General features: G+C 38.0%; 1 protein-coding gene across 2 annotated transcripts; it reads left to right on the forward strand.

Annotated features, from left to right (window-relative positions):
• Positions 1–27863: 27863 nt before the first annotated feature.
• On the forward strand, positions 27864–117772 carry grin2cb (glutamate receptor, ionotropic, N-methyl D-aspartate 2Cb). 2 transcript variants are annotated; one of them, XM_088599433.1, is made up of 13 exons: positions 27864–28805; positions 50241–50658; positions 69463–70058; positions 74452–74566; positions 84622–84833; positions 99814–99982; positions 104495–104648; positions 105972–106097; positions 107273–107502; positions 110341–110501; positions 112716–112903; positions 114523–114755; positions 115486–117772. In XM_088599433.1, the coding sequence occupies exons 2-13, from the start codon at positions 50257–50259 to the stop codon at positions 117079–117081; spliced, it is 4182 nt and encodes a 1393-aa protein (XP_088455559.1). In that variant the 5' UTR covers positions 27864–28805; positions 50241–50256; the 3' UTR covers positions 117082–117772. The 2 variants fall into 2 exon arrangements, with proteins under 2 accessions (XP_088455559.1, XP_088455560.1); XM_088599434.1 differs by lacking the exons at positions 27864–28805; positions 69463–70058 and having other exon boundaries at positions 50319–50658.
• Positions 117773–121896: the final 4124 nt, after the last annotated feature.

Genomic DNA, 121896 nt, shown 5'->3' on the forward strand with positions numbered 1-121896 from the left:
CTCAGCTGGCTGTAGGGATTTTTTCTGCAGAAAATGAAACACTTCCATCCGTCTTCAGATCTCATTTTAAGACCATCAGCAAGCCCTATATTTTGCAAGTTGTCACAGAATTTTTGAGTCATCTTGCCTTGCCTTTAACAGCCCTGTCTTTTCATAACTAAACTGGCTTTGGTACTTGTGTTACTGATTATACCTTCAGGCCATTACATTTCCCTTGTACCCCCTCAAATTTGTGGTCATATCTGCATAACTCCTGTATTTAAATGGCATTGCATCCAGATATGCTAATAAGCCCAATTTACACAATTCTACTTACTAAACAAATACAGTCTAATATTATTACCAATGCTGTTCCAGACTTGACGTACTGTACAGTACGTGAGTTTTGCATGAAAAAAAAACTGGAAGCACAAAACAGCAGACAAAAAGCTGTAGTCCGAGGTAACCTGTACACCATGTAGGACCTGATGCAGAGGCTCATGAAAAAGGCTAATACTTTTCATGTAGTTGCAGAGGCACTGGGAATACTGGAAAGTCCCACTTTATTTGCCCATACATGAAAGTTTTCTGCTGTAACAATTCCCAGGTTGCCACAGGTGCATGGTGTCTTATTACATCCATGTACAGTATGTACTGTACCATGTGTTCACTTTTCTTTACCCAACTTTGTACAGCTTACAGGGTTAAAATTAAGTTTAGTGATTTTTATAGCTTTGATGTTATTTTCACTTACCAATGAATATAAGGAATTGAATCTTTTTCACTGAAACACCACTGGAAGCTGTAGAGGCAGCTAGACCACAGCCAGGCGAGTCTGTGCTGGGAGACGTCACACTTGTCAGCTTGCAAGCGCACGCTGTTTGGCCATCTGGCACATGAAACTACATTCCAGGAGACTCGTACACCGGTAAGGGATTTTAATGAACAAAAATGGACACAAGAGCTCTGAAAGTGCCTCTTGTCTCTAAATCATTAATTAGTTGCTGTTTCTTTTAGACCTTGGTTAGCTTGTTAGTTTTTTTTTCTGATCTGTCATAGAAAAAAGCCATTTTGATTTCAGCACTGTAATAGCACACGATCCAGTTCCTGAAGTGTGAAGTTAAACAGTGATATGAGAAATGGAAATACTGAATTACCTTTCTAAGCATGCGACAAGTATAACAGGTGAAGCATGCTTTAAAGTTTGTCTACATTTAAAATGAATTTATTTTCCAAAGGAAGGGAACAAAAAAAAAACAGAGATTCACCTCAATCCAAACAAACATGTGAGCTTTAGCTACATAAATATATATATTTGAACACAAAAAAAACAAAGCAACTGCATGTGACTGTGAATAGGTGGTATAATTGGCACATAATATCCATCAGTCTTTATTTTTTAATAGAGGTAGTCTTCATAACGAGGCCCCAAACACGCTTCAAAATGAGTCACTTTACTACAGAAGCATATAAACTTTGGGATTCCTCTAGAATAAAAAATAAATTGATAAATGCACATATTTGGCATTCCATGTGGTCTTTATTTAGAAACACTGCCCCCACTCATATTAGCAACCCGATTACTCGCTTGCTGACCTGAGTCAGGCCTTGTTACAGTTCACAAAACCAAGGTTCTTAGCTCATGCACCTCCGCCCCCGGACACAGGAAATAAAGCTGCTGAGTCGGCTATAATCTCCTCTCCCGGGCTTTTAATCTACCACAGGGAACTAAAACTGGTGATAAAAAAGCGACAACAATCAGGCTTCTTTTATTTTTCCCACAGCCCTATGTCTCACAAGAAAAAGATAACTTAGATTAGTATTGCAGAATACCTCCAATATGAATAATTCAGTGCTTCCTTTTGACAGAATGATACAAAAGGCTGAATGGTGTGAGAATTCAAAGCCTGGCAATGCTATTTTGAATGATTAATTAGAAGCATCTTTTTTCAGTTAAGTTTCTGTTACGACCCTAAGCGTCTAGGGGTAAAGGGGTGTAACATTTAGGATAATTCTTTTGGAAGCAGGTGGGTTTCAGTGAGGGACTAGGAAGCGTGATAAGGGTAAGGAACTAGAGTGGTGGCAAAAAAAAGAAAATAACAAACAAAATGGAGCTGGCTAGGACAGTGAGGGAAAGCTAATCTGATTACAAAAGAAAACCCGAAACACACGGTCTTCGGCGTCTTCAACACCCTAGCTAACCCTGCACTGAGTACCCAAAACCAAACAAGACAAACGGCACTCACCCGTACTAAACTAGTGTACTAATACAAAATCAACTAAGTGTGTAAGTGTACCCAACAACCTAAACTAACCTTATATACAAAAGTTCACACAAAAACACAAGTGAACCAGGAATACAAATAAGGGAAAACAAGAGTAATCAACAGGTGCAGGGTACAAAAGAACACAAAAGTTGAACATGTAACACTGGGGCAAGGTAACGGCAAAACAAGGATGAACACACAAAAAAACGAAAGAAAGAAACTAACAACAAACCAACAAACCAACAAAGCCGAAGCTATACGAAAATACACACACACAAAGCACAACAAACAAAGCCGAAACAATTACCAGAAGCAAAGAGATAACCAAAACCAAACGGGACCGAAGTCAAACAAAAGGCCTCTCCTTGCTGAAAACCTTCATGTTATATGCTGAATAAGATGTGTACTGATTGGCTGAGAGCTTATTGATGATGACATCATACTGAAACAGTGGTGTAATGGTGGGCCAATGGGGAAGGGAGAACAATCAAGGGTCAGCAGTGTGGACATAACAGAAAAAACACACACAGAACACACACTTTGGACTAACTGAGGTTAGTTAGCACACTTTCCTTTGGACTAACTGAGGTGATGTAAGAGGTAAGGTGGTCAGAGTTAAATTCAATGATGCAGTAGAAGGACTTGCAAGAGAACTCTACAGTTATCATGTGCTAATGTGTCTTATGGAGAATGCCAACTAACTTCTCACGTTAGCTTCACTTACAGTTTCAAGTAACATACTTGTATGTCCTATATTTTGTAAAGCCAGGTAAAAAGACCCAGCTGTGTTTTTCGTACTTGAATCTAGTTTTCTAAATTTGGCATTGCCAGTTATCTTGTATTACATTACCACCCAGTTTGAAACAGCTGATTGTTGAAGACTTGGCTGATGGTTCCAAATCTTCTACTGTGTAGTGGACCTGCAGACCCACTTACCCATCCAGGGACATTTAGAACCAAGTTTTGTTTATATTGCAAAATCTGGAATGGACAAATATGTTTTTCTCGGCTTGCCACTATGAACCTTATGTCTGAACACTGAGGAGAATGAGGAATTGTACTGAAGAAAAACAATTATTAACTATTTACAGTATAGTAGGAAAATAGAAAAAGATCCACTCATTGTAGGGTAATAAGGCTAGTGAATGTGATTCCTTGAGAAAGAAAATTGAACTGCAAACACCTCTAATATTCTTTTGTTCAAGACATCCTACTGATCCTGTAGGTCAATTGGCCCTTCTGTAAGTATGTTCATGTCGGTGTTTTGTGTCTGTGTGTCTGTGCATCCTGTCCAGGGTGTGCCCTGCCTTGCACCCGTTGTTTGTCCAGATAAAGGACAAAATTAACTAATTTCCATCAACAGGTATGCAACTAATCAGGCAGTGTCAAAACAATCTGTAGGATGAGATGGAGTGCTGTGGCTTTGACAGATAACAAAGCTTTTAGTTGTGGTTATGGGATTTCCTGTGGAATCCTCATAGTGGTCTCCAAAGATTATGTTCAGTGGGCATCAGTTAAGTGAAGTGGTATTTTCCTGAAACGACAAATAAGGGTGTTCTGAAAAAAGCACTAACCCAAGCCCATTATAATATGATTTCAGTTTAATAACCATTAAAACAAGCTACTGGTGGATTACTCTGCATTTAAATTTATCTGCCTTACAATAATGTAAAAAGCACTGAACAGTAGATCAAAAATGCATATCACAACAGAAAACTACCAGAAATACTATGCAACAATTTAGTTAATGCAAAAATTGAGAAGTACTGTATGTGACAGAGGACAATATATGGAAGACAGCAGGTCTTACTAGGTAATTAGATATGTGAAACTTCATGTGTTATTGTACATAACTTCTATCTTGGCACAAATTAATGCTTCATCCATTCAATAGAGGTTTGTTAGCCAAAATTAAAAGAATTACAATGTCAGTCTTACTAAGGGAGAGTTCAGACATCTTGGCATAGAGCTCAATTCTTCATCATTTTGCATTTACAATTTAAAAAAATTAAATATATCAGAGAATCCCTAAATTGTCTGACTGTGACCCCCTTTTCAAGCTTTCAAGCCTTCTTCACCCTCCTTCCCTATTCAATCCAAAACACAGATTTTGCAGAATAAAATCCATGTTTGGGATAAACATACAGAAATATTTGCAATTGTGTGACAGAGCAATTTTTCTCTGTGGCAAACGGAACATGCTAGGACAGGGGTGGTAGAAGTTGACGGAGATTATGTTTTTCTAAAACGCCACAGTGCGTCAGTTTTCACCAATTCACCTCGTTTGTTTCACACGCATGTTGTGGAAAGGAGGGGAAACTAATGGTAGAGAACACTATGTTTACAGAAATGGCACTAAAGAAACAAAGCATAGTGTAGAATGCCACAAGCTTACCTCTTAACAGCACTGCATGAGGGGAGAAGCCAGTGCCTTAGAAAGGTCAAAAGGTTATACCTGGTTATGCCTGAAACGTAGCTAGCGGAACATACTGTACCATTGCTGGTATGCTGAGAGGGGAGGTTATTAGACCCTAATGTTATTGCTAAAAATGGAAACCAGGTATAGAAGATCTAATGAATGTCTGTTCTATGTATTGTTAAGGGTTTCATGTACAGTATTTGTGTGTCCAAGTAGTCTGGACTACTGTGCTACAGTATGTGTTGTTGTCTTGTGCATTTTATGTTTTACACCTATTGTATCCATAATCCATCCATGTTAAAGCCCAAATCCTATTTTAAGGGTGTTGTGGGCACTAGGGTTTGTTGGGAGTCAGGAGTTGGTTGTGCTGAGTTACGAGTTAAGAAATAAGAGCACGGTGTGAGTGGATATTATAAAAAGTTTGTTCCTTTATTTTTTTTTATACTTGGGGAAGAGACCCAGTGAGTGTTTGTGTGGCCAGCTGCGTAAACTTCAATTAAACTGGCCTTTTGGTTTGTTTGTATGCTGACTTGCCATCGTGTTTTTTTTCTTTCTGTGAACAAAACATCCTACAGCCAACACAACCCACACAGGAGGTGTTTGTGTGACAAAATGCATGTTTCTTAGTGTTTATAAGAGATGACAAAAAGCACTATGTAATGCAATCATCTGTGCTCTGGGAATCACGGTTTATCCATGGATTCCTCACTACACTTGTAGCTGCTGCACAACATTACTCAACTCCCATTCTCAGGGCTCACAGATTCTATGTTGTAATTCCACTTGAGCTAAAGAATGCAACTGAGCTAATTATGCACATAACAGGACAAGTTTATATTAGGCGATGCATGAAGGAGGTTTATCAGTGTTGACATTTTGGAATTGCTTTCTGCAGTTCACCTCTGCATCTTTGGCTCAGTGCTGCTCAAATTCATTGAACTAGGAGGTGCTTGGATGGGTCCATTATTTAAAGTTTTCACTCTTCAGGTTTGTGCTACACCTTTAGCTTGCTAGTTTTGGAATTTTTCAAGTTCTGTTCAGCTGATTCAATCAGGGTATCCTGGATAATAGCAACATCTGGGTCTTGTGAGCTAGCAGTCTGGCAAGTGTGAAATAAATCTTCACTAGGATGGGTCTGCCATCCCTCCTAATTTTGAGTGAGCAGCTCAGCAGTTGGTCATATCACAAGTGAGGGTTCACATTACATGTTTTCCTCAATTTGCAACAGGGAAGGAATCTACTGTAGCAGTGTACTGTGATTTTCAGCAAATGTTTCTTGCAAATTGAGTAGAGTTTGAAAGCAAAAAAATAGTTTGTGCATAAAAATCTAAACTATAGTGAAGCACAACGACCATTTGTCAGCAGGCTTCAGAGCTAAAGTTAAAGACCTTATAGTTAAAGAGATCATAGTTAAAGAGCTCTTTAACTTTGATGATGCTGCTTTAACTGAATTTTGTGTGTTACCTCCTTTATATACCCCAGGGAAACGGGAAAGCTTTAAAGGGCTCTATATAGTTCCAGAAGTTTCCATTGCACTTCCAAAGAGCAGAATGTCACTTTAGATTTATTTGTGTTGTATTTTGCCTAAATTAAAACTTTGAGGTGTGAATAAATGTCACCCTCCTGCTTTCTGGAACTATTTCTTGAATTATTTATGAAAAATATGCCATTCTTTCTTATTATGATTACAGTATAACATTATTCGATTTTTAGTGAGAGACTTTATCACATCTGTAACTCATTCAGCTATTACATTTTTGTCCTATATCATCAGGAAGTATGAATAAATCAGGATGGCACTGCATATCCTACAAAAGAGTGTATGTTTTAAAATCAGTTGTCTATAAGTGTTTTGAGAAGCCACCTTTAAAAGAGCTATATAAAATAAAAGTCCATTATTATTTCCAAACAGTTTAAATAAAATTTTATTTATTACATTCTAAAAAATCAAAAATATTTAGTTTCCCCAAAAAACAAGTAATATAACCACATCTCAAATAGGATCAAATAGGATTGCTCATGAATGTTAACCCTGTTTTTTGTCTGACCAAAGCTTCAGTTCATACATAGAAAAATGCAATGTCTTAAAATGGTGAACTGGGACTTGAGGAATGAATTTTGAGTATGAGTATGATTATGAGTATACTAAGTGTTTTCCCAAAGTACAGTCAGATTACAAGCCAAGGCGACAATCATAAAGTGCATCTGTAAAGGACATGAAGCAATCAAGCTTTGGGTCAGTAAGGATTAAAACAATCTAAAGAACAATCTGCACCAGGACTACAGGCAGAGATAAAGGTATCAAGGTATTTCACTTTTCAAACATTCTCACTAATATTTTGAAGAAATCACAAAATTGAGAAATGGTTCAATACGTGAAAGAATTCAGCGTAGGAGCTCAGCTAAATCTGTACCAGAGCTTACACACGCAGAGATGAGCAATATATAATTTGGCAGCCCTAAAACATATTGACTGCCTGATTTGCCAAAACATTTTTAATAACTCAACAAAAATGTGAATAAGACTGATATTATTTCAGTTTTTGACAGCTATTGAAATAGGATAGATCAGGTACAGGATATTTCAGAATTCAGTTCCCTTATGCTAAATGAATTTACAAAGACAGATGAACAACTTAAAAATCTTAATAATATTTGTATCTCTGCTGCATCATTTGCCCAAGGGCCTGCAGTATGGAAATCATGAAATGGATAAAAAAGCCTTATTCTCACCCTTCAGGTTTTAAAATCTCATTACATTTTTCAGAAAGTGGCTTAAGAATGCAAAGAAAGAAATGCACTAATAATAAAGGAAATGCAATTACACAACACTGCTTGTGTACAGCAGGGATTGTTGGCCAATGTGTGCAGGGAGCACGTGGTGTCCTAAAGCACTAGGAAAATATTCAGGAGGACTAAGGAACCTGATGCAGATCGCAAGCAGAAATTAAATGAAATGGCTACAAATAGTGGCATCTGGGGAAATAGTATTATTCTGGGTAACACATTTTCATTTGCCATGATACCAGGCCTGGCACCAGTCTAAAATCCCTTTGGTGGACAAAGCCAAGAGAAGATAGATGAAACCTGGCACTGGTGCCCATGTGCCTGGCAGAATTGGAATGAGGCTGCACTGCGGTCCTTCTGTTGTCCGGTGTTGTCAGAGGTGGAGAGAAGCACTTTGATTAGAGAAGTAGGGAGGTTTTTGTCAAGTGTTTTAAATGACCATTTTCTTATTGAAGGTCGATTTTTCAGACAATGGAATATTAATGAAAATTAAGGTATTTTCCAACATTGTGTTTAGACTTATTCTTTAGGTGAGTGTAACTCTATCTACATTTTTTTTTTATGTATCATATAAATACATTTGAAGATTTTTCAGTGTGCACACATTTCCATGTATTATTTAATCAAATATACTGTACTTGTATACACATGTGTTTATTGTAGCTTTGTCCATATATTACACTTCATTATTGTATATATAGGTGGCATAGTGGGTAACATTTCTGCCTTGCAGTGCTGGGGCCCTGAGTTCAATTCTGTTCCTTTGGTGCTATCTTTGTGGAGATTGCATGTTCCCCCCATGTTCCTCAGGGTGCTCTAGCACCCTCCCTCAGTCCAGACACAAGCTAGTAAGTTAATTGGCTTCTGGCAAACTTGGTCTTGGTGTGAGTATAAGTTTGTGTGTGTCTTTGTGTCTGTGTGTACCCATCCAGTGTTTATCACTGTTGCTTGTTCAAATATGTTCCCACTCTCCGATAACCTCCGATAAATAGTGTATGTGATGAAGTGTTTAGAAATAAATGGATTACATGGGTGATCTTTTACAATAATGTGCAATTTGAAAACCAAGTTATTAATTGAATGACCAATTCTGGACACAGACTCATTTGAAAGACAAAGATTCTTTTGTCTTTGTCTAAAGCTGATCAAAATATTTGTATTCTCTCGAATTGACTACTGCAATGCTCTACTCCCTGGGGTATCTAAATCTACTCTGAACAAGCTGCAGTATGTCGAAAATTCAGCAGCCAGAATCCTGACCAGGTCTAGTGCAAGTGTTCACATTACTCCTATCCTGGAGTCCTTGCACTGGCTTCCGGTCAAATTCCGCGTAGATTTTAAAATCCTCATGCTCACCTATAAGGGCTTTACATGGCTTGGCACCTCAATACCTGTCTGAACTTTTATCGCCCTACTCCCCACCTCGCAACCTCCGCTCTTCAAATTCTGCCCTCCTTACTGTCCCCCAAGCCCGTCTACATTGTATGGGCGACAGGGCCTTCTCCTGCTATGCCCCAAGCTCTGGAACTCTTTTGCCCAAGGATATCAGAGAGTCACCTTCTCTAAACTCCTTCAAATCCAGACTCAAAACCTTCTTCAGAAAAGCCTTTACTTAACTGGTTCCATTCTTCACCCCTCTGCTCTTAATACCACCTTCCATGGTCTCCTCTATTGTTATTGTTGTATTGTTGTAATTATAATTGTGTCCTATCTTGTGAAATCTTCTTAATTATTGTTGTAGTCTTTTATTGTCATTGTCATCCTGTAAAGCACTTTGAGAAGCCACCTTTAAAGGCACTATATAAAATAAAGTTTAATATTATTATTATTATTTTAAATGACATCACTAAAGTGAAGGATTTGGGAAAACAGGAGTTAATTTTTTGAGCTATTAAGGACCCTCCTTCTTTTATCCTAATGGTTTTCTAGAAATTTATTGATATTACTACTATTATATAACATTAAAACCTATATTAAATTCAAACTTTATCCTACCCACTTACTGCAAAATGCACAAATGCACAAAAAGACAATTTTTTGTGGTTAGTGTGTTTTGTATTGGTTTCATCTAAGCCTAGGTTTCATTCCTTGTTTTTTCCACACTTCTTGCAGCTTATAAAAACCTTTCTTAAAAACGTATGTTATGCAAAGGACTCTCAACATAATCAACACTGTTTAAAAAATGGTTAAAATAGACATCTAAATTTTCTTAAACACAGCATAAATTTGAGAACAATTAAAAAGAGAGATTTGAACATTCAACCAATCACATTCAACCCCAACACTGAAGTCCCCATATTTTCCATCATCTTTTCAGCCCAATTTCCCTCGAGCAGGGAAATCCAAATTTGATCTGTTTTTTTATCTCCTTTGCCGTCTAACCCAGATGCCACTGTCCTTCTCCTGTCCTTCTTACTATCAACTCCAGTAGTCAATTTAGGTCTTGGGGCACTTGATAAAAATAAAAAAAGACACAGCAGTGACAATTAAACAATAGAACAGTAATTAAAATGACAACATAAGTCTTTAAAGTTAAAGATTAGATGCTGATGAACCAACAATCCTGGATTAACAATAAAAAAATGACTGGATCCGAGAATCACTGATCAGACCACATGTTTTGCTAAAAAACGTGTATAAATAGAGTTTTCTAATTACTCTGCAGAGCATTCTGTATCCTACATAGTAGGAAGTAGGAAGACCTAACCTGTACGCACAGGACAAGGGGTGGTATGATGGCACTCAGATGTTAGGATGACAGAGATGCTCATAACTGTACTATTTACATTCTGGGATTTACAATCTGGCTCTGCTATCAGCTCAATTAATAATCAAACAAAGTACAGACATCAGATCTTTTTCTTTATTACCACTTGGACATATACAGTACTGTAAACCCAAAACCTGATTTGCCACCATGACCCAGGTGTTACAGTATGTTTATCACAAAGGATGAGCACATGCTTCATGTATCCTTGAAACAATAAAGACATGACCTTCCATATTCAGGGCCATTCCTTATGAGTCCGGCACCCAGCGAGCAATGATTTCTGTTTAGTGAGGGTTATTTCTGGAGAGCTGCATGATGCACATTTGTGCTGTAAACAAACTGTCTCATTCACTGTCAGATGGATTATTCTGAGGGAAGCTGAGGTGGCTTCACCACTGTTATTGACATTGCCGTTTTTTAAAAACACAGATATATTTTTATAGCTCCAAAGCTGAGATAAAAGAGAGCCATAGGGAATGGTGTGAACGTAATTCAATCAATGGGTTTAAGGCAGCTTAGAACCCATTCATTTTTCTAAAATCCATTTTCCTAAGGATTATGGAAGATGTATGACAAGGTGACAGTGCAGCACATGTATTCATTACACCATGGTGATTGGTGCCTCTTTCTATGTGAGGCCCAAAGGGGAGCAATTACACCCTGTCAGCATCTTTCTTCTGAACTGCTCCAACAAAAATCTACCATAATTGCCATTTCAACCCAATGGCCTTGTGCAGGGCAATACAAATTTGCTCTGTTTTTTTACTTCCTTTGCCTTCTACCCCCAATGCCACCATCTTTCTGCTTTGTTGATCCCTATTTATAAAGGACCTGTAAGGGAAAGGCATTGCCCTTTAATCACAGATTTTAAAATATTTTAAAATCATGTACAGTAGACCTGCTATCTACAATTGTCTCCCACAGTCAATTTCTTTTCTCACACTTGATATTAAAAGCACAAGACACCACAGTGATAATTAAACAGTCTATCATATATTCAAAGACTACATAAGCCTTTAATATTAAAGATTAGATGCAGATTAGTCAACAATTCTGGACTGACAATAAAAAAGATGGGTTGAGAATCGGATTTTAGCTTTTAACTAAAAAACCTGCATAAAAAGGATGTCTATTCCTGTTTTTCCTGCAGAAAATAGCATTTTTTGTGTTTGGCCTGGAAATTACTGGTGCATGGCACAGACCTCAGCAATGCCAATGAGTGTGCCATATTCTTGCATAGATAGATGTGGTACTGGGGAGCAGCCAGAACAGGAATCCTTTTGAAAATTCATCCAAAACATTGCGTTATTTTAGCTATGTCGACACACTGTATCAGTTTAACTTTGTACAGGCTTTCACTTTTTCATTTACAATATATCACATTTGTTCACAAAGGGTAGCATTGGTGCCTCACATTCCTGGGTTAAATGTAGGATCTGGGGTAATATCTACATGGAGTTTGTATGTTCTCCCTTTGTTTCCTTAGGTTTCCTTTGGGTACTCCAGTTTCCTCCCACAGTCCAAAGACATACTGTACTGGTAGGGTCTCAGGGTTCTGGGAAAAATGGCCCTGGTGTGAGTGTCCGTGTGTTTGCCCTGTGAAGGAGTGGTGTCCTATCCAGGCTGTACCCTGTCTTGTGCTCATTGCTTGCTGGAATAGACTCTCGCTCCCCTGCGACCCTGAATTAGATGGCCTTTTAGAAAATGGATGGATGTTTAAAAGACAGTGGCATGACAAATAGCATTGTAGTCTTACAACTGCAGTGTCTTCAGTTTGTTCCTGGACAAGAGTACTTGTCTGTGGGAAAGTTTCGCTTGATTCACTTGGGTGTTTACTGGGTGTGTCAGGGTTCTGTCACCTGCCGAAGGCATGTACAGTAAGTTAAATTTGATAGTATTCTTACCTTTCCTTATCACAGTGCTTTCATGATGGGCTCCAGATTGACACAATTTTTTACCAGTGAAAGTGTATCACTGATGGTAAAAGCATGGGCTTAAATAAAACCATCAATTTTGTAATGTCAGTAAATTGTCTCTTAAAGGAATGATAGTCTTGCTGTTTGATTTCAGTTAACACAGAGTTGAATGAAAGAGTAGAGTGTAATGCTTCCTTTAATATACTGTATGTTTATGAGTTCTGCAATTGGTTAAGAGATAACTTTATTATAGAAAATATTTCAGCAATCCAATATGGGATTTGTATTGAATTTCTGATACGATTTAATTGATTTTTCTCTTTGAAATAAGGGGTCCACTAGGGAATTTGCTCAAAGGCACTTGTACTATAATTACCAAGATGAAGCTATATCTGTAGAATTTGTGAGCAAATAGTGCACAGGCTATATATCTATTTTATATCCATCTCTGCTACCTGTCCATATCTGTTGTACCTTTTCTTATGTATTCTAAAAGGTCATGACATTTAACTTCACCAGGAAGGAAAGAAATCTAATGTAATTAATCCACTGCTTGTGTCACCTGAACACAGCACATCTTTAAGCATTTTTAACTTCTTTCCTGTGAATACCTGAAGTCATGCATTATAAAATGCAGAGCTGAAAATAATGTTTTGTCTGCCAGGCCCTGATATAATATGAAATGTGCCCTGAAACAATGAGTAATGATAAGCTTATGATAAAAATACCTCCGTGGCTGTGTGCATCAAACCCTGCAGTCAAAGCTGCTGGGAACAAATGTGTTTGAGTCTGCTCCATTTTGTGCTTGGTGTTGTGCTGCATTTGCACTGCTGTGCAATTTGGGATCTATATGTAAATAGCTGAAGTTCTAAATACACCCTTACTCACTAGGATGTATCCAAAGGAATTGACCAAAAAGGCCTATTGGCAAAATGTGGCTTTTGGAAAGACTGGGATAATTGCACTCTCAAAGTGTATACACACTTTGCCATTTTGTGTTTTTAAAATCTGTGTGAATATTTGAGAGCTTCAATAATTGTCTTGGCTGATCTTGACCTGTGGAAGCACTGTTGAATGAAAAAGTACTCTGGAACTGAGACACCACATGGAATTCACCAAATGCAGTATGTTGGCAAGTTGGAGGGGTGCCTCGATTACTTGATTAGATAACTCACTAAATTATTTTCACATTTCAATTACAGATTTATTCATTGGTACAATGCAAATGCTCTCTGACCTGGTCAAAACCTCTCATTCAATATGGTACTGTATATCAGAACATGGATTTTTGCAAACACTGAGCTTTATGGCTAGTTCGCGCTGACCTCTTTAACCCAATGCCTAAGCCCAGGCAGAGCAGAGTTGACATACTGTACACATGATTACGGGTTGCCATTATTTCACTTGGCACCAAACAGTGCCCATCTGCCTAATGATTACAATAATACAAAATGAGAGAAAATGGCAGTTCTGTACTACTGTACTGTAGATTTTGCAGACTTGTAAGAAACAGAGTACATGTGGGGGACATTATAGAGTGTTTACTTAGCATGTGTGCTGATCCAAACATTGTATAACTGTGATTTTGACACAGGAAAGTCACTTAACTTTCAAAAACCAGCAAAAACAGCAAGTTGAAGACCCCTGCTCTTTTAAGAACTTTCACTAAATGGGAAGGTTCTGTAAGAAAGACATTGAAAAACAGCAAACAAAACCAAATATGATCTTTAAAAAGCATTTGGTTGTCAATATACAGGTATATTGTATTTTGAAAATATCTTTTAGAAAAGTGAGAGGCACTGCCTCTCAGTACTGGGGCCCTGGTTTTAATTCTGGACCTGGCGTGCTATCTGTGTGGAGTTTGTATATTCCCCTCATATTTGCATGGGTTTCCTCCTGGCACTCCAATTTTCTCCCAGTCCAAAGACATACAGTACGGGTAGATTAATTGGCTTCTGGGAAAATTGGTACTGGTGTGTGTGTGTTTGTGTCTGTGTGTGCCCTGCGATAGACTGGAGTCCTATCCAGGCAGTAGCTTGCCTTGCTCCTATTGCTTGCCAGGATAGGCTGTAGCTCACCCACGCCCATGTATTGAATAAAGTACTTACTAAATAGCTGGATAAAATCCTGTAATTAAATACACCTTACAAGCATCAATTATGACACATCATGTAATTCTTATAGTCCAATATAGTAAAGCACAGACAAGGCATATTAAAACCACAGGAAACATTAGCCAAAAACAGCAGAAGTACACAACTACTGTACTTTCATCTGAAAAATGTTTTTTTGGTGGTTAATGATAATGAGGAAAGGTTATGTTGCAGCTACAGTATGTTAAAAAATGCAAAGATCTTCAGATTTTCATGGGATTAACATACATATGGAATTAACTCTATCTTGATATTTAAAAGAAGCTGCTGATCCAAAAGTCACATAAGGCAGCAGTGTAAAGTAGTGATCAGGGCTCTGGCTCTGGTTGTAGCTGGAGGGTTGTGGGTTTATTTCATTGGTGGGCGCACTGCTGTTGTACCCTTAAACAATGTGCTTCACTCAGATTACACCAATAAAACACCCAGATGGACAGAAATTAACATTGCTGCACATAAAAGCATTTACAGTTAAAATACTTTCTTGAGCACTTCATTGAAGTAAAATATTGCCAAGTGCTGTTTTTTTTGTTTCCTATCTCCAGACAGAGTTAACAGTGCTCATTCACAAGCAATTACAGATCAGACAATTAGCTTTCTTGTGTGCTTCTAAATTATTTTTTTCATTAGGAAACAGGCCAAAGAGTCCTCTTTAGGGCTAGCAATCATTTACATGCTGAATGATTTACACCTGTTTACACCCACAATTTGGAGCTATTAAGTGAAAGTTGTGGCTAGAATTTAAAATGCCACCAGTGTCGGTGTTTCATAACATGAGTAACAAGACCCATGTCCACAGGGCTGACAATGGCTTTGCACCAATCACAGTAAACAAAAACGATGATATTGAAAATAATGGACCTCAAAAATGATCTTTTAGGTTAATAAATTACTAATGAACTGTTTGGAGTTTGACTGAGATGAGATGTTAGCAGCTGCTGGATTTAAAACAATCCAACTGTATGACTGTCAACATTAACTAAACACTGTTTTTAATCATACTGGTGATAACCGTTCAATTTGTCAGGTCAGGAGACCCCATGGAGTAACTTAAGATGCTTAAGAGTATTTGACTTTAACCTACTGGCTAAAGAGGTGATGAACTGGCCATATGGATGAGATTGTACAGTAGGTCCTTGAGTGAGATGAGACAAGAAGCTGCTGCATGTGTAGTAAAGATAGATTAATGGAGGGCTGTTAAGCAAAGAATGCTGGGAAGAAAAGAGCAATGTTTTTTACCTTGTTTCTTATAGGATGGAGGTAGTAGATGGTTGGTTAAATGAAGGGGGCTTGTCTTCTGAAAGCTTTTATTTGTATGAAAAATTGAATTTACTGTACATGGAAATCTAGTTTAGGATTTCCTTTTTACAGAGAAGTGCTTGTTTACATCAAACTACAACTGGGACTGTTGGGTAATGTCTCAAAGAGTTTATTAAACCTGGAGGCTACAAACAAATAAGCAACACCGCCATAATGATCCTCTTATTTGCAACATTAGCTTTTATGAGTTTCAACAGACAGTAGAAGTTTTATAAATTGTGATAAGCAATGACAAGCACAAGCTTTTTGAAGACTTTTCAGGAAATTTCTAAGTTTAAAGAAGAGGAGTTCCAGGAATAAAAGACAAATTGGCCACCAGTTTATACATTTCCAGTGACAGAAAGTGTGAATCAGAAAGTATGGTGTGAATCCTGTGTGAGTAAGAATAAAGAATAATCCTACAATTCTTTAAAAGCCAGCTCTTTAAGGGAAATTTAACCTAAACTAGTAAGGTTTTCATAGCTTTATTTGTCTATTCATTCATCTACCAGAATTTACTTAATTCATTTTGAGGATAAAAGCAACCTACTGTATAACTTATTGTAGAAGCACAGAGCACAAGGAAACAATTTAGAGACATCAATTGATCAAGCCAACATCTTTGGGAGGTGGGAGAAAATCAGAGCACCCAGAGAAAACGCATGTGGGAAGGGGGTCTTTAAAACTCTCACTCACACAGAAGGTGCCTCCAGAAACTGTGAAGCAACAGCACATTCCACCATGACATAATTCTGTCAAGCTTTATGCACATACTAGATTTCTTGCTTATTTCATTGAATGTGTGATATATGGTAAAAGAATATTTAAGCATGAACATAACCAGCAAGCAATTACATTGAAATACTACACGCACTAAAATAATAAAGTACAAAATAGCCATAAATCATAGTACTTTAGTTCTGGCCAAAGGTCACCACCATTCTGAGTTTTTCCATGTCCATATCATCCCTATAAACATTTGTTTTCTCTTTTCAGATTGGTCCCCTTCTACACATTCACTATCCTCCAGGCAGGAAACACAGAACATGAAGCTAGCCCAATCTCCAACTTTATCTTATATTTTTGTGAAATAGTGTATATTTAATCGGGTTGTAATTATCTTTTAAGTGAGACCTTTATGAAGATCTAGGAAGTTCTCTGCGATTTTTAACTAATATAGCAAAATGTATAGACTATAATGAAATAAAGATTAACCGATTTGAGACGTAGTTTAAACAAATCATCACATTTCTGCCTAATCATCCCATAGTATTAAGCATGAATACTTTGAATACATGGCAGAAGTTTGGATAATGAGCTACACTGAGAGAGAACTGAAATGTTCTCATGCAGAAGGCTTCTGTGCTGCCAAAATTAATAAACAAAGGTCATGTTTTCTTCATTGTTTCACATGACAAGATGGCAAAATAAACTGGAAATGGTAAGACAAGGCATAAAGACTGAAATGCATAATGAGACACAGAGAGAGGGAATGCCACACTCAGTGCACAGCTGAAGATATGAACTGCATGGAGAGGTGAGAATTTCAGCATGTAAAGTGAGCCCTCGCTGGTCAATTGCAGAGCTGCCTGTGTTCGTTCCATTGCTCCCCAAGGAATGGTGATGGTAAGTTTGGCTCCATTCTGCTTCTGTCAGAGGAGCTCAGCTATTAATAACCTGAAAAGGAGGAGATGGTTTAAAATGCTTTATTTAGAAGTAAATGGTTGAGATCTATCGTTGAGGTGAATGACAGGAGTACACAGATACACTACAAAGACTCACGGGCATATGAAGTATTTAAATGGCATAGAAACATACAGTACAGGAAGTCAATGATAGCCAGCTCCTGTCCTGGAGAACCATAGTCCAGTAGAGTTAACAGGCATCATTAAATCATTTGTATTTTTTTCCCATTTTTTCTTTTCATTTTGAGCAATAAAGCAATATTCAAAGGTGCTTCAATAAATAAAAGTAACCAGGGTTTCCATAGTAGCAGTATTTGCACACAGCTACCAGCAAAAACTATAATAAGACTTTGTAATGATCAGTTTTCCTCATAGCCACCAAATCTTTATAGACATGCATCTTACTGTGACACCAATGCATCAAAATGGAGTTCTTAAGTGAAATTCAGGAGGGATGAGGACAGTGAGGTCACTTTCAGCCACCTGTTCAACATCATGCTCAAATCTACTGATCCCTTTTTATCCATAGAGGAATAATCCCATAATTCTGTCTCACCTTCAGCGTTTGCTGAGATTTCAAGTGTTCAGTTTAACAATAAACATAATTTTCAATCTACCCATTCATTTCAGGGGCACTTAATCTATGAATCTTACAAGAGTTTCCCGCTAAAGTTGCAGCTCTCCAAAACCAATAAAACCAAAGTTCCTGATGGGGATCCTTAGATATTGATCTTTTTTCATGTGCATGGGATTTTTCTAATCCATGGTATTTTCTCATTTTTTAGACTGGTGTCATACAGTAGATACTATCAGGAAGTTGTCCAGTGGGTTTTGGGGTATTTTTACAGCTAAGGCAGTTTCTGTGAGCTATCATAGCCAGTTTCTGTACCTGGCTCCCCATGGTTTGAAGTTATCCCATGTACCCTGGCAGGAAGTGTAAACTACTGTATTAGCTACTGCCAGCTGTGAGAAATCTCTAAGACAGGGTTACATTTTTTTCTCTTTATTTGTGCCACCCATTTGAGTACAAATAACATTGATATAAACATCACATTTAACACTTAGAACTAATTCAATCAGCTCAAGGCTTACCAACAGGACTAATCAAGTGATTTTCTCAGGAACCCTTCCAGCCGTGGGTAAAGGTAAAGAAGTACATCTGACAACACACAGAGGAGGATATGATGTGCAAAATGAAGGCTTCAGCTTGTTTTGGTTACTAGAAATCTTTCCATGGCAAAGGCCTTCTGTAGGGATGTGATGGATTTTATCTGAACGATTTGGGCACCTGTCATCATGGCACAAGAATCAACATGTGGCCAGCAGCCATATCACCCTGCAACTCACAACTGGCAACCCACTGAAGCTAAGCAGGTGTGAGCCTGGTCAGTACCTGGATGGGAGACCTCTAAGGAAAAACTAAGGTTGCTGCTGGAAGAAGTGTTAGTGGGGCCAGCAGGGGGCGCTCTTCATGTGGGTCCTAATGCCCCAGTATAGTGATGGGGACACTATACTGTAAATAGGCGCCGTCCTTCGAATGAGACGTAAAACCGAGGTCCTGACTCTCTGTGGTCATTAAAAATCCCAGGGCGTTTCTCAAAAAGAGTAGGGGTGTAACCCCGACGTCCTGGCCAAATTTCCCATTGGCCCTTACCAATGGCCTCCTAATAATCTCCATCTATGAATTGGCTTCATTACTCTGCTCTCCTCCCCACTGATAGCTGATGTGTGGTGAGCGTTCTGGAGCACTATGGCTGCTGTTGCATCATCCAGGTGGGGCTGCACATTGGTGGTGGTGGAGGGGAGTCCCCATTACCTGTAAAGCGCTTTGAGTGAAGTGTCCAGAAAGGCGCTATATAGTGTATGCAATTATTATTATTATTATTATTATAATTATAACAAAGAAATCCAGTAGAATTTAAACAAAAAAGGATGGGGGAAAGCCAAAGAAAATGTAAGAGGACAATGCATGGGGAGCAATGACATACTGTATTGTAAAGTGAGCCTATCAGGAATTCAAAACAAAACTAACCACCAGGTAATTAAACTAAAAAGAGTATCTAAGACAAAACACATGAATTAGAAGGTTCCAAATTAGCAGACAATCGTTAGATAATTGGGATCACAGATTAAACAAAAGAAATGGAGATGAATGTAACATGAGTGGATACACACTCTTCCAGACAGACAAGAAAGACAGAAGAGTGGAGAGTGTAGCACCACTGTTTATATCACAAAGAGTATACAGAGTCAGGAACTGAAGCTAGAGGAATTGGGAGTTTCTGAATCTACAAGGGTCAGAGTATGAGGGTTGCAACAGTAATGGCTAATGACTTTTTTCTGCGTGCTCAGATAAGGTGTTGTACTTAGCAGGTGTTGGAGCACGTACTAAAGGAAATGCTTGCATTGACCTTGTCTTTTCAAACAAACAAAGGTGAGTGAACCATTAGGGAACTCAGATCATAATATGTTGTGCTTATAACTACATTTTGAAACTGTGTAGATTGACTCAAAATAAAAAATGTATGAATAAGGAATGTGGCAGAGCTTAATGGTCAAACTGACTACTTAAATCCACTGTAGTTTAAGTATAGAAGGTAGTTTTAATATTAGAATATGAGAACATTGTGATAAAACATTGTGTTGCCTTCAAGCAGGTACTGTAGCTGTGTCTGTATGCATAGGCTGCAAAGGAACAAGTGAAGGTTTATTCTATGCTGAAAAGAGAAGAAAAACAAAACATTTTGGCTGTGGAGCCTTCTTTTTTCTCTTTTCAGCATAGAATAAACCTTTACTTGTTCATTTTGTTACCTTGTTTACTGAAGCACCCTTGTAAATGTAGCTCTGTAAAAGCTGCTTGAGGGTTCTGTAATATTTCATTCTATTACTATATTAAATTACTGTAATAACAATGTGAATTACTTTCAGATGTACTGTACGATGTGTGGTCATTGTTGCTTGAATCCCATTTCTACTGTCTGTTCTAGACTGCTTTTCTGGACAGGTTGGCCACATAATTTACCCAATTTCCATCACCCCAAAATAACTTCAGTGCAGCCAGTATAATTAGGGCTCTTTGCTTTTGGGGTTACTTTTTTGCCAGTCTATCTACAATACCTAAGCCACTATATTTCCTGTTTAACATATCAGTGTTTATTAATAGCAAAGGAAACCTCAGTGCTTCTATGACAGCTATTAAACAAACCAAAAGAGAAGCTACAGTATATCATCATGATAACATAAGAGTCATGTGAAGGGGTTCATAAGTGGCTCAACCAGTAAAGGGGCTTTTCCAAACATTACTGGAAGTGCGACTACAGTAAATGACTGTGATCATGACTTTACATACGTCAGGCTACAACTTGCTGCCAACCGAGCTGGATGGGTTCAGATGAACATAAGATGTGCTGTGAACAAGAGGAGGCCATTCATCTCATCATGCTCTTTTGGCACTTGGCATGTTTGGTGCCAAGTACAGTATACCTAAAATTTCATCCAGTGATGCACTGATCAAGGGTGTCAACTGCCTGGATGGAAAGTTGGTTCTAGATAGAAAGAGCTTGTTATTTATTCTTAATCCCAAATATATTTCTTCAAATTACCTGAGTCAAGTCTTTCTATACCTCATACAGTAGCATTTCATATACTTGGATCAAATCTCCATAGTTTGAGAATAAAGAGATTCACCTCCTTTTACAAGACTGTCACAAGACTAGGAATCATTCTTGTGCTCTTCCATGAGCTCTATAACTAAGGTTATAATAATATTGTGATATAGCTTCCAAACCTGAACACAATATTCTGATTGATACTTTACTAGTAAATCCTAGAGAGAGGGGAGGATGTTTTCCAGGGAGGGGTCCATTCCACACTGTATATACAGTATATCCAATATTATCACCGAATGTCTGCGGTGTACTGAAATACCTACTTGGCATCACGTGAATGTCTTTTTTTCTGTGATTCATTAAAGAAGTGCTCATTGAAGCTACTGACTAAAAATAACTGAATGTGAATTAATATTTTAATTGAGAAACCACTCAGGCTCAAAATCTGTTATACAAATATAATATGCAAAGATGTGACAGGTTGCTTTTTGCCAATTCACCAAATGAAATAAGACAGCACAGCTGATTTGTTCACAGGCTGAGGCACTTCCAATCTCTCCGCCAAAGAAACGAGAAGATTGAACCTTTCATCACAGCAAGTCTTTTGACAAATTCCTTTTCACAACTGAAAATAGCTCTCTCAACACTAACTCTCTTGAGCTATTTCAAGGTGATGTGTTTTTTTTATCCAAACTGAATCTCAATACAAGCAAATCCACAAACACATTATTTCAAATCTGATACCAACTCAAGGCTTTTTAAGCATCTTACGACATGCCTCCTTAGTAAAACAATCCAGTCTAAAAACCTAGAATCGTGTGCTTGTCCGCATGTAGTCATTTTCTATGAATGAAACAAGCTCAAAGTACAAGATTCCGTGAACAAAACCTCACTGATGAACTGTTACCAGCTCCTCATATGGCAGCTAGTAGCTCTGGGACTGAAGGAAAATGACTTGTTCAAACAAATGGGCTAAATGGCCTTCTCTTGTTTGTAATCATTCGTGTATTCTTATAGTCTCGTCTCTGACAGCACTTTGGTTAAAAGCACTTCCTAGGTAAGTACTTTATATTATTGCTATTAACCTTAGTTAGAGAAGGGACAAGAAATCAATTTCTGTGCTGGTTCTAAGTGTCTCACTGGGGACCCAGTTAATTACCCTGGGTTGAGCACCCCTGTGCTGAAATATATTTCTGAGTAATATAAGCCCTCCTGCTCACCTCCACCTGTGACTGAGACTGGAGTACATCTCCTCTTGTCAGCAGAGTGGTAACACCTGCACTTCACAAACCTCATCCAGAAGAGCAAATTAGCTCCACTGATAACAATTACCCGCCAGGTGTCAGCATTGACAGACGGCACAGAGCTGGGCTTTTTTTAACAGGTTTGGGGGGTTGAATAATCAACCATTTTACAAGAGGCAAGTGTGGCACTCTCAGGCAATATCCCGGCCTGAATGATAGTCACACATAATGGTGCAATTTGCAATTCAGGGGAAGGGAAAAAAGCCATTTAGTCACTTGTATAAAAGGTTTATATAAAATAAATTACACATTTATGGTTACTCATACATACAGTACATAACATACATACTATAGATCACCTGTATATACTGTATAATGTGTGTGTGAATATGTAAGAACAAAAAAATTACAAAATTAATCTAATTTTTGAGAGAAGACAAAACATTACTGGGGCACAATTAAAAATCCAATTGGAAACAAGGTCATTCCATTAATTGTCCAGAACTCTTTCATTGAGCTGCTGATACTGATATTCCCTTCATAAGGAAGTGAATTAATTAGAAATAGCAAAAAGGATTAGGACTGGCCAATTACGATGTCTCTGTGGTGTGCTCAATTGATTTTTATTGCATTCTGTATGTCTGAATAATAAAATGAGTTTGAAGTATTCTGACAGTAACAGCATTCGCCTGTTTTAATTAAGACTAGGAGAGAGATCAAAAGAGGTGGGCTAGTTGAAGGGACACAAAATAGCTAGCAACAAACAGTTTAAGATGCATGTATAGAACTGTAGAGTGGATGAAGCTGAAATTCTTAGAAAGGGAAAGAGAGAAAATGAAATATCCCATTTCACAAATAAAATCACATTAATATTACATAACTCACACATATCAATATACAGTACATTCTATAATATGCACATTTACTGATTTCACTGAAAGTTCCAGTTTAATCTCCAAAACTTCTTCAGTTTGGTGACTGTCTTGACTCAGAAACAGAAGAGAGAATAAACATGAATCATGTTGAATTGTCTTGTGATGCTCTCCTGTGTATTGCAAAGTATTGTTGATTGTAACGGTTTTGCCAAAATGCACATACGTGCATTTCAAATCCTTTCCTGGGTAAAGCCTATGTGACACTATACAATGTTTTGAAATAATTGTATAGCAAGGAAAGCTTTCAAGCAAAACATTTGCACTAAACAGACAAATATCAGTTGAAGTTCATATTCTGTTCTCTCGTAATCTATCAAGCATAAATATTAGAAATAATGTGACATTATTTGGCCACATGAAATTCTAACAGTTATTGTTCCATAATCTTAACCATTGTGAATCATTTTCTTTAACATTTTAATCTGGAAGCTGCAGTTGTCTTTCTATACATTATGTTAAATGTATTCATACAGTAGATTTATAAAATATTTGTATATAGTAACAGACAATGTTTTGCTTGTTACATGGAACTGATCACTTTTAGAGGTCTCAAACACTATTAGTGCTCTGTTGAAATGTTTACCGCATATTTAATTTAAAAGTGTAAGCATGGAATGTTAACCCTGCAAGATGAAGTGTTGCTGACTTTTCTTCAGGTCTCGCTTATCACTCAAAGTGGACCTGAAGGTCTTGCCAGACTGTGGGGAGCAGGTGGTGATGCAGTCAGCCTGTATGTCTTGGAAGAAGCCCAGGTCCAGACAGCAGGGGAGTGTTCAGTGCTGTATGGAGGTATGCTTTCTGAACAAAGTGAAAATGAACTCCTAGGGTCCAATGGCCCTGAGCCATATTGTAGCCATCGCTCTGGTCCTCATCTTGCAACAGCAACCATTTCATACAAAATGGAAAGCAGGCGTGCTTGACTGCAACGAATGGGTAAATGAACATAAAGTTGTATTAGACATAGTATAGCTTTAATGTGGTATATGCAATGCTTGTTTACAATTATACATTGTAAAGAGCCCTGCCATTAAATTGACAGATCCCCAAAACAGTTTCCCAGTTTTGCCTCAACACCTCTATCCCTGCTGTATAAAGAGTTTTTGCATTTGGCCTGGCACGAGCCACAAAGACAAATAACTGGACTGTATTGTGTTTGTGCACTCTCTGTTTTGTGTCTGGTGTGTTGCTGCAATAGCACATCTTCACTGATACTGTTCAATAGATTTAACATGGCACGGCTCTGTACAATGCATTAATGTTAACTTTGTTTCCCAAATTAGATCTGTCAGTAATTTAAAATTTGCTGGCCCAGTCAGTTAATTGCAATACACTTAGGAATACAACCAAGGTGTTCTTCAAGTTTTTGGTGGGTTTTAGTTGGATTTTCTAAATAAGGGTGTAGGGGTATAACTATCCCATCCTGGCTTTCAGGTCTACAGTATCTTTAACACAATAAAAAAGCTCTCAGAGCTCCTAAATGAAATTCAGATGCTGTGCAGAACAAACCCAAAGTCCTGATAAACAGGCCTGGCTGTTGTCTTATCAGAGGGCTTCTTTTTTTGTCTTGATTGTCCAAGTTCACATCCTCTTTACACTGGTCGATGTTAGTAATGCAGCATGATTTTGCCTTTCTTGTGAAAAAATATATGAAGTATTCTTGGATTTTCTTAGTATTAATGGGTTTTTTTGTACCACAGTCTAAAAAACACATTAGCTATTCACTTCAGTGTCATTTGGTTAGTGCCAAGAAAAGAGTTTTCAAATTCTGAAAATTACCATCAACAGAGAACAAATTAATAAATTAGTACTAAAGAGAGAATCATTCTGGTATTTTTATACAAATCATGTAATTCACAGCTATATTATAGCACCATCACAGTGTTCCCATTCTTCATAGTGATTAATTAATTATGCTGTGCTAAAAAATTGATATAAAACAACAGAACTCTCACAAGAAATAAACATGTTAAAAACTGGAAGGTTCGGAGAATTTTGGATTTAACAGTGCGGTACAGACGTTATTTTGTAGGACAATATAAATTTCTAAGTTAATCAAAAATTGGAGAGTAATTTCTTTGAACACATCTATCCTCTTCTAAAGTGCTATTAAATGTCTGCAGCAATAAAAAATATTTAACTGCTGAAAGACAGCCTTGAAATAATATACAGTTTTGAGGATTTAGATAATAAGTACAGATTTTATTCTGACATGTTTATACCCTCAGTATTTACTAGTTAATTGAGTGAAAGTGACCTAATAAGCTGACAAAAACACTCCATTTATGTGAGAGGGAATTATAAGAGACGCTTATGTGCTTTGATTTAATAAAAAGAAAAATCAAGAAAAACTAGACTAGCTATTTTACTTAAAAGGAACATCTCCAAACTGGGACAGTATAAATAGATTCATTTTTTAAATTTTGATTGTACACTTACTGGATTGTATAGTACTGTATACTGTACTATTTGTAAAATCTGACCCTAATTTTTCCCCTCAATTCACTTAGTGAAGCAATTTCTCTCTGCAGCCCTGACCTTCGAGTTGGGCTCCTTATGCTGGATGAACCGGGTTCTCTTCTAAATGTAATACCGTACTCTTTGGGATTCTTTCGGATGAAAGCTGCTATAAATATATTGCAAGGATTTGTATTATTGATTCTGATTTCTAGAAGATAGACTTTTAAAATATAACATTTTTCATATTCTTTACATACTGTAGAGCTAAAAACATTAAGTATCAGAATGATGGGCTTAGCAGGCTTGATCATTTGTTCTTCCCAAATTTTTGCTTTAATCATACTTTAAACATACAGTATTCATTGCAGGTCCAACAGTTATATTGTATAATAAATATAATCTATGAATTGGCTTCATTACTCTCTGCTCTCCTTCCCACTAATAGCTGATGTGTGGTGAGCGTTCTGGCGCACTATGGCTGCCGTCGCATCATCCAGGTGGATGCTGCACATTGGTGGTGGTGGAGGGGAGACCCCATTACCTGTAAAGCGCTTTGAGTGGAGTGTCCAGAAAAGCGCTATATAAGTGTAAGCAATGAATGAATGAATGAATGAACAGTGTGAAAAAAGGAATGGCAAAACAAGTAATTAAAAATGGCAGTGAAAAGAAATGAGGAGGCTGAAAGATGTGAAACCAAAACTCACAACTAAATAGCACTGGTTAGAAACAGGAAAAATACAAGAGAGATGAGAACGACAGAGCTTCTCCTGTTAGGATGAATTATGTTTTTGTCAATATAATTGACTTATTCTGCCAGCACAACAGTTTTCAGCCAAAGACCACTGTTATGCCAAAAGACCCTGTGAGCTTTGGACTTCAAGCAAATTCAGGTACATTATTTAAGTTATCTGAAAATTAAAAAGTTTGGCCTTTATTCTAATAACTCCATGATAGCAGTGAATATTAATATTATGAATATTATGTTAGCAGTGATTATTAATAATTAAATGACTTTATGACCTTAGCAGACCTTAGAGCTGCTCAAAAAGGCAGGTTTCTAGAATAACTAATGTGCTCTCAGAGACCTACTATAACTTCACAATAAAACTAACCTGCCAAAAATGTGAAAAATTTAAAAATGTTATTTTGGTGTTATTTTTTTAAATTAGACCAAAGCTCTTTAAAATGTTGGAAGACAGTCTAAAAGTGCAGTAAGGAAATCAACAGAAAAGGTTATGAAAGGGGTATCAGACTTTCTCACACAAGAAAAACACAGGGGATTATTGTTAATGTCGATTGTACAGGCACAGAGACAGGGACTTCAGAGGAATTGGAATGTGACACGCATCTAGGCTAAGTAACAGTAACAGCCACATAGTTAAGATTCACAGTTAGATTTAAATAAGCACCAAAATACAGTAAAAAGAAGTTACCAGAGATTAAAGGCAGATTCACAGCAGCAAGTTACCACAATCACTCCACACTCCACATTATTAATTACAAAGGCATGGGATCTTTCAAAACATTTCATTCTAGAACAAAGGAAAAACAAGATTTTCCAAGGAAACTGTCATAAATTTTCTCTATTGCTTTCCTAATTAAACTCTTCTTTAAATGAAATCTTTTTCTGTCACTATCTGGTGTTTTCTTAGACTTGCAGAACCTATTGCTCTCCCTTTCAAACTACAGTTATTTTACTTTTCAGCCCTAAAAAGCTTTGAAAAACTTCCTAAAGAAGGCTTCTGCAGAAAACATAAATTCTCATACTTAAAACATTTTCTTCCTACTCCAAAAGATAACTGAAGAACCACTGACTACTGAAAATGACTACTGCATTTTGTTAAAAAAAACACTTGCACCATACAGTACAGTAGCAAAATATGTAAAATGAAACTCCATGCTGCGCTCTTCAGTTACACACTTCACTCTAGTGGCTTTTCCCTGAAACACCTCCAGCAGTCTCCTTCTAGAGGAAGTCCAAAGATATCAAGTGTCAGGCAAGCAGAGGGCAGAGAAAGTAGAAACAGAGAACTAAATCCCTGCCAGACAGCCTCACTCCTTGGAGAATACTGTATCTCAGAACCTGTTGATGCGTCTTCACCTGCCAGGGAGAAGAGGCAGAAAATAGAGAATTAAAGACGAGGAGCAGGGGAGAGCAAAACAAGCTGTGCAAGTCATGGGTGGAAGCAAAAAAGGCAGAGACTGTACAACAACCTGTAGGGGAAAGATAGGACATGGATTATGTTGAGTCAGAGAGCAGAGGGCTGAGTGAAAGAGAGGGAGGGGGAGAGAGAGAGAGGGGAGGGGGTGGAGGAAAAGAGAGAGGGAGAGACGTAGGATAAATCCTTGCAACATAATGATTAGGGCTCACAAGCCCTTCACATGACATGAAGAGTAGAGACCAGGATTACAACTGAATAGAATAAGCAAGAAAAGGGGGAGGGGTTGTGCAGGAATCCGTGCACAACCTGGCTGAGATAGCTCTCCCAACTTCCAGCACTTTGCTGTTCGTACTGCCTTTTGCCATCTGCACGGATGAGCCCGCCTGCCTGGCAGTTTAACTCCTGCATCTGGAGAGCTGGGAGATATTTAATGGAAGAACGCTGGAGCCAGCTGCATCACACTGGACCCCTCAGAGCCAAGAGGATGGGCAGAGAGTTTGCCAACGAGACTTTATAGGGGCAAAAATAAAAGGGAAAAGAGGGTCAAAAGAGATGAGGCACAGAACGGAATGTATTTGTTGCTTGCATAAAAGTCAGTCCACTTTTCTCTTCTTTCTTTTTGAATAGAGGTTTGTGGAGGGTTATAGATTAGACAGCTGATTGAAGGTGAAAAGGCTGGTCTGGTCCCTGTAAGGGAGCTGCATTCCGACACACAGAGACTCACGTACACGCACACACACTCTCCTGCTCTCACTCGCTCTCTATCCTGACTGTCACACACAGCGTCTCGGCTGCCTACCTGCTCTCACCTACCCCAGGCGGATATCGCAACTTTAATTCTCCCCTAGAAGCCGTCAAACAGGAAATTTACGAAGGGCTTCCTGGCACTTTTTCCTTCCTCCCCACCATCAAACATTCACTCTCCCCAGCAGCAGCAGCTCTCCGGCAAACAGCAAAGGGGATAATGTGACCTTCTGCCAAGTGCTGGACAGCATGCCACCCTCACAGCGGGCACCGCTGACACAGAAATAGACTCAAACAAGTGCTGAGAACGAACCTGAGGCAGGTGAGCACCACCAGGGGATGAGCCTTCAGGAGTCTGGGCTGGATGTGGATTGCCAACACAGGTACGAACCGCACCTCAAATCCCGAAAGACTCTGTGCTTCCCTTCATGTATTTATACTTTTGCATCTTCCAGGAAAGGTAACACTTTTGTCTCCTTTTTCCAAATCTTGATGTTGAGTTTCTAGGAATTGAGGACATGACAGTTCATATCACTATAAATATTATTCCTTTTAGGCACAGCTGCCTTCATGCAGCTTTAAATCTTATTTTTTTCTGCCTAGGGAATTAGGGAAGAGACAAGAGAATTCAGTCTCACCTTGGTTTCACAGCAGAGTTGCATTCAGTTTTAAACAGGTGATGCTAAGTATGGATCAAAGCCGTGCAACTAATCTGCACAGGTTTGCTTCAAGGAATGTGACGAGAGGCAAACATCTGTCTAGCTGGTTATAGATTTTCACGGCACCGTGTAACAGATTTAGCTCACTGTGAATTCCTTTTGCCTGAAAGACATGTTTTGTTGAATAACATACAGGAGGGTTAGCTTTGAACTGTTGCAGCCTTGTGATGTAAGTTTCCCTGTTAAAAAGGATTAGATCATGAAGCATCGATTAGCTATTATTTTTTCACTTTAGTATTGTAATCAAACAAAACAGGAGATGGCTATGAGTGTTTGTATTTAATAAATACACTACATATCGTGCTGTTATAATATAAAGAATAAGAAATACGAATCATATTGTTTAGCAGGTTGATACATTTCTGGTTTTATAAACTGCTGAATCCAGGTGTTGGTATTTTCCCTTAAATGTGACCAACATGTGAGAATGAAATATTAATCTCTGTGCTTTTGTGCAGTACAGTTTGCATAAGAGTCTTCAGTTTGCAAGAGTAAAAGAGTAAAGCATGCAACTGATACAGCTGCTGTGAAACTGCTTTTTTATTTTTGTTCCCATATCACAAACATACTTGTAGTCAATGTACAGATTTCTACGCACAAGCATACTGTACATAAGGTAATAGTATTGTAAAAATGATAGTATACATATAGTACTTGAGTCTTTTTCTCAAGTTCTTTCACTAGCAGTTCGTGTCTTATGTAAAAGGAGATTTGTCCTGTTTATCTGTTGCTGCAGGATGCACTGTAATGGACATTTTTCATTACTCTATCAGAGATGGGAGACTGCTCCAACTGTTGCAGCGAGCAGAGAGAAGGAGTTGAGTAAACAGTGCCTTTTGCTCTCAGTTAAAGATGTTGCACGTAGGCTTTGTGAAGAGATACAGCCAGTCTGTCTCTGGAAAAAAAGGGACAAATGAACTGCCCTGCACTGCAAGAGAGTAAATTGTGAAGCAGATGACTAGATATACTGTATGCTGGGAATGTGAGAGGAATGTGTGACCGTCAGTCCTGCCATGAAAGAGATGGGGGCTGTAATTGCCTTGCAAAAGCTAAGGGGCATTTTCCTTTTTTAATTCTCCCTCTCCCTGTTTTATTCAGTGGATTTTCCCTTGGCTCCCCTCAGCAGCATTTCTGCCTGCTACTCTTTTGTTTGTCTCTGCTCCTTTTCAAAGTTTCGTGTTTCCTGATCTGACTGAAGAGAAGTCCGCTGTACTTAGCCTTTAGCGCGACATCTGGAGACTGATGATATTCATGGTTTCTCTCTCTGTCTTTCAAAAACAATCTGAACTCTACCTAGCCAAATGATCTTTTAAAAAGACCTGTTAATCCAGAATGGATTCTATTAATTGAATCACTTCACACTCGTTTTTTTTGCATTGTGAGGTTTTTAGCACTTTCATATTGTATCAGTAAAAGTTTATCAGACTCTACTTACATGGCTGTCTCATCCATTCCAGATTTATCATTTCTGTAAGCCATCACATGTGAATGTTACTGTTGTTCACTGTGCTTTCCCGACTTTACAATGGGAATACTAGAGCATACCATTGTACTGAAAACATTTATTTCCACAGATACTATAGAAAATCCATGATCACATAACAGTTATGACATAGGGCATGTTGGAAATAAAACATAGAAAACTAGCAGTGTTGTTCTTATGCAATTACAAATATGATGCCTCATAATTTGTGCATGAAATTGCAGTTTGGAAACCTACAATTAATCAAACCGCTGTGAAATGAGAGTTATATTGAACAGTTGCTGCAATATTAATACTTTATGTATAAATCAGCTGCTTACCTATACAGAAGGTGCAGTACCTGAGTATCAATAGGGCGAGTTAGTGGCATCTGCGTTAGTCTGCTTGACTGCTGAAAGTTGATGATTGTGCATTAGAAATGTTTTTATGTGGAATTTATGCATAAACATTTTTCAAACATCCTTGTGTGTCAAATGAGGTATGCACTCCTCAAGCTCAAGAAAAATATTTATTTTCTTTATGGTGCTGTGTAGAAGTCTTAAACATTTAAACACAATTAGGAGTTACAATACATAAGTACATGTAGGTTCACATACGATATTACCTGAGGTTCACATCTATTATCTTCTGTCAAACCATATACAGGATCTGCAGCAGCTCAAATCTGAAATGCCTCAAATGGTACTGTTTTTCTTTTTTACCCCCGTGCATTTTTACAAGATCAGTGTGGAATTTTTCTCTTCCTTTTCTATGAAAGAAGTGAGTTACAGATAACAACCGAGTCAGGTCCTGTGTGTAAAGTGTGTACTTGAAGTACCACATGGTTTAATCTGGCGAGACTTCGCCCAGATGAGTTTGCTGTTGGACTGATGCTTTTCAAGTGGCGAGAACATGTGTTTAGTGGTATGGAGAGGTAGTAGATAGAATCTGGGAATGTGCCAGTCACAGTTCAGTAACTGTTTATGGTAACAAGTGCTTCAGCTTTCATCCGCTTGCATATGTTCTTCATTGGTGCTGTTCTGAATGTAAACAGTGGTACTGATAAAATGCTTTTTGCTGAAAACAGCCTGTGGGCGTTTTTAGAATGCCATACTCATAGCAAAGTGCAGAATCAAGGAAAATCTGGGATACCTTTCATACTTCAATGTATAGAAGGTGATCCCTGAAATCGTTGCTACAATCAAAGGACCAGAGTAAATTATACAGTATAATACTGTACAATAGTATGAAAAAACGACACTTAAATTTAGGAGTTGCAAATGGCTGTTTAGAAGTACATAATATGCTACAAATAAAATATGATACATTTCCAAAGCACTCAAACAGTATATACAAACTACGCTTGTTAGTAAGATACAATTAGAAGTTAGAATACAACCAGGACAAAAGCATTCATCTCATTACAGCCATATTTTATTAGTAATACTTCCTCTAAAATAACTTGCAGTGCGTATTATAAAATGCAGTTTCACATCCAACTGAGTTTCAGGTACAAAAACATGAAGTTATCAACAAATACAAGGTACTTCAAGGCTTTAGTTATACCATTTTAGATTTCAAGATATTTCTGAAGCTAGAAAAATTCAGCAAGACTTAAAAGAGTTTTTGAATTTTGAGAAAGCCAGAAGAAGGGGGATCTTGACTATGCAGCTAGAAAGCATTACAATGGTCATGTTTTATTGCTAGCCATATTGCAAAATTCCTGTGTTTGTTTTTAGTCAACAGAATGCTCTCACATTCTAAAAAGCATATCATACTTGGTGATTGCAGTCTAATAGATAAATAAAAATATATAGATCAAACCGTTTTTGTGCTGGGCAGCAATGCTATTCTACTGTAGTGTAAATTGTAGAACTGGACACAGCTGCTAATACACCTGTCCATGCAGAGAAATGTGCCAGATTGAAAGAGAAAAGGTTGAAAGTGTATGGTAATTAACAGGCTTTGCTCATTAATTGAGTAAACAACACCAACAATGCTATTAGAGAAGCTCAGGGGCAGCAGGCTGGCAGAGAATGATTCCTTCTTCTGAGGAATCGACAGTGAGAGTGCATTACACATAGACAAACAAAGTTACGGCACAATTATACAGTGTTCCCATCTCACACACCCCCAAAACAGACCCTGGGGTCATAGCATGTGTTGCCAGCTTCACACTGAGTTTTGATACTTTTCGCATCAACATAAGACAGAGGGAGGTTTCTGTTCCGTGCTCAAGCACTGTCATATCGAGGGACACCACTTTTAATTTGCATCAAGCAAAGAGACTGGGAGACAGGGTGGCAATGAAGCACACACTATAAAATCTATTCTTGGCAGAAGCTCAGTCTCCAAGGTCATACTAAAAGCAATCGTACACTCCCAGGGACTTCTTTGGCTCAGTTCTTCTGCGATCCTTCAACACTTCATGTCCTTTACAGCAGAAGAATCTCTGACCACCGGATGTGTATAGTATGCATTATGTTTGCAGTTTTCGAAACAAGGCAGTAGTTTCAGTCTGTATTAAAGGTTAATGTATTTATACTGTATGCGAACAAGCACACTCCTTCTATTCCATTTGTATTGATCAAAAAAAGGATTTATCTTCTTCAAACATTCTGTCCACAGATTAAACTATGTGCCACAAATACCGGCACACGACCGAAACTGGGAGTTTTCAATAGGACGTCTATGTTTCTGATGCAGATCCAGATCCGTTTCTGATTCAGTTCAGATCCAGAATTATTATGATTGTTAGCGGTGGTAGTAGAAGTAGAAAATTTGCTTTTATGGAGTAATACCTGAATTAACCCTAATACATGTGAGGACACACCATATTATAAATGTATACAGTACAAAATCAAACAGTATGTACAATTACCTGAATAACATTAGTTAATACAAAGAAAAAACATGAATGTACACTAACTTGTAACAACATATAAAATATTTTAGATGTAAAGAACTCCTATAGGATTCAACAAGATGTGACACATCTACTGTACAACTGAGGAACAAAAGCAGGAGATTCATGTTTCTATGAGACCTAGACTGTCAAGAGGGAGAGGACAGATAAGATAGAAATGAAGTCCACTTTGTAGCCTGGCAGATTCAGGGACCAACAGAGGAAGAACAGAAAGATAAAGGAGGGAATGAAATAAATACATACATTTGTGTCATTCATTTAAATTTCCTAGACTGATTAATGTAAAAATCAGAACACTTATTGTGCTATACTTTGGTATGGAGTCTAGAAACCCCAGAAAAACACGTCACATTGACATTCTTTCTGTAAGTGAGACCTGTATCACTAAGTACATCCCACAAAAGATTAAATAAGCTTGCATGTGGCTCTAAAGTCAATGCCCTCTGGGACAGTAAATGCAAACCATGTGTTTGGGAGTGGCAGTTCAGCTCCTTTCTTCAAGGGCTGCATCCTGAAGATTTTAGCAACAGGTTATGACCTGAAAAATCAGTAGATTATTCTCACACTATTTATTCAATTGAATGACTAATTGTTGAGCTGGAACTTGGTGAAACAAGCACATCAAAGCTTTTACAAAAAGGATAATACATGTGCCTAGGGTGACCCAAAGATCCTGATATTTAAAGCAACAAGGTATTATTGATTTGAAGAGCTTGTATTGAGTAAAAAATGCAGGAGCAACTGACTGACTTGGTGTTTAGTAAACGTACAATTGCTGTGACTTATTGCACCTGAGAGCTTACAGTGCTGGCATTGAAAGCAAATCCAGTCATTGATATTGTCACGCGCCCTCTGCGTAGGCACTCCTACTCTATCCTGTCCCTAGTTTCCTTTGCTTTGCAGTCCTTCCGGTGTCTCTCTCTCTGGGTCTACAGTATATATTTGCGGGTCACTCATTCTCCTTCGCTCAGCATTGACGTTCGGATGTCCTGAGACCTGCCTAGCATCCAGGTCGCCCCTTGTCCGCTGCCTGAGGGCATTGGTTTCTATACGACTCCTGAACTGCTGAGCCCAGGCTAATCCCCTGTTCCGCCGCTACGCATATGGGTCTTTTTCCGCTCTCCTGCCTCTCCACGGTTCGTCCCTTCAGACATCCGTGACAGATATTTCTAGTACAGGACTTGATGTGTGAATGATGGATATAGCTGTGATACACATAATGTTTTGGACGAAAGAGTACAATGTTCTCATCCCTCCCATGTTGGTACCCTTTAGGGAAGGCAGTACAATATGATCTGTTGATTTAAACGAAAGTAAAAAAACATGCTATGCATTTGATATCCACTGTGAATGTTGGATAGCATGCCACACTTCTGCATAAGATGAATCTGTTAAAGCAGGCAGTGCATATTTGTATGGACTAAGCACAGACATTAAATTATTAATGTCATTCTTTTCTATGCAACTTTACTAAAGAGTTTTCTAGGAGGGGCTGGTAGGAAAACAGGCAGCCAGCACTCTCAGATGGCACCATGTAGAGTGACATCTGGCCAAAGGATTCTGCTACGGCCTCCATTGCTGGGAGCTTAAATGGGTCTTAGCTTGATCTTTCACATTTTCAGCATGTTATTCTGACTGTACACAATCACAAAGGCATGAGCTGTCTCTGCCCAGGCATGAGCTGTCTCTGCCCACCTTCTCAATATAAAATACTGGCAGCTATTAATTATTAGTTAATACTAAATGTTAATGGAGTCCACAGAAGAAATGAGGACAGTTAAGTCCAGTATGGGCATTGTTTCTTTATACTAGGAAACATATCAGACTCCCATACAAAGACAATTCAGAATAGTCAGAATCTCCATTTAATGTCTTCACCTCTAGAAAGCATCTTCTTTAGCATTATGTCCCCTCATGGTATGCTGGAGCATTAATTTTGTAATGCTTGTTGAGGAAATAGTGATACCTACCCATCCATCAACACAACTCCTGAGAGGTCTCCCATCCCCATACTTATGAGTTTACAACAGACTTCCCTTCGTTAGCTAATGTGGCAGGGAAATCTGTATTGTATTATTTCTGTATGCCTACAGTATGTATCTATATGTACTGTAGGTGTCGATTTAAGAACCCAAAAAAGCCAATTTAGTGATCTACCCAGTAAAATTGCATTTTAGCTTCATCAGTACAATTTGAATAACAGCCTGAGAGCTTGGAAAATCTGAAAGAGGTCAAGATTGCCATGTAATGGTAATCTGATCTGTTTCCCTTTTGTAGCACATACAGTAGGCTGGAATAAATAGTGGACGGAGAACAATGTTTAGTGTACGCTCATCTGCGCACAGTGAAGAGTACTGGCGCACACAGAGCAGAACTATGACTGTCACCTGTCTGGGTTCAAAGCTGGCAATTCACTTTGTCAAGACCGGACAGCTGGGAACTCAGCAATAAGATTTTGAAATCAGTCTCCACTGTAGGGCTTGACTCTTCCATATGACAGATGAATATCTCATTGACCACAAGGGGCTTATAGTTCACTTCCCAGGCTGATCTCTGATCAAACATTAGCAGGGCAGATCTGTGTCACATCTGGAGATAATGTTTAAATGTACCTTACCGGCCCAAAAATAAAAACACTGCTGAATTATGTAAGAAATTTATTAGACGGAAGGCAGTTCATGATTGTAAAAACTAGATTTACACTGATAAGCAGTGGGTCAAGCTTTTCTTACAATTACATTTTTTTTCTATTTTTGCGTGTTTCCAAATTGGAATTAGTAATTGCCATGTGACATGGCTTACAGCCTCTTAAATAGCTGGGAAGGAAAGTACATGCTCATCCAATGCATCTCTGGACAAGTTCAGGTCCAACAAGAGGGTTAGCATTACTACGGAGCAGTACTCCTCTTACTAAGAAAACTGAAAGACTAAAGCACCAGGCCAGTCACAGATGATTTCCAAATACACTCTGGTTGACTCTAGCACACTTAGCCTTGGCAGCACTCATCCTATTGTGCACTCTCAGACAATCCTGGTCATACTCTGGTTAATGAATAAGCATGCACTGCACTTTAGTCTGAACTAGCACTTCAAGTCAACAGAATAATCAGAATCCCTGTTTAATGTCTCCACCTCTAGAAAACATCTTGTACAGCACAATGTCCCCTCATGGGGTTTTGTAATGCTTGTTGAGGAAATAGTGACACCTACCAATTGATCAACACAACTCCTGAGAGGTGTCCCATGCCCATACTTATGAGATTGTAACAGACTTCCTTTCATTAGGTAGTGTGGCAGGGAAATCTGTACATGTATTATCTCTATACTGTACATCTGTATATCTATATGTAGGGGTCGAGATAAGAACACGCAATTTGGTGATCTCCCCAGCAAATTGCAGGCCCCAAAGAAGACTCAACTTGGATCCTGCTTTAATCCCTTTAGTATCAGTGGAAAATCCCTCACCAGGTCGATCCTATTTGGCCAAACCACCAAATACCTTCTTCAAATTACCAGTGGCTGGCATGGCTACGACTGAGGATGTTACTAAGAAGACAATTTGTTTCTTTTAAATCTTATATAAATCTCGCCCTGAGATTCGCAGAACTCACTCTCCTAATGAATATACTGTATTGTGCACTCTCGCAAGACACCCTCTTGCGTCTCTGCATACCCTTTATATGAGAGGGTGTGCAAAGGTGCAGCTAATTTTCCAATTCCCTCGTGCGAAATGTCTCCTTTCCACCCCGGTGCCCCTGCCCTGATTCCACTTCTTAAACTGGGATGGCCTGTTACAGAGACACTGTCACTGGCATACTACTGTATCACTTAGGAACAGATATGGCTAGGAAAACATCTTCATGACCCTGTTCACATGTCATCTTAAATGATACCATTGATGGAAGCATACATTTTGGCATCCTTTGCTCTCCATCACTGGAATAGTTCAGAAAACAGGAGGCCTTTATGTTCTTTCTTGCTGATCTGGTAGTTAGTACAGTAGCTACAGTAATTGATTTGAGAATCTCATCCACCCATGGCTGCGTAGCTTGTTGATCATTTAAAAAAAGGCAGTTTTCCTATTATTGAGTTGCAGTACACCTAATTTAATAAATTAATGAATAGCTTAATATTCAACCCACTGAAGCTCAAGCAGGTGTGAGCCTGGTCAGTACCTGGATGGGAGACCTCCTGGGAAAAACTTTGCTGCAAAAAGGTTGCTGCTGGAAGAGGTGTTAGGGCACTATACTAATGCCCCAGTATAGTGACGGGGACTCAGATGAGACGTAAAACCCAGATCCTGACTCTCTGTGGTCATTAAAAATCCCAGGGCGTTTCTCAAAAAGAGTAGGGGTGTTAACCCGGCACCCTGGCCAAATTTCCCATTGGCCCTTACCAATCATGGCTTTGTAATAATCCCCATCTATGAATTGGCTTCATTACTCTGCTCTCCTCCCCACTGATAGCTGATGTGTGGTGAGCGTTCTGGCGCACTATGGCTGTTGTTGCATCATCCAGGTGAATGCTGCACATTGGTGGTGGTGGAGGGGAGTCCCTATTACTTGTAAAGCGCTTTGAGTGGAGTGTTCAGAAAAGCGCTTAATAAGTGTAAGCAATTATTATTATTATTAATATATAGAGCAGCTAAGGACCTAGGTTTTAATAAGCGCTCAAGATTCAGATAATTAAAACAGAAGTGTTTAAAAGGATTTTGCAAAATGCAATTACTGTATAATAATTATTATCTGCCATTTTGAGGAGTCTGTTAAGTTACCATGAAGGCCGATGAGGTAATGTAACGGGGGAGGCGGTGAAAAATATATTTGGGTTAGTTTGGGAGTTCATTGTCATTCTCGTCTTATTGTTATGTAAGAGTAGCTTGATGCAATGCTTTTTCCCGTTAATAACTCAGAACTTTCTGGGGCTACAATGAAAAAAGTCAAAATTGAAAGAAAATGTTTCATGTGTCATGATGTATCAGAAAATTTTTTGTATTCCTTGAGTAAACTTTCTTAACTTATTTTTTTGGAGCACAAAATTTTGGGACATTTGTCAATATGATGGCACCCCAGACACTGCACTTGTAAATTTAGGAAATAACTATGATTTGTTGAGTCGATATGAAATCTTTGTTGAAGTTTTGGGTAGATTTGAAAAAGAAAGATGCAGGTGCTGACCAATCAATTAAAGGCAACATACTGTACTGAACTTCAAAATGTATCTTTTACCAGGGAAACAGGTGACTTTTGATGTGATAAGTACATTCATTATATTTTATCTGATTAAATGTATACACAGTATATTTACTGTATATGTCACTGTTACAAAATGAGATTCTAAACTTCTTTCTGATAAAGAAATTAAAGTAAGTAAAAAAAATAAACCAGTGCAAGATTTTAGTGACAAATAAGCTCCAACTTAAATAAATTACAAACTCTATTGCAAAACATGTATTACAAACCTACCTTCTCTCTTGCTAAATTAGTATCTTTGAGCTTTTGCCGATAGTTTCAGCAAATTTACCTCATGACTTTAAAATCATGCTGTGCTACTCACAAGGTAAATTGAGTGAACAGAACACACCTATTGTCTACATTTCCACCATTTATAATCAAAGTTTCGCAGCATGATATTTAACCTTGAACAAGCAATAACGTTTAGACATATCGCTGCAGAGGGCTGAGACTAATAAGCTGTGTTATCACAATTTGTTAGGCTACATCCCAGTAGGCTCTGTGCTTGAGAGATAATGCACAAATTTGGCTGTTAAATGGAAAAGATGCAGAGAACCTCCACTTCACACTTCTGTACACAAGTACCCACTTCTCAAGTGTTTCAGTTCAGAGTGAAAGTGAAATGATAAAAACAGTAAGAAAACAGAAAAAAGATGAGGGTTTCCCATAACCAGGTGTTCCTTAATGATGCCCATCATGATGTGAGAACATCTGAAACAAAAAGATATGACTGACGCATAAGAGGTCTGGGGATCTATATCTATATCCACTGTGATGCAAAAGATCCATCAGCATTTTGGAATGACAAATACAGCAGGGGGCTGAACAGCCATTCTGTCACAGTACTGGGTTTGAAACTATAAAAGACGAGAAAGATCAGAAATGAAGGTACATGCATTGCAAGCTCCACCTATTGAATGTAAAGAGCAGTTTATTGCTCATACAGACCATCTAGAAAAAAAACAACATATCCCTAAAAATGATATAGTAGGGTCCACCAAAAAACATAACTGGAAGATACCACTGTACTTTGTAAAAGTACTGATCTTTTATGATTTTCCAATATAAACATGGGAAAAACAACTTAAATCAGAAAAATTCAAGCCTGACAAAGTGGCTCTTTACTGAGATGCAGACCATGCAAAAAGAGAAAAACATTGGCAAATGTGAAAGATTGCTGTCTTGCAAGGTAATTCCTACCAGCAGGTACACACTATTTACAAACACCAGGCTGTGTCACACAGAGAAAGTAATAACACTCAGACCAGACTAGCTTGCTAGGTAAAATACAATAAGCTCCACCCCAGGCTGCTCTTGATGGACAGGAAGCCTCCATTTAATCCAAGGTTGAGGGAGGCTCTGTAACTCTGACATAACATGGTGGAACAAACGGGTTAGGGCAACATTGTTGACATGCAACAGGTAAGACATACAAAACCACCAATAGATTAATCTATACACCGTACAAAAGTCCAAAGAGAGTGACTTTTTGGAGGTGAACACGTGATGAGGATATGGACCATTCCTTCTTCCCAAAACTATTGTAATTAACTTGGTAAAGATTTTCCAAATACACCACAAATTAGTTAAAAAATAATGGCGTATGTTATGTCATGGAAACAGAATTCTAAACAGTAGTAAGAACTACTGTACTGTAAATGCTTTAATAACATTTATTACCTGCAAGTATATACAGTAAAATGGTATTTTATTAAAACCTCAACTTTAAACACTGAGAATTTCTAATTAATCTTTTAACCTCAACTAAGTGAAAACAACTCTTTTTAAGACCAACGTCTTAAAAATGTTCAACTTTTTAACTGGGAAATCCTACTGTAGTTGCACATTATATGGTTTTGGGTTGACATTGTTTTCTGAAAAGGTCTGAGGCTTTGAGTAGTCATATTAAGCTGTTTTTATTTATTTATAAAAAAAGTAGTCATTTTAAAATCTTCATTAAAAGGTTTTGTAATATGCCACAATACTGCAGTAAATCTATTTTTAAAAACAAAAATGGCATTTCACTATTGAGGATTATATAAATTGGAAATTGTTTACTTGGGTTTGCATAAACAAGAGATTTAGCAATGCATTTTTAGAGTAGAAATTATGTTCTAATTTAGGGATGAGGAATGGAGGACAGTGTAAAACTCCCAGTCACAATGGCTGGCTTCTTAATCACAAGCCAATGCAAGTAATGCTGAACCAGAAGGCAAGAAAGATGCATATGAATGATAGAAGTCTCAAATAATCCAACAAGACAGCAACAAGAACATGGAAAGACATTATTTCAGAGTAGGCCCTTCAAGTTCAAAATCTTCAAAGAATTTCTGGATGCATGCTGTTTAGAGTAGGCCCTTTAAAGAACATTCTTATAGTTAAAACTCTCATGGCAAAGCATATATTGTGTGTAGGGCCACACAGTGCGTTCAGTGCAATATAGTGTAGGTTTTCTTCTGATTTCAGGAAGACTTGATTTTAGAGATTTAATACAATGGATCGGCAGGCTTGTGTTGAGATTTCATCTGAATTTAATGTCCCCTGTCTTCTGCCCCAGTTAGTTCATACTTATTTTATGAACAACTGGAAAAGTAATGTGTTTGGCATTGACTACGATCATTTCAACATGTGCAGTACAACATGTAAAAGCATGTCATAAAAGTTGCATGAAGATCAAAAAGCTCTGACAGTAGGAAGTAGGAATCCAAAAAGACACCGACAGGTGCAGGTGACTATAGATACTGTAGATCATGATAAATCAATCAGAAGTTAGTACGGGATACACAGTTTTTCTGTTTGCTTTTTATTTTCTAAACATTGTGGAGCTATAAGTTACTTCTCAGTCTCGTGATTGAGGCTCCATTTCTTGAAGTTTCAAAGGTTGTAAACCTAGTGTGAAAATACTTCTTTCTTCTGCTGTGCACTCATTTCCACTAGAGGGTGGTCAACACTTTTTAATACTAGTTATGTGTTACTTGTAAGGTAGGGATGTACAGTAAAAGACTAGTCTGTGGAATTAAACCACCTCTTACTTTACCTGCAAGAAATAGTAAAAAAAGGCACATTATACCAAAAAACCTGTTTTGTATTTCTTTCTTAGTATTTTCTAGCCATTGTGTGAGAAATTTAAAATCATTAAAAAAAATTGTAAAAAGACTTAATGGAGAAGAAATGAAAACAGGTGTGGTGTTTATAAATAAATCTCAATTTTGAGGAAGTGATGTTCTGTGACATGACCTAATTTTGCCTGATCTCTGGAGTTGGCACAACAGGGAGCTTAGCTGGTCTGCTAAGCTGAAAAAGATGCAAAATTTCTATAGATAGCATTGATAAGGTCTGGCTCAGTAAACTTTCATCTGACACAAGGAAAGAAGTCTCTCCACAGACAGTTAAAGAGTGGATTACATCACCAGAGCCCTGTGTGATACTCAGGAAAAGCTTTTTGAGGTACAAAATTCGAGATTAAGTCAATATGAATTCACGGTCTACAGAAAACGTACAGTATGTAATTTGAGAAACAGGTATTTATAGCAAATCATTTACAGTCATTGACAATTACAATTGCCAGAAGGAACCTGCAATAATTTCTACTGTTTTTTATATTTTAAACATGAACACAAAGAAACCTGTCTCTAATCCATGACAAGAATGCAAATAACCACTTAAACCAATTAAACTTAAATTAAGCTGTTTCTGTCACAGGGCAAGGTAAAATGCATGTTTTAGAAGAGAGAATATTTTAGGTCCTCCAGGTATTCAGGTAGAATGAACACTGCACAAGTTCCAAAGTAAACTAACAAAACAGGCAAGGCTTACTGATTGTACTATAAGTCTGCAATACATAAAAAGGAAAGGCAGGGTTCCACTGTATTTTCCACTGTATTGAAAGGTATCCTGTTTTCAGCAGTGAAGAAATCTGTAAATTTGCTTTTCACTACACTTTATGAATTTATAAGCCCAGGAAATTGTCAAAGTGCTAATTCATGTAGAGCAAGCTAAAAATAACAGCCAATAAAGCCATCTGCTAATATTAATATTCAATTAAAAAAAGTTTCTTGTGACATTTTTGGCCTCTAATGTCCAAGTCATAAACAACACAGCTTCAGTGAGTTAGATATGGATTTGATGCTACCAGTCAAGCCAAGCTCAAGACTCTTCTTTATTCTGTACTCTACTATCATTGCCAAGAGGGAAGTGCTGAGCAAACACATTGCAGTGTTACTGGGAAGTAGAATTCAGAGAGGAACAATATGGTATTGATTGTTGTGGAGAGGCTATCTAAATCAATCTTTGCATGTTTAATTAAAAAAAAACAAAGAGAAATGTGTTAAAATATGGTAATTTTCTGCATAGCGAATGGCCCTTCAATTTTGTAACCTAATTATTTCAAAATCTAAAATTTGAATTATTGACATGTATGTTATATTTGTACTGCATGAGACTGCCTCACTGAAATACAGGAGCCCTGGACACACAAGGAGTATATTACAAAACCTGGCATGGACCAGCTCAGAAAAACTATGCACCTTCACGTTATTGAGAACACAGCTTCTGCTTGTAAATGTTGAGTATGTGGTGAAATCTACAGGATCTATTCATCCATTCATCATTCCATGTTCACTATTAATCAAAATGTCCTTTATAAATGAATAATTTTAATAGCTAATCCAATGATAATTGTTATGATACTAGAGTAAAAGATAGAGATAATGCATATTCAACAGTTCTGTAGGTATGCCAGGTTAATGATCTGCTGGTCTTCTCTGATCTTGATTGCCCACATTAAGTAATGAATGATAAGAACATGTAAAAGCTTACAAACAGCAGGAAGCCATTGAGCCCATCTAGCCCATTTAGTAGCTTGTAGCTAACTGATTGAAAGGAACTCATCTGGCTTCTTGAAAGAAGCTAGGACACTGACTGACACTGATACCACTGCAGTGTAGCTTTTCCACAAAAACACTTTTTCTCAGTTTTAAATGTAATTTAATAAAGCAAATCATGAAACAACACAAAAGAAACACTTGCAATAATCTTGCATGTTACACAATAAGAAAAGCTTCAAATGAGTGAAGGGCATGTGGTCCATTGAGCAGTTTCTGTTGCAACTGAAACCAATAATCAGCTAACAAGCATCATGCAACCATACAGAATATAGCAGAAAGCAATGAATCCTCCAACACAAAAACACATGGTAGACTCACATCAGTCCCAGTATCCATTTTAATAGACAGATGTGTGCTTTAGAGAAAGTTATAAATGGCTTTGAAACAGAACTCTAACTCAGTCCCCCAAAGGTTTGCACACAGGATTAATTTAAACAGGAATATGGCAGGGAATATGGGACCAAGGAGAATATAGTACCATTGCAAGGTTATAAATTATAAAGAAATGGCTTTAAAAGTGTCAGTAGAATAAGAAATTTCATTTTTTTCTGAAAGATCTTTAATTTCACAAAACATAGTCTTTTGCTACCGGAAAATGGCAAAGGGTGTGATTTTCATGTGGGGATAAGAAAAAGGTGACAAATGGGGAAAGACTACTTCTAGTCACTAATATAGATTTGAGGACCTCATTGGGAAAGGATGGACAGCACTATAGCACAGTGTTTACCACTGTTGCTTTGGAGCACTGGGGCACTTGGCTCAAATTTGGACCTAGGGAGTGGGATTTGCACGGTCTCCTTGTGATCATTTGGGTTTCCTGTGGGTACTCTGGTTTCTCCTTTACAGTCCAAAGACATGCTGATAGTTTACACATTGGCTTGTGTGAAATTAGCAAAGGTGGGAGTATGTGTGCCTTCTGATGAACTGGTGTCCCATCTAGGGTGTATCTTGCCTTGTTCCCAAATGCTTCCTCACCATGACCCCTAAATGGATAAGCGGTTAATGAAAGTGATGTGATGGGTAAAGCCTGATGAATCCTACAGTCCAAAGTCCAGTGTTTTCTCCATAGCCAGCTATAGCTGGGATTTCCAAAGAGGTGTCTCCCAACTGGAGATGAGTTTGCTTAGGTTTACAAGAGTTTGCCACATAGCAGCCACCTACAGTAGTTTACCTTGCACCTGTGAATTTGCCGTGCTGTCTATGTTCTGACTCTGCTGTAAGGTGCTATAGAGTTCATGGAGAAAAAAAGAAAATATGATGATGTCGCTGAAGAAGCATGAATCAGAGCATCTGTATCCGCCCAGGAGGGTATAAGATTCTTAAATTTTGAAATTTACTGATTTTGATTCAAATGAAGTTTTTAAATAACAAGCTCATGGATTTGATGTTTCTGGTAATTCTGCTGTTAAAGGTGTGTTGAGAATCTTGAAGCTTTTTCACAAACTTCAGGTTGATCATCTTAAGAGTAAAGCCAAAGTGATTAGAAATGCTTTATTTCAGAGTTATGAAAGACAGAAAAATGCATCAATTCTGAATTTCTTAAGTTTCTCAAATCAACAATATACTGCTCTTCATATACAGTACATACACTACCTCTTATTTCAATATGATCTGAGAACAATGCATAATTAACACAATCCACAAGCCAAGAAACAAGGAAGTCTTGGTTGATGTAGTTGAAAAATTACTGATTCTGTGTTTTAAAATTCAGAAATCTTTGGGACTCAATAAAAACTGGAACCTCCTCCCCTTACTTTGTTGTATTCAATAAAATGTATGCATACCACAAAGCTACAATTAGAAAAGGACATGCATTTTAGCTTAATTACAGCTGTACCAAAATGTAAATAACAAGGGACACTGCGTAAATACTGTATACAGTCTCTCATAATGAGTTGGTGTTTTCAATAATCTTGAGGGCCACTACAACCAAATTTCAGTGCAATTTTTTGATACCACTTGGCAATGTCTTGAAGCTTTAATTGGCAGAGGAAATTCAGTGCAGATATTTATGCTGCTTTGGCCATCTGTCGACCCCAAGTAATATGTAGTGGAGGTTTGAGGTTAGATGTATCGTTTTGCAAAAAGGAAAATTATGTCCTGCATCAGTCAAGATAAATATACATTTGTGACTCTTTTTCTGTGTAAAATTGAGTTTTTTTGTATTTGAACAAGGGTTCCAAAGTTATTTTCTGTGTGTTGCAGTTTTCTCTAACTTTAGAAAGGAGTTTAAGTATTGGTATACAGTAACTACGACTCTAATAGAATGACTTGAATAACAATGTATCAATGTAACAATGTAATGTGACTTATACTGTAGATGTTCCCTAGTGTAAAACAAATAAATCAGCTTTTTAAGAGTAGTCAATAGACATTTTATCTTGTCATTAATTGCTTAGAAAATTATACAGTGTAGTGGAGAATGGATATAGTAGCATTATATACAGAAGATACTTTAATGTATAACATATGTATTGACCATGTTTGGTTTTATAAGTAAAAAGCTGTCGTTTTTGCAATCTGTGAAATTTCTATATGAAAAACTGAGAACAATATCACATTAAAGAAAAACCTGTAGATCCTTGCCAAATCAAACTGTGTAGGCTAGAAACAGAACGGACACAAGCATATGCATATCTGGTGACAGAGCATTGTGCATTCTGCTGGGCCTAATATAGATAGCTATGCAGAAAACTGCTAATTGTACTGTGGCCTCTAATGTACTGGGAAAAACCACATTTTACTATGACAGGCATGGGTACTTCTTCTGAAGACATGCTTTTCTAGAATGAGAGCAAGGATCCTAATATCTGCAAGGCTTGAAGTCACAGAATCATTTTATTACTTTATAATTTACAGTATTAATTATTCTGTTTGGACATAAATTCGCCCAAGTGCAATTTACAAGATCTGCCCCTGTGTCTAATTAGTAAAGGCTTTTCAGCACAAATGAATGATTAAGCAAACATTACAAATTAAGAAACTAAACATAAAAGATCAGATGAGGGTTGAAGCAGTTGCTTCCGTTTATTATGGTAAGTGTGCCTGGGAATTCAGACGTTTCCTATTCTTATACAATTCTTATGTTTGCCTTGATTTCCCAGTTTGTCCAGTACCACGATTTGCCAAGGACTCATTGTACATTATTGCATGCTACTTTGGTTGTACATTGGCACCATTGTCAAATATAGAATAAAACCAGCCACTCACTTAAAAAACAAACTTGGGTTTGAAGGAGTCCAAAGTTAAATCTCTGCAGGCTAAATACCACCGTACTGAACTTCCTCCACATCAAAATGGAGATCAGACTTCTCTTGTGTGCAGGATCTGTCACTGTAGTAGATGGGCCTCAAAACTGCAGATCAGTGGGTTGGTTTCCCCAAAAGCTGAAGATGATAAGGTGATTATAGTAATACCGAGGTCAGGGCACCAAAGAGATTGTCAGGGATTACCATTTCTTTTTTTCTATTTAAATGCACAGCAAATCTGGTCATCATGAAGAGAAAATACACATACTGTACCCACAATAACAGATAATGGAAGTGAAAATGTTTCCTGTTTGAGCACTTCAGTGTTGACATTGAATATGGTCACAGTCCAGCGAAAACTGAATCCAGAACAATGTATAATTAGGGTTGATGCCCATTCTAAAGTTGTATTTGAGGAGGACTGTATCAGTCAATCCCCGTGCATATGGAATGAAAAACGAGTAAGCAGATGGGAATGTTCAGTGAATCATGTGGGGCTAGTTATTATTCAAGAAGACCTTCTTCAGCTCCCCTTGTGGGGCTCACAGGGACAGGAGGTGTATAACTAAAATGCTTGTTAAAAGCAATCTTTTAAAAAAACTCAGAATGAAACCAGTGAATCTGTAGCTGCCAAGATAGTGCAGCAGAACATCAACAACAAAAGTGCAACTGAAGAACTTGAGGTGCAGAGGTTTTGTCACCTAGGATATTTAATACCAAAGGTTATTAACCATGATTGAAATGATCAGCCAAGACATCATCATGTACATGTATGTGCCATTTCTCTAGCCTGAAACATGAGTTATGGTCTCTTACTGTGGCCATTTATTTTTGCCAACAGACAAAAAATGTTGGAGATACAGTTAATTGCCACTCCAGGGCTCATAAATCTCTTCATTCTGAATTCAGGAAAGGCAAATAAGATGGAGCTTTACAATGCCAACCATCTGCTTAGTGGCAGAGGTAAACACTTGAGACAATATGTTTCAACCTGTTGCCTTCAGTGAAATCCACCTGGGGATTGTGACAAAAAAAACTCCTGGTATCATTGCTCAAAGGGCCTTTACTATTGAGATATACAGGAATGACCAGACTATTCTGCCACTAAATTTTTCAGACATTTTGTCATCATTGATATTGACAACAAAGTATGTTGTTCATAAATAGCACCTTCAGGTTCAGCTGTATTTGCTCTTTCAAATACAATTGTCACCTTATTTTTAGTATAGATCTGTCTGTATTTACAGATATTTGTGTTTTATAGAAAGTACTATACTCGATGCAGATCTTGCTCTATACAGTAGGTAATTTACTTTTACGGTACCCAAATACCATTTGATTAAAGAAAAAATAAAATAATGCCATTCTGAAATATTACATTATATTTCTTATATAATTCTTGCTTTAGAGCATTTGAAATGCAGCATTTTTATTATCACATGTCAAAATTATTTTCTCTTTTTCAAGATGCTGAACAAAAATCTTTCAGTTAAATTGCTATGCAAACAGAAAACACAACCTGTCATGCTTGCTCCTGCACAATTATTTTGAAATGTGCTTTTAAAATGCTTAAAATTAAAGACAAAGAGATTATTTGTACTCTTTCCTTGTCTTTCTAATATTAATTTAGTTTTGCGTTTGCAAGGCAGACAAAGGAATTTCCCTACGGTATATTTTGTTCCAGACTTCCAAAGTGTCTTGGTCTAAATTCCATGAAAAACATTAGAAATTCACAGTAAATATTACCGATCCCTTTGGTCCAAATTTAAGACTGAATGCTGTTTATTGCTATCACCTTAGGAGTAATGTGTGAATGTGTTATGAGAAGAGGCAGATTCAATCACAGTTGTAATCCAATCATGGCTGTCCATCAGAGATTTTAGTAGAGCCAAAGGCCAAGCGCACAACAAAACATATCCTCTGAGGTTTGCTTGGGAGTTTTCATTCACTGAGAGTCACAATATTTGTAAGTTAATCATGGTTATTAGTGTATATTTGACACAGAAGGGAGCATGTCTGTCGAGGGACACTGTGAAATGTGCATGTAGTGAAGAAAAGTGACATGTCCTTTCATCACTCCCTCACACTTTACCATTAGTTGCATCACGTTGTCTGCCTGCTGGACAAACACTGAAAAATGTTACAGCTTGCAATATAGGTATTCTCAGTTAGATACCCAGCTCCTCAGTGTGTACTACTGATAAGGGCTATTGTTATTAATTATAATAACAAAAAATCAACATTTATTTAATCAAACCAGATTTTTTCTCTTGAAAGCAAATTCTTATTTATAAATTGTACAACAGAGTATTTTACTAGTGCAATATGGTAATCTAGTAATGTGATTTAAGTATGTTAATAGGATAGTAGTGTTCCTCCCAGGAATGGGTCTCATCCATGCAGGGGTAAATCCAGAGCCACTACTCCATGCTGTTTAAGCAAAGGAACTTTACATTACATAAGAAAGACTGCAATTGAGATTAAGCCCATCTGGTTCATCTGCAAGTTAGTGGAGTATTGAGCTCAGAATTTAGTCCAGTCATTTCTTCAGTTGTTTCAATGACAGGAGTGGGTGTTCTGTGACACAAACAGAGAATACATTGAATTAAGAGCAACCTCCTATTTCTGGTACTTAACATACCAGGACTTAATTTCCATCTGCATCTTGCAGGTGCTTCTTTCATTGATTGATCTTTCATTGGCAAAACCTTTCACTCTACACTGTCATGTCACTGCGAGCGTGTTAGGATGAAGTAGTTGAAGTACTGTAGGTAGCTGTGTCAGCATGCGTAGGCTGAAAAAGGAACAAGGAAAGGTTTATTCCATGCTGAAAAGAGAAGAAAAGATACGTTGCGGCTGTGGAGCCTTCTTCGGGTGTTAGGATGATGCATACAGTACAGTATGTGTTATTTAGTCCTGTAAAGTCAGTATTTTTTGCCTGTTCCTGTTCAGGTTTGTGTGGCATGGAGTTCCTGTAGTTAGCATTGCTGTCTCACAGCATTAGGATTCTGGGTTAAACTCTAGACCTGGGGGGCTCCCAGTGTTCTCGTGATTTATCTCTGGGTGCTCTGCTTTCCTCCCACATTCCAAACACATACGGGTAGGTTAATTGGCTCCTTGGAAAATTGACCCTAGGTATGAGTGTGTGTGTCTGTGTCTGCTCTGTGATGAACTGGCGTCTCTTCCAGGTTTTATCCTGCCTTGAGCCCATTGCTTGCTGGGATTGGTTCTGGCTCCTCCTCAAACTGAGTTAGAAGAAGCAGTCAAAAAATGGATTAATAGATATCCAGGATTTTGTATCCTTGAATCTGTGTCTGATTTCTCCTCTCCATTTCTCTTGCAGGCAGTAGGCGGCTGAGATGGGCATGCCTCTAGGCTGGTTGAGCGCCTCCCTCTGGCTGCTGCTGTGGGGTGCCCGCAGCAGCCTCGGGCGCCCGTTCGGACCTCCCACAGTAAACGTGGCAGTGGTGTTCAGCGGCTCCACCTACCAGACAGAGATTAAGGGGCGCCTGAGCCGCGAGAACTTTGCGGACCTGCCTATCGAGGTGAACCCCATTACTGTGCTGGTCAATGACACCAACCCCCGCGCGCTGCTCACTCGCATTTGTGACACGCTGGCCACTAACCGCGTACACGGCGTGGTCTTCGAGGACAACGTCGGCTCAGAGGCAGTGGCCCAGATCCTGGACTTCATCTCTACCCAGACCTCAATGCCTATTATCGGGGTCAGTGGGGGGTCTGCTGTGGTCATTCCACACAAGGTGAGGATGTGACTGGTGTGATGGAAGTGGTGAGGGAAGGAGCCAGAGGGGCTCGCAACTTAAAAGCTTTATTTGGTCATATTTTAGCAGAGCTGGTATAAAACATGTTCCTGCATTAGGAGTTCTTTGAAAAAAGCTTCAGGGAAAAGTTCAGCAATACAGTATATTTCCTGTGGGATGTGTGTATTTTCATTTATACAAGGAAGGTTAGCCAGAACAGACAGCAGAGTTGCCTTGTGGTTAACATTTTCCAGAAAAATCTGTTCATCTGTGCATTGAGTGATAGGTAATGGGGACAAACAGAATGAGCACATTTATAGTGGAACATTAAGGAACTAACTTCTGCAAGTTACTGTATCTAGGCTACAGAGTAGCAGAATGTTACATTTGCTTGTTAGTCAAAGTTCAGAATTGCACTGTAAAAAGCAATTCCAGATTGAGTGCAATAGTAAAGCGAATTATGTGAGCAACAGATTGGACAGAAAGGCCCTAATTTAAATTAAAACATTCAGCTGTAATCTCTGAGAGCAATATACTGTACCTATGAGAAGAGCAGGAATGTAACTCCTTCTGTTTGTTTCCCAGAATGTACAGTATCTAATGTATCTAAATACAAGCAAGAGAAATGAATATAACCCATCATGCTTTGCAGTCCATTAATGATAAAAATGAAGGTTATGGCCTTGAAAATGAGAAATAATAATTAGATTGCTGACCTCAGGAAATATTGGAAAAATCCTGAATTTTACTGTTAATCAATACCACTAGTTATCTAATAGAAACCGTCGTTTGTTAAAAGGGCCAACTTCAAGTTTTGAGCAGTGGAAAATATGAAGCCTGTCACTTCCCATTCTTATCAGATCGTTGGTATGTGTGGTGAACATTAAAATATAATTTCCCACACCTGAAACTTGAAGAATAATTGTACACCAGGATGAACAGCCCTGGCTCTATCTGATGCACAGCAAAACGCACAGCAGTAAAAATAGATCATAAAAGAAACTGATGAAGCACTGTCATGATCACCACTGAATTTTAATATATTCTAATCCCTCTCACTGCTCCAGCTGGGGCTTTAACTTTTCTTGATGCAAAATGAAAAGGAGAAAAGAATCTTACTGGAGTGTTTGGACCTCCTATAAGTGACAGGGCGGAAAGAAAAAAAGAGAAGGATTTTTGAATAATTCAAAGTTAAACACCTGGTGTCTTTCTGAAGACAAGATCAAAAAAGTTAAGTAAGAATACATCTGATTTCAAAGTTCTAAGCCCTGTCTTTTTTCTGGGGGTGTGTACTGTACAGTATGTGAGGGAATCGTGTTTGTGCTGTAAATTTGTATTGGTTCCATTCAGTGACCCCGCTGTTTGTAAAGCTGTTGCACTAGGATTTCTATCTAGTTGGGAAAAGGAGTGGAATGAGTTAACAATTTGAAGCAGGGCTCTGCATCTCAGATTATGGAGCACTGAAGTTTTGCAGTTTTTACAGGCAGTAGTGAATAGCAAATACAGTAGGTAGGATCTGAAAATCACATTTGACCTTAATTAAGACAACTAAGTGAGATTGATCCAACTAAATCATTTACACACTAGCTGGATTAAAAACAGTGGCTAGAGCCTAAAGACTGGAGTTGCAGGCCCCTGTTCCAATGAAAGATGAAATCAGTAAATACTAGTGCCATTATGTGATTGCCATTATGAAAACTCACTGGAATGCAGAGTACCATACAATTTTAACGTCATCTTTTGTTATAGAACTTCAACTATAAGTAAAATTCAGCAACAAACTAAGAGAAGTCTTCATTGAGTCTCAGAGTGATTGTAAAGCTGTAATTGGGGTATGGTGTGTATTGTGGCAGGTGGTGACTGAAGTTGAGTGTGGGAAAGATCTGTCTGTCAGTGAGAAATGAAAAGACACAAGTTTCAATATTTAAAAAAAGTTATCAAAATGCCACATATTACTGAACGTCCTTTAAATACCTGCGTTTTCTAAGACTATTTTGTTGTAATAGGTAAATACAGTAGGTAGGCGAAGACTGTACATACAGTATTTATACCAGACATTTAAAGATGGTGAAAAAAAACATGACACCATTTTTCAAAATGTGCTGAAATATGGTGATGGTTATATTACATTTATTTTGGTGATTTAAATTCAATGTTAAACCTTAAATGTACCACTAGTCAAGGTCAATCCCTCAGTTTTTTATTAAGATCTGACTTGTACTTCAAAAGCTACCAAGCTGATTTATACATATGAAGATTTCTTGTAATCTGATGATTATCTACAAAGAGTTCTCTATCGATTGGACAGGCTTGCCATGCTCAGATTGGACCCTACGCTGTGATTAAACATAGATTACACTTGTATAATCTGAGTTGTATATTTGTACAAATAAAATATGCACTATGATTAGATTGCTTTACCAGATGAAACATTATTGGAAATGGATACTATGACAAATTTCAGGAAACTGAAGTATAGATACGTATTACTGAAGAGATGTCTTGCCAAGAGTCATTTAAGTGTCTGCAATTCCTAAAATTACTTTGCTGTGATGAAAGGATCTTCCAGACATCATCAAAGACAAAAATGAAGTGATGTATTTATTCATTACTAGTTATGAAGAAGACTAAAGTTATATGCTGAGTCCTGGAATCAAACAGAATGAGTTGTCTAGCATAACCTAAAGAGGCTGACTGGCATGAGGTCATAAAAGTGTACTGTAATAGGTCATAATAGTGTCACTATTGTGACATCATTTTCTGGATTCCCAGAAGTGCGGGGACACTTGCCTTTTGAGTAGTTGCCTTGCCTGCTGATTGTTTGGGCCATCGGAGGTGATAAAAAGGAAATTAATCAAATCCATTGCTGTCTGCACAGACTACTCATAGGCATGCAGAAATAGTTAATGAGCAGCTATTAATTGACAAAATAGATACGGTTTTTTTAATACTCTTAAAAACAACAGTGCAGGAAGAGGCAATTCAGCCAGCTCCCATGAGCTTTACAATTTTGTGCACCTAAGAAAAACTGAATCAATCCAAGTAGTCTAAAGCTGTTTATTAGGAAGACGTATTGCACAGTTCTTGCACTTAATTCAACAAAAGCTATTTCAACTCCACTTCCCGATACTGAGCAGGCAAACAGTAAATTAGAAAAAAAAATCAGTGACCTCCAAAATGTTGGACACTGTAAGTGAAAGTCAATTCTTATCAGCGTCGGTTAAAGCAGATGACCACAAAATAAATGGAACTACAGCATAGAAACAATATGGTTTGGCTTCACACAGTGTAGAAAACCGACTGTGGATGAAGTACTTGATGACCTTCAGCTCAGGAATGGATCTTCCTTCTAATAATCAACCTGCTGGTGCATCGGGCAGTTGATGCATTCCTTTAGCAAATGGAAGGGTGAGCTATGAGCGTGCAGCTGTGTGGGCAGTGATCTTGCTGTTGGAGCAGCAGTGCTGAGCTGTGGGAATCTGGTGTGAACCCTGTGAAGACTTGGGCAGCAGCCCATCTGCCGCTCAATACGATTGAGGTTAGAACATCATCCTAGAGCTATTGACATGACTCACCGGAGAATACAATTTAAAAAAAGAAGAAAATTACCATGGGCTCTTCACTACAGCGGTTGGACCGTACTGAAATAGACAATGAAGTCCTGACATAAAATTAGCACACTCCAATACTGTATATCAGCCTTGTCCTGTTTTCCCACACTTATGAACCTAGTTTATTTACTGTACATACAGTGTACTGTATATCTTAATGAACACAATGACAGGCTAGACCAAGTTACAGGATGCTATTCCGCTTATGTCTTTTCAGCTTGCTGTTGTGAAACCCAAATGCACATAGGGAGAGCATACAAACTACTTGCAGATAGCACCCCAGGAATTGAACCCAGGTCCCTGGTGCTGCAAGGCAGCAATGTTAACCTCTGCATTACTGTGGTGACCTGCGAATGTTGAGTTCTGTTTTATTCTTTGTATAGTGCCCTTCACAACACATTGTCTCATTGTGCTTTCATGGTTATTTATACAGACTATACAAAAAAGGTTATAAAATACAATAGGTCAGAGGGAAATTAGCGTAAGTGGATGTAAAGTGAATCATGGAGTAACAGTGTCACCATTTGGCATGAAGGGGAGAAAAACAAAAATCTCCGTAAGGATAAAAATGATCCTGGAAAGATTCAATGCCTGAAGGTTTGGCAGTAGGTACAGTAATTGAAGTAATGATTAATAATTTACGGTATATACTGTACATAAGCATATACTGTAAATATTAATAACCTGTATATACTAGAATGAGATTGGATCATTCACTAAACTGTTTAAAGGGCCTCTATTGAATTAACCAAATAAACATTCCATTATGATTACATTTGTGATGTTGGCTTTGTCTGGTATGGTTGGTTATCATTTAGATTAAATGTCTTAACTAAATGTATCTTTACAGAATAATGGTACCATGGTGAGCTAGCCCTTATTTAATCTCTTTTGGTTTGGATGACTGGATGACTTAAGGTCTCCATTCTGTTTTGGAGTAATGTAAATGATAGTAATGGAGTAGAGCTGCTCTACGTCAAAGATAAAATATTTCATTTCTGTGTCGGGTGTGATTAGTATCCACTAAATATTCACATTTAGCAATTTTTTTTCTCTAGAAAATATTATACATAAGGTAAATTATTCTTATTGCAATTTGTTCAAATTGCACCCTTTTGTGGTAATGGTCTTTGGATATCTTTCTGTGCATAACATGCTAGTTTTCTGACTCATTAAGCATAGTAAGATTCAATAAAATTCAATTTATTTTTATTTAGCGCCTTTCACAACAAGCTTTGAAGACCTGCATTCTGTGATCTAAGCAGGCATCTTGGATGGTAAACATTAATAAGTTCCATTAGATACAGTAGACAGGTGCCTGACCTCTGAGAGCCTTGTAAGTAAGTAGAAGGATTTTGAAGTCCGCCCTCTACCTGACAGGAAGCCAATGAAGAGAGCTTAGTATGGGGGTTATATAGTCGTACTTTCTACTCCTAGTAAGAATTCTAGCTGCTGCATTCTGAATTCGCTATAAGGTGTTGAAAGAGTGGTGGGTGCTCCCTGATAGTAGGGCATTGCAGTTGTCTAACCTGCTGTATACAAGAGCATGTATGAATTTATCTGTGTCTTGAGTAGTTTTGCAATATTTCTTAACTGTAGGAAGCATGTTTTAGATAATGTTTTAACATAAGAGTTAAATGAGAGCCTTGTGATACAGTATGGTGAGCCATAATGTGGTTTTCTCTGTTGTTGGTCAATATTTGTTTAAGCAATAACCTGCTGACACTTAAAAGTTTAATTGGCATGTTAGTCTTGCAGTCACATTGTTTCTCCATCCAGTCTTTACATTTACATATTTTTATGTGATGCTAAGATTTACTAATTTTCACAAAATAATATGGCAAAATTTGTCTCTGCTCAAAAACTGAAGAATGAAAGATGGGGTGTTAATTCTGAATTCATCCATATGACTTATCTATGGACTATCAGGCTTTATGCCTTGATGCCTTAAAACATAGATGTTTTGTTCATAACTTTCACAAAATTCACTTAGGAGTGCAAGAGTACTTGTTTTGAAGACTTGTTTTGAGAGGACTGCCAAGTATTTAGGTACTATCCTTGCCGGTAACAGCAGTTCCAAGCCATTTCATAATTTGTTCTCCAAATTTGCAAAGCTACAGTACATGCAGCCTGGCAATCAATCATGTAAAAAGTCCTGTTTGACTGAAACTCAAATGTGATTCACTACAAGCTATCAATCACATAAGAGCTGAAAAGTCTCTCAGCCTTGTTTATTAAGTATGTCATGAATAAATCAATAAATGTAATTATTAATAACAGTATGTTTTATGCTGCTGTCCACTTGAGAATAAAACAGAACATACAGTACTTTGTTGTGTTATTAGAGATATTTTTGCACTGACTGGAGTTAGTTTATTTTTGGACATACAAGGTTTGGCCATACATTTTAATACACTGAGTTCAAAAGCAGAATTGATTGAACTAAGCATTTCTGAATGGTGTTTAATTATTTTTAAATTACTCCTCATTAATTTAATCTTGAATTCAATATTAGTGGTTTTCTGAATGGCAGGCTACTCACTTCTTAGCTGTAGATGCAGTTTCACACTAAATTATTTTAGAATAAAGACAGTGGAATTATTCTGCATCACTTCAAATTCACAGGCTCAGGGATATAATGTTACGGAGTAATTACAAAAAAGCTCTCAAAATTATTTTAATTGTAAACTTTGAATCAACACTGCCTACAAAGTTAGGTAAGTAAATTTAAGATAAAGCAACAAGTGGGAACTGTAAAGATTTTCCAAAAGGAAAAAAATTAAGTAATTCAGATGGTATAACCTACTGGTAGTAGTTTCTATTTTTATGGCTGATATTGCAATCCCAAATGGGATACCTGCAGAAAAAAGTCAAACCACTGGACAACAGAGGCTTCAGCGAGGATGTCTGCTTCTCAAGCTGAGGGACTGCAAGTCTGACAGCTCTGCCCTCCTGGCTGGTCTTTTAGACACGCCTAGTCTTCTGTAGTGTCTGCTGAGGCTTCAGCTATCTTCCTGTGGCCTCAGAGCCCTGATTTTTTTCGGCAAAGCAGACCTAATTTTAAAAAGCAAGAATGGCCTGGAGCAATTGCAAAACTGGAGCAGCTTTACCGTGTGCCCTAAATCTGCTTGTACAGTACACTGCTGCACCTTTGTAAGATGTGTGTACAAAGTCAGAGAAAGAAAATTAGGGCTAGAGAGGATATTGGAGGTTGTGCTTCACTGCCACATTGGCAAAGCTATTACTACAGTGTGTAGATGTCAAATTCAATCTTTGGATGAGAGAGGCTACCAAGTTCATTAGGACTCAACAGCATGATCGCATGATATCTTTTTGGCTCACGAGTCATTGCACTCCTCATCCATAACTGGATGTACTTTATTAGTCATTCTGATTCAAATCATTCAAGCTGCTTTCTTTCTCTTTCAATTTTTCTTAATTACTTTACTAAACAGTTAGGGCCAATGCTTCCTGGGTCCTTGATTAACTTAGTTAAGGGATTGATCCATTCTGTTTTTCAAGCAGAATATCTCTAAAAGCTTTCTGCCAGCCATGCTATGCTCATTCTATAATAATGTATAGATATAATATGTATTCTATAATAGTGTATGTCATTCCATTTCTCTTAAACTTACTCAGAGTTTACAAGCAAAGTTCTGAGCTTGCTTACCCAAAATTGAAGACTAATTGTAGACTACAATCGTGGCTGATTGTCTGTTTTCTTCAGTCTTCTGATTTTTAAAAAAAACCTGAACAGCACAGGCAATCTCCAGTAGTTGATGAAAAACTATATAAGATAACTTTTGTTTCAGTTTTAGCTTCTGACATCAGTAACATATTTTCTTAATACATGTGAGGAAAAGGAAAATCTCCCATGATAACCATTTCTTTCTTCTTAAAGACATTACTGATTTCAATATGTGATAGGCAATATGTAATTTGGTGGTCTGTCCACAATTTGCATTATGACTTTTGATTGTCTATTTTTATGCAGTGCAGTCCTGTATATTGGGAGGATGGAATAAAACAACATACTGTATAAGCATAGAAATACCCACAAATAATAAAAGGTGACATTCTGTACTTTTGACTCACATTCATCTTTTTCCATCGCAAATTGCAAATCCAAATTGATTGACTATCCTGCAAAAATAGCAATTTTGATTTCAGTGTTCTGGAACTTATGGTCTAACCTACTGCATATAGATTCCTTATGATCTTAGTGTTTTTGTTTTTCTCTTTCATCTTTCCAGTCTCTCCATAATTCTGCGCATCCCCTAGTGCTGTAATTTGCATCATCACTTTTCTGTTAGTGATGTTTCAGTGATTCCAGTTACATTAAATGGCTTATGTCTTTTTTTTTATTTTTGACCCTATTACTCTACTACTATTATTCACCTACAATGGAGTGGAAATAGGATTTCCTTTGCATTGCATTTGAATCTTTTTCAGCTTTTAAAAGCTCCAGAATATTTGACATATTGTACTGCTGGAAAAAATATGTACAGTATATGAAACAAGGAGAGTGGATGCATACTTTCAGTTTGTAGATTATGTGGTAGGACACTTGTTCATAAATATTAAATATCTAGCTCCAGATGTTGGCTTATGTACCAAAGTCTACAGTTTAATAAATGACTCAGAGTACTGTGCTATAGGAGCCCTATTCCTATGCTCAGTATGTGTCATCACTAGCTATATATACTTGTATTGCAATCAAAATGAAAAACTAGTTAGACCATAAACTGATAATGGAAAAAAAAACATCTCAAGAAACCTGACAGGGGTTTTTGCTGTCTGCAGAAATAATAAGGTTCTCTGATGCAATATTTAAAACCAGATAGCTGCCTTCACAGCTGACAACTTTCACATCCCCTTCTTTCCTTTGTGCAGATAAATGATGCTTGCAATGTGCTAGTGGAAGGGTGCCAAGCAAGCCAGCAGACCACAATGTACCGCAAAACGTGACACAACTTAGAAATTCACTAGAGAGATGCAACCACTCCTGACTTGCAATTTATTATGTATTCAGCTCACATAAAAATAAAACTTGCATAGAACTTGCAGTATCCTAGTGTAGGGGTTTTCAATACCAGGTCCTTCATGGTCCTTCTATCACCTTAATTGCATCATTAACTGGTGTCCTGGCTAAAGCCCACCCTTGATTAGATTGGATCTGTTGTACAGTTGGGCTGCTGGCACAGAATGTCTTAAATGTGCCACACAGATAGTGGTGAATGAAGTGGATCCACTTTTGTAAGTAAGGGACTTTGGGATCCTTTGTCATGACTGGTGGCAGAATAGAAAGTTTGATTTGAAACCTGTCTTTAGTTATTTTCCATTATTCAATCACACAAGGCACAACACTAACCCTGCAGGACAGAATACCTACAGTATGTTGTTATATCTGGCTTAGAAAAAGATGAGAGCCTTAAAAGTTCACATGAAAAAAAATACCTTGGAGCTTTCAATTGATTCAGCGTCCATAGTGTGACAGAAGAGTGAGACAGGATCTGTTGCAGACATTTATTGTGTTTGTTTAATGAGCAAATGCCTTGACTGAAGGTCATTTACATGTATATGGACTTTTAGGCACAGGGAAGAATAAAAGTCCAGGGTAATTTCCCCAGATTATTTTGATACAGTTCTCACTCAATGTATGTTGAGTTCAGTAAATTCTTTGCACTACCTAATATTCTATTTATGATATAGTATAAGCTCACTTGTTAATATTTGTCACAATTCTCTCAATAAAAGGCAGACTCACATATCTTGTACCGTTGGGAGCTGCTGAGACATTAGCATAATTAGCATAGTAAGGCCAAAAGATTAGTCAGCTTGTGCAACTTCCATGCTACTTCATTAAACTACTTAGTTATAATTATCTCCTAAGTTATTGTACTTTGTTAGCAAGATTATTATATCAATTAATAATTAGAATTAATTACATATATATATATTGCTTATTACTATAATACACAAGGAGGATTACAGTAATAAACAAACCAGCAAAATCATTTTATGTGATTTTATCTTGTGTCTGTGTGTCTGAGTGTCTGAGGTGTCTGTGCAAAAACATTAAAGCTCACAGCCACTAGAGGTGGCGCCACCCAGTGACTAGAAATTGAAAGGCAAAAGACACAGCTTTATTTGCACTGAATGGGATGAAATCTCTGTAAACACCTGCTTCCAGGCATGCATCCCTAACCAGAATCACCGGATTCTCACACCAGATACAGCATATACTGCACAGGGACAACAATGGCAATTTTAAATTTAAGTATTTACAGTCTCTCAAAGTTGACTGTTACATAATTCACGGGTAGCATAATTTTCATTGCATCCTAAGCAATTGTGTTTTAGCATACTGGACTCCAAAGTCCCTGGCAAGCTGTTTTACAATATGTTATTTCTTCATTATTCTGATCTAGTTACCTTCACACAGTGCCACACTGAGGATTGTAAAAGAGAGGTCAACATATTGCACTTGTTTACACTAGTACATAAGATCAAATGGAAAAACAAGATTCTATCCAGCAATGCCATCTTATACACCATTTTGGTGGCAGCAAAGTCCCCTCATTAAAGTCTTAAGGGATTAGACACTCTAAGGAACAAGGGAATGTAAACTGTAGTGACTTTGTCAGGCAGATGCACTGGCTTCCAATCAAAAGGGAAGTACAAACAGAGCATCTGTGAAATAACATCCACATTAAAGTCTTCAGCATTTTTATGCCACATGTTCCAAATTGTTCCCGAAGATCACAAAATGCTGGCTTCTTGGTTGTTTCAAGGCATCATCTTAATGCTTGGAGCAGAGCCTTCAGTCGTTGTTCTCTTAATGTGACATTAGAAAGGCTAGAAATTCTAGGTCCTTTTAGGCTGAACTGAAATGTATCTTGTTCTACATTTGGGAGGTTAAGCCATCCTGTTTTTAATTCCACGCTTTGCTTCTGAATGCCTTAGGCATGAAGTGAATATGTTTAAAACAAAGATGTAATTATTTTAAGCTTCAAGTGTAGTTAATGAATTAGTCTTTTATGTACAGTAAGACCAAATGAGAGATACAAGGCTTTACATTTGTCCAGGCATCTCTAACAGTGATCCAGGGAGAAAATGGTTTTGTTAGCCAATGCGTGTATAGAAATGTGCCCTGATTTACGTGGCATGAAGCAGGAGGTGAACTCTCGCATGGCTCCAGTGTTCACTGCGATATTTCCTTTCCTGACATTATTGCTAGAGTTTCAGACTGAAATAAGCCAGATGCACTCAATAAAATATTTTGTTGCCCATTGTGAATCATTTAAGAACACTGTGCACAATTCCACATTTTAGCTTGCCAGCCAAGCATGCCCCAGGGTTTTTAGTCCATGGATTTTATACGGGTGTCATTTATACTTCATTGCATGCCACAGACATCAGGGCAATGTGCATGAGACTGAGTAGACTGTGCTCCATTTCTATTAATAATTACTGGCAAAGTTATTAGCTTTGTGAAGGTCCTTCGAGCAACTATATTTTGAACAGATGAAATTTCATACTTTTAATGCCAAGAAGCTGGAAGCCTTTAATTTCAGAAGAAATATTGATTGCCCCCTTAACTGCAGACCTTAAATAGTGTTGCCTTTACCTCCCCCAATTATTAAAGTACTACAGTTCTTGATATTTTGTGTTGGTGATAAAATTAGTTCTTAAATATTTCTCAGCCCAATTCATGCTGTTTTGTAGAGAGTTATTTTGGCATTAATCAAGTAACTGTATAGCATTTAAAAAGCTCAATTACTTACTAGATTTGAATTATACAAGCATCCATACATACTGTACAGTATATGCTGTAAATAGGTCCCACAACACTGTATGCCTCATCATGAAACCAATGAAAGAAATGTAATACTCTGGCCTCTGACATTCATAGAGCTGCATGCAGGTTTTGAAATAATGTACCTGTTGCTAGCCTTCTCTGAAGCCTGAGCATTTCCAAATGATTAACACAAACCCATCAAAAGCATCTGAGATTCATTCGGATAAAGTGCATTGCTAGAAACCAGAATCTTCAGATCACACCAATAAGAACTCTTCAACTGTTCCAAGGCAACCATTTCCCTGAGTTAAAAATAAAATAATTCCTTACTAACATGCTTAATTGATTATGCTGCTGTATTGATCGTCTTTTATGCTACTTAAAACAAAACAGCTTCATTTACAATGCTATGTAATCACTGCCAAGCAAAACATTTTACCGCAGATATAGATGCTTAACATATCAGTTAGCTCCCATGAATAGTACTGTATGTAATTGTCTGTAAATTAAAAGAAATAAAATACAATATCTGTAATTTTCTCATATCACATAGTAGCAAAGTATTTACTTCACTATACTGTATCTTTGTTTAAATGCTTGCCTCAATATTTGCTATCTAAACTGCTTAGGAAGAGTTACGTATCCGTGTGTCATCTGATGCCTCACTGGTGTGGCATCTGTTTCAGAACCTTGGACAGCACTCATTTCCATCCTAGGCAAATTATTTTTTAAATAGTTCAAGTAGGTACTGTAGCTGTGTCTGAATGCAGAATGCAAAGGAACAAGTAAAGGTTTATTCCATGCCGAAAAAAGAAGAAAAGCAACACAATGTTTTGGCTGTGGATCCTTCTTCAGCCTTCTTCATCCATCCATTTTCAAACCTCTTAGGGAATCCAGAGCCTTTTAATGATAATGATAATAATAATAATAATAATAATAATAATAATAATAATAATAATAATAATAATAATAATAATTCCTTACACTTATATACTGTAGCGCTTTTCTTGACATTCCACTCAATGCGCTCTACAGGTAATGGGGACTCCCCTCCACTACCACTAATGTGCAATATCCACAAACAAGTCCCACGCAGGGCATGATACACCCTGAATGGGATGTCAGTACATTGCAGGGCACACACAGACACTTACAGTAATTTTCACAATTGACACAGAAGCCAATTAACCTACTGTACCAGTATGTCTTCAGACGGTGGATGGAGACCACAACACCAAAAGGAAACCCTTGTGAACACAGGGAGAACATACAAACTGTATGCAAATACCACACAGTAATTGAATCCAGGGCCCCAGTGCTGTAAGGCAGCAATGCTAACCATTGCACCACCATGGTGCCCATTACTGGAACATCTCTGTTCCTATTCAATTAGACAGGATTTCTTATGGCACTGTTTGATGCCATGCTCACTATCACTATACAGTGAGGGTTTGGTTCCAAAAGAAAGAGTATTTAAGAAGATGCACTATATATCTAAAAATTAGAATCATATGCATTTACATTGCACTACATTGAAGATCTTCAGAATAAGACATCATCATCTCATTATTATGCCCTGGCTGGCTCATTATCCATCGTAAGTTAGATTTGAAACTTTCATGATTTTTAATATCAATTTTATATTCCCAGTGCTTGCCAAGATGGTAGTTAAGATTAATGACTGACAATGGGTAATTTCATGATACCTTAATAGTCAAAAAACAGATTTTATTCATTTTTAGAAGGGTTAAGTCAGGAGTGTACAACTTAGTTGCTGGGTGGCCACAAGGTCTTTAGGTATATCCAGCCAACCTCTCATTTATTATGATTGGTCTAATTATTTAATTATGTAAAGCAGTCTAACTGTTAAAACTCTACAGGGTGGAAAAGGATGACAGTTATTGTGTCATGCACAAAGCGCATGTTTTATACCATAAACATTAAAAAGCTTCACAAATCAAACATACCCAGTGGACTCAAAGATTATTTGAATACATTAAATGCAGAGCTTCAGCTGGAATGAATGCCAGAGAACTCTCATTCTTCCTCCCACAATACACTCAATCTCACCTCTATGAGTTAAATATTTTTAAAGAGGAGTCATATTACCCAATTGAGCATTGGGGTGAATGGTTGATGCCATTTATTACAACACGAATTCCATCATTTACATGATGTTAAATTATGGCAGTAAATATTAAGTGGCAATAAATATTAGTGGCACAGCAATAAAATAAAATAATGTTAGATATCATACCCCTGCAATTGCAAGAAAAAAAGTTTTTAGAAAAGTTTTCTATTATACTGTGTTCCATTTACAATGAAAGGGAACTATGATTCCACAGGGGGCGGCACTGTGTCGCAGTGGTTAGCATTGCTGCCTTACAGCGTAGGGGCCATGGGGTCAACTCCTGGGGTGTTATTTGTTATCTGTATGATAACAAATAATGCTGTCTATGCTGTCCCCATGTTTGTATGTGTTTACTCCAGGTTTTCCTGTTTCCTCACTCAGTCCAAAGACATACTGGTAAGTGAATTGGCTTCTGGGAGAACTGACCCTGGCAAGAGTGTCTGTCTATCTGCCTTGTGGTGGACTGGTGTCCCATCCAGGGTGTATCCTGCCTTACACCTCTGGAATGGGCTCCAGCTCCTGTACATCCGTGAAATAGATGAAGTGGTTAGGAAATGGATGGATGGATTCCACTGGGTTTTTGAGGTGGGATTAATGAATGTAAAAGGAGATAATTGTGTGAGATTGAACAACTCCAGCATTGGCATACTAATGAGTTTAATCATAAATGATTTGCTTTAGCTTAGAGGTTCACCTTAGTAACATGACCATCATATTTTCACTTTCATTCTTAGTGATTTTATCATAAATCTCTTGTTGTTTCCTATGAATTGTCTTGACACATTTAAGTATCATGTTTCTGAGATTGCCACAGTCTGCTGTAAAAAATCACAGTGAAGGCGTGTCAAAACAGCAGAGAACCACAGAAAAACTGTAATGGAAACTCAAGGGAACAAAATGCTTGTTTTTTTGTCATCTCATCTTGCCCCACAGGACCCAGGAGCAGAAACCACACAGAGTGTAAATGTTTCTCTATGGATGACTCTGGAGCTGTAGAAATCAGTGTTCACATCTTGTGTGTTAAAGCAGTTAAACCACAAGTTATCTTATTTGCCACTTCCTATGATTAATGATTATTCTATATACATACAGTAGAAAAGATAGCATTGTTAAATATTTACTTTATAACTTAAGTAAAAAACATTATTTGTAGAAATAAAGACATTAGTGGAAAAATTAAGAGTGCCATTTTGTACTGTATATAGTACTCACGACTGAAGCACTGACATGGTGACAGGACATTGTTCTATGCCAGATGTTGAAAGTCAGGTATATACTGTACAGTATTTTAACAACACCATACCATTGTCTGTGATTTTCAGATTCAAGATACAAGGTACTGTAGAGACAGACTGTAGTTTAGAGATTTTACTTTTTCATGTAGAAATCTGAAATTAACGGTGCCCTTTTCAAGCCTGAGAAACACAAGTTTCCTGTACACATACTGTTTAAGATGTATACAACCTCATGAAAGGACATTTGAAAGAATACATAAAGTTTCTTAGAGGAAAAAGAATTCATGTATGCAAACGATGGCTTTGAAGGTTTTCAGGCACAGTTTTCCATTTTGTGGAAATGAATTTAGAGAAATAATGTGAAGACTTTGATTAGTCTTGCTTTCAATTTAAACATAATTGGAATTATGCAATGTGATGGCAAAATGAATGCAGCTGCTTGTTTAGATGCTTTTGTAATAATCTAGGAAGTTAAATCAGAACTGAGAGCCTCACACCAGGCAATGCTTTCTGGAGAGCACCAGAACATGTGGTGTGCAAGAAAAGGCAATAACTTGGACAGATATGCTGCAGGCAGTGAAAAAAGTAGATTTATATTATCTTTTCAACCCCTTGTGTGACCTACCTACACAAGTACAATGGCGTTATATTTCTAGTCTCTGATGCATCAGTGGCTCACTGGTACTAAGCCAGATGAACAGACATTATGCCAAAGACAGCAAAGAGACAGTAATTAATGAATAAACATTTTAGAACCTGGATGTACCCATAACAAAGCATCACTCTGCATTCATTTCTGTTTAACTGTGATTTTAGAGCTACCAGTCACAGAAAGCAATAAACGAATAAACATTTTAAAAGAAAGAACTAAATAAGTACTACTCCTGAAGAGATGTAAATGGATTTTTTGTGTATCTCAGGACTGTCCTTTCTCTCTATGTGGGCTTGTGCTCCATTTGTACTCAACATGTTTTACCACAGAAAGCACTTAGCATTCAAACATTATTATTCTTACATCCTCCTATTGCACCTTCCATTGTTTCTCACTCCTTTTAATATTCTTGATTTACAGAATATAGTTTTCAGTCTCAGATGGCTTCTTAACCCATTGGTTGTTAATGATGCTCTAGAGAAATTTTAAACCCACTTTTTCTTCCTCCTCCTTGTCTCCCACTGAATCATAGAACAAAGCCTGCCTACTTCTACAATTGCAGATCTTTATCTTATCTCAGAAACTGTTTTAAACAATGGTGTCAGTGCAACATTCAAGGTTACATTCAGCCCTTACTTTCATAGGTTAAAACCTAACCTCCTTCAGTAGACTAGAAACCCCACTATGAAGGAAAACACTTGAACTCGTTTGTCCACGATATTCTTCCACTGTAGGAATCTTACCAGTACTGAATTCTTCAGGTAGAGTATCAGCCAAGTCTTCCGCCTAGAAATGAAGGTATAGCAGCTTTCGCAATTGAATTAGAATATGTTAGAAGAGAGAAAAGAAAAGAGAAAGGAGCAAAAAACTGTCTAGAATATCAGTGTATTTATTAAACTTGTGTTACTATTGTTTTGGAAAATCACGTATACCTTTCTGTCTTGACCACTTCTTACTTAAGAGACAATGTATATGACAAAACCAATACAAATTATTAATATTATTTATAAGGTAGTAATAATTAAGTGCTACAGCAATAATTATAATATTCTGTATATTTTATTTTTCCACGGGAGTGACAACAGTCTTGAAGCAATCAGCAGGACAACTGATGTTCCAACATCATTGAACTGGCTTTGCCAAAGTCAGGAGACATTAGTTTCTGAGCCCAACTAAGACAGAAACAAAAGTTAACTGGACAATGGCTTTCCTGCACCTTGCATTAGAATACTGAATCCCAGCCTTTCTTGCAGCCTTGGAAAGGGTAAAAGGAAATTATTCAGCTGTTTCAGTAATCCATGCCCCCATTGCTTCTGATAGCAAGCCTTGCCCAGTGTTGTTTCCAACACGAGTCTGTGCTACAAAGTGCACCCTGACACTTTGTCATTTGCAGCTAAAGCAAAATCGCTTAAGAGTGTTACATAAGCTCCAGTCTGACCTCCCCCAGAGAGCACTGTACCAGATTTCTGCACTGCTGCACATCCACTATTATAAATCGGATTCATTTCAACAATGATTTTAAAAACATAAGAACATTTCCAAATGAGAAGAGATAATTTGGCCATCCAGCCCATTTGGTATTTAGTAGCCAATTTTTTCAAGGGATCACAACCAGTCATGTCTTGAAAGAAGTCAGAGGATTGGTGTGATGGGTGAAAATTAGCACCCAAATCTTTATTTCATTAGCATTTTCTTCAGTCTCAGAATTTCCCAATTTGTTTGTTTAGTCTGTTTTTGCTACTGTCATGCAAACTTGTGCACTCGTATACCTGAAACAGCATCCGCCACTGAACTGTCTGGAATTTTGACATTTAATCATAGTAATTAGTGCTGCCCCATAAATGCACCAATGTTGCTGTGATCATCATCATCATCATCATCATCATCATCATTATTTTTCCCTGCATTGCCATTCACATCATCTTTCTTCACCTCACTATCAGCATGGAGGAAAGCAGTGAAATGCTGAATGCACTTTCACTGTTTAAATGTTTCCTGCCTTTTCAGAGTCCAAGCGTACACACTATTTCTCAGAATCGGGTTCTCTGGTACAATAAAAATCCTTTTAATTCATTAAATTACAGAATATATTTTCAGTAAGACTACATTTCATGTTGTTATTGTTAATTCTAAGACAGGAGAGGCTGACTTAAAAAGTCAGATAGAGACCCAGTTGTACAGTTTAGTCGTGCACTGCTGGTGATACACTATGCTAATAGTTGGCTCAAGGTTAATTGAACAAACACTGTCATTTTTGACAAGGTGCTAAACACATCTTTAATGTTTATAGGACTTGATTTTTATTGATTTCATGTCTGTGTTCTTAGTTTCTCCTTTCATTGGTTCTATAAGACCAACATTGAGTCAGAGTGGACTAGAGTTAGAAGCACTAGTATGTTCAATAAAGGGGTAAATAAGCTAAATTAAAACTAATTTGCAACAGAAAGACAGTGGAGGCGTGAATCTCTAGATCATGAAAGGGTGAATCCAGTCCACGTGTTGTCGGGCATTTTTTCCAGCAGTAACCTTTATCACTTAATTTTAATTATTTGGATAGGAAATCAAATTGCATGTTTGTGTCTCCATCTTTAATTCTTTATTTTGTTTCATTTAACAATTGAAAGCTTTCTGATACTCTTCTCAGTTGTGGAAGGTCTTAACTCTGATAGACAGATTCAATGTCTTCTTTCACAAGGCTTCTGAAACCTTTGCTAACATGCTGAAGAGGGAAAGTAAAACAACACAAAGGGTGAAGATGGAGAAAAGGTTTCTGAGCAGTATTGAGAGCGTTTTGTGTGAATGTCTGTATTTATCTGCTCTCAAAGAAGTCTGGAGCTTGTAACAAAGGTAATCTCAAGATCTCTACTGGATCTTCAGCTATCACACAGAAAACGTAGTGAGGATGTTGTCATCTATTTTGGAAAACATAGCTTTTCTTCCTCAATCTCTTCCATTGTCAACAGTATCTGACCCCTCAGAGTCTCGCAGAGTGTACCACACTGGGTGAAACATAAAAATAGGCTGCTATCTGATGATTGAAATCCCCTTTTCAATCTATAACTTTGATTTCTATGCTGTTGTCATGCGAGAGTCATAGGGTTCATTGAATATTTAAAACTCTGCAATGGTATCCCTGCCTACTCTTTCCTTCCGACAATTTGGCACTTTCTGGTGGTTAGCGTGACACCAAAGACATTACAGTGTCTCAATATCATACGATATTGGACAAGATATATTTTTATACATAAGCCATTACACAATAATGTGGAATGTGCATTTTATTCCCACAATTTTATTTTGTCACATCATTATTTCCAGTTATAAAGATGGAATATTGATTGGCTGAGTGACCGATTGATCATTTCCATATCCAGGGGGATGGCTCCACCTTCCTGCAGCTGGGGTCTTCCATCGAACAGCAGATCAATGCCATGTTCAAGGTGATGGAGGAGTACGACTGGGGCAACTTCGCCGTCATCACCAGCCTGTACCCGGGCTATGAGCACTTCGTTGATTACATCAGATCCTTCACGGACACCAGCTACTTTCTGTGGGAGCTCCAGGAAGTGGTCACCTTCGAAATGTCTGAGGGAGCCAACGACATCCGGTCGCGGCGGTTGCTGCAGCAGGTGGACGCCCAGGTGCTGATGGTCTACTGCTCTCACGAGGAGGCCCAGTACCTCTTCTCCATGGCCTCTGAGGTGGGCCTCATCAGCCCTGGCTACATCTGGCTCGTCCCCAGTCTGGTGGTGGGCAACCTGGACATTCCTCCTCCAGAGAACTTCCCTGTGGGGCTAATCAGCATCACCACTGACCGCTGGAAGATGAGTCTGCGCCAGAGAGTGAGAGATGGTGTGGCCATAGTGGTGAAGGGGGTGCAGAGCTTTCGTAGACACCATGGCTACATTCCTGAGGGCCACACAGACTGCCACAACCCTATTGGCCCAACCACCAACAACACACTGTTTAGGTGAGCAAGCAGGCTTCCAACAGCTCCCTTCTGAAGCTACGGGCTTTTGGCTATAAGGCCAAATGGTCCAGTGAAACACAAAATAACCTTCTTTCAAATGTTCTTATAAGGTGAAACCAACAAGCCATTAGGCCCTTGATAGTTGACTATTCCCCAGGCCCTGCATAGGCCTTTCAAGAGCAATGTTGAATTCAGTCATTACCTCAGTAATGAGAACATTATCAAGCAAATCACCTTAATGCAAAGTAACTGTTAGTGCCTTGCTTGCTGTGTGTTTAATTTTACTGTATGTTGAACCTGCATTGAAGCAAGTTGTGTTCTTTTTCAAACCACAGACAGTTCACCAATAAAGGGTGCTTCACTGCAGTTTGACGGCAGTGTGCTTCTGATAGCCTGGGATTAAAAAGGAGAAACATGATGTTCGCTGAATATGTAGCACTTACATAAATTAAAGTATGGCTGTTATTTAAAAACTGTAAAATGTCAGGGAATACCACAATACCAGAAGTACTATATGTTTGGAACATTTGTTCCATTTTAATTACAATCACTCAAACTCTGCTCAAGCTGTTTTATAATAGTAGACCAAATGCAGGAATGAACACAGCTACTGCTTTGCACAAAATGTGTAAGTTACATCAAAAAGATGGAGTGGCATGGAGACAGGTGGACTGAATTGTTAGTGGCACAATCTGACTTCCCATAGTCTATGCAGGTATTGTTACATTTCACATATATTGGACATACTGTACTGTAAATGTCTAAACTCTGGAATTCTTTCCCTCAGTAATGGCCATTCGTATTAGAATACCTGTAAAAAAACCTGCAGGGCATTTGGTTCTCTCACCCTCTCAGCTCCACACACACCAGCTGTTTGCCCATTGCCACCCGTTCTTGGCCTCAGAGGGAGAAAACACCACAGTGTCAGCCCAACAGCTGAGGCTGAAAGAGCAATCTGTTGCCATCTGTGCCAGGGAGGAGTAAATCCTATTTGATCAAGAGAAAAAAATAATAATCACCAGGGAAGCTGAACTCCGAAAGATGAATCAGACTCTTTGGCAATGAGCACTACCAGCTTCTGTGAAGGGAGGGCACGCACCCTCTGTGACAACACCATTGGGCTGATAGCAGTCTGCCACTGGAGGAGTCAGATACAATATTATTGCAGTTAACACAATGCTTGGAATGCAGATAATGACATTACAGTGGAACTTATTTACTTAGAGCCGGACTAATTTCATTTGTAAAGTTGTGGACGCTAGCATTAGCAATATTCGCATTGATGAGACAAATTAATTTTGTTATTGACTAATGAAGAACTTTCTGTTGCATCCCACTGCTGTAATTACTCCTTCTGAGCCAAGCCTTGATTAAATAGAGAGCAGGACATCAAGGGTTTAATTAAATAGTCGCAAGTTACTCATTTTCAGCGGGAAACTTTTAATCTTTTTGTAATTTTGACACAAAGCTGTTCCTTTTATTCCTGCTCACATACCTGCATCCAACTAACTTAAAAGTGTGAAATGCACATTTATACAAAGCAAGTTAATGAGGGATACCTTAAAACAGGGTGAGATTTATAAACTGTCCTTAAAGTGAGAGATTTGTAAATTCAGCAGTTTACGGCCTCGCTGAGATGAAAATTGGTGCTCAATGCCCTTGCATAGTACTGTAAATGTGTAATACTGGTCATCTGTTCAGCATTCCTGCCAGCAATCAGACCTTGAGAACAGCTGAACAATGTTACTGATTTGTTACAAAGTGTCATTGCGGATTAGAATTTATAGTGAACAGCTGATCTGTATTACCCATTTAATATGCATGGGCTCTAAGCACCGATTTACATCTGAGCAAAGGCATAATGCTGAATTTACAAATCAATGTTTTTCACTTGTAGAGGCAGTTTTTTTTCTACTGTATGTCAAAGTGTCCCGGTAAAAATGACTTTGTGGGATCATCTTAGTCTAGATGACTCTACTAATCAGTTGATCCTTCAAGAGCAATACACTAAAATGCAGCTCATCTCCAAATCATGTGCCTTGAAAATGTAATATTTTTCTGCAGTATACATACAGTATATACTCAAGCTTAGTCATTTATTTAGCTCAGGGTGCCCTGACCTACAGGCAAAGTTGGGGCATATCAAAGAAGTAGAGTACTGAATGGTGTAGCATGACAATAATCTGAATAAAGTTGGGAGAATTCTGTAGGGGACTGGCCTAACAGAAGAAATGGCTGCTTACTGTATCTGCTTTCCTCTCATCAATCACCGATCCCTCAGAGCCAAGCAAATCCCATTGAGTTGCTTTATCCTTCATGTATAGATCCATAAATTAGATTTTTTTTAACAAGACTCAATGTCTGCCATTCATTTCACCTGCTAATAAGATTACAGTGATTACCAGGTTAAATCAGCTTTTCGCATGAAGCCTTGTTCTTCATTGCTAAGAGTGTTTAGGAGCGGGCTGTTCGGCTGTGGTCGGCTGTAACAACCAGCAAGTTGTGAAGGGAAAGGCTATGCTGCAGTTCTATACATGAGGTCTGGTCTCTGCTATATGTTATATTCTTTAAAAAGGCACTCATGTTTCTTTCATAGAGTTAATATTGGCATAGTTTTATACAGAATACAAATGCATACCTGCAGATTATGTGTATCATTGCCAGAGATCCACTATTATTATTATTATTATATTTATAAGAGAAAATTTTGTTATACATTTTATTTGACGTAACTACTGTAGATTATTTTTTGCTCTAATACTACTGTGTTCTGTACATGATGCTTCAAAATAGTTACAGTATGTCATTTGCCAAACCGCTTTATACCATACAGTATCAGGGGAAGCAGGAGCCTACCTGGCAAGCATCAAGTGCAAGGCAGAGTACACCCTGGACAGGGCGCCAGTCCATTGCAGGGCTTCAAAATAGTTTTTGTTTGAAAAAATAAATTATGAGTTATCATAATTTATAATCAGTTCAGTACACAGATTAAACTAAAACAGTCTCAAATGAAGTAAGGATTTAGTTTCTTCTTCTTTCTTCATAGTAAAACCTAAAGATGAAAAACACAGTTCAATGTGCTTCTGTACAGGTCACAGTGTGTTTGAAGCACGGTCTCCTATTGATGAGTTTTCTTCCATAGAAAAAGGAGAAGTGGTAACAAGAGAGTGATGAGACTAAAATATTATTAATAATGCACTTTTTAAAGGATAGAGACAGATTTAGATAGGATAGACAGCAAAAATGACGTAATTCAATCTGTTTCATTACATCTGTTTTTACATTTTGAATTGTAAATTCAAACTGTAAAAATTCACTAACAATAAACAAATTGTTATTAGTTTGAACTAATTTGAACTGATAAATTCAATAAACACTTTTTTGTGCTTCCTATTTAGCATGTCATCTCAGAGGAAAGACATGATACAGTAGGAAAATAATTCTTATCCTAGCAAAGACTGAAAACCCACGACAAAAAGTGCAGCAGCAATAAAGAGCCAAGTTTTGTGTTTAGAAGTTTCCTGATTTACTTTATTTTTTTATGCTATTACTAAAATTATTTTCCACCGAAACTCTAAAAATAAATTATGGTGTTGTTGAACTGAAAGTATCCTTGTTGGTGCTTGTTGGATGACTCAGTGGTAAATGGCAAATGTGAAATATTAATCAATTTGTCTGAGACAGAAGAGCATTTTACTGAATCCACTTAAAACGCTTTAATAATGGAGACTTCCCTCCACCACCACAATTGTATTGCACCCACCTGGAAGATGTGATGGCAGCCAAAGTGTGCCAGTACACTCACACATCAGCTATCAATGGGGAGGAGAACAGAGTAATGAAGCCAATTCATAGATGGGGATTATTGGGAGGCCATGATTGATAAATGCCAAGGGGAAACATTTGGCCAGGACACCAGGGTATCACCCTTAGCTAATTAACCCCTCTACAAGAAATGGTTTGTGTACTTTTAAGTTTTGACACAGAGTATTTGCTGTATGAAATTTTCATACTGTACTTTCTGTATGAAAAACTAAAACAGTTCCCAATTTTGTTATCATTTTGGTGGGAAAGTAGAAAGTCTATAAAAAGATTGTTCTGTAGAATCACACTCCAGCAGTACATATTGTATTTTTATATATTTCTTGTGTTTCTTTTTTTTTAGGTGGGCATTGAGCTTCATTTTGTTTCCTGAGACTAAAATGTCCATACAATATTACACAGAGCATACATTTCTAAACTTTGCATCCTATGTACAGTATGTCCCCACCTATCAACCTACTTTCTTGCAACAGAGAACAGAGACAGAAAGAGTTTAATACTGCGAATGAAACACACTTTATTGGACATCTTTATCAAATATGTTATTACAACACAACTCTCACTGTTTCAGGCACATGCTGAACGTAACCTGGGAGCACAAGGATTTCTCATTCAACAGCAATGGATACCTGGTGAACCCAGCTCTGGTGATTATCACTTTGGACAGAGAGCACCAATGGGATAGGGTAAGTACACCCCTGCACACAAACTGCTTTCACTCTAGCTAGGTCTGATGCCCATTTCAGGAAGGAATCTTCTCGCAAACATAACACCATCCATTTTCAGACACAAACATGCACACTCTCACACCAGTTTTCTCAGAAACCAGTAACCTGACAGTATGTCTTTGAACTATGGGAAGAAACCAGAACACTCAGAGGAAACCCATGTGAACTCGGTGGGTACATACAAACTCCTCACAGGTACTGGAATGGAACCCAGGACCACAGTGCTACGAGTCAGCAATGCTAGCCACTGCGCCACCCATAAATGACACGTGATCTATTATTCTATTACTCTGTGTTTCTGTACTTGTCAATTAATAAGTTCGTACTTTTCATCTCTTGTTCAGATTTGAATTCTAAGCCCATCACTTTCTTGACATTGGCTTATGGGCAGGCAGCCTTGATGTTGTCGTTGATTGATGTTGATGAAGGTTCCTAGAGAAAGTTTTTTTTTAAGCCTTTATGGGATGGAATCACCTTGCTTGGCATTTTCCCAGCGACTTCCAGTGCAATCAGACCTGATGGGGCTGGTCCCCATGCTGTCATGCTGTCCAATGCGGTTGTCAGGTGTCTGTTGTTAGTTGGATTTGCATGTGTCTGGTGCCCACGTTATTTCACAGTTCAAGCTCAGTTGCAATTGTGGGTACAAAGCTGTGGTGAAAGTATAGAGAGGTTGGTTGTGTTGACATGATTTGACATATGCAGTTGAGCTTCTTTAATGGCTAGTAATATCCCTCTCAGATGATAAAAATCTGATGACACTAGTTCTGTCTGACAAGGATATACTGTACAGGACCCTTCAAAATGTCATTCAGGAGTACCCAGTGCGATGATAAAATGCCATAACCCAATCCTGGCGGGTTATTATTGTCAACAGAAAAGAACTTCAGGACCTGAGAGTGTGCTTTGCATGGTGCCCTCATTCAATACAAACTCAGGGCAATGGTTTTATTTCCATAGTAAATCATTTGCTGATATTTGTACCGAATTAGTCATCTGTCTACACTGCCCGACAGGCAATTACGTTCAAACAAAGTATAATTGATTTTTGCTAAAGTAATTTCTGACTGCAGCAATGTGGTTTAGTTTGTTTGCTATAGAGCACTAACAGTACAGTCACACTTCTGATTTTTTATGCAAATAGGAGAAGTCTTCCTTGCATTTTCTTAAAAGATTGTCAGTTGCCCGAAGGGAGAAAAATGTTTTACTTGTAAGGCTAATATCAGGAAATATTGCAGATTCTTACTTTCAAGAAAACAGTGCCATTGAAAAAAAAGCTAACTGGTGAGTATAAAGATAATGTTGTTCTCCTACTTTGTAAATGTTTTATTTTTGTTGACAAAAAAAAAAGAAATGTGGTTGAGAAGAAAAAATAAGCAATCTGATCTTATTTACAAAATTTAGGATGACATATATACTTGAACTTTGTCCTGTATAGACACAGTACAATATGCTTTATAGTTAACCATTAAAAGTACCAATTTCGAAACCCTTAGAACAATATAATTATGATCAATTAAAAATATGAATGAAAAGTAGAAAAAGTAGCTAAAGTAGCATTATGTTTACTAGGGTTCTAGTATGAAATAATAGATTTTACTTCAACTACAAAATTTTAAACTGTACAATTATGATTTTTGTTCTAATGAAATTTAAATTCTAAGCAAGCTGGTTTGTTAAGTGTAAAACAGAAGTCTAGTGCTACATTATATGGAGATTAAATGCCATCAGAAAGAGAAGAACCCTGTTTCCTCCTTTGAGTCCTGAACAGAGATCCATGAAGAAGTAAGCCAGTAACCCTAACATACCAAAGCATTTCCATGTGCAAAAATAACCATGTTTGAAGCATGGATAAACTAGACTGTTGTTATAGCCTAAATTAAGAACTGTGTAGGATTTAAGTGAAACAAATAATACAATACTAGGTATTGTATATCTTGATATAAGACAACTGAGTAGAATTTGGTCATCTGTTAAAAAAATGAAATATGGCAGCTAAAAAATATGAATGATGGAGTTACCAAATTAGCCTCAATGTATTGGATTACTTTGTTTTGGAAATCTTTTCATTCCTCTCATTATGAGGCACAGCTAAAACCATTTTGTATATATCTAAAACTTCTGCAAATTTCAAATAATTTGCAAATAGGTTAACTGTCCAAGATAAAGTTCCATGTTAATTGTTCTTTGAGCATAAGCCATTTACTGTATGTTAGTAAAAATAATTGTTTCAGTGAGAACCCCTTCAATGTAAAAGAAAGAATATCAATAGATACATTAGCTATTCAGCTTTGTGTCTTTTGATATTCAACAAATTCAATAACCTCCTTTTTGTGATAGCAGGCTTAATCCAATGTCTTTCCAACACAGCCAGCGCATTACATATGACATGTCACTAATTTATTACAGGTATAAATCACTGACTTGAGCTGTTCAAATACTGCTTCCCTGACAGCTGGTGAACTGGGGTTTTTATGCTGTCTGGGAAAGTGTCATTTTTTCTGTTTTTTATAGACAGGATACATTTTCCAAATGGCACAGCATGAACAGGGGAGAGGAACATTTTTGTGAAGTAAAATATTGTGAAGATGTCTTTTTTTTCAGTCATAATTCATAATTCTCTACATCAGAAATCCACATAAAGCAGCTTTTTAAAGCTCTCAAATTTAAGTCTGCCACCTTCACACTTTGGATTCAACCCTCATAATGATTCTTTTGTTAGAAAACATTTTTTATCAGAGCCATGTACAATGGCTGAAAGATATGTTGAAGATACTATACAGTATGTTGTTTTGGGGATTACTATATTACTACAGTATATTACTTACTAGATACTATATGTTGTCTTGGGGCTTTCGGCTGAGCATATAGATTTATTAAATTTAAAAAGTCTGGTTATATTAATTAGCTAAATTATAAAAAACATGAATTGCAAATAACTATAAAATAGTATAGATATTTGGAACTACAGTGTTCCACTTAATATATTCAAGTTCAAAATTAAAATGACTCACAGCAGGTGCTATTTCACACAACTGCATTTCTTGTCTCCCTAATAACCATGTGTCAGCAAGGTTTTCAATATTTAGGGCATGGCAACGTTTTACCACTTTTAACTGTTTGCCTTTAGAATATATTAGATGTCACAAATATAAACAGCAGTGGTTTGGGAGGGTAGTAAAGCAGACTACAGCTCCCCGCAATCACAACATTCAGAGTTGCTAAATTCAGATACTACATGTGGATTTGGGCATATGTTCATGGAAAGAACAGTAAAATATTAATTAAAAGTTAAACTATAGAGAACATGTTTCATCACAGAGGATTTCGAAGCAACTCACGCATAGAAGAAAACCCATGGCATCCGCGTGTGCTGCAACAATTATGCACCAGCAACTCTACTATCCAGAAGATCAGGAAGAGAAGTGGCAAGCAGCTTCACTAATGTTATAATAGGCAGGAAATACTCTACAAGCCCACAGTGGGTAGAACATAACATCCCTACTCTCCTAAATGTTTTGGTTTAACGTCTCATTCAAAGGATGGCACCTCCATCTGCACAGTGTACATCCGTCCATTTTCTAACTCAGGGTTGCAGGGGTGCCTCCCTGCAAGCAACTGGTGCAAGGCAGGATGCCCCCTGGATGGGATGCCAGTTTATCATAGGGCACACACAGACAAAAAATGCCCATACTCACACCAGGGCCGATTTTCCTAGAAGCCAATTAACCTACTAGTATGCCTCAGGACTTTGGGTGGAAACCAGAGCATATAAACTCCATCCAGATAGCACACCCAGAAGTATAACCCAGGGCCCCAGCATTGTGAGGCAGCAATGCTAACCACTGCACCACCATGCAGCCAATCAGCACAGTGTCCCTTGTCACTGTGTTTGGGCATTGATTTGAATTGATTTTTTGGGTTTTGCTTGTTTAGATGAATTTCAATGCCAGGAGGAACCTACTCTCAATCTTGAAAGACAATGGAAGACCCCAATGATACTTAAAGCGATAGAGACATAACGTTGCATGAACAGAAGGGGAACTACCACGCTCTCGTGATCCTTGTGCAATTCCCCAATAGCATGGGATTGCTTTGTGCTTTTGTTCTTCACAGCAATACACCACAGCAAAGTAGAGAAGCAATATCTGCATAATGCTGCTTTTTCAGATACTCAGGCCAGATGTTTTGTCTTCAGTTAACCCTAGCCATGGCTGAGACACTGAACAAGAAAATCTGGACAAAAATGCAAAACCTGTATTCCTAAGAAGTGTCTCTGCTGCTTGAGCCATAGACTAATGCCTCCTTCACCTCCAAAATGTATTTTAAGAGGTTTGAGTCAACCAATGGTCCTGAAAGGTTTAGCATAATTGACTTTGTAACATTTAAAACATCTATTCTCTTCAATTAAAAGCAGAGAAGCAGGAATCTTACATTATCTAAGAAATACAAATTGGTGAAAGCAGATAGTACTGCAGTCAAACTGTACCCAGGATATGCGAGTACTAGACAAATGTTTCATATGGGAACACTTTTTATTGCTGAAGTGTGCCGTACACAATAGCTGACCCCGAAAAATCAATATACTGCATCTCATTTTAAGTGACAATAACAAAACGCCTGAAATTAAAATCTCCAATGATTTTCCTAAAACACTGCTGTTCCTGTTTTCCGGAACATTTCCTTCCAAATGTTAATGATTGAGACATTTTCTTTTAAAAAAACATGACTGCCTCCCATGAAACAATGATTAAATGTTCATTAAAAAAGACAGCGCTGGGAGCTAGGATAAAGGAAAAGTTTTTCAGTAAAACTTTTGTGTCTATCGTTACTTCCTTTAACCACTTTATCCAATACAGAGTCAAGGGGGAGCCAGGCAGGAACATCCTGGCATGTAACAGGAGGCAGGCAGGCTACACCCTGAATGGGATACCAGTCTATCGCAGGGCACACACAGACATGCACACACTCACACCAGTGCTGATTTTCCCAGAAACCAGTTAACTTACCAGTATGTTTTTGGACAGTAGGAGGAAACTGGACTACCTAAATACTGGAAGGAATAAAGTGGATTAGTCAGAATGTAAAAAAGAAAATTTAACATTTCATTTAAATTGCATAATATAGTAATGACATAATATAGTGTGTCTATTATTTTTTATAGTGCCAATTTAATAAAAGAGAGAAAATGTCTGCTATCATTTTTTCATCTCATATATCATTCATCTGAATGGGGGGATGACCATGAATACTTTTGGAAGACACTGTATATATCTATAAATGACCTTCCTTTGAGATACTGTAGAAATTATGGTCATCCTTCTCACTACAGCAACTATGTCCTTTTCATAATGTGATGGCCAAAATTCAACATTCTATTTTAGATCTTATTGGATTTTACATTTTTCATGAGGATTGCGGTAAGAGGATATTACCATGCAATTTCATCCCAGTAAACTTTTCTTAGACATTTGCTCTGTGTTGTGTCAATCTGAGCTTCGTGGGTTTCATCTTTGTGGCACAACTTCAGCATCTGTTCAGATGGCACTTTCATGATAACTTTTACACACTTCTAAAAGCATGTCCTAGATTGCTTAAAAATTATTTCAAAGAGTGTTCACAACTTTGCCAAAGTAAAGTTTTCACATAATTTCGCAGAGTTTTTCTTATTTTTTTATGTTGCGTCTAGGAATTGATGTTTTATTTATTAAGAGTGGGCAGTGAAAGATAGATACTTTTTTGATCCCTTGAGGGAAATTGCAGGTGAAGAATGATGTTTAGGACTTCCAGGTGAAAGGTTGTGAGTCCAAGTACCTGCTGTAGACACTGCTGTTGTACCCTTGAGCAAAGTAGAATACTGTACCCCGATCACTCCACTATTTCCCACTTCTCTATCACAAAGCATGCACCCGTTATTTTCCAAACAGAAAGGTGAAGGTTCTGTGTGCAAGTGTTTGTATAGCAAATCACAGCTACTGTACCTTTAGAGACAGACACCACACAGAAAGGGACAATGCTTCCACTGTAACAGCTGGGGAAACTTCTAGTGCTTCGGTGTTGTAAGTGTATGGAAGAAAAAAGATTAATTAATCTATTTGATCTTGAAGTCTTTTTCTTCAGGTACTGATATATTTTATGTAGATGGCTTCTCATTGTGTTTTATACAAATGCCGTACCAACAAAAATAATCAGACATGACTTTCAATATATAAGTAATTGTGGTTTCATCACTGTGAAAACTTGTACAGGGTAAGAAAACAATATGCAGTTTAGTTTCCTTTGGAATATCTTCAAAAGATATTCCAAGAGCAGAACAATCACAGCCCCAAATCATTGTTGACTCTCACAAATGGCTGCACAAGGACTTTTTTTCAGCAGGACAGTAAATAAAGGCTGCATGAAAGGTTTCCAATGAACTAAATCCTGCAGCTGCCATTGCTGTACTGTTTTTAAGTTTTGAGGGAAAAAAAGACTTGTTCTGCAAAATGTCCCTTAACAATATGTTTTCATAAATAGTTGTCCCTGAGTCAAAATTAATTTACCTGCCGGTCTGTATAGAGCCTTGGAACTAGAGACCTCTTAGCGATAAACAGAGAATATTGTTATTTCACTCTAAGTTTACTGTACATCCCTTCCAACTGAGAATCATAGACATTATTGTTTGGTAATTTTTCAACAGTCTCATTTTACACAACCGAGCACCCAGGGGAAATAGACAGGATCCTGTAACTTCCCCCAGAGTTTTTATGAGGAATGTATACTTTTATCACTGCAATATTTATAAAATAATGCACTTTTTACAAATACCGAGGCATCTACAAAAACATGCACTGTGTAATTAACACCACGGTTTATGATAAGACAATGTGCAAGGCAGTTTAGTTAGACAAAACATTGACTTCATTTACAGTATTGGTACTTATTGCTTAAATAATTACAACAATTTGTGTTGAACAATACATTAAAACTGAATTAACTATAGGTTTCTTGTACTGTAGTACCTAACAATAAGCCTTTATTCAGAAGGTACAGCTTTTATATGTTTTATTTTCTCTTCTGCACTTATTATTATTATTTTCAAATGATTTTGCTCAAGAGCAGAATTAGCTCTCAATCAGGAGTTTGGAGACTTCAAATGCAGGTTAATCAGTAACAGAACAAGACAGGATTTTGTACTGGTATGACATGCAAAAGCTGAACCAGCAAAAAGGATGGAATTATAAAGACAGATGAAACACATATACAGAGGAGACGATCATGATCATTGAGAATCACTGCTCTCCTGTGTGTTCAGAAACAGAGAACTATCATTTCATTGTTCCAAAGCTGTACTGTCAATTTGAGATGCACATTTTTTTACAATATGAACAAGTCTACTTGATTCCCAAGAAATTCCTGGAATCCACTTTCTAAAACCTAATTTTAACCAATCAGTTTCATTTATAGTATTAACACATTGTATAGTATTAAGCCTGCTTACTAGTTGGATACTGAGTATTTAATACTGCAGTACGGCTTTTAAACAAAATGTAGGAAAATGCACCAACAGAGGGAAGATGACAATGTGCAGCAAGACGCATGTCCTGCAATTCCCATACAGTGAGAGTGCAATGACTCCAGGTGACAGCACTGCAAGAGCACACTTGTTTTGTACAGTAAGTCACAATTGTTTCTACTGAGCAGCAAACTGGCAATTCTTTAGGTGACAGATTGTTCTCCATCACTTGAGTTATCTTGGTCACATTCGGCTAACGACCAGAATCAGACCAAAAAGTCGGACTGCTGGGATCAGTCTGTGATCTAAATGGCAGAGATTTCTAGTTGAATCATTAAGCACTTCAAGCAACCTACAGTATGCACAAGCAGAATGTAGTCTATTTTTGCAAACACCATCCCAAGCTAAACTATTCATTCTCAAGTAGACAAGCTCACTTCCTTGAAAAGCCAGCAGAGTCTGTATCTCTTTTTTTTAAGGTCTCTTTTACTCTGGTGTAGCCATATAAACTGTTTTGATGGGGTTTATGCTCAATTACCTTTATGACTTTTTCTGAAGTTATTGTCTAACTGATTCAGATTTTGGGTAATTGGTCATACCTGTATATGCACAAGTTTCCCATAACTTTCAAAGTCTTAAAATAATAAAAAGCATTCATTTCAGTGGTAAGAGGGACATGTATCATTTGAGTGCATTAGACCAACAGCACAGTTTTCCTGGTTGGCACTGACGTTGTGAGATTAAATTGTACATTAGGTTCATTTGCTCCTGGATCCAATGTTCTGAAAACTCATTAACACAAAGAGCTATTGATTATGCTTCTCCTTCTGTAAAATATTTACATTAAAGCAGGAACTGAAAGTGTTTTATAATTACTGTGTAGCAATTGAAAGCAGTGTTATATTTCCAGTGATGATTCACAATCACACACTTGTTGTGACTTTAAGTCAAGAATAGCTAATTATCTCAGGATGGAGTTTTTCCTCATTTTTCACTCATGCATAATTGTAATAGACAAGAATCATAAACTTGCCATTTTTAAGCATAAGCATATGGTATTTCCAAAAAGGTTTAATTTAAATCTGTCTCTTTCTCAGTATTAATATAATGTAATTGTCTTTGAAATAGTGTTTTACATTATGAAAATGCTGCAATTAGATTGTAGGATATATAAGAGGTCACAGAGGAAAAGAACTGTGAAATTAATTTTCAACACACTATGCAGCCCTTGAATCATATGTTAATGAGCACTGTGGCTCAGATGATAAAGATGAAAATAAACCTTAACCTTCACTGCCTTAAAGGGAAACAAGGAACTATATTCATCTATATATACATTTACCTTTAGTTTGCTGGTGATTGTCATTGAGAGCACTACTGTATATCTTCAAATATTAACACAAACCTCTGTGTCCTCATTAAAATTAATATTGTGTGTCTCTACTGCATTTTACAGCACAATTTTAAAAGATTTAGAAATCTAAAAATATGCCAGAACTTGCATTGGTGGCATCTACTTGTTACTCTCATATTTGATTTTAATTCAGTTTTAAAGCTTGATTTTAGTAAATATTGTTTGTACTTTACATAACTGGCAGAATAGACTTCACTTGCATTAAAATCACCTTGATTCTTCCTGATTATCAATATAAGTGCTCACGGTTATTTTTTCTCCCTTCGGTGTATGAAATTTTTGAAGTGGGTGATGGGTAATGTGAAGCAAGTTGCTAATCATGTCTTAAATTCGGCACTTCTTCTATAGAAGCCTGCTCGTCCTGTGACCAGGAGCTGCCTTTTAACCAATAAGCTAAAACTATAGTACTTAAAATACTTAATACATATTTAAGAAGCACCTGATTCTTGGATGTTGATATTCCTCATGAAATCCTAAAAAAATCCTTCTAACAATACATCTTGCTGTCACTGACAGAAAAAGTGCCCTTTCTCTGAGAAGTTCTTAAATCCATCAAAGTTGTGTGTACATACACACATCCACAGAATGAAGCGTCCAGATACTGATTTTTTTTTTATTTTTACCTTCTTTCTAGCTGCTTGGAATACGGACCCATACTTACAGAAGTACAAGTACAGGAGTACAAGAGTATGTTTCTCTGTCTAGAAAATAGTCCATAAGGTCATTCACTGGGGTTTTCATGCAGTGGTATGCACTAGGAAGCAGCTCTGTAGCCTGCTTAAATTATTGCGCTTGATCAGTCTTGTCAGCATTTCATTCTGAGGATTTAATTTACAAGGAAACACAAGCAAATTTCATGGCAGCTTGTAAAAGGTGTTCATTATAAATGCTCTCATTTAGTGTCCTTTCCCCGGTCCAGTGTTTCCTGTGTGCCTTGGTCAGTTCTTTGGTTTTTGAAATAGTAAATACTTAAGCCATAATGCATTAGGTCTCCAAATTAAAGGGTTATTGTCAGTCTCATGAAATTAAGAGCATCACAAATACAAATGCTAATCAATTCACTGATGAATTGACCTTTGAGCTGTCTCCTTTTATTTCCCAATCCAGGTCGGGAACTACGAGATGGGGATTCTCCAGGCGAGGTACCCGGTGTGGCCGCGGTACGGCTCTTTGATGGAACCCGTGTCTGACAACAGGCACCTGACAGTAGCCACTCTGGAGGAGCGCCCTTTTGTCATTGTGGAGAGTGTGGACCCCCTCACAGGCACCTGCGTCCGCAACACTGTGCCGTGCCGGAAACAGTCCAACAAGACGGATCTGTGAGTACCCGAGAGCTGTGGGATGGCACTGGGAAACTGGCTCCCTCCATTTTCTTCCAATACAGAGTCATGGGGGGTCACCTCAGCAAGCAATGGGCACAGGGCGAGATACACCCTGGACGGGACACCAGTCTGTCACAGGGCACACACATAGACACGAACACGCACAACTCACACCAGGGCCAATTCTCCCAGAAGCCATTTCACCTACCAGAATGTCTTTGGACTGGGGGAAGGAAACCAGAGCACCCGCAGGAAACCCACACGAACACAGGGAGAACATACAAACTCCACACAGGTAGCCAAAATTGAACCTAGGGCCCCAGTGCTGTGAGGCAGCAAGGCTAACCACAGCACCACCATGCCACCTGGTTACCTACATTGACCTGATATTCTTATGTTCAAGCTCTAGTGCCTCAAGTGGTATTGGTGGCCAGTAAGTGGACATTTTATTTTCGAAACAGAATTACTCAGTTGTCCTAATATGGTGACTGGGTGATGTAGGAGGTGTCATTCTTTCAATTAATAACCTCATTAGCTCCTCCCCCAAATGGAAGTTAAGGTCAATGTCCTCATGGAAAGGATGTACCCATTAATTCTGTATTTTGAATTATCTTGGAAAGCATACACAGTAAATGCCTGGCAAGGTTCTTAAATTAAAGAGAAGCCTTTCGGTATCCTGTCTAAACCTTCAGATTTTTTTCATACACACATTAGAAATATCCAGCACAAAAACAGGAAAAAAATGCATTTTATTGTCTTTCTTCAGAAATCAATTTATCAAATTGTGGTACACCTACAGTAGTACCTAGGATTTTTCTCTGTGTTCTCTGATATGTCTACTACTTTGGATAAAAAATGTGAACTTAAATTGTAAAAATCTGCAATATTTTTAGGAAGATGAGTTTTATCAGCCTTTCAAAAAATGTAAAATAAATAAGAAAAATAAATTATTTACTATTTTTACTGTTGTATTTTAATATTGCTGGTCCTAGAAAAGTTACTTATAATGCTTACAGTTAAAAGTGTTTTTACACTTCTTTATTTTACTTTTTTGCACTTTTCTGATATTTATGAGCTTATCAGTACTCATAAGAAACAGGTTTGTAAAATAAAAAAAAATACAGATGCATGCCCTAGAGAGCAGGGTGTTACAGTATGTCTCTGAACGGTCAGAATTCGCTGAAAGACTGCTAGTTTAAGCTTAAGTATTAGATTAGTTTTTTTCTATCACTGGTCGATTTGAACATGTAGGGAGGGTTTCGGTAGCCATCTTTGTTGGAATATGTTTTGATTTTATAAACTTGTGAATTTCCAGAGTAAAATCAAAGCAATTTTTCAAATTAAGGAAAAACTTCTTTAGGTATTTTAGCGAGTTTTTGCCTTTACGCTTGCATTTTGCTGGAGAACTGTTAAATTAGCGATATACTTTCGCGCTTCTCTATACTGAAACGCAAGATGAATATTCTTACGAAAAAAATGTTAATTTGCTTTATGCTGAAGTATCGAGTTATTAAACACATTCCTGAAAAAAAATGCTGTCTTGTGATATAGTGTATAGTCTGTTGTGTTGTGTTTCGATTTTGCTGGTAAAAATATATATATATATATTATTCACCCGTTGTGTAGTTTGTCTCAAGTGCCCTTGTCAGCATTACATTATAAATGTGTTTATTAATAGTATCATTGCAGTGAAAACAAACTTAATGGTTGTGCTTAAAAGATATTGGAGATCACCTGCATTTGTGATATGTTCAGAAATGATTAAAAAATGTTGTTTTTGGTAATGTAAAATGTAGTGTTGAAAGCAAATACACATTTAGGTGGATATAACTACAGTACCTGAGGGTCTATATTAAATGGAGATTCTAACTGCATGGTCTTTGCCTGGACTTTAAAGATCCTATGAATCCCTGAATTCCACATGGGCTCATAGACCATTGTCTTCCCTTATTGTAATTAGTGAAGCAATTTCTCTCTTTTTCTCCTGATTTGCTATGCAGTGGATTAGCTTGGGTATAATGGCTGCATGCTGTGTGATAATATTGTATCACCCATGTCTGAGAAGCTCCTCATTTTAGTAGATAAAGCTGGTGTCCTATTTGAAAATTGCTGTGGGATCCTTTTGAATGAAAGGCACCATAAAATTGCAAAGAATTCTCAGTATTACCAGTTCAGGGGCTGATTTTCAAAGGTTTTACCCAAGGCAGCTGTAAATGTATAAAGGTATAATCTAGCAAGAGATGTCTTCAGTATGCTAAAGAAATCCTTGCTTTCTTAGACACAGTTTTAGAGAATTAGCTGAAGGTTACAGTATCTGAAGTAAGGAAAGTGTTACTGAGCATATCTGAATATTGTCATACTGTAGGTTTACATTATAATGTAAAATACATTTTCATTTCTTGAGACAGGTTCAAAAGTATATACAGTACTATATACAGTATGCATTCTCTGTAAACAGAATTGGTGGATCTAATTTATTTCAGCGTGCACTCCCTAATGAAAGAATATGCATTTTTCTGGCATGACTGCATACTTTTAGTCGGCATGAACACAGAGAATAAAGCAAAAACAATGAAAGCAGCTTCTATACATTTTTATTCTATAGAAAAGTGACTTTCCCTAGTTATTTTTAAATCTTTATTCAAACATTTACTTCCAACACGCTGTGCAATCAACATATGCTTCTTTAACTGCTTCAGCTGCAATGATAACAACAACCTACTGTATAGTTGTGGCAGTTAATTACAAGAGCTTCTAACGAATTCCACTGGAATGATCTACTCCTTAATTATGCATGTGAATTTAATTAGCATCTAATCAAACTTTAAAGAGCTCATTCATGTGTCAAAATCCTAGAACAGTAAAATTGTGAAGTTCAGATTTTTTATGCCAGTGACATTTTAAGGTTGAGACTCTTGTCAGATATGTGTGATATTACATTCTCCATAGAAAATGTGTGTTGTGAAATACACAGGTGCATAGGAGATATACAGTAGGGCAACTGTCCAGTCTCTGTTTTGGGAGTCTGTTTAAATACATTATCAATGGAAGCAACTGAGAGATTCTTGGGTGTGTGGTGGATGGTATTATTTTCCACTTCCCTGGGAAAGAGAATAGTACATGTCTGTTTAAATAACACAGCACTGTCGAGTTGCTGGTTGGCTTTTCCTTGAAGGTAGATCTGGAACAGGGCATTAGTGTGGTCATTTGTATTGCTGTACACATACAGTACTGCCTCTTTAGTACCTCATTGTGGTTTGCCTTCCCTATGTTCTTTGGTTTTTGGTCTGATCTTCATTCTGCAATTCTGTTTTCATTTCTTGAAATAATATTTTTGTAGAGCAGAAGATCAGTTGGAACTCTCCAAATAGAAGCAAAAACGACAAGATAACTCTGAATTTTTGCAGGGAACTGCTTTGTCAGTCAGGATCACCATATTCCAGAGTTTCAAGTTTCAATGGAACTTCAATGCCATCAGTAGTCATTGCAGAAAAAATTGATTGTTTTAATTAAAAAATACTCTTTATTTTATATTGTGCCTTTAACAGCAGTTAGCTCAAAGCAACAATAATCATTCTCAGTTCAGCTGAGACAATTTTATTGATTCTTTAACATCCCTTGTGATTTTACTATCCTGTATTTTTTTGCACTTTTCTGTAGCATATCAAACCCTATAGACAGTACTTTATATATTAACAGTATTTTTTGCGAATGTAAAGATGAAGTTGCTCAGATTGTTTCAGAATACTACAAGCATAAAAGAAAATATTTCTGCAACATCTACTGTACTGTAAAATAAAAAAAACTAAAGACAGGTGTGAACATCATTGCTTGCTTTGTTCGGTTTAATGGATGATTTGTGTTTGCTCTTACAAAGCATAATGCTATAGATCTTCCTTGTAAGATACATAGTTCGTATATAAGCCTGACTCATATTCTGGATATATATTCAAATCTCTTGCAACTAACATCACCAAAGAAAATTCATCTTATACTTTGTGATGTTTACTCTGGCTTAAAGTACAATTATCTTAAGTACTCATCTTAAGAGACATAAGTGAGGCTTAAAAATACAGCTTTTTAGCTGAAATCCCACAACAATGCTTCAATAAAGATAAAGTGCTGTTTATCCAATAACAGGGAAATAATTGCATTTCAGAAAAGCTGAAACAGAATGCAAGAAAAATCAATATGACATAAAATCAATAAGAGGCACTGTTTTTTTTTAAACCTTTTAGTTCTCTTCCATGCTAGTCTAGCAATTACAGCAGTGTTATAACTTAAGAGCCATTTGCTGAAATATGGTCTAATTTTATGGTCACTGTTGCCAAGATTAATGTGGAGATAAAGAGACAGTTTAAAGACAATTAATCACGGAAAAATAGAAAAGTGTAATGAAGATGAAAACTAATAACTTTTTAGCTTAGCTTTTCTATGTATCCACTCTTCCTGAAACACCTTTCCTTTGGACATATTTAACTCTAACAAACTACAAATCTCTAGCTTTCTGAAATTGAACATTTTCTGCAATATTGGGTCCTTCACGTGATCCACCACCCTCCTGTAATCTCATTTCAGTTACCGCTGCTACTTATGAAATCAGTCCTTCACTAGCCCTGGCATTTGCAGAAAATAAACCCTTCCAAATGTCACCTGCCTGGCATCTCGCTAACGTGGCTCATGCTGTCAAGGTGATGTCTAACCAAGAGAACACCCGTTAGATGGGAACAGAGACGAGTGTTTAATTAAAGCTGCTAGAACAGGCGAAAAGTTTGCTGCTGCCTGGAGCTATTGTACCAACAGGAAGGGATATCAGAGAGGACAGGTAATATGACACTGTTCAAAGGTGAGAGCTGGGGTCTGGGTACATGTCATTTTGCACTCTTGCTTTGCAATCAGTGGTCAAATGGTTTGGCGTCCATCTCAGGTTGGGGAGTGAAGAAAGGTTGTCTGTCATAGCTTGTGCATGAGCTCACCTCACTGAATTTGTTCTCTGTACTTTTCTGACACTCTTACGATTGTTATAAAATTTAAAATATTAAGACTAACCTTTCCATTTCCATTTCCATTTTATTCATCAGCTCGGCCTGATTTATTATGGCAGTGAAAAGGCCGTGGTTCCAATAGTGAGCTTTATTAGGGAAACTCTGGCTGAGGAGGATGATTGTCTGCAGCAGTGGTTACACAGTATACAGTTGCTTTGCAAATCGCCAGCCAAGAGGCATGATGGGAGTCAGAGAGAGATTGGGGCTGTCACCTGTGCAAAACCAGCTTCCTGCCCCTCCCTCTTCCACCAGCTGGTTCTCCTGCAGAAAGACTTTTCATCTCTCGATCTAAGTCAGTTAGCCCTTTAAAAATGGCAGCAACTCTCACATTAAACATTCATCGATCCACCTACTTCCAATTCAGGGTCAAGTGGGAGTTAGTGCCCTTCCCAGCAAACAAAGAATACAAGGCAGGGTACACTCCGGATGGGATGCCACTCCATCACACGGCACACACAGACACACACAGTCACATCAGGGCCAGTTTTCTCAGAAGGTAATTAACTTGTCAGTATGTTTTTGGACTGTGGGATGTGACCAGAGCACCTGGAGAAAAACCCCATGAACATGGGCAGAACATACAAATTCCACACAGATAGAACTCCTGGGCCCCAGCACTGTGAAGCAGTAATGCTATCCACTCTGCCACCATGCCGTCCTCACATTGAACAGTATAATAATATTTCAGCAGACAGAGGTTTAGGACACTGCTGCAATACATGTGTCTGAAACAAAAAACGTAATCATATATTCTTGAGGTTGACACTTTTAAAGCATCTTACCAAGGGTATAATTGCCTATTTTTCTAGTACTAATTTCAACAGAAATAGTCACAACTTGGATTACTGGAGTAACTCTGCGGGGTAAGTTTTCTTGCTTAGTTTTACCATTTATATTTTGAGCACATGGCTCTACAGTCTCTACAGTTGGGAATCTAGCATCCTGATCGCTGCACAACAAATTCTGCTCAACATTTAGTCATTTACATTTAGTAAATAGAGTCTGCATTTCTGTGAATTCTGTAATTCTATGAAACTGACAGAATATCATAAACTAGTAAAAATTAACTATAAATAAGCACAGAATGAGAGGAAACAGGAGAATTTAACAATTACAACAAGGGTTTGGAATACAGTTAGAAAGCAAAGAGGTAGATTAAATAAAAGCCCTGCTAAAGAGGAACGTTTTGATTTTTTATTTAAAAGTTTATTTTAAAGTGCTCAGGGAAGCACTGTAATGGACTAGTTTTCCTCCCACTTCCTTGCGTCCTCTGCTTTGTGGTTTAATAATAATAATAATTGCTTACACTTATATAGCGCTTTTCTGGACACTCCACTCAAAGCACTTTACAGGTAATGGGGACTGCCCTCCACCACCACCAATGTGCAGCATCCACCTGGATGATGCAACGGAAGCCATAGTGCGCCAGAACGCTCACCACACACCAGCTATCAGTGGGGAGGAGAGCAGAGTAATGTAGCCAATTCATAGAGTGGGATTATTAGGAGGCCATGATTGGTAAGGGCCAATGGGAAATTTGGCCAGGATGCCGGGGTTACACCCCTACTCTTCGAGAAACGCCCTGGAATTTTTAATGACCACAGAGAGTCAGGACCTTGGTTTTACGTCTCATCCGAAGGACGGCACCTGTTTACAGTATAGTGTCCCCGTTACTATACTGGGACATTAGGACCCATGTGGACCTCAGGGTGAGCGCCCCCTGCTGGCCCCACTATCACCTCTTCCAGCAGCAACCTTAGTTTTTCCCAGGAGGTCTCCTATCCAGGTACTGACCAGGCTCACACCTGCTTAGCTTCAGTGGGTTGCTAGTTGTGAGTTGCAGGGTGATATGCCTGCTGGCCTAGTTCACCACTGCCCTCCACTTCAAGCTCCTCAATTATGAGAATAAATGTTGTCCTTTCAGGTAATTGTGTTTTGTTGTGACTTTTTGTACTTTTTACAAAATATATACAAAAAAATGTCCATTTTGAGCTTCCACTATAAGTAAGCCACAAAATGTTTCCAACATAGAACCCTGTTACATTAAATGGGAAGGTTTTAGAAAAGGACACAACACAAAGCTGAAACAGGAGCGGACAAAAACACAAAGGCTTGTAGACATTTTGTGATGTGAATCATGCAATGACTGATATTTACACAATAGATGCAGAAGTGTTCCCTCTATGTCTGGTGTTCATAGTGCTTTGGAATGGCTCCTTTTTCTTCTTGTGATCGGTGTCTCTAATTTAAAAGATTCCTCTAAACAGCCATCAAGCCGGGTTTCTGCAGTTTTGGCCACCCTCAGACAGAATCACAGATGGGCCTAGTGCGATTTAGGCACTGGAACTAAAATAGAGGTTGGCATCAGGTCTCTGTATGTAATTTACTGCTTAATTGGGTGATTGACGCAAAAGTAAGCTGACACTTTAATTCACAACATTCATGCTGCAGAGCAGTTGACTCTGCACTTACTCTCAAGGAGAACATGTATAACAGTCTTCAGCATCCCTGAAGGGTGTTGTACAGAACTTGAGACAAATTTACAGGATGATAAGCTGTGACTTTCATGACTTTGAAATGGAAACCACATACAAATTAAACGTATAAATTATATACAGTACTTCAGTCACACAGTTACCCTTTTTAAACTGTCCCTGGTATTTTTAAGAACTATTATGCTAATGTGTAAATTCCAGAAGTGCATTGTTGTTGTGGAGGAAGTAGATATTATCCACGCAGTCACATGACAATTATCATGAAAAGCAAGGCATATTTGTAATATTAGAAGGATAACAATCATTTTTTTAATACTGGTAAAAATTCATTGTCATTTCAAGGTATGAAGAAAATGAAGGGATGTTTTGTTATTGCATGGTACTAACATGATGTAAAGCAATATCAAAATATTATAAATGCAATGCTCTTTTGGATAAGTTATTTCCCCTGTTCAGAAGTATCACATAAAAGGAGAAAATGTCAAATGTTCCAGTATACTGCTGAAAAAGAACCATAGTAGTCATTTCATTAACTTAAACTCTTTAAAGAGGAAAAACAGATGACAGAGTTACCTTGATTAATAACACTAATCCAAAGTAGTTGAACTGCTACTGATCTCCATGCTCCTGGCACTGTGACAGTAATGGGTTTCTTGCATAAAAAATATAGTACAGCCTCCAGCTCACTTGTTTAGTCGCCTAGTAATACACATATATTAGTAAGAATTGGAGGAATGTTTCAGGGAAGTGTGACTTTCTAATGAGAAAGCAGATGTAAATTCTTTTTTGAAAAACCTGAAGTTACAGGAACAGCTTCCATCCAAAGAAAGTTCAAGTACAAATCTGTATCATGACCATCCTTCACCTTTTCAATGCACGTGTAGAAATACAGTATTTCTCTGCAGTGCATCTCATGATTGTGCTTAGATCACCAGTGACCATATTTTATGAGCCATCTAGGCAAGCAAAATTATCTTCCTCTCCAGACACATTAAGTTCTTCATACTGGTCTTTGATCTGTTTATTAATGTGAAGTGAATTACGGATATGGGCAGACTAACCACACATTAAACTGCTAAACGTTCAGAAGGATACAAAGCCACTATAGATTTTACAGAAAACAGTGGTCCTCTAGGAATAAATGCCACTGCAAATGATTGAATAAGATGTCTATTGCATTGCATTTTGAATCACTTCAAGCACTTACTGTTTATAAGCCATCACCAGGTGCAGCATACGTCAAGCTCATCGCTTTAAATTCGGTAAAGTGGCACGGTCAGTTGCACAGTTGAAATGATGGAGGCCAGGTGGTCCAGAGGTTAAAGGAAAGGCTTTACTATAAGCAGGTTCTGAGATCAAATCTGGCGATTCACTGCATGTCAATCCAAATAAAATACTGATCTTCCTGCTAAGTGGAAAGACTAAGGTCCTGCCATTATAAGGGACATGGCTGCAGCTGCTGATGCACAGTTCAATTACTAGTCTCTTTATGCAGCCTTGAATAACAGTGTCTGCTTAAAGACTAATTACTCCTATAAAATATTGCTTTTCTGCTCCATTGGAACATTTTGTACAAGACTGCTGCTCATAAAAGCTCAGATGGGCTCTAACAAAGTCTTAAATTTCCCAGAACTAACTTAATGTTTTCCAGAAGTCTGGTTACATCCTAATGAATGTGAAATAGAGACAAGATACTGTATGTAGAGTGTATTTGGTATAACTCACCTGACTGAGGATAGATGGGCGACGGGATGTCCTGGGTACAAGACTTATACAGTATATTGCTGTACTTAGGTGAGCAGAAAGTACAAAATTAGGATCTAAACTATCTCCCAAAGTTTTGTTATAAACTCCATTTTTTATGGTAAAAGGTATGAATACAAGACAATAATGCCATTCTTTGGACAGTAGTGTAAAATAAATAAAACAGCAGAAGCACCACTCATGGGGCTTTTAATTTAGGGGTTAAGGATCTCATCCAGCTGTTTCTTCAAACAAACAAGTACTGTATATCAAGCTTGTCTGGTTATCTTGTTCCAGACTCCCACGGTCCTTTGCATAAAAAAAAACTTGTGTCAATTCACTTTCCAGGTTTGGAGAATCTAAGATGCAGCTCATTTTCTGATAAGAGTCACACAAAATTAAATAGCATAAAAAGGTCCCTATCAAGGAATAACCTTCCAGCCCACTAGTGTTCAGTCTCTTTGATGCTGGCAAGATCTGTCAGCACTCAGGAGGCATACAGTACCAAAACCCACTACCAGCTAATTAGTAGAAAAGCAAAAACTGCAAATCCAGACTAGCATTCCTTAAGGCATGAGCGCAGAAGTAAGGTCGGACATTGTACTAGTAACTTTTTGAGTGTAGTTTTTGCGAGAGATTAATTCATGAGCAAAATCTTTCCAGGGTACACCTGTACAGTAGGACCGATTGTATGAAATGTATTATCTAAACACATTCTTTTAGTTTTTCACTTCAATGCTCAACACAAGCAACACGAACACTGTCAGCTAAAATCAACCAAAGAGGACTGATTTCAAATCTTTCAAATTCGTTTTCATTTGACAGACAATATCTGTGAGAGTTCACAGCTTTATTAACCAACAGTTCTTGTCATGGAGGTACTATTGTTTGCTTTTTGCCTTAGCTTATTCCAGATGGAGAAAGTACATAGTTTCTCCTAACAGGCAAATCTTATCTCTTTTGTGTGGACTTGTGTGTTAGTTCTTTCTCTTACACTGCACAGTTCATTAGGTTGAAAGTCTAAGTGAGGTTGGAGGTGATAAATCTTTACTGCACTTGCTGTTTTCGCTTTAGTACACTTATTCTTTGCTGCAGTCTGATGAACCTACAGGCTGGGTTTCCATGCACATATTATCCATCTTTTAAACCAGTAGAAAGTTACTTTGCTCTTATGTTTCAAGTTGTTCTAAGCCAAGAGGAACAAACCACTTAACCAATCAAAAGTGCATTGCAACAAATCCAGGATGTGTTAGCCTCTGTTCACATCTGCATACAGACCCTAAAGGGAGAAAGACATACTCTACTTGTTTAATGGAGCTTCAAATAATTGCAGACCTGAGCGCAGATTATCATGAGTAATGCAAATGTAAAGCTAACGGTTTACAACTGATTTATTGGGCTGACACTTCTATCTTACTTACAATTGTACCCATTTTTACAGCTGGATATCTTCCTGGAGCATGTGTACAGCAGCTGTGCTTCACCTCTGATTTGAGCTGCACACAATCAGAACCCTCACTACTGCTACGAAACAGACTCCAGAACATAGCAGAAATTTCCAGTTTTACAAAAACACTTTAATGCCTACTGCATTAACACCAGCCTTTTGTACAATAGTATCAGTATGGGTTTCCATCTTTTGTCAAGGATGAGCTAACAGATACTTACTGTGCATGTAACTGCTCAATTTTGTGCTTGGTGTTGTGTCATACTGTATACTGTACATTTTCATTTTATCTGGACATTTCATTTCATTAATAGCAGGGATCTGTAGTTTAACATCAGGAAGCTATTTCTTATTCCAGCTTGCATCAGATGATATAAACTAGTAAATAAAGGTCCAAAAGGTCATAATTGCCATTATATTTATCCATCCTCTGTCATAAAACCACATATTTCTAGAAAGGAAATGTGCAGTGTAGAGTGCATCACAGAAGCGCAAAGCACAACGGAGGGACACTCGAGTTCATCACTGGTCACATACATACAGTACACAATGTAAAGACACAACTTAGCTAGCACGTTAACCCACAGAGGAGCTCCCGAACCCCTAAAACATGACAAGAGAAGATCCCCCTCACCCAAGAGCATGCAAACCCCACAAAGAATTCATCCCATTCAGAATTCAATCCCAGGACCCAAGATTTGCAAAGGTTAACTGCCACACCAGTGTTCATTTGAAATAGATTCACGTGATTGTAATTCAAAGCCTAAAATTAAAAACATCTGCTCTTCACCTTGTTCAAGTGTTCTTTCACATCACAAGTTTTAAGCCCCACAACATTCTCTTATCATTTTTCTCTCACCTCACTTTGCTCTGCAATAAATTGACCTACAGTAGTGAAACATTTCTTTCTCGCGTCAAGCGGTATTGGTTTGATTGCACTTCACAAGATCTTTCCCCGTCTGGCTGCAGCACAAGGAATGCATCTGTTATCATTTGTGTGAAAGATGACACCTCCACAGTCTGAAAACAAGAACTGCAAGATATAACACATTGAAAGTAAAATTTGCTTTTCCTGGAATAGTGTTGATAATAAACATATCCAATTTTTAAATATTGAATTCTTAGCCCATAAATAAAAAAACTGCACCATAAAATGAATGTCACTAGTAATGTACTGTATCCCTCTCTTCTCTACAACCCTTTAATCCATTTAGTGTGTTACCAGAAGAAGACATTCCAGTGATCACATTTGCGCTAATCTGTCTGATAACTTACTACTATCGATTTTACCTCTCTGTGTTTCCCTGCTGAGCTGTAAATACAACCAATTTATCCCTTTTTAACTTAATTAGAGTAGTGTGAGTTGTGTATCAAGACCCTTCAAGTACTGCACTGAACCACAGCGTATGTCTCCTACAGTACATGTACATACGGTTGATTGAAAATCCAGAGAGAAAAAAAAACAAAGCCCCCTTTCACATTTCAGATTTTACAACCTGCAATCCAGTTTCCAAAATACAGCAGTTGGTGTTGGTTTATATATGGAACAGGAATGGGTTTATTTCATGCTGAAAAGAAAAGACACAATGTTTCAGCTATGGAGCCACATCTGCAGAAGGCTCCACAGCCAAAACGTGTTCTTTTCTTTTCAGCACAGAATAAACCTTTACCGGTTCCTTTGCAGCCTACGCATGCTGACGCAGCTGCCTGCTTGAACTCGGTTTATGAATTTAAGGCTTGTTAACTAATGATGGGTATGTATGGGCACCTGTGTGAAACTAATATTTCATCATGTAAAACTACAAGGGGCTGTAGCTCATAATAACTGACATTTATCCTCGAGCAAGGCAATGGCATCCTGTCTCTCTCTCTCTCTACAAGAAGGCCTTATTAGTTATTAACAGCGTTTTGTTCAGTTCAAGGCAGAATTAAATTTAACAGTAAGGAAACGAGGTTGGGGAACTGTTTTGTGCTCAGACTCCGTAATGTTGTTTAAAAGGTTGTGCAGTGCTGATCAGTTGCGGGTGAGCTGTTTGTTAGCTGCACGAGTAATCCAGCGACGTGTTTTATTCCTCCCTTTGTTTTGCTTGTCGGATTTGTTTTGGTCAGCCCCGGCTGTCACTCCATCTGTCAGCCCCGTGACATAATACCGGAGGCCTGCCGAGCTGCCCTGTCCTCTCTGATTCTTGACGTCAGCGTGGCAGCATCGAGGAGTCCTTTGATTTGACTCGATTTCTGGCACGAGGCTGCCGCTTTGAGTTGTCTCGGAGAGTGCGGGGAAGCAGTCTGTTTTTTAAAAGGACCTAAAGCAGGAGAAGCAGCCGTGTTGCACCCTTAAATCGCAGTATACAAAAGAGCTCAACTGTTATGTCAGAGAGTTTTTCATTGCTCTATAACAGAACAAAGGAACAAAAACTCCACTTTTTCAACTCATTACAGACCTCTGAAGAGCGAAATAAAACCTTAAAATTGCATTTTAAGATATGTTTAATGGTTTATGTCACTGTTTAAATGTAAATTAGTTCAGGGCTCTCCCATCGTCAAGTAACAGTTAAGGTTCCTAATCTATTTTATGCACTCATTCCTTAACGTGGAATCCTAAGTTCCTTGATATTGAAAAGACTGAAAATTAATTTAACTAAAACTTTAACATTTTATATCAGTACAGTTAATTAAACTTTGCAACTGAAATATGACAAAAACTAATTCCATTTTGACTTCTGAAAGAGTGACATTTTAGTCTACTTAAAAGTGTGACTAAAATGTGACTATATCTAATAGACATTTAAGGTGATATAACTGAGACAATAACTACAGTAAATCAAAAACTGATGAGTAAAGTAAGACCAGTTCTATTCTTAATAGTAGTACTCTAAGAATTGCTAGTTATACAGCCCTTACAAGATTCTGTTTGGAATCTTATTTTGATGTGTTCCTTCCCAAATGTGAGATTAGAGCCTCTTCCCTCAACCATCCCTCTCAGCGACAATCATGTTCTCTGTATAGTAATGATTGTGGACATCTCTTAATCTGTGAGAAAGTGAATAAGACTCCATATCTACTTTGCCGTGCTTGTAGAAGGCTTTCATGTTTTGAACAATGGATAAAAAATGAGAAACCATTGTTGGGCACGTCTAATCAAATTTTACTGCTTGATTGAAACTTGCTGTGCACGTTCATGGGTAGATAACAGCAAATTATGGTAAGGATATGAGAGTTGGAATACCTTGTAAGTCAGAGCTGAGCTAACTAACATTTAGCAGTACAGGAGCAAGGTTATTAGAAAGGCCACAGAAAACTCCATAATAGAATGTTAAAAAAACAGTTAAACCATACTTGACAGTTTCTGATGTGCCCAGACTATTTCATTTTTCTGAGCTGTTGGGAACAGAATTGGGTTTCTTTGGTATCTACATCATAAAACCTCTAAAAGATCAATAAAATGCATGATAGTGCAACTGCAGGTCCAGACTGACCACATCTCACAATATCATAACTCATTCATGTTAATAGAAAAGCTTTTGTAGAGCAATCAGAGTTTTTGACATATGATGCCTAGAAAATACGAGATTTGGGAAAAGAAAATGATATAAAGAATTAAAGTCAGTTTATTTATTTTTATTTTTCTTGCAAAGGAGCAAGTTAATAGTACCCAAACATACCACTTTACTTTATTAATGAAGCCGTGTGATGGTAATACTGTATACACTTTCTACTTGCAGATCAACTGCAGTCAACAGCAATGACAAATGTAAGGTATAGCCAGGTACTCACTCAATCAGTTTTTAAACACAGCCCAGGGTACAGACCAGCTATTGCTGATGAATACTGTAAAGTCAAAAGTGACAAGCATGTACCATTTACTGTAGAAACAGAGAGCCCCCTACTTACAGTACTTACTGTACTTCCTTTATTGTCCCACATGGGAACTTTGCTGTGCAGGCAGGTAAAAGACATAGCATAGTACACAATACAGTTAACACAGCATAAACTCATTTACAAATAAGAAACAGGCATGCATAAGATCACAAAAACAAGTTAGCAGCTTTAACTGATCCTCACAATTCAGAAAGACCAACAAAGAAGCTGGGTCACCAGTATGTGAAATAGATACAGAAGACAAATGCATGATGAAAAATAAATGCAGTGAAAAATATAATCAGTTGTCCAAATTAATCCGGTAAATAGCCTTGGGAATAAAGGATAACTTAGTCCTATTGCATTTACAGTAAATCTGTGTCCTGCAGGTTCGTTGGGCACACAGAACCCTACACCAAACTGTGCTGCAAAGGGTTCTGCATCGACATCCTGAAGAAGCTGTCCCGAACCATCAAATTCTCCTACGACCTCTACCTGGTCACCAATGGGAAACATGGCAAGAAAGTCCGTGGCATTTGGAATGGCATGATTGGAGAGGTGAGTGGGCACTTCCCTGCCAACCTCATGGCTGTGATGTCCTGTTTCTTTAAGAAATGTGCTCTCTCTTAGCTGTTGTATCCTTCACAGAAAGGCTGAAAATGATGCAGATACTACAATGCTACAAGAACGCTAAGCCCAGACATTAGTCTATTAGTCATATTTCCATGCCATTTGCGCTCATTTGATTAAAAGGCTGTCTTTTTTTCCAAACCCAAAAGTGTGCCTGAGTTTCCTAAATGAAGCATTATAGTGTTATTGAATGTTTTTAGGTTCAATATATGGTTGTTTTCTTCTGAAAGCTTTAGACGTTTCTTGTGATTACTTTTCTAAGATATAGCATTCCTTATGGCCTACATGCAAAAGTAAAGAAATACCCCGTTCAGAAGATCATAGGAATGTGATGGTGGGCAGATGGTGACTTTTGTATTTCTGAAACATTTTTCTAATACAGCTTCTAATTTTATCACAATTTACAGTACATTAGGACTTTATATTGTGTCTCAATAACATAGTAGTTACAATGATGTTACACATTGTTAAAACATAAACCATAACATATTTTAAACAGCCATTATTTAATCAAAAGAAAATCAGAAGAGTATGTCACAAATATCATGTTGCATGTTGTGTATCTGATGACATTTGCCATGCTTAATATATTTAAAAAATACAGCAAGCCAACACTGAAGGACCAAGTAAAATAACAGCAGTTAATTTAGAAAAGACATTCTTTTTTAACAATTAACAAATCCTGGAAGTGTGTATTTTTTTTGTAATTTGTAATGCAATGTAATCTTGTTTTCTTTTTTGTCGTTTAATGTTTTACAGATCTCAATAACATACACTAACATAATCCTCTAAGATTCTCATTAACGTTAAATTGACTAACTGTACTGTATGTCAGGAGGCTAGGCTTTTGATACAGTGGAATTCATGGTTGTTACAGACAGGTGTCCCAGATACAAACTGGGAGTATGCCTGAGGCACACCACATCCCAGCACAGTATGACCTATGCATGCCACAGTTATGCAGTGACTCAGATCATTTAGAAGAGGAAAATAGAACATGTCTCATATTAACATGAGACTGTTTTGATGATGTGATCCTCTAAAACTCACCCTTGGCAGTAGGCTGACCTTTTGGCATAGTGGAATTTATCAGTGTCAGAGGGTACTCTGTGTCTTGGGGACTGGGAGAATGTTGGGACAGTGATCTAATCCAATCTGGGGAAGAATCCCATTGATGGTAAACCATTGATAGGTGTACGATATGCTTCAGTCACAGCCAGTGAAGAAAAAAACTGACAAGCAAACAGCACTTCCGTATCTGTCACAATTTAAGTACTGTATAACATTTCATTAAGCATTAAGCAGATGCATGCAATACTGTATCTCAACAAAGTCAGGCATTTGCTTGAAAGGAAAATGTAAGAACATGTTTTGGTTCTGACGACTTGGTTGAGGGAAAGCAGCCTGACCAGAAGGCAGTCCAAACCCCAGTATAACATGAGCCACAGAGCTGCAGCACTGGTGAAGGGGTGGTGAGATGGAATATGCAAAATCCCATGAGCAGGTGATTGGTAGGAACTGGGACAGCGTTTATCTCCCATGCCTTCATTATGCACTCCGTTTACTCAGGAGTATCACACACACAGCATCACCAATCATGAACACCCTGCCATAACTGCCTGAGAAGAAGGAATTACTGTACTCTGAAAGGACTCATACTGATTTGTTTGCTTGACCTTTTCTACTACTTTAAAACAATCTTGAAGTCAGCAAAGGGAAGCCCTGAAGTGAGCAACCCTTACTATTCTGTGAGTCTAGTAGGAGAGGCTGATTGTAAAATGAACAGGTGGGCATAACAATAAGACAGAGTGAGCGCAGGTTTTTGTGTGAGCACAGGGGCACTGCAGAGAACCTCAGTGTATGCTTTCAATTTGCACTGAATTTTAATATTTCGCAAAGCAGGCAAGTCAATTAAGTTATCATGGACTGCTGCCTGCTGCTCCCGCTACAGTCTGAATACATACAGTATAGTAAATCCCCAAAGGTTTAGAATGACTGCTGAATATCTGGCTATAACATGAACCTTTGAAGCCATGAATGTACTGTAGCTGTAGAATATGGTGATCTGGTTGTTTCAGTTTATACTGTCCTGTATATACACAATGTTGGTAAAAATACTTTTAAAATGTTGTCCATTACCATTGCTTATACAAATTATTGGTATAAGGGGTTACCTTTTTTTCTAATCACAATTAAGACATGGGGGGGGGGTATTTTTAAGAGGTAATGTGATATTTTAAATATTAATTAATTACATAAAATAAATTAATTAGTGAATCAATATACTGCATAGATCACTGAACCAATTTATTTTTAAAGGTTTTATAAAAACATTTTTTGCAAAAGAAATCCCTTACACTGGTATCTTGTGACTGCAATACCCTTAAATCATGAGATGTGCAACAAGTGACCGATATACTGTACATTATTATTCAAACTTTACAGATTAGGTAAGCTTCGCCTTTAAGGTTAACTTAAGACAGTAAAAATGTAACAAAATAAAGCTTCCATGAAGGAAGAGTGAGGGACTCTTATAAATTAATGAGGTGAGAGAATAGAGAAGAGCTTTGAAGTTGGAACAGAAGACAGTAAACTGTACGTCCTTGTAAACAATCTGCACCATCAAATTAATACATTTTTCCAGGTCTGTTACAATGGGGGTTAGTACATTCAATCTAATGCTGCGTTCCTTGGCAGTGCAAGACACAGAGGCACAATTCAGCTCAATGAGCCGTTCAATGTAGGGTGACAGACCAAGGCGCAATGCAGTACCAGTGCTAAATCTGTCTATGTAGATGCACGGCAATAAGAGATAGAAAAATAATACGATTTGTGACATTTATTGAAAAAAAAGTCTTCTTGTCTGTGGGACTTTTTCAATCACACTAACAGATGCCTTCTGTCTGGGTTTATAAGTTAGATATTCAGCTGCTATTTAAAATCACTGAATGTACAAGCAGCAAAGATATGAGTTCAAAATAGTAAAAGTCCAGTCCTTAGTATACTACATATACTGCATTGTATTCACAAATAAGTAAAATGATGGAAGTTTCCAATACTTGCTTGTCTGTGGTAGTTTTCACCCTTCATCATCACCATCTGCTTCAGACCTTATTATTATTATTATTATTATTATTATTATTATTATTATTATTATTATTATTGAAAAGGGATGTCTCCTTGTTTTCAGGATAAACTGGCACAACAACCTAATGTACTGTACTTATCCTCACACGTCACATCATATGCAGTTATTTGCCACTCTAAATGCAATCTCAAACCCAGTGCCTTATCCCATACTACTTGACACTTGTCCCCTCCCTTTGCCATTTCTGTGAAGAAATGGGTACTGTAAATATACTCCAGGAATTACAAAAACAACACTAATGAATGCAGGACATAGAATTCTAGACATACGTAAGGGTAGACCAAGACAGTACATTTTTTTTCATAAACATGAGTGCAGTTCATAAAATGCAGTTCTTGCGAATCACAAAATCACTTTGTTTCAGTTGCATCTGCTTCAAATTGCTTAATCGATGTAGATTACTTCCTAAATTGATGGGCACTGCTTAAACGATGTTCAGGGTCTAATCTAGCTGGTGATTTAAAGGATGCACTTGATCCAAGAAACAGTACCAATAAAACATTTAGATGCTTAAAGTGGAATTGCAACGCTATTTTTATATTTTGGGGTTAGAAAGAATCAGCATTGATGAGTGCATTTCAAACCACAATAAAAGTGAAATGTACACAGTAACTTGTAAAACCTACAATTTACATCACAAAATAGACAAAATTTCTTTGTCATGTTCTGCGATTCTGAACAAGACAACAAAACTTCCTGTGCCATGATGCAGCTTTATTACATTGTAAATAAGCAGGATTGTGTATACCTCACTTTTAATCCAATAGAAATATTGCTCTCGATTTTGAGATGGTTTTGCCAACAAATACTACTTGTGAACTCTGCATGCAGATCACATTGGATTCTGCTGTGAAATTTCTGCTGCACAACCTGTACTTACTTGCGTGTGCATCACATTATGCTAGTCATTATGGAAACTAGTGAGCAGGAAGGGTCGCATCATGTCGCAATTCGTGGAAACTTGAATGCATGTTTGCAACAACATGGCGATTTACAGTACCTTCACAAAGCTCATGGATTTGTGCTTAATTTAAAATTTGTACATTTTTTTCAGTAGCATCAATTAATTTATTTTATTACCAAGGTTTAAAAAACAATCTGAGAGCTTGGGACTGCAGTTCCCCTTTAACTTTTCCAGTTAATTGAAATCTTTGACCAGAAAAGTAGTTGTGCATGTATGGGTTTGTGATTTGAGAAGGTTTTGCTGTTCTCTGGGCCTACTTTTCTAATACTGTAATGAGAAAACACAGAGATGAAGATCTTATTTGTAAATTATATTCCTATATCTGTAGGTTTTCTACAAGCGGGCAGACATGGCAATTGGTTCCCTTACCATTAATGAGGAAAGATCAGAGATCATTGATTTCTCTGTGCCCTTTGTTGAGACTGGAATCAGTGTGATGGTGGCCAGGAGCAATGGCACAGTGTCACCCTCTGCCTTTTTAGGTAAGATTCACTCTTTTAACCATCCATTATCAGAACCTTTCTTATCCTGGTGAGCGTCATGGCAAGCAACAACCTATTGTGGAAGCAAAGGGAGCAATGCATGACTGAGAAAACACAGCTGCTGTCTGCCTGGAGGTGGACCAGGCCACGCCATATACAATAGCTAGCATGTCTTTGTGGGCTGGGAGAAAACTCTTGAGAAACACTGAGAGGACATGCAAGCACCACACAGACAGGTGTTGTACAGCACAAAAATCATTTTGTTGTGCCTTTTCAGGACTCGCCATCTCAAACAGATTTTAAAACGGGGCACAATTAGTGTACAATACAATTATATCTGTTAATTCGCTGAACTCAGAACTGGTGGTTTGTGGATTCAGGTCCTTACTGCAGATACTGCTGTTGTACCTTGAGTAAGTTACTTTACCCCAGTTGCAGCAGTCCACCCAGCCATTTAAATGGCATGTTAATGAAATTCACTTAACATACTGCACGATATACCGTAGCAGTGCCTGCAGCTGGTTAATGATGTCTTTTACCATGCAATTGCAAATGCATATTTTAAATGTTCTGTTTTAAGATGCAAAGTGACACCAGAATAATTTGAACTTTTTTGAGTGCAGGAAATGGAGGAGTCTTAAACACTGCTTGCTGCAAACAGGGTAGCAAGATTACCCTGGTAGCATCCAATTAGTCTTATCACTCTCCTTACTTTCAACTGCCATCATTACAGTGGTTAGGAATTATTGCAATGAAACACATGCAACAATTGTTTGTTGGCAACATACCTTGCTTGTGGAACTTTGAACCCTTATTTTTGCTGTAATTGCAAAGTAAAATTGTATATCACTGTACATCACCTTTGGGAAAAATGTATGAGAAAAGTAGCCAATAAATGAATAATTGTTGTCATCAGCATCTTCAAAATCAGTGCTATATTAAAACTAAAGCTCAGAAAATGCTACAGTAAGGTATCATAAAGTACAACATTCCAAACATAGAATATATCTCCCTTTTCAGCATTTTCATTAGATATTAACTAACATTTAATTTAGTAATGACTTTGTTTCAAGAAAACCCTTGTGAACATGGGAGAACATGCAAACTCCGTTCATACTGTAAGTGCCTCAGCCCGGAATCAAACCAAGGGAACAAGAGTTTTGAGGCAGTAAAGCTAACGGGCAAATATCTTGCACATTAACAGGTTGCATAAAAATACTACAAAAAGCAACTTAAACTTTTATTTTGCGAATTCTACTTAGATATCTTCAGCTGAGAGCCAAGGTCATCCAATGATATATTTGCTTTTTCCCTCCCCACTAGAGCCATATAGTCCAGCAGTCTGGGTAATGATGTTTGTCATGTGCCTCACTGTGGTCGCCATAACAGTCTTCGTCTTTGAGTACTTCAGTCCAGTTGGTTACAACCGCAGTCTCGTCAGTGCGAAAGGTAAGGATCGTGTGCTTGTCTGCAATACACTGGGCTTGCACACGGAACACCTAGAAAAGAATGCAAGCCTTGAGGTTCAGAAAGACAGCACCTTTATTTAATAACTTGTAGATGTAAAACAATGAAACCCAAAGTGAAAAGCAAGTCAGCAGCACTTTCTTATTTAATCCAGGAATTCCAAAACCCTGCTGTGCCTGCTGTACCTCTGTGTTTAATTAATGCTTGTGACTTCACAAAGCTGACATTGACTCTGTGCTAAACTTTTTTACAGACAGAAATTCAAAGAAAACCCTGCAAATCTGTAACAAGTGATAGATAAGTCATTACAGCAACAACAGCTCTGCTCACTTGAGTTGTTTGTGCTGTTTTCTCCCAACAACGGTATCAGTGTTTGTGCCATTTATTTATTTACTAAGGTGGGAGCAGAGGCTATTAATTTTATGTTCCTCCCAATTCAGCAGTCTTCAATCTCTAAATGGGCTTGATTGCTAGAAAATGCACTGGCCTTTACAAAAACGTCTAATTTAAACGTGAAGGTCATACACAGGTGATCAGCACATAGATAAGTCATTCCATGTCCAAATCCCTACCATACATAAAGAAGATTGCACATTTTAATATAAAGATCTTCTAGTTGTTGTTAAATGTGGGATAATCTTCTACAGTAAATCATAATAATTCCCAATGTTATTTCTCAAAAGCTGTACACACTATATCATACATATCATAATCATTCTTTTATTAAATTTTGTCTCATGCATCCCTCCTCCAGCCACCCTTTCAGCTTCCCCCTGGTTAATTCACTCTCAATGGGAGCCCCAGACTCCTCATCCTACAGTCAGGGGGGTTAAGTCAAATCTCATTGTACTGTACCTAATTGCTCAATATACACTACCTAAACAGATTAATCTAATTCTTTTCATTAGATGTGTGTCATTATTCCCATAAACCCAGTTGCTTTTAATGATAATGATAATAATGATAATGTTAATAATGTTATCAACAATGTTGATAATGTTTTAGGATGTGATAGTGTATTTATTTGTTAAGATGTGTAGCTGGATTACAGGTGTCTGGGATTAGGGTCAAGTCATCTTTAATTGAACCACATTCTTCATCAAAGGTCCCACCCTCACTCTTCTAAACCTTCACAAAGTTTCCCCTTTGTTCTGCAGAGCCCGGTGGTCCCACTTTCACTATCGGGAAGTCGGTGTGGTTGCTGTGGGGCATTGTCTTCAACAACTCTGTCCCCATTGAGAACCCCAAGGGCACAACCAGCAAGATCATGGTACTAGTGTGGGCGTTCTTCGCTGTCATCTTCCTGGCCAGCTACACTGCCAACCTGGCTGCCTTCATGATCCAGGAGCAGTACATCGACACTGTCTCTGGGCTAAGTGACAAGAAGGTAGGAGATCACTTCTGACACACAAAGGAACACTGACCATAAACATGCATTTCTTTTATACCATTCTTTATTTTATACAGTGTATTTCAGGTGCAGTATCTCAAAGGACTTAAAAATCATCCATCAACCCGTCCATTTCCTAATTACTTTTTTTTAATTCAGGGTCATGGAGGAGCCGGAGCCTTTGCAAGCAATGGACATAAGGCAGGGTACACCCTGGAAGGCACGCCAGTCCATCTAAGGGCGACACAAAGATACAAACACACAACACCAGTGTCAGTTTTCCAAGAAATCTGTTTTTGGACTGTGGGATGAAACCTATGCAAAGAAGCAGAAAACTTTCAAACTCCATGCAGATAGCACCCCTGGTTCAGAATTGAACCCTGGGCCCCAATGCTGGGATTAACTGGTTGCTGGGAAAATTTGCCCTAGTGCAAGTTTGTGTTTGTGTGTGACTGCCTTGTGGTGGACTGGGCATACCATGCCTTACACCTGTTGCTTGCTGAAATAGGCTCCGGCTCCACAGCAACTGTGAATTGAAATAAGCAGTTCGAAATGGGTGGGTAATCAAATAAATGGATGGTAACTCCTATAAATATCACATTCTTATATTAGATAATTCCAAAACTATAAATGAATGTAAAAAAAATGGCATTTCTCCACAAAAACTCTTTATTTTCTTTTAAGTGACATTATCTTTTGTTTTCCTGGAGTTTTGCTTTTGAGGGAGTTTTTATTTGAATGAAAGCATTTAACAATAACTCAACCACTACCTTAATTTTGAACTTCATCAATGGAAGTTAAGTGGAAATACAATTTTGCAATGACCTTGGCTCTTTGTGTTTCCTGTAAATTTAAAAGAACTAGTGAAATAAAATTTAAATAATACTTTATAGAATGAATTCTGTGAATTTAGGAATAATTGTATTTAAAATTAAGAGCAGATGAAAGCAGGGCTCTAAATCCCATCTTCATTACACAGCTAAAGGTGATCTAATTAGAGAATAAGACAGATAAGAAGTGCTGTCTTTTAAGACTAGAACTGAGAAAAAGTCCTCCACACTTTTGCATTGGGACTTTCAGATATTAGAGTTTTTTTAATAAAAATTCAGTGTCCACCGTGATTTGTAATCTCCAGAGCTATACTCTAATTCCACTCTCCTTATCTATTTGCTCATTATGCTCTGCATAACTCTTTCCTATGCACTACAAAGGCTTTCCCGAATGTCAAGGTTTATTACGAGGGATTCTAAAACAAGAATCTACCTTAACCAGCATTAGATAAGTCTTAATGCATTGTGTCTTTCTCACTTTTAAAAAAGAAAAGAAAAGCTATTCATGGTCATATAAATTTAATACGAAACAAGTTTCTGAAATTCATGGCAGGAGTACAGAGGATCTTTCATACACTTGTTAGTGTTTTTATCCCAAGAGCAAGAGCCGCTGTGCACTCTATGTAGAGTATAGTGTTTCTTAAATTATAGCTATTACAATTTGTACCAGCTGGAGTATATCCAAAAACATGTACATATTTAAACCTGATAAAACCAGCAATTGATAGTATGAAGATCTGTAGCTGGTCTAACACAAATGGATTTCATCCATTATTAGAGAGCTCCATATTCTTGGTTAGGGTTGCAGCAACCTGGAGTTTATCCCAGAGCCGTTGGGTGCAAGGGGGAGCTACTGTATATGGGCAATCTTTAATTCTGATCCTGAGGGGTTAAGGTTATCATTCCATCTCGGCTCTTGATTGACTTAATCAGGGTGTTATTAGATTATAGATGAAGAAAGGGGATGTTATTAGACAACTTTTCCCAGTACTTCAGGTTCTGCTGCTGTAAAGAGTCTGCTGACACAGTAGCCCTCCTGTACAGGAACTATAGTTGACTGGACACCCTGGAGGGGACAGAAGTCCATCAAAGGGAATACGCACACACAATTTGGAGATACCAGTTAATGTAGTCAGCATGTTTTCATGAGATGGGGGAAACTGGAGCACCCAAAAAGCACGCATACTCCCTACAGAAGACACCCTAACCAGAATTGAACCCAGAACCTAAGAGCTCATAGGCAGTAACACTAGCCACTATACCACCATATGAAACAAATTAATTTTTTAATTAGGTTTTTGCAAGATACTGTTGATGAAAGATTTGCTTAGCATAGAAGAAAGTGCAGGCCTAATCTTCGACTTTTATTCTTTGGGGATTGGAATATATAAAGACAAATCCTGATCAAAGATAACCAGCGCAAGCAACAAATGTGTTTACATTAATTTATTTCAATACTTTGCCTCATTGTGGTTAAGCATGTCTATCCATGCTTTACTGTTATTTCAGTATTCACTGAGTTTTACTACACTTGACCCACGCAAGACCAGAGGTCACATATATGAGGTCAAGACTGCACTGAGTACTTTATAACATTAATTTATACAGGAAATAGGGAAAGGTGGTAGGAAGACTTAAGAAACAAAAGGCTAATTAAATAATTTATATTCCTGTCCAGTTTTTGCATCATTTCTGCCCTTTCACTTTCTAATTTGCACCCATGATGAGATGACTGCAGATTTTGCTATTCTTTTACAACTGCTGAATTCCCAATACAGAAATCCATTGCCCAGGTTGAACAGTAGCCTCTGGGATGCACCTGTGAATCCTTTAACAAGTTAATGTAAATGCCCAAACTGTGAACTCCAAAGGCTGCAGAAGGTGAGACTACCTGGGGCTTTGAGTGTGGCACTGAACGTGCCTTGTTGGCTTTGTTGCGAACACTGATCTTCACAGCCCAGCTGGTGCAGTGGTTGATTTGCCTTCTCTTGCCTCTCTTTCACAGTTCCAGAAGCCTCAGGAGCAGTATCCCCCCTTCCGCTTTGGCACGGTCCCGAACGGCAGCACGGAGAGAAACATACGGAGCAACTATCCTGACATGCACACCCACATGATCAAATATAACCAGCGCGGAGTGGAGGACGCACTCAACAGCCTCAAAACAGGGTATCTTCTGTTTACCTGTAGTCTCCACTCCTGGCGTCATGGCCCAGCAGACTCTTGATTAATAATTGATTTGCCTGACGTCTTTGTCCAAGGTGACTTAGTTAATCATTCAATTCCATTAAGTGTAATGCAACATCAGATACTCACGGGTTTCGCAGGTAAATACTGTATGTTCAACAGTCAAATGTTAAGTAGAGAGGATTACCAAACTTTCAGTGTCCTAGTGCAGTTGTTTAAACAGCTAAATGTAATATTTACTCTTATGGTATTTTTTTAACATTTTACATATCATTATAACAGCACCAAGCCCTTAGTATTTTTTTAATGCCTTCTGGTGTACAGATAGATATGATTCAGTAATTTGGTTACTACATTATGCTAACCTGGAGGCAAACACAAGAACATACAGTATACTGTATGTTGGTCTTTCAGTAACATTGAAAGAAATTGGTTTATTTGCTAATGGGATCTTTACCGTGCCAGTTACACTGTACACAACTATTCAAACAGAATCAGAATTGTCAGTGCCTTCCAAAGCACCATTTCAAGTTGACCATTTTATTTTTAAGATTTCTGTTGAGCAGCAAGTTAATTAATTGCATTTATGTAGAGCTATTTATCTGATACAACGTGCTTTATATACTTCATCTATATGGTGATGTACAGCAGCCATTTCAGTAGTTTGGTCAAATTCTAATTACAACGAAACAAGCTGATGAATATATGTTCGCCTTACTTGCTGTATCCAGGCTGCAGTTAAATTTCATGGAGGCCTCTCATATACAGTAATAGGCTCCGTGACAAATCCCCCTGGAGGGACCAGGGATTAACACAGCACCTATCTGCTGTTGTCACAGTTGTGATAAACATGTTCTCAATTTAATTCAAGGACCCCGGTTGTTCCAGCTATACCGATATTGTATGCAGCATTTAAAGAAATGGATCACACAAGATTCCCCAGTTACTACTTCAATAATTAATTATGTAATTACTAGTAATTATGACAAAATAATTATGATGAATTTAAAGTGATAAGCTACTTAATACTCTATAGTCTGGTGCTAACTCGCCTGGCTGAGGAAATGACAGCCCTGGTTGACAGCCAGTGCTATCTAAACCCCTTAACATATGAGGAATAAAGCAGGGAGGCAGCTGCAAGGGTGAAGTTGGGGTGGTGGGAGGGGAGCTGGAAAAAATAAAGCTGGGTTACGGACATGTGGTAAAAGAGGAAGGAGAGATGAAGTGCAAGAAATTTACTCAAGACACCGAAGATAACATTCTCACTCACTCATCACAACACTGCAATGGATTCTTTCATAAACAAATAATAAGAACCTTGGTTTAACAGCTCACCTAAAAGATAGTATCACATATAACGTAGTGTTTCCAATTAACATTCTGGGGAATTTGTTGGAAAATTCTGGTCCAGACAGAGGAGCACCACCTACTGTTCCACTTACAAGAACAACCTAGTTTTTCTTGGAAAGTTTAGCATGTACCTACAGTACATACTGTAGTTAACATGGTCAATATAAATTGAAGCCAAACAGCCAAATAGAAATGTATATCAGTAAGGTTATGAGGTACAGTATGTGCAACAAGAAGTGAAATAAATCCACAATGTACAGTAGATTGTGTGAAACACCTCATGAAAGCAAAGTCACCCTTTAATACAACGTTTTCTCCTGCAGCTTGTACTGTAGGTCCAGAAGACTTCACAGACTCACAAAATCTTAGTCAGCCAGAGTCTTGATCTTTTCATATAAAACTGTACAGTTCCATTACACTGATCTACACTACAAATGCTAATCACTACTCACTATAGTGTTGGAAAGTGCATTCAAAATTGAAAACAGACACACTGCTCTACACAATGGTTTGTTGGAGCATAGAGCAAGCTACAGCCATATTGCTGAAGCTGAATTACCCTGGCTTTTTTAAAGAGTCATGTTAATGAGATCCTTAGATCAATTAGCTCCTAGCAACCAAATGAGCCAAATTTAATTAATGGGCCACAAGTGGTAATAGATGGGCCGAATGGCTTTATCATTTTTGTAACCTTTCTTATGTTCTTATCACAAGTTCTTCAAAGATCATGCTACAAGAAAAGAGTAAAAGAGGCCTTTTGTAGGTTCTGTTTAAAACTGTGAAGAGACATCGAGCTAACAGGAACTGATGTCTTTGCTTTCAGTCATGGTGATCGTTGTATTACAGGAAGCTGGATGCCTTTATTTATGATGCCGCTGTCCTGAACTACATGGCGGGGAAGGACGAGGGCTGCAAGCTGGTGACGATTGGGAGTGGGAAAGTGTTTGCTACCACCGGCTATGGCATCGCTCTGCAGAAGGACTCCAGGTGGAAGCGACCAATCGACCTGGCTCTTCTCCAGTTCCTGGGGGATGGTAAATCAATACTAGAAAAGCATCAGCCTGCTCTCCTGGCAGTAACTGAGTCCTTTACAGAGACAACATTAAACAGCCTGTCTCTTCTTCTTTGCATCTCATTTACACAACTCTTACACAAGACAAGAATTCTTTATATTTTCTCTGACAAGATCCCCAACCTTTTGCTTGACCTGCAGTATTTGTGCTTATTTGTCATACAGTATGTATGATGCAGTTACTGCTGGGCTGGCAAACTAGGATATAAATCAAGAGGACTTTGTTCTTGTAATTCAGTTCACATGGATGGATTCATAGTTGTGTGAAACCAAGAGAAGAAAAACAAATTTCTGTCCTGAAGCATATGTGGCCTTCACAACAGTGTTTAAATAATATTTAAAGCTCATTGTTTGTCCTAATGACATGCTTTACCCTGCATAATTCAGCAGGTAGCAGTCTTATGACAGCAGTGAGAGTCCTGAGGTTACTGATAGGAAAACAATCCGAGACACAGAAATCCTGGTAAATAAGAAAATAAGGAAAAAAACTGTCTCTATATCCGTCTTATGAATACCAAGAGATAAGAGCAAACAAATCCATTTATACACGACATTGCAAAATATGAGAAAGCGGCAGCTTCCAAATTAGGTGAGATACCTATCTTCTGGTTCTAATGCAGAAAGTCCCAATATACATTTCCCAGCACTTGGTCTCCAAATTTTTGAGTAGCAAAAGATGAATTAACTGCACTTGCGTCCTTTTTGACTTAAGTGTTTACCTCACAGTGTACATTGCTGTTGCACAATATGAGCCGTACCGATTTTTATTGGAAGTGGTATTGAAAGTAGTGAATGTGAGTCAAAGGACAGTAGTGTTACCCAGGGCATTAAAACAGAAGTGAAATAATGTAGTAAAATAGGCAAACAAGCAGTTACAATTGAACACTAAGAGTACATTACTAGGTCATTTCTATATCCAAACCACATCAGGACAGGGCTTATCTTGGTTTGCACGATGTTTCATGGATGAGATAGTATGTAGAAAAGGCCCTGAGCTTATATAAGGATATAAGGAAAATGTTCACATAAATATAGATGAGTCAACCATTTAATATAATACTCTAAGTTGGCTGTTTAGAAATACAAAGAAAACTGTTTTTCAGTTAACTGATACAGTAGGTAGGAATCAAATGCTATGACAGGGTTCTCAAATAGAGAGGTTTTTCTAAACAGGCAATTATGTTGTACCTGTACTGTACCTGACTTTATTAAAAATTCTGCAACATTACAAATGTACAAATGCTGATAATGGATCCTTTGAATCATTTTCATAGTGTGTCTGAAAGTATAAAATTCCACACAGCAAAAATAACTTGATGAAGCTAGTTTAGGAGAGAAGGTCACACATACTGTATAGTATCAGTACAGTTTTTCCATCTTTGTCTTTGTCCCATGGGTGCATTTATTTTATTGCTCATTTTATTTGGCTGATGCTCTTATCCAAAGTGACGTACATGTGAAGCCATTTGTACCACTAGGTCGTTTTGCTAAAGCAATCTGAGTAATTGATGATGATAAATGTCTTTGAATGCAGTGATGCAGTCCTCCATTGAGTAATGCCTCCGTGCACGCTCCCCTTAGGTGACACCCAAAGGCTGGAGACGGTGTGGCTGTCTGGAATCTGCCAAAATGAGAAGAATGAGGTGATGAGCAGTAAGCTGGACATCGACAACATGGCAGGAGTCTTCTACATGCTACTGGTAGCCATGGGTCTCAGCTTGCTGGTGTTTGCCTGGGAGCATTTGCTGTACTGGAAACTGAGACACACCGTGCGCAAGTCAGACCGCCTTGACTTCCTGTTAGCCATCAGCAGGGCAAGTACCGCATATCCTCTACATTGTTATTACTAGTAGTAGTAGAAAGAGCAGTAATAGTATCTGTAAACAGTTGTAAAACCAGGCTTTTCAAAATTAACTACAGAATATTTACTTAATAGTGCGCAGATGTTTTTAGATAGTAGGGTACAATGAGGAAGTGCAATAAGTGGAAGGCAAAAATAACACAAAACACAAAAAGCAGAGGGAGCACAGCAGAGCAAAAAAAGCAATCAATAGTTGTGGGGCTGAAATAGTCCATAAAGTCAAGTGGAGTCTTGAGGAGGCATCTTTTCATCTCTCACTCTTCCATCTAGGACTTAAAAAATATTCAGAGATAAGCCACAGCATTAATTAAGGCTTATCTCACAATTCCACAACAGTCAAATTCACTCCTGGTGCAGGAGGCGCCTACTGGTTTTCATTCATTCTGAAGCCATGATAGCTTAATTGAGTCAGTCTTTGGTTTAATTGATCTAGATGAGTGCTTTGGTGAAATAGTTAAATGTTTGTAGAGCATTTTCTATTAAGAGTCCATTACTGTCCATCTTCTGCGCAGGAAAAAAAAGAAGAAATCTATTAATGTTTCAAACTGGAGCTATACCAAACAGTTTACCCAACTATTTTTTTAAAGTAATGTAATTGATTAAATAAAAAATTAGAAAAGGTATTAACAAAAAAATTATCCACAGTTTGAAATGTTTTGCCTCTTATTGCTGTTTCATTGCAGGGCATATACAGCTGCTTCAGTGGTGTGGAGGAGTCTGACAGGTCCATTAATATTCAGAGCCCAGATGTAACCACCAACTATGCCCAAGCCAATATGCTGAAAATGCTTCAAACAGCCAAAGACATTGTCTCCTCTGCCAAGGTGGAAAACTCTCTAGAGAATGCCACCAAGACCATTGAGAATTGGACCAGACGCAGTGAACACATCAAGGGGGGCATCCCCACCCGGATTCCCCAAGTAGCCACGTCTGATACATCTGTGGGCATTGGCCGCCACCCTTACATCTCGAGCATTACAGACAACCACTCCCCTTTCTCCCAGCGGGCTCTCACCCCCACGCTCACGGTACACTACGCAGAGAATGCCAGCCAGCCACTGCTAGAGAAGCAGAGAGGCATGGCACGACCCACTCCTGTCAGGTACACCCTGCCGGCTCGAGGCAGCCACCTCTATGACAAGATGCTGCCCATCTCCAGCCTCAGCAGCCCCCATATAGCCATGAGAGATCCTCCCTCTGCTACCAACCCTCACCACAGCAACAGGCTGTATGTGGAGAACCAGCTCCGGCATCCCAGCTCTCCTTTTGTCCCTTATAGGGAGCTACAGGTGCCAGATATTTACGTGGAACACAAGGACCCTGTTTGTCGAAAGCTGTGTCCAGATGGATTGGCGCGGAAGAAGTCCCACAGTTACCTGGTGGAGTCTCCCGAGCCCAGGCACAGGCATGAATTTGAAGCGCCACCGACATGTTTTGCTGAACTCAGGGCTAACCACCTCATGGAGAACCATGTCCCAGCTGTTTCCTGCATGAACAACCACTACCCCAGAGTCAAACCCACCTGCAACTCCTGCATCAAACCATACGTGGAGCCAGAGCCGGAGGACCTCCCCCTCTTGGGAAAGGAGAAGCTCAACCGCCGGGCTTCTTTCATCAAGGCCACCTGGGGTAGCGAAAAGATCAGGCCTTTGGATGAAAAGCCCTCCACCTCCTCTTCTACCAGAATAGACATGCCAGACTTGTTTCCCCGTGTAGTGGCACACCCCAAATCTAAGCTGTATAGCACTACAGGGAACAGTTTATGTTACCCTGTGGCAGTAGAGCGTGCTTACCAGTACCCTGGACCCATCAACCCATACAAAGCACAGAAGCTGAAGTACTCACAGTCCACCCGGCTGCCCTCTTACAGGGAGGCTGTCCTGCAGAACGCTGCTGCCCTGCGGAGATCCTCCACAGTGGTCCACAGACACTACTCCACCTACCTGAATTCATACACTGATTTACCAGTGTACATGGGGCCTCTAGCACAGGGCCCTGCTCAATTTTATGAGCACTCCAAGGAGATGTGCGACATATTCCCTTGTGTTGGCCATTGCCCAGAAGAGAATGCCCTGGTTCCTAGGTGCAGTGACCGGCAGATAGTCTACCAGGACAATATTTACGGAGGATATGGAGGCAGCAGCCGGGTGCGAGAGGAAGTCCACGTGCCTGGAGTGAGCAGGAGAGACAGAAGGCAGGTACTCGTGGCTCGAAGAGTGAACAGTCCATATGTGCCAAAGCCCTGGACAAGGATATCCAGCCTGGAATCAGAGGTCTGAACCCACATTTCACTGCCAGACTACATACTCTCCTAAATGGGTTGCTAAGGGATAACTGCCCTCCTTAAAATTGACAGCAACCACACATCCCTGATGTGGCAATGGCAGTGTGGCTGGCAATATGGGTTACAATGATGCAACAAGACATTCACAAAAGTAAACGTTTTGTTGGACACTTGCTGTAGTGTTTGGCAGAGTGCCGCAACTGGGACAATGACACTTAATTCAATTTAACAGTGTTGAATAGTTCTAAATATCTTTCAATTCAATGCATTGTTATTATTTATAACACGCATCTTGCTGTTTGGCACCCAGTTACATCAGCTGGATTTACAAGCACTGATGAGCAGTGTGTCTTCACAGAGGGCTTCTGAACAAAGCGTGTCCTGAGGAGTTACATTCTCTTTGCTTCTTTTATGCTTCAGTTTTCTTTTTGTAAAAAAAATCATTTTAGAATTTACCAACCAAAATGGATATGAAAACTGAATTTTGTAATCATAATAAAGAAATGTCTTCCAAGAATTTTGTAATTGCAGGGCTTGGGCAGAGGGGAATGTGAGCTGGAGGTTGATTTGAAGGAAGATCATGGCAAATTACTTTTATTTAAAGGGCAAATGGAAAATGATTCTTATTCAGTGTCTGTACTTCTGAGGTTCTTCCACAGTTTAATAAATTGTTAAGCCTTCTTCAAGGGCCTTTTCGAATTCTTGCTGCTCATATTTTTATATGGGTTAGAAGGTGAAAAAAGCCACACATCATAAAGTCACAGTCCTTCAAGGGGGACACTAATTCAAATGTAATTTCAGGAACACGAGGATCAGAATCTTATTCTTGATTCACCATCTCTGGTGAAGTTAAAAGAAAATCATTAAAACAAAAACCTTAATGATTTTTTTAGGTCATTGAAGATAATTTCCTTTTGCATACAGACACAAATAATGAAAAATGAAATGTAGAATTAAGCTGTTTATACACAGTATTGGCAAAATTGAAACATCTTCTCTCAATAATCATGTGATTATGAGACATATGTCACATTTTGAAGATATGAACTGAGATTAAGCAGGATTCCTAAGAAATTCCCAAGTGAAAGGAAGTGTCCTTACAAGTCTTTTCTGTTTTGGATACTATTCAGTCCTGTTTAAAATGAGCTCCATTTGTAGCAAGACACTAGTGGTCTTACTTCACTCCTGGTTGTGTTTGTACATATAATCTATTTAAAGGCATAAAATGACCTAAAAAGGCAATTCCCAGTGTGCCATGATAGCACTGTCTTTTCTACTGTATATAAACACAAATCTGCTAAAACCACATAGAAATGAGACGAGCTCATCACACCAGCACAGCAAAGCTCTTTGTACACTAAAGACTTAGACCTCAATGTCTTTTCACCAAATATATTTTATTTTTTTAAGTCTGGTAATTGTATGTGCTTTGTTTAAGATCTTCAGGGAAAAGGGCTTGGAGAAAGAACAGTAAAGTTAAACTCAAATGAAATGAAGTGTGCCGGCTTTTCATACTGAGCAGGGTTGTCAGAAACGCAGGATTTGACAAACACAACATTGATGGTCTGTTCCCCACTGTTAATTGGCAAAAGAAAAGAAAGTTCTTGATCTAGGACTGTTGGGAAGAGGCACCACATTAAAGCCTGTGTGAGAAAAGTAGCATACAGACCCTTGTGGATTCTAGGTGAATTAGCTTAACTAGTGCATGTCCCAAGATAAGCTTCTTAACAAGTACCATCACAGAGAGACACTAAAAAACCCAACATGAACAGTTTTTAACTCTCCTGCCATGAATTCAGTGCTATTTGTGTTAAAATAGAGAAGATTGGAGAATGACTTCAGAACTTTGCTGTTTGAGCCTCATTTGCCCGCAAAGCCTGTTTTTACTTAAGAGTATTCATTTTATTGTACATTAAGCCACTTACAAACAACAAAACTGGTAAATTACTGGTAAATAGACAACAAAAATGGTAAATTCTTGAATTCTCAAGTCACAAATTCTGAATACTGTATGTACAAAAGGAGGTATGTGTACTGAATATAGAGAGATGCTAGGTCTGTTGGTTGTTATTCTACCCAATAATAATGACATAATTATTTGGTTAATCAAATTAATTGGTTAAGTTTCCATTCCAGTCTTCAGTCCTAATCAATAATTTTGTAAATGCATTGCCTTGAATTAAATGCTTCTTTTACATAATGAACTGTCAAAAGTCTTTTTAGAAGTCAGCACGGCGGTGGCGTGTTTAGGATTAAGGCCTTGGAGCACTTGTTCAATTCTGAGATAAATTCTGGACCTGAGATGTTATCTGTGTGGGGTTTGTATGTTTTTTCTCCCGTTTCCTTCCACAGTTCTCAAACATGGTAGTACATACTTGGCTTCTAGGGAAACTGGCCTTAGGTGTGAGTGTGTGTTTTTGTGCGTCTGCCCTGCGAAATCTGGAATCCCGTCTAGGTTGTACCCTTCCGTGTGTCCATTGTTTGCCAGGATAGGCTCTGGCTCCTCTGGGACCCTAAATTGGAAGAAGAGATTAGAAAATGAGTGGATGGAAATCGTTATAGACACACATCTGATAATATCGAGTTTGAATGATCCACAGTAGATAATAGATACATCCAAAAATTTTCTGAGTAATTAACCAACTATCGTAACTATATCCCTGTCCTGAGAAGGTCAAAAAGTTCTCAACTCTTCCCAATTGGTCATGGAAAAACATTCTGAAATGTATATACTGTTCTAACTGGATGATGCAGCTAACAGGAATTTAGTTAAGGTGTCTCTAAATGTGATTGTCATTGTGTGGCCTACTTCAAAGTTTTAAGCATATCTTTGTCTTTTAATGTCCATGTCCAAGTTTTATCATTCAGATGGCTGAGAGTTACCTTGGACTAAAAGAATTATGTTCAGGGACTTTATCTTATGATGGGAGATCACTTTTATCCAAAGGAATACGACACATCTGAAATCCAAACATCAAAGGCCTTTGATACTCTCTTACCAGCCTTGTATTGTTAACACTGCACTGTATCAGTGATTAAATCACCCCTAAGGCTGTTCTCCATAGTTTTATAGGGTGAAAATAATTGTTCTTTTTTCATAAATTCTGCCTGTATTCTTGGTTCAAAGCAGATCCTTAAAAATACACAACATTTATTTAATCTTTTTTTTTTTAACAAGGGTGAACATCATTGCCTTGGCTTTCAATTTCCAGGGTGAAAAATGACTTAAGGGAAAGTTCCCAAATCAGCAGGTATGTGCTGTCTGTGCACAGTCAGATACAGAGCGAAATGTGGGGCAATGAAAAAGCTTGGATAAAAAATTCTGCATGTTTTTGTGAAGACAATAATGATGGATGGGAAAATAAAATGATTTTGGTACTTGATAAATGATTCAATACATGCAGATAATAAAATCAAAGGGAGCCACAACTGGGTCTCAGAAAGAAAATCTATGGCAATATATCACACAGCTCAGGTAGCAACAGAAAGAAATTATACGCATTTAAAAGTCATCTGATGTTCTCCGAAGCTTTAATATTCAACATGAAAACGGGGAGACAAGTGTCACGTCTCAATAGCTTCTAGGTATGTTGCTTTTTTAATTGGAAATCTGTCAGTTCCACAATAAAATGTTACTTTAATTACACCTTTCCAATGTTATTAAATTGTTTCCATTTTCTTGAACACTTGAGTGGAAAAAAATAAATATCAAACAGAAAGATTGTAACCGTTACCACCTACAATTATTTGCTCTCCCGAGGAAAAAGAAGAATTGAGTATTCCATCCATCCATTTTCTAACCACTTTAATCAATTCAGAGTTGCTGGAAGGATGGAGCCTATCCTTCCAAGTAACAAGTGCAAGTCCGGCACAAGCTGTGGCTTGCAGTGATGATGCAAAATCTTCTGTCAGGTACTGTAGAGCTTGGAGTGTACTAAATGACAGACTTTAGTGCAAACTAAATAAACTAAAGAGCACGTCCCGACACCTAATCTTCTCCCAAGAGGTACAGGAGATGTTACTGGAGAGCTCAGTTCTAAAATAATTGGTCTTTTCAAGTTGAGTGCATATCCATCCATTTCTAACCACTTTATCCAATACAGGGTCTCTCCCAGCAAGCAACAGGCACAAGGCAGGAGACATGTAGGACAGGACCTCAGTCCGTTGCAGGGCACAGACAAGCACACACACTCCATTAACCTACCAGTATGTTTCATGACTGAAGGAGGAAACCAAAGCACCTGGAGCACACTCCACACAAATAGCAAACTAGGTTCTGCATTGAATCCAGGGCCCCAGTGGTCAATGCTAACCACTTTGCTATCCATAATTGGGTTTAATTTTTATTTATAAAAATAAACATTTTGAAAAAAAACATCTATATTAACATGTAACAACAGCAGGGTTCTTTTTTTCATTTTTTAATTATCATTCAAACCATCATTAGAGCACAGATATGAACAAACTAAATATGGACCACTGTGGCTCGATTGGTTGATTATGCTGTACAGTATATTTAGCATGGACTGCAAGCTAGTACCGCTAATAAATAAACCAAAACCATATACACAGGAAAAAAAGAGCAAGTTTAAAGTGTCTTTTAACAGAAAAGATCCAAAGTTCATTACACTACACAGACTGTTGGAGTATCAAGTAGAGAGGTACAGTAGCTTCACTGAAGCATATTCATTTTTGATCCACACTTGCACATTAACTGCAGTAGTAACCAACCTTTTATGGTCATTCAGTATACTGTACAGAATGCAATGTTGTGTTGGGAAGGAAGGATACTGTATATTTGGATCCCAGA

The sequence above is a fragment of the Lepisosteus platostomus genome, chromosome 11 (assembly GCF_059453375.1).
Source record: "Lepisosteus platostomus isolate fLepPlt1 chromosome 11, fLepPlt1.hap1, whole genome shotgun sequence".
Classification (NCBI taxonomy): Eukaryota; Metazoa; Chordata; class Actinopteri; order Semionotiformes; family Lepisosteidae; genus Lepisosteus; species Lepisosteus platostomus.

What these genes read in the sequence shown, in the direction of transcription:
- grin2cb (XM_088599433.1), top strand. Translation starts at nt 50,257, where the DNA reads ATGGGCATGCCTCTAGGCTGGTTGAGCGCCTCCCTCTGGCTGCTGCTG. An exon ending in GTCACCCTCTGCCTTTTTAG is followed by an intron (nt 104,649 to 105,971) that starts GTAAGATTCACT and finishes CCTCCCCACTAG; the next exon opens with AGCCATATAGTCCAGCAGTC. An exon ending in TCCTGTTAGCCATCAGCAGG is followed by an intron (nt 114,756 to 115,485) that starts GCAAGTACCGCA and finishes GTTTCATTGCAG; the next exon opens with GGCATATACAGCTGCTTCAG.